The sequence below is a fragment of the Phaseolus vulgaris genome, chromosome 6 (genome assembly GCF_051622355.1).
Source record: "Phaseolus vulgaris cultivar YP4 chromosome 6, ASM5162235v1, whole genome shotgun sequence".
Classification (NCBI taxonomy): Eukaryota; Viridiplantae; Streptophyta; class Magnoliopsida; order Fabales; family Fabaceae; genus Phaseolus; species Phaseolus vulgaris.
In genome coordinates, this window is record NC_143503.1 from 28,386,474 (window position 1) to 28,511,460 (window position 124,987).

Sequence of the window (124,987 nt, forward strand, 5' to 3'; positions counted from 1 at the left end):
CCAATTATTTATTTTTTATATTTATATAATTAATCAGTTAACTCGCCCTATTAAAGACTTTATCTGTAATACAACCACTTATCACCAAAGCTGTCTTTATCAAACTTTATCGTACCCAAAAAGGAAATTTAGGAAACTAAGCTTTGAAATTAGTTAGCAATTAAATTGTCAATGATGATGCCATTGCTTTGTTCTCTTAGGATGCAACAACCACCATGTACACACACTCAACCAACCCACTAATTATTTTGATTCTAACTTCAATTATGAATTCTTCATTTGTTGAAGTGTTAGATCATTAGTTCCATTCTACATATCTATTTTTGGGGGATTTGTGGAAATCCAGGAACGTGGTCCCGAAATAAATCATAAATTTGTTACCTAAAGTGAAAGATAAGTGGGCAGAAATGAGAAAAAAATTCTACAACACATTTCCGTTTTATTCAGCACCGTAGCTAAAAACAAAAACGTTTCACGTAAAATACAAGAGAATTCTCATCCATAACAAAAAAAAGCACAAATGCTGAAGAACGGACCTACAAATCTGGAAAACCATGACCACGGGCCACAATGGAAGCATAAACCAACAAAAAGAGAGAACATTACTTCTGCTATAAAAACTATACACCTCGTCGATACTCTAATTGCTTTGTGTTCTCCAGCAAAATCTGCCAACCAACAAATAAATTAGGATTTAAGCTGTGAAATTAATGTAAAACATGTTTCCTCTCCGTATAATCACAAAAGTGGCAACAGGTTCTTACTTCCCGAATGTAGTTTGCTATTGCTTTGCAGCCTTCAATTGCCAGTTGCATAACAGTTTCCAAAATGTCAATTGGTAGTTTAGAATCCATCTATAGACAGTAAGAACAGAAATTAGTGCAAATAAAATTAAAATAGGAGCCTTTTTCCATTCTAAACTACGGGATATGGCAGGAAGTGAACGAAAGAAATAAGCTGGATTACAAAATACAAAAGAAAAGCATTTGAAGGTTCTCAATCTCAATCTCAACCAGCATTTGAAGGTTCTCAATAGGAGCCTTTTCATGTTCGAAACAAATACAACTTCACAATATCGATCTAAGAGGAATGCTAGCAATAAACTGACTGAAACACTGTCACTGGATGAAATCCATGCGAGTGACTCTCCCCTCTGTTTTGTAGATTATACATGAATTTCATCCTCTAATAATGTGACGGAAAGAATATATCAAGTATATTGTTAGTATTTTTCTTCAGTCTAAATTTAAAGAACTAACAAAAGATCTGCAACTAAGAAAATAAAAGACGTTAAACTGGAATTCCCAAATCAAGTGCTAACAATATGGTACAACGAGGGAAAGTAAGTTACACATGATCAAACATTAACTCGGACTAAAAAGAAGATTTGTCTAACAACCATCTAAGGGTACAGCAACAAATCACTCTATCAAGAATTCATAGAAAGTAAAATGAAGATTTGAATTTGACTTTTCTGAAGTGATGGATGCATTATAGAACGAAGTCATATGTGTTGATTAAAAAACAAATAGATTCATTCATGTGTACACCAAACTATCAAGTTGTTAAATCTGAGGTGAGCTTAGATAAGCTTCCTTTGGGGGTTTCCAAACATGCACCTACTCCCTCGACTAACCAAGGGTTAAAACTCCACTATTCCCCCTAAAGTACATTCATTACTTCAAATGAGACACATCCAAAATCTTGCAAGTCTAATAATGAGACCAATTTTGGAAGGAAGGAGAGGGATTACAGCTTCAAAACTACCAGGCCCTTTACTATAAAGAAGATGCTCGAGGGCTCAAGGGATCCACGAAAAAGGTTAATACCAGTAGCATGGAGGGTAGAAACTTTCACAATATACAAGCAATACACACCATAACTTAGGCCCTACAGTCCGGGAGGAAGCATACAAGTTTTCCTTTCTCTTGAACTAATTTACTTGGTTGACTACAAAATAAATACAGAGAAAATAATAAGATATGAGAATTAACCTGAAGAAGTGTCACTTTATCCAGTTTTGGCAGAATTCCTAGAGTTACATCAGGACCTCCAGCAGAGTCTTCTACATAGTTCAAATCTGTACAGATTCAGAAACTTCTAATAATTAGGACAGCCCGTGTGTCAGAAGTTGACGGAAACAAAAGCAGACACACCACCCTTGTGTTTTGCCAGTTCAAAATTCAAGTAAAAACACACATATACCAAGCAGACTCGTGCTGTTAAGGTATCCAGCACTGCAGGAAGTTACAAGATCACGCATAGGGATCCCAGCATCGGCAAGGGCCAAAGTTGCAGCATTTATACAAGCAGATCTAGTTCCTATAAAAGACATGTTAACATCACCCAAAATTAATAGACATTAAATGAGTATAGGAGAGAAAATGAAATGGCAATGAGAGAAGAGAATCACAAGATCCCATTATCAGGTCTTAGTTACCTCCATCTGCTTGGAGAACTTGGACATATATATCTATCTGCAAATTTAATAACTAAATCTTTAAGGGGGGGAAAAAGCAATACACATTTATACAAAATAAGTTATGAATGTGTAATAAAACCTGGGATCGAGGCAATAGATGGGTCAATATAGCTGCTTCCATGGTTTGCCGAATAACCAGAGAAATTTCAGTTGATCTCCTGTAGCATGAGAACACTTCAATATACGCTAAAGAAGTAGTTCAAAACAAAAAGTCATCCTATTATCCTTCTCTAAGAGAACCTTACAATGAGAACCATATTAAACCAATAAAGGAGAAGCAAAACAAGATGGTTAAGCCCTCGAAACTACTCAGTGAGTTTTGGCCAGAGATTGCTCACAAAAGTTAAAACTTGGAGAAAAAATTAAAAATGAGGAAGGGCAATGGTGCTTGGGATTTTGCTTTTCACTGTTCTATAATACATAACCCATTGCTGAGCATGCAGTCATCGATCTCAAAGGCATGGAGCAGCCGGCCCCAAAAACACTAAAGTAGGTTAGCGGATAGCAAGATAGCTGTCACACTGAAAATTATGTACACAAGATAAAAAAATTCTACTGTATTACAAGCACAAATTTGGTTGGAGGTGTTGGTGGGTTTGTCACGGCCTGCAGCAGGGGCAAGATGGAAAGGACATATGTGCTTGTATGCAAGGGAGTCAAAAGGAATGTTAAGGACATGATGGAGGATTCTGTTTTGATGTGTCTTATAACAGACCAATAGAGGCAGGGTGTATTTGATGGTTTTGTAGCTGCAGTTTGCAGTGCTTATAGCATTCCAATACGAGCACGGTGCTAGCTGGAATAGGATGTCTAGCTTATGCAGCAAACATTATCTATCTATTGCGTCTGGGGTGTTTGTTCATCTCTTTATTCTTGGAGATTCTTAATGTGATTTGGTTTATGTAAAAGGGTTGGGATACCCCTTTTATATCCCTCTTAATTTAATTTCATTCTTTGCTGATCAAAAAAAAAAAAAAACAAGCACAAATGCAAAATAAAATAAAATAAAGATATTCCTAATTAATAATCAAAATTCATAGTCTATATAAGTCTAAACATGCATCACCACTTTTGCAGTTAAATTCCTACTTCTGTAAAAAGATGAAAAAGTCCATTTTACAATTACAAGGTACTCTTAAGATAGATTCTGTTAATGCAACATTCACAATCATCCTAGTATTCTATGCTCCAACAATACCATTTTAACAAGTATGAAACTATGAATATATAAAAAATAAAGTAAAAGGCCAAAGGGAATAGGAAGTTAAACAAAAACAAGTAAATGAGCAAAACCTGTCACCCTTTGATTTCCTCATGCGATCTCCAGTGCTAAAATTAGCCATGCTGTACTCACATCGAACCTACAGACATACATAGCACATAAGCAGCAATTAAGTTTTCGTTACAATGCATATAAATACACTAAAAATACACACAACATATTATAACTTGAAAAAAAAACCTACCAGAGCATGGTTGCTTATTTGGCTCCTATTTTGCACCTGAAATGCAGAGGTTACTAAAGAAAAACAGCAAATCATCTAAAGCTCAAATACAACATCAAAACATTTTTATACATTTAAACTAACAAACACCCAAAAAAGATAGTTACCAATCCTCAAATTACATAGACAAATTTTCGTAAGCAAGGTAAATAATTAAACAGTACCTCTCTAGGGCCATAAACAGCAGCAATAACTTTGGTATTACCCATCTCAAATATGGCAGAACTGGTTTCAAAATGAAAAAAACTTTATTGTCAAATGCTTCAAATGAAATCACGACTTAATTTTCTGAAAAGCTAAAATTCATTTACCCATCTGCTTTGGATACAGCACCAATTTCTGCACGAATTTGTCGCATCTAGGATATACCATAAAGAGGGGAGAAAAAGGTAAGGGCAAAGATCAGGAGTGAAAGAAATACAAAATCATATATTTAGATCCTCTACAGTTAAAGGAATAGCAGTTTAGAGGATAAAGTGCAGTAGCAGTCATTGAGATTTTAATAACTTCATAGTCTGTGATACATGTACATATATTTTATCACAACCTTAACTGCTAATTTTTTAATAAACAGTAATAACTTCACCTTATCGTCTAAAGTGCATCCCCTCGTTTTGAATAGTTGAATCCCAAATACAAAACGCAGCTGTCAAATAGGACTGAATTCCATAGGCCAGACATTAAAACACTGCAGTTGGCCCCTTTTTCAACTAGCTCACTTCCTAGTAGGGCCAATGCCCTAACTCATAACTCACTAAAAAGGTTAGTTAGACATCCTTAGGGTTATAAATCCTCCATTTTCTTAATTTTATCACTTGGCAAAGTACAAATTTTCTAGCTTTTAATTGATAGTTCCCAAGGTTTTAATGTTTATCAGAACTCAAGTTCTAGTCTGCTTATTTTGAGTCAAACCACGTTGATTACTATTTCTAATCTCTTTGTATGTTTTTTTCTAGTTCAAAATGTGCCCTTGCAAATTTCCATTACCCATGGCTCAACTACATATAACCCATATCTAGCACTATCTACAGATCTATATATTCTAATTAACATAAAGCTTCAGTAATTCATGACTGTATACGAATTCATGCAGGATATTATTATTTATCAATTCTCAGTATTTCATATGCTTCGCGAGTATTTTTGACAGATCTACTTTTTTAAGAAAAAATGAGAAAAAAATAGCCCATTAAAAAAATAATAGCAGTACCTCCATGGGTCGGCGACCATCCAGGCGAAGTCCTTCTGGGCTGACGTATTCCATCCTCAGGGTCAGTCTATGGCAGTGAAAAATAGGAGACAAAGATGAGAAATAAGCAGCTGGAGTTGTGTTGTGTTCCTTTATGTTCTTGGCATTGAAGAAAAAAAGTTATATCTTCTACTCAAAAAGTTATTGAAACAAAATGGTGAGATTTTTGCAGAATCTGAGCCATTTAAAACTTTGTGTCGGTTCTAGTAGTTAGCATGTTCAGTCAGACAAGTGAGAGAGAAATTTGTGTAAATAACACTGCTCAATTGGAAGCAGACAGAATCAACTCCAGTTGCTTTGAAAAGATTAGGGTGAAAATAAGGTTACAAAAAAACAAGCAATCTGAACTTTGAACGAATATCATATAAACAAACAACAAGTATTTGCCCTCTAGGTGGGTCATTAGGTAAATAATATAGCATAGTCAATACAAGAAATTAGCAATCCAATATTCGAAGAAAACAAACTTTGAACGAATATCATATAAACAAACAACAAGTATTTGCCCTCTAGGTGGGGTCATTAGGTAAATAATATAGCATAATCAATACTAGAAATTAGCAATCCAATATTCGAAGAAAATAAACTTTACTCGAGTCACTACCCTTTTAAACATTTAAGTTTGCTCTTAATCTTAATGAGAGCAAAGAAAAAGAGGAAAGTACACCACGGACAGAAAGATATTGTAAAGGGGTCCAGGAAGCAAATTCATAACTGCGGACTATTATTATTTTTATTTTATTTTAGCACTCCCCGAATTTCAGCACATTTCTAAAGGAGAATGAGCAAGCTTTTAGTTTAAGAGTTACAGATGAAAGATTTGAGTCAATTATATATGAGAAGGACAGTGTTGCCACTCTAATTAACTAATAACATATAGTAATGATTTTGGTAACTCTCCAATTGTGCTGAAAATGATTTTTATCTTGAGTGGTATAGAAGTTCAAGATGCAGGCATTTTATGAGAGTTTTTGTGAGATTGTGATGAAAACAAAAGGGGATCTAGGGTTTCTCAAAAGAGCCACCGAAGAGCACCGACCTAGGAGGGAACCCTAAAAGAAATTCTGATCAAACAAGGAAGGGAAAGACATGTGCGAGAAGAGAAAAGCAAAGAGGAAGAGAACAAGGTATGTATTTTTCATTTGTAATCCGAATACAAGATCGTATTGCTTATATAGTCAATCCACCCCAAAGAAAAATAGAAAATAAGCTAAAACAAGTTAACATGTAACAATACCCCTCTAATTTATCTGCTATTTGCATGTCCAAAAATTTATGGGTGCTGCCCCTAGTAAGAATGTGTAAAGGTTTTTTCAGGTAATATCCCGTGATCCTCATTGCTCTAAAACCCGCCAAACCTGTCAATGCATTCAGAGAAATATGTGGCTAAGCCCTCACACACCCATCACTACCCTCCTCCTTGTTCTCCACCTAAACCACATGAATCTGTAATTTTTAATGTACCAAACTGTTTTCTATTGAATAAGGTTCATTCCAAAGATAACAAAGTCCTTTAGCTCTCTTTTCTGACTGGTGTTAGATTTCTTTGTTGTTTGGGTTTTGGAGGTGTAGCGGCTCGTATATTAGCCAATAGAGGCAACAGTCAGACTCAAAACTCCTCACTGAAACTTGGTGGAAGCATTAACCAAATTAGTAGCCTCGTACATCTGAGATAGAGTAAAAGCACATAGCACAAATGTGGGTTGAATTGAAACATTCTCACCGTCATTTGGATATCTTTCTTCAACCCTCCAAGAAAGCAGCTTAAAACATAAGCCTCTGTTAAATTCAATCTTGTAATGATTGAATCAAATTCTTCATGATACCCGTCCATTAATCTTTTATGCCTTAATCACTAATTCAGCATTGGAACATCACATACATCTCCAAACCGGTCACTTAGTCTTTTCTTGTATTCAGACCAAGAAAGCATAGAAGAATTAGAACAAGATTTTGCAAGAGGTGTATGCCATTGCAAAGCCTTGCCTTCTAGATGTACAATAGCCAGTTCCACCTAGAATTCATCTAAGGTGTGTTGAAAAAGTGAGATTACCATCACCAATCTTATGGGTGACCAAATCTTGCAACCTTTCTTTCAAAGAAAGAGTCTAGGTTTGTTGCAAAGAAGAAGCCAATTCCATAAAACGAGATTCCATATGTAGTGAAATTCATTCTTCCATCTCCTTAACCGCTTGAGGAGAACGTGTATATGTAGAACAGATACTGATACGACACAGACACGGAAATACGTATAATCTCTAAAATGTAGGACACGGGAACACAGATTTATATATCACATAATTATGAATTATATAAATTGACAATAAAGATTTATGTGCACAAGTATGTTCCAGATTATTTTTTGGAGCAGAAAGATGTTCTTCATGACTAATTCAAAATGATTTGTTTCTTATTTTTATAATTATAATAAAAAGTTATACAATAAGTTTGAGTTTTTAGAAAATCAATGTATTTTTCCTTTTTAAGATTGTGTTAGAACAGTACTAGAATTGTCAGAAATCCAACAAATCTTTTTGAATTGAACACTTCACATATACGTGTCCTATAAGTGTCATATGAGTGTGGGTGTCCGATACGAGTATCTGACATTAACCATTGGAAAGACAATCCTGATACCAATTGATAAAAACAAAAGGTGATTGATGGTTTCTCCTAAGAGCCACCGAAGAGCCCGACCCAGGAGGGAACCCTAAAGGCAATTCCGATCGAAAAAGGAAGGGAAAGACGCGCTCGAGAAGAGAACAATTCGTAACTATCCGAATACAAAATGTTTATTGCTTATATAGGTAACGATTGTCTGCTCAAAAGTCAATCCACTCAAAAGAATAACAGAAGACAACCTAAAACAACTTATAACAGATTTATACAAAGGGCAAAGAAGGGCTAATAAGTTTGATTGATAGACAGATACAGTGTAGGAGTATTTGGTTATGAAGAAGTTCAATGTTTGAAGCTTATACAAAGTTGTGGTAAGCTCCATTTTTCTTGGTTGTAAATGTTGAATTGATCAAATTAGAAAAGCATAACAAAGTTTACGAGTTTAACAGAAAGAGGATTTGATGGTGAGTGGTGACACTGCAAGGCACTATTCATGAGAAAGCAAACATTGAAAGGGTTTGAACTTTGATGACCAGGAGAGAAAGAGAAGGAAAGGTACCTGACTGACGGCGATATGTGACGGTGGCTGTGACTCTGTGTGCGGCGCCGGCGAGAACGGAAGTTGGTCTGCGCACTGCAAACGAGTGTAGTCAGGCAGGGTTCCGCTGTTCTGTGTTTAAATTTGATTTTTCTATAAAAAAAATATTAGCGGCTGAACTGAACCCGGTTTGAACCGTTTCAGCTTAGAGGGAAAGGATTCTTTTAGTATTAGTAAAATAAACAAGGAAATAAACGACCAAAGGAAAAAGGATTTGTTTGCGATGTTCAGAGTTTTTAGTTTAAAATGTGAACTTTAAAATAAAATGTGTTTATTAATGAAGTTAAAATTATTTAAATCAAATTTCAACATATTTATATATTTTTAAAATAAAAAATTGACATTCGTACTTAACATAAAAATAAAAACTTAATTTTTTATTTTGGAAAAATATTTAAATTAATTTAAATTTTTGTTTTTATATTTTGTCGAAATTTCATTTTGATGTCTATATTTTTAAAAATTTTAATTCCTATATCTTACAATTAATTATTTTTAAAAAAATGAATTCCTTGATTTTTAATTATTTGTTAATTTTTATTTTAAAACATTTTATTAATATCTGAAATAATATTTTTTATGTTTATTAAATTATTTCTTTCTTATTTTATAGTAAATTATTAATTTTTTATATAAGTATGCCTTTTGTTTTTAAAAATAGATGTGGCAAAAAGAAATACTAATTTAACCAAATCTAGGACTAAAAATATGTAAAAAAAAAAAAAGTTAAGAAACAATAAAATTACTAATTTTACAAAATATAAGAATCAAAATTACAAATTTTAAAAAATTCTTAAAATTATAATTATAATAAAGTTTTTTTTTCATATTTTTCGTGAAAGATATGCATATGCTGATAAGTTGACTAATCTATGTATCGTTTTTGTTAACATATGAGTTTTTTTAATAATATTTTTTTCATGTAATGATAGATGAATATTGTTGCTTAAGGTGTTAACATGAGATGACAAGTTAATAAAAATGTCTAACATAGAAGTTTTAAAAAAATAAAATTAAAACTAAATAAGTGTTTTTTCACTGTAACAATTTAAGTAATCTTCAAGTTATTAGACTACATCTAATAACTATCTGATGTTTAGTATATTTTGATTGATTTAATTTAATGTAGTTGTTATATTTATTCCAAGAACACTTTATATGCTTTTTTTTCTCTTGACTTTTGAAGACTATTAAAAAAACATAATAAACTTACTCAACTTCAACTTTAAAAAAAAAAACTTATTAAATCTAAACTAATTCATTCGAAATAAACAACTAGTCACTAAATACGTTAATCAATATACTCAATTAAAATCATCTAACATAAACTATCAACATCAAATAAAAAATAATAATTGATAATAACCATGTAATTTGACAAGACTTAAAGTTTTAACAAAAAAGTTTTTTTTTAATAGAGATTTTTTGTTTCTTTTAATGTTTCCTTATTTTCTAAATGTAGTTCTATACAATTTTATTATTATTATTATTCTGATTTAAGGATTAAAAGTTATATTTTCCTTTACAAATTTAGGGACTAAATGAATAATTAATTAAAAAAATAAAGATTATTGACTGTAAGAGTTAATTGCTCTGATACAATCAATAACCAACATATTTAATATTATAAATTTTCTGACAAGTTTGGTTTTAGGTTAAATGTTTGGTGGAATAAATTATAAACTATGATAAGGACAGTTTTTTTTTTCCTTAAATACATTACGGTTGAGAAAAACATCGAAGTGAGAAAAAAAAACACTAAAAATATTGATTATTATGAGAGTTTGTTTATATTTTTAAAGCTAATAATTATAATATATTAAATTATACATGTAAAAAATATTTTTATTTTATTTTTGTATCCCTATATAATTTAAAACGAATATAAAATAATTATGTTAAATATGTTTCAAGTCTCTACAAATATTTTATCATCTTATTTAATCTTTATGAATCTTATTTGTTACTTTTAACAATTTCCCATTTCGTTAGTGTTTTTTAGTCCTTATTATCAACTACAGTTAATTAAGTACCAAAAATATATAAATACAAGTTAAAATAATTAGATTACTTTTAAGAGAAAATCTCAATTAAATAACGTATTTAATATTTTTTACAAATAAGATGCTCACATGTAATATGTTTAATATATTATGAACAATAAATGTATATTATTTTCAAATTATTAATTTGTTTGTATTTATAAAATGTATTTAAATAAAATTATTATATAGTGTTTATTTTGACAATTACATATTATACACAAAGAAGGATTAATAGCAAAATATATTAATATATTTGGAAAAAAACAATTTTAAATTAGTTTTATACTGTGGAAACACTCATAGGAAAATAATGATTGTTTTATATAATTTTAAAATATTATAAACATGTTGGTAAATCACAATTATTTTGAATAAAAATACAATACTAAAAGTAAAATATTGAATAAAAATATAACTAGCTTATCTTATTTTGATTAAATAAAAGTATATTACTTAATAAATTATATAAACTTAGAAATATAATTATCTTAATTAAAAATATTATTTAATTACACTAAGCAACAGGTCATACTTTTAGTAAAATTAATATGGAAGAATTAGAAAATATGAAGGAGTTAAAATGAAAAAAAAAATACAAGAATTAAAGAAGTATATATAGTAGAGAGGAGTGAAGATATGAAGTAATTATTTTAGTTACTGTGAATGAATCTAGTTAGGAGTGTGGTGTATGTATGGGTGGTTGTGAATGAATCCACGTGGATGGGTGCAGATAGGGTTGGAAGATTAAGATTGTTGGAACAAATGTACGAGAATACAATTGTTTGTAGTGTTATGTTAGTATTTGGGTGCAGAAGGTGAGTTGGAACATAAGAAGGAAAGTAAAAGGTGGAGAAAATGAGTGTTTTGTGGTGTGCGTTGTGACACTGCACTTCTGTGTTGCCCATGTCACTCACTCACTCACTCACTCTCTTCTTCCCTACCAAACACAAAGCGGCGCGTGTATCTCTCTGTACTGCTCATTTCCAGCCTCTTATTACTCCACAACCACAACCTTACCTTTTCCTCACACTTACTTCCGCTTCTCTCTCAAATACCATTTTGAGATTTTCATCTTCTCTCTCCCAACATGCACTACATTTAGATCCAACACCATTCATCTTCAATTCCCTAACCTTCCTGCATTTTCATCATCTTCAATTTCTCATCATCTCATTCATCACAACACCAAAACTCACAAACATGTCCATCACCTTCCATCTTTCCACCCCTTTAACTCCTGCATTCATTTACATTCTCAAACACCATTCAACTTCCATCACATCGCCCAATTGATTCATTGCCTTCCACAATTCCCATTCATCTCATTCCCACCATTATGGAACAATCCGCACCCCAACCCCAACCCCAGCTACCCAAACCCCCCGGTTATGGAGACCCCAACTCCCAACCCAAACCGATGCTACAGAAACCCCCCGCCTACCGAGACTTCGACTCCCAACCGCCGCCTGGGCCGCCGCGAAAGCCCGTCCTCCCACCCTCCTTCCGCCCCAAACCAAAGCGCAGGGGCTGTTGCGGCGTATGCTGCTGCACCTTCTGTATCATCTTCATCATCCTCTTCCTCCTCTTCGTCATCGCTGCCGCCATCTTCTACCTCTTGTACGACCCCGCCCTGCCCGTGTTCCACCTCGGCTCCTTCCGCGTGCCCAAGCTTAACGTCTCCAACAGCAACGACGGGGCCTACCTCGACGCTGACACGGCGGCGCGGGTGGAGGTGAAGAACCGGAGCGGCAAGATGTCGTGGCATTTCGGGAAGAGCAAGGTGTCGGTGTCGGCGTATGGCGGGAACCTGATTCTGGGGTCGACGAAGGTGGCGGGCTTCGTGGTGAAGCAGAAGGGTTTGGCGCAGGTGAAGGCGGAGACGGAAGTGAGGAAGCTTGCATTGGAAGATAGGCAGAGTAGAAGGCTTAAAGGCGCGGTGGAGAGCAAAATGTTGGTCCCCACTTTGGAGGTTCAAACCAAAACCAGTGTGGGCTTGCAGGGTTGGAAGTCACCCTCCATCGCCGTCACTATCGTATGCGGAGGTGTCCCCATGAGGACACTTGAAAACGGAGACCCTCCCATTTGCTCCATCACTCTCCTCAGATGGTAACCTACACTACTCACTGCTATTAATGCTTTCTATAACCCACCCATGTTCATACTTGTTTCTTAATTGTTTTTAAGTGCTAGCATAGCGTCATGGTGCGCCACATTTATATCAGATAACTATGTTTTCCAGTTATCAGGAATTTGATCACTGTATATACTATGAAAAGTCATCTATTCAATATGTTAGTTTCTCAAATGGGTATCTCTGTTTTAAACATCAGATAAGACGTCATAAGTGTTATGTTCATAGATCAGAACTTTTCAATGTACTTGTTACGTGTGTTAATTGTTAGTGTTGATGCTAGTACAATTACATGACATATGTATACGTAACTTTTATTTATAATGGAAAAACAAGAACATCATGTGTGGGGGAATTGAAGATCTGCCTTTCTTTTTTGTTATGTTCAAAACTTTCTCAAACCGGTCTACTGCCATGTGATGAATCTGATAAGCTATTCACAAATTTATGTGTTTTTGTATTTAATATAGTGAATCATTCACCAAAATGTAAAATTAATAAGGGTAGGGTGGAGTGTAGATTGTTTAAAAAAGTAAAGTTGTTTTTCATGAATCTGCTGCATAATTAATGTGCAATAAGAAAATGTAAATCCAAATTAATGGTCAACTGTCATTTTTCTTGCATTAGGTGTATGTGGTGAATAGGGTAGGGACCTTCAACGTGGCTTTTTGGATCTTGGTGGAATGCATGTTATGGTGGTCTTGAATGGCTTAATACTTGTGTGTTTGCAATTTGATTATTCTAATTGATGTTGTTGCTTGGCTTTGAATTGACCACAGGATCAAAATACGATGAGTTGGAGATGTGTTCTATACATATGGCGGAATGATGTCCACTGCGCGCCATTTAGAGGTGAAGATTTTGTGCGCTTGTATCTAAATTATTTTTTATATTCTTTTTTTCACTTTACAAAAGTAAAGGAAGAATAAAATGTAAAAAAGAAATGTAATATTCTTTGCTTAGAAAAAAGAAAAGGGTCTCTTCTACAGCAGTTTAACTTGCTGCTGGTTCTCCCGATTGCGAAGTGGAATGCACATAAGTCTAGCTTGTATTGATCAAAACATTTTTACTGGTTTTTTTGTGTGGTTGGTGATATAGGAATCATAAGTACTTGAGAAAATGTTCACTGCTTCTTTTGTGAATAAGAAGAAAACCACAGTGTGATGGAGCAGCTTGGATCAGTAGAGTAACTCAGTTTTTCCTTGTAAATTAACTAGGGAGTAAGTAGAAATGGTAGCTTTCATCAGATGGCAAATTAAATATAAGTTATGGTAGCTTTTTAAGGTGTAACGTATCATTCTCATTGGTAAACTATGGTAGAAAGAGAATTTAAAGACCAAAGCAATAATTTTGGTGAAAGAAATGGTCATCAGTTAGGAAGAGAGGGATGTTAGGTCTGCTACCTTGTGCCTAATTATTTTGGTGTAAAGTAATAATGCATTTTGGGTATAATTTCCCCATCATGGAAAGTTTTGCATTCTACATGCATGCTATTAGCTTACATGGAAACTTTTTCCTTTATCAAAAAACTAGGTATTAAGCCAGATGCTGCATCCAGCTTAACTGCAGAAATAAAATGTTTTTCAAGTTTTCAATAATTTTCTTTTCAAATTAAGTTCATTGCAACTTGCATGTGTTGCTCTCACTTCCTTAACTTTTCCCATAGAAAATTAAGCAAAGTATTTGAGCTATAGCCTTTTGGATAGAAAAGGAGTGGAGAAACAAGAATTTGTTGGGATAGTGATCTGAAACTTGAAGCACATTTAAAGAAATTTGGGGTGTTGTTTGAGCACAACACCCTATCAAACTCCCAAATGGGAAAAAGAAGAAGCAATAATAATGTGATTGAATTGAAGCAAAAGCAAAATAGGGCTTAGGGCAATTAGATAAATGAATAAAATGATTGTTTAGCTAATTTGCATTTCTCTTGCATGACACTCATTACTTCTACTTTAGGTAAAGAATTGACTCAACTTCGTATAATAAGTGTTTTTATTTATTTGGATTTTAAATAGTTCCGTTAATTTTTTACACAATTGATTAAAGTGACGTGGCAATTATTTAAATTTAATATATTTTCATTTTTCATATAACAGGTTTTTTGTAATTTTTTGTTTTGAGAAAAAGTAAACATTTTATTGTTTTGTTTTTAGTACATATTAGCTAAAATATGAATGGTTTTGATATATCATGTGTTGCTCTATCTATTGTTTATATGCATTTTTTTTCCAATTATTATTGAATGATGATAGAAAGTTAAATTTAATGATATTGTTAAGTTTTTTTTTTTTTTTTTTACGATTTTTGTGTTCTAAAAGTGTTACTGGTTTTATTAAAAAAAACAAAAAAAAATATAATGGCTAAATAGCACAAAAATTATTAATTGCGAAGAAAACTTATTTCCTCGATTTACTTTTTCTTAGTATCTCTTAATTTAGGTTTGAAAATATAGAAATTTGAGATAAATACTACTATTCCATGGACTAAATTATATTTTTCTTTTTTTTACCACTTTTCAAGTTTAAATTAATAATTAAAAAGTTACTATTTTATTGAATTGATAAAAAATACACATTTCACAAATTAATATATGTTATTTGTAATACTTTTGGTTACATCACCTAAAAACATGTTTATATATATATATATATATGATGTATCTGAAATAAAACAATTAAAAGGAGATTATGAAACTTTAAAGTTGTTATTGAGAACTTTATCACCTTCAACATCCTATTTTTTTTTCTCGTGTAACACTAACAAATATCTTAATTTTTACATTTTATTCATTATAGTGTATTAAACAATTAAGGATTTTTGAATAATTTATATTTAATATCACTAATACTGACATTAACTTACCTACATACATAAATATTTAGTTATATTTTTATAAGACACCTGATGAATTTGACTAAAAAATATGCTCTTGTCATACTATAGTATGTTATCTGTCCACACAATGACGTGAACATAATAATTAAGTCCTCTTATATTTAGCTGAGATGTCAAGTTGCATAGTGATGTTTAACATAAAAACTTTTTATAAAAAAAAAAATTAAGTCTTCTTATATGACACGGTAAATCCATGTGACCTGTCAGACCAAATATATTTCAAACTGCAAACATAGTTATATGAACATCTCTCGACTCTCACCACTTGATAATTTTTTATTAATATGATTATGAGATGTTCGAGCGTGAGACCAAACCAATTATTCACAGTATCAAAATAATCTTTGGTAAGCCTTTTTGTACTTCTCAACTCAGGGATGGGGGCTGTAAATCGTCCAGATTAGTGGTTGAGCTAATCACCTCGATCCCTTGAATTCTAGTAAGTTTTCTTGCGCTTCGCAACTCAAGGCCAGAAGTTATGATTCAGATTGGTGGTCGTGCTAATCACCATGATCACAAGGCGGGTAAGACGATGTAAGGATCGCGATCGATGCATGTGTATCCCGTATTAAGAGAGTCGTAACATGAATCACAATAATAATATCATAATTACAAATATATTAAATATTATTATATATTAATGATATTTGATACTATTATGTACTAATTGAGAATTATTGGATATGATTTATGGTTACAATAATTTTTTTTATCAAGACACTACAAGATTTAGATAATTTAATGAAAGTAAAAATCACAAATTTTCACTATTTTTTTACTAAAATGGTTTTTTTATTTATTTATCAAAAATCCAACGTGTTAAAGAAATGTAAGGATATCAAAGTAAATTTTTGTAATGTGACTTTAAATAAGCAGTTAACGATTTACTTAATGAAAGTGGTTGAAACTCAAGTGAAAATAAATATATTATGTAAAGATTAGTTAGTTTTAGGTTATAGTCTAATTAGGATATAGGAAGATTTCAAAACTAACATTATTGTTAAAGATAATATCTTACTTAAATATTTAATTTTATTTGTAGAAATCAAGCCTCCACATAAAATATTTGACCATATTGAAAAAAAGGGGTGAAAGTCACTTACTAGAAAAAAATGCCATTTCAAAATAATAGTTCTTTTAGAGTAGTTGAAAAGTTGATGATATTTGTTTCTTAAATTCGGATTAACTGACTATTTTTTTTAATTAGTGTGTAATAATTATTACTTTAAAATGAAGGAAGCGATATATAAAGTCAATTAAGAGCACATGAATAACATCAATCAAGTTTACACTGGACCAACACTAATTCTGATGCTCCTATGGCACAAATTTAAATTATTAATAAATATATCGCACTTAAAATAATGTGCTTTTAATTTTCATACTTTTGCGAATGTGTAATTTTAATATCAATATAAGTTTAACTACAGATTTGTTTCTCTAATTTTTAAAATAAAGTAATTTTGGTTAATTGTTAATTTGTTATTTATTTAATAATAAAAATTTATATATATAACTGACAATAGTGCCAGGTACTCATTTATAAAAAATATTAATGTTAAGGTTTTTAAAAAAATGTCATACATGTTATTTTAACAAATATGTTAATATTTTTTTAACAATTGAATGATATATTAACTATAAACTAAAATTACTTAATTTTAAAAGATAAGTAAGTAACTAAAATTTTATAAAGATTAAAAAAGTGAATTTAGAGCAAAATAATTTTACTGCCTTCGTTTTTTCAATTGAAAAAAAAAAATCTTTGGGATATGAAAACGTAAACCTAACTACAATTAAGAATTTAAACCCAATCCAATGTCACTCATTGCGGAGTCTAGTTGGATTGGAACGAGTGGATTAAGTTCTCGTTTATACTTAAAGATATTGTAGAAAATGTGCAAGAAAGTAATTTTAATATTTTTACATGTTTTATTTAAATATTTTTTATTTATCAATTATTTTAAAATTAAAAAAATACTCTTGATTATTATTTTTTCAATCATAGATTTATTTTTATTCTTATGAAAGAAAAGAAAAGTATTATAAAAAGTTTAAATAAGTAATTGAAACAAATAATATAATTTAAAAGCTATTATTGGCTTAAATGAAAAAAATAAAAAGATGAAAGCAGTAAAAATAATTAAAAGAAAGATAAAAACAATAAAAAAATGTTCCTAAAAATAAATAAAAAAACTCAAACATTAAAAGAAAAAAACACGGGTCTGTGTTTTGGCCGCGCAAGATTAGTAAAAATGGATAGCGATTTTAGATTTGTATTTGTATAATTATATTGTCTCTTTCCTTACTTAGTCATATCTGCAACTTGGTTTGGTTTTCGCTTCCTCCTTTGTTTCGTTCAAGAGGGACCTCTCTCTCTCTCTCTCTCTCCCCGCAACGCTCCCTTTTCTTCGTAGATCGAAAGTGAATCTTCTTCTGTTCTTTTTCCATGGCCTCCAAGCGGATTCTGAAGGAGCTCAAGGACCTCCAGAAAGATCCTCCAACCTCTTGCAGTGCCGGTACAATTCCCTTAACCCAATTCCTCTTCTTTTTGCCCCTTTTCGCGTTGTATCGACCCCAAACTTTAATTAAGCTTCCTATGTTGATCGATCTATGAGTTTTAGAATTTACAAGTATCTGGGTCGTTGTTTTATTTTTTTTCTATCTGTCTTTGTTTTATGGGTTTGTCTTGATTTTGTTGTGGTTACTAGATGGTGGTTTACGTGTATGAATGTAATAAATTTTCAATTTTTGAGGTGGTAGGATGATATATTTGTTGCGAGCTTCTCACCCCAGGGCGTGACTTTAGAGGATTATTCTCAATACTATATCTTGTGAGACCTTTCTGCTAGTCAGAAGCTTTTCATGGTTAAGGGCAATAATTAATAACGAACGATTCACAAGTTTGTTGTTTCTTAAATTTTCTCGGATTTCTTTCTTTATTTTAAATTAAATCCCCTTCGTGTTCTTTCCACTGAAGCTAATCAACCCTGCATTTGAAGTGCAAACGCCGCGACTGTTAGAATCTCTATTACCTTCTTTTATTAGAGATTTTCTCCAAAGTCTGAGATTCTTGAGTTGTGGATTTGCAAGAACTATCATTCTTGAGTTATTATGATTATATATGCTTTGGTTGTTGAATGCATTGGAAGATTACTCTCATGTTATGATTATATTTTACTGATATATTATTATCTGAAGTGAAGAGTGTATTTTCAAACAAGCAGATGTAACTTGTTAAGTCTGTATATATTTGAACATTTTATTTAAACTCCATTAAGTCTGTATACATTATTCCATTATTCTCTGGTTCCATATTTCAAATTAAATGTTAAGTTTATTGTTTTCTGATGATTATTACCTTCCCAGGTCCCGTAGCAGAGGATATGTTTCATTGGCAAGCAACTATAATGGGACCCCCTGACAGTCCTTATGCTGGGGGTGTTTTTCTGGTTACTATTCATTTTCCTCCTGATTATCCTTTCAAGCCACCCAAGGTATTGCCTTAGCGTCCTGCTCAATACAATTTCAACAATTCTGCCTTTATTATATCTATGCTAGGATAGTGGACCTTTTTCCGTTTATATTGTTACATTTTCTTCTTCTTTTTCCTGAATTTTAGATTGTTCCTGCCATTTGTTGATTAGATTTTATGGAGTTTTTTTAAAGACATTTTTATTTCGATTTCAATAATCCAATGCTTGCTTCTTCACTGTGCTGTTAAAATCTTGTCATAATGTAACATGAGTGCCTTGACTGAGATTTTTATACTAGTGATATGTTGAATCTTGGCAGTGACTAATTTGTGTGCTAAATCACAGTCTGGTGGCCTTTTTGGGGGGCTGATGAATCCTTACTATTTACTAATGGAAATGTTGTTATTTTATATGTAGTGGACTATTCTAGTTTTTCAGTTGTTGAGTTTTATTTTCTGCTTAGAAGTTCACAATATGGGCTTGCTGGCTGGCTTGGGATAAAAACAAATATTAGTTTTCCTGATTGGGTATGCAAATATTAGCTTAGAAGCTTGTGTGATGTTTTCACATGCTGAAGTTTCTAACAATTACCTGTAGAGATGGAGCCACCTCATCAAAACAATTTTTTTCAGTGAGTAATAAAAAGTTAAAAAAACTAGAAAAATATTGAATTCTGTAATTATAAGCTGTGAAGGTGCTAAGTTTGAAGTAGCCACTACTTGGAGAATGCAACTAGGAGTAGTGGATGTTGTTTTGGGATATGCTTAGTGAGGGGATCAAAGGAGTTGAAATATTAACTTTCAAGGGCATGATTTTGGGGTCAGAGCAGTTGGGGAGAGGAGAGAGTTATTAGAAGATATGACCGTGGAACTGGTGGTTACTCAATATCTATACGACAGAAAAGCCTTTTTTTCTTGGTTCAGAGAACCCATTGACCATCAGAAAGATCCAGATCCTTCATGTGATAGGGTGTACTTTAGAGAGTAAAGTGTAAATAGTAACTGTTGTAGAGAAAATGAAGAGAGTTTACAAGTAACATGTTCATAATTGTCCATGTGCTTGTATTTTATAAAAATACCAACCATTTTTATCTTTTTTCATTCATAATCATAAAATTCATACTTTATTCATCCAATTCACCATGAGTGGTGGTGTATGCAAATAAATTTACTGTGGTTTCTGGTTTCTTTCACTGAGGGCTTGTATCGTTACTCTAACTTTACCTTCAAATCATTCAACAGAAGTTTGTGTGGTTGCACCTTAAAGACAGAACAGAATAAATTCTCTAGTTTAGTGATCTGGATTCGCACTTTCTATTTGATATTTCAGAATTTAGATTTGATTTATTTGCTTAGAAAGTATGTGTTAACCTCTCTTCTGTCTTTAGGTAAATGGAATGAGCTTTTCCGATGACTTTTATGTTCACGATGTGACCTCCAATTCACATAAAGTTCCGTTTTTTCAATGCTTTAACCCTTCTTTTTCTGTATGTCTACTTTATTTCTTGCAGGTTGCATTTAGGACCAAAGTTTTTCACCCAAATATCAACAGCAATGGTAGCATTTGTCTCGATATCTTAAAGGAGCAGTGGAGCCCTGCCTTGACAATATCTAAGGTCATGACTGTACTAAACTTCTTAATGCTAATATTCAATAGCTTCACTTGTGTTGGAAAGGTAGTTTTGTAATACAGCAACAATAAATCACAAATATTTTCTGAGGCAAAGAATATAAAAGTAATTCGTAGAAAAATCCATCAGTTAATTTAGCATCGTGTTGTACAAGGTTACAAACCTATGGTATCAGGATGTCTTGCCATAATCCCGAATATTGATGGATAAGTATGCCATCGGGGGAGTGCAAGAAACATATTCTTTCTAATGCATTTTATGCTATTGGCTAAAATTTATTGTAAATTGTAAATCATGAATAAGACTCATTAAATATGATTTGGAACCCACTAAATTTTATGATTTCTAATAAATTTCACCCAATAGTAGGGTGGGCTCTTTCATTTCTCATGTTATGAAAAATATCTTGGGTATATTTCAAATTCTGGGGTCTGGACTGCGTGCCATTCTTGTAGCATACTATGTTATTGCATGCATCTGTCTCGCCTTCAAAAGCCTAAGTTGTGGCTAGTAATATTATATCATACAAGGAACATTTCTTAATGTGGTCTTGTTGTTGGGAAACTTTTTCTGGGGGAAACATTAGAAGGCCTCCCATTGCAATGAATTATGTATGGTTGCTGTTTCTGTTGGACTATTGCTGTTTTTTAAATGGGTGGGAAGGGTTTCAATTTCCTTTTTCAGGTGTTGCTCTCCATTTGCTCCCTGTTGACGGATCCAAACCCAGATGATCCCTTGGTGCCTGAAATTGCTCATATGTACAAGACAGACAGGTCCAAGTATGAGACAACTGCTAGGAGCTGGACTCAGAAGTATGCAATGGGTTAGCATGTTGGAATGAGGCCTTATATTATATAGGATAGGACGTGTTCCTTCCATTTGTTAAAAGACATTAATGTATAATCTATCTTTCCATTCCCTCTGTTGACTTGTGTCGAGGATAGGTGTTGCCCACATACATCTGTGAAGACAATAGGGAGGATTTTTAGTGTGTTTTGTATGAAACTTCTCCTGTGATTGCTGGGAAATATCAGTTGCTTATGTTCTTCAGTGTGTTCACATTTATTATCTTTGCATGCTATGATGATTCCTAGTTCCTACAAGTTACTTGGATTCCTTAACAATAGTTCACTTCTTTATGACTTTATATATATCATTATATGGATAAATATACTGAAATTGTATTTATGTTATTGACTATAGAATCATCTTCTGTTCTGTTTGGGGAAAAGTTATAATTTAACTTTAATTAACTAGGTTTTATTTATCTTGTTTCAAACTCCAACAATTATATTTTCTTATTACATAAAGGTGTCTCAAAAGTTACAAGAATACATGAATCACTTTTAAACACATCTGAACAAAAATCAAAGACCAAATACAGTGGGTCATTTCTATCATTGTGTTGACTGTTGAGAAAGGAAACGTGCTATCATCTTGTGTATTTATCACTGCAAGGTGATTCTATTTATTTTATTTTGTTGAGACAGACCAACATATTATTTCTTGCTTTCAAGAAAATTTATATGAATATTTTTTACAAAACATGTTTTTAGTCATTCCTACAAATCATAATTCCTATAATTTACCATTATAAAAAAATACAAGACTTTTGTGTATAAAAAATCATGATTTTTGTCTATTAAAAAGTTCTCTCCTGAATAAAAAATAATATAGTTAAATAAATGTTATACTATTGTCGTATTAATAATAACATTGGGTGATATAAAATGGTAGTTAATATAAATAAGTTATCTATTGCACTTAAAATAATTGATCTAATATTTTAAATTTTAGATGTGGCACTCTATCTTGACGCTGGAACCAGTTAATCTATGTTGGCATTGATTTAAATATCTTTTCTTGCTTAATAACAAAAAAAGGTAAAGTTATTGTAAAATATGTCCGCTCTAAAACGGCGTCATGATATTAATTATTATTGTTAATTTTAGAATTTGAAACTCCATTATAAAAGGTGTATTTAATTGTTCTTCGTCTCTCTCTATTACTATGTAATATAAAACTATTAAATATATAAAAATAAATTTTAGAAATGGAAAATTGTCTTTTAATTAAATAATATATTTTTAATTAATTATTATAGCTATACCATATAAACATTTGTCTCGAATAGATGTTTTTAGTTTGGGACGCTCCCCTTCTATAGTCTCTTGGATTGTTGGATCTCCATTAAGTTTCTGTTTCATCCGAGTATTTTTCTTCTTTATAGGTCCTTCTATAGTTTGTACAAGGTGCAAGTGAGTTGAGAGTGAAAAGTTACCTTTGGCGCTAGGTATCCTCTGGTATTTATACCTTTTGGATGAGTTTTAACTGTCATGAGTCTGCTTATGGGTCAAACAAAAGACCCAATCATACCTTAATCACGATTTATCACTGACCTAGCTTAATTACGGATAATTATGGATTTACGAACTGTGTTTTGATTAAGAGAATTATTCAACATTTTTGACCATTCGGCCATGTTAGTCTTCTCAATTATCTGGTAATACAATTTATATATCACAAATATTATCCAATAACAAGATAATTAAATTATAATCCTAATATTTAAATGTTTTTTAAGAAAACTGTCATATATTATTTGTTTGGAAATAAAAGAATAAGATTATAAATTAATAATATTACAAAAGATATATTTTTTCATAGAAATTATTAATATATATATATATATGTGTGTCAAAACAAAAATATCTAAAAAAAATGAGTTCATGGAGTTTTACCACTTTCAACATGTTTTACTCCGATATAACACACAATCATCATATATTTTTAAAAATAAAAAAATATATATATGATTTCAACATACCAATAGAGTCGATATATCTCATTTTAGATGAATCTCTAATTCAATGCACATCCTGACAATTTCAACAACATATTTTATTTTCTAAAAATATTATGTCTCGATCATATTTTCACATTATTCATAATTTATATCATCCTTCAATATATCTTTCAATCTCACACAAAAAATTTAGATCTTCAAAACATTTAAAAAATATAAAAAAATATCACAAACACGTAAAATCAATGTTTCAAATACATATATAATTAAAATTTATATAATTTAATTAAAGTAATAAATAACCTTTAAAAACGATTTTTTTTTTTTACCTTGAGAAAAAATAACTTTGCACTTAAAGCAAAATAGAACTAAGTATAGACTTGGATTTCTTTTATATTTTTGTTTGAACAAAAATATCATAAAAAATCTCATTCACCAAACTCTAACGGAATCCTAAAAATCAATTTTAAAGTCTTTACTCAATATTAATACAAAGTTTTGCAACTTCGTAAAAAAATTTATGCGTTTAAAGTGCTCATATATATAATATGTATTTCTCATTGAAATCACATCAAATAATTCCAAGACTTTAAAACTCTAACATTTAACTCCCTTTCAAACTCAAACATACTTTATTAACTACTTTTTAATTTGATAAACTTCAAAGAGTTCTTATCAATTAACATTTATTTCACACAACAAACAACTAAGAGAATTTTGGAACTTGTGATCACCTCAACTTCACATTGAGATTCTCTAACCTATAGTTCTATTGAAAGATCAAATTAGTTTCCTTACCTTATTAGAAGTACGAGTACTCACAACAAGTTAAAACTTTTAAAGAAAGCACAAATAACTTAAAAATACACCAGAGAGTCTCGCTCAGTAATTTAAACATATCACTAGTAGGACCCTGAGCTAACAAAGACTAATCTAACATGCAAGGCACATGTATCTAGGTACACAGGAAAATCCAAAAATTGGTTCAAAGAAAAAAAAATTGAATTTATTCAAATAAAAAATCTGATCGGACAACTTTTGCTCTATTCATTATCAAAAGTCTTAAGGTGATATTTGATCATCAAACTCATGAAGGATAAAATCAGATTTATAAAGAGAAGACGTGAGGATCTGATAAAAAATAAAGTTAGATTTATAAAGAGAAGAAAAATAATAAAAAAAATCTTTTACAAATATACAATGATTGTTTTAAAATAAAACCAAAATAATTGAATTTCCTATTTATTTTAACTTTTATTTTAATAATAAAATATTTAAATATCACCTTAATTATATTTTTTTTACTTATATGTCCTTATAGAATGTATATTTTTAGATTGTTTATTATTATACAAAATTCATATATTTTGATAAAAAGATATAATACAAACAGGATAATATTATATTATATTATAAAATACAATCTTAAATGATCTTACTCTAACTATATTCCTGTTTTACTGAAATGGCTAGATGTAGTTTTGATTAGTAATTTTCTTCAACGGATTTTCTTAAATAGTGATTATTTTACTTTTAAATACAGAATATTTGATTTTTTTTAAATTGTAAATTTAGTCAAAACCTGAATTTTTAATATTTTTTATATATATTTTTTATTAAATTAAATTGTAAACCTGGTATGTTGATTTAAAATATCGCAGAGATTAATTTCATTAATTTAAATATAAGAAAGAAATAATTGTTTATTATTTTGATTAATTAAATTGTAAACCTGGTATTTTGATTTAAAGTATCATAGAGATTAAATTCATTAATTTAAATATAAGAAGAAATAAAGATAAGGATTTCATTAAAATTATGGATTCTTTAAAGAAAGAAATCAAATGTCTCCATCTGTAAGAATGTGAGATCAAAATTGTCGACAGAACAAAATGTGAAAATAATTTTTATTTTTTTTATATAGAGAAATTTCATATCTGAATAATCATAACTTTTTTTCCTAATTTTTTTTTCTAATAGCTTTTTTTTTTAAAAAAAAAAAACATCTGGTAAAGATATATATGGAGAATTGTAAATCCAAAATAACAATATCAATCCATAATCTTGTACTTTTAATTTTAAGTTTATAAATTGTGGATAAATATTTTCGAGATATTTGTAATTTAAATTTTATACTAACTTTCATTTAAAATCAGTTATTTTGACTGATATTTAGTTTAATTATTTATATTGTATTATTCAATTACTAATCTTATATAGTATCTTAACATATTTATAATGAAGTTTAAAAATTAAAAGTAATATTTTTTAAGTTTAAAATAAAAGTAACTTAATTATTTAATAATATAAAAGAAACCGAATTTAAAAAAGATAAAAACTAATAAGAAGATCAAGAATAGAAAAACTATGATATTAGGAAAGGAAAGATTTGAAAAGAAAAAAGAAATTGAAAATCATAATCTATAATAAATTATATAAAACTGAAGCAGCATAAAGGTGACATGTACACGAGTGAAAGACGTACAATTCTCTTAGTGTAGGACTCTCTCTGTTTTGTTCACTCCATGGAAACCATTCTGAGGGAGGAGAAAGTTGTCACTTACATGCATGTCAAACATGGCATTTTGAACCAAACACCAAAGATAGTTAGGATTTCTATGATGGATCCCTATGCCACAGATGATGAAGATGAAGGGTTGGTTAACCTTCCTAAAATAAAGAAGATTGTGAATGAAATCAGAATTGTGGAGAAGAAGCCTTCAACCACTGTGTCAATGAACCAACTTTACAAGGAAAAAACTGAAGAGCGTGGTAGAAGAAAACTTAGAGGAGTTCGTCAAAGGCCATGGGGAAGATGGGCTGCAGAAATAAGAGATCCTGTGAAGCGAACAAGAGTCTGGTTAGGGACTTTTGACACTGCTGAAGAAGCTGCCATGGTTTATGACAAAGCAGCTATTAACTTAAGAGGTTGCAATGCTCTCACTAATTTCATCATGCCTCCTACAAGGGAAGACAGCCACAGGGATGCTATTTCTTCTGAGTATGGTTATGATGAATCTCAGGATAGTGTGACTGGTTTGGTTGAGAATGTGAGTGATTCAAGTAAAGAGTCTCATCTGCCTTCACCCACTTCTGTGCTGGGACTTGAACATGAGAAACTTGAGTTAGAAGAAGTTTTTCAAACAGATGGTTTGGTTATAGAAGATCCAACTTTCGAAGATACTTTTTTAGATTCACAAGATTTCAATTTTGAAAATCATTTTATCACTGAGACTAATGTAAAACAGTTTGATGACAGTCTGAGTGATATTTCCCATTTTCTCAATGAGAATTTTCAATCCTGCAACTGGGATATAGATAGTTATTTCAACAATCTTTCTCCGTGTTCACCAAGTCCACGAAGCGAAGTTTTAGAGTGACTGAAGTAGTGTGTTGAATTAGATATACCAATTGTTGTTTAAATGTACTGAAACATCTTCTCAGATTGTGGATGTATGTTTGCAATTTGTTTTGAGTATTATGTAATGTTAACCAATTCTGGTTTTCAATTTTGACTCTGTTCTAGATTTTGATCTTTATATATTAAGTTTGAAGAGTTGGTAAGTTATTTATGTTTAGTTGTGAAAGGCTGGTGCAAAGTTTAATTTTCAGTTGTCGTGTTTAATTAATAGTTGACCATTAACCATTCCACATTCATAACACTTTTAGAGGTAACATCTCTTCTTCCAAAGAAGATGAGTTGTCTTTTTGTCTAACATTCTAAGTACAATAACTTAAATAGGCTAGATGAAGGTAGTAAGGAGGATCATGTAATTATAATTAAAGATGTATATAAAGACTGCATTTAACTGTAGAAGAAATAAGAACACAGTTATAATAAGAACAACTTTTTTGTGAAAGATACTATTGTTTGTCTTTAGGCATGTGGTAAACTGACACCTTAAAACCATTTTAAAAAATCATGTGGAAGACAGATATGATAGATGTCGGCATGAGGTGAGGACATAGGAGTAGCAGCATGATCTTTTCAAAAGAGTGTGGATGGAATGTAGTAGGAAACAGTTGTTACAAAAGGTGTATTATGAAACCAAACCATCTTCCCATACAAAGATTTTGAGTACCAAGATGAGTTAGTTGGCCCCATCAAGAGACATTGACCCATGGATTTGAAAGAGTTTATTGATTAGGGAGTAAAAAAAAGACACTGAAATATAACAGAATGGGTTGATTATTGAGTAGTTTTTTTGGAGATATTTACCTTTGTGCTCTCTGTCCTAGATAGTAGAATAAAAAGGGTGATAGTAATTTCTTAGTTTTGCCTAGAAACAAATAAAGATCACAGTCTATTGGGAAGTGTGGAGTTTGATCATCTTAAAATTGTAAGACTGATAAGAGAATGGTGAGTTGCTTTTAGGGTAAAAATGGGAGCACGCTTCTTGAATTTGCTCTAGCTATAAATGACTATTTTTGGGTTTGGTCAAATGTTTAGGGAGAAAATAGGTTGAGGTTGGTACAGACTTTTTGTTTGTCGGGTGCTTTAGTGTGTACATGTGAAGGAAATAGGATTTAAATGAGAGCAGAACAGAAGAGAACAGAGCAACTTGCATATCCTGTTCACAGACAAAGGTGTGTTCAAAACCAGATTCATACTCATGCAGTGAACTCTTTCATTGGTCCTTTTCCAAAACCTTTTACTGTGCCAATAAATTTATAACTGCTCCATACAGAAGATTGAAATTTGTGGTATGATTAACTTAATGTCATTTTTTTTATCAATAATAAGAAAAAGAAATCCTAACTAGTAACAAGTGAATGCAGTAATTATATAGGTGATAGTGACAAGTATAATATGATTAATAATTATTAATATTATATGATTTGTATCATCTGGTGAAATTTGTTTGGATACACACTTTTATGTTAGTTAGTTTCCGGTTGAAAGATATACTAAAAAAAGATATAATAATAACCAAGTTCTTCTAATGAAAGCAAACACAGAATATATTTCAAAAATTTAAAATAAATATAATATGATAGTGCATATAATTTTTTTTAAATGTAACATTTAACTTATATACCAAACACAAATAATAAACACATGAAGAAAGAGTAAAAGAAAAACAAAGATGACAAGTAAAATAAATATTTAAAGAAAACAGTATAAAATGATCAAAAAAATTGAAATATTGTTTTACTCGTCTTAGTGGTACAAACTATTAGTCATATCTTATGATGACTAACAATATTACACTTTTCTTCAGTCACACGAATAGAGGAAAAATGCATTATAAATTCTATAGGATTTAACTATGAAAAATAAACACACCCGTATATATATAAACTTCCTTTAATTTGGTGAAAGTAATTTATTAACTTTTTATAATTCGATATAATTTATTTTTATGAAATTAATATACAAAATTTCATAGAAGTCATGATATTTTGGTAGATTTGGAAGACCATGCAGTCAGATTTATGAATATTAATAAAAGTATACGAAAATAAAAGGAATTGCAATTCCAAAAGCCTAGTGTTATTGGAACAGATTTTGATGATGTTTGTGAAAAGGAGAGAGAGGTAGTTTTGATTGTGGTTGTTGGTAATGCAAGGGTATTAAATGAAGAGCATCTCCAATTCCTTCCTTTTTTATGACACTGCTCTGCTCCTCTCTGCTGCCCCTTTGCCCCCACAACTTGCATTCTTCTTTTTTCTCAAAATTTTCATCTCATCTTTCTTTTTCCATGCTCATTTCAAATCTTTGTTTTGCTTTAATTTCAAAATTAATCCACTCAATTTTAAACAAAAAATAACATTTCCTCTTTTATTATTATTTTTCACATAAGATAAGCACAAAATATTTTTTTCCATCTTTATCATCTTTTGAAGTTTATTTTTTATAGCCTATTCGTAGAAAAATCTCAAAAAAATCTTATTTTTTTCTTTAATAAAAGACTAAATATTTATTTTAAAAGTTTTACCAAAATCTCCGTTTAATATATCATTTTTCTACGTTATTATTACTTTTAATAAATAAAAAGTTACCTATTCATGTTTTTTTTTGGGATGAGATGATATTTTTTTTTCCATAATCCGATGTTACATATAATCGATAATTATTTAAGATATATTTTTAAGTTTTTATTCTAAATAGTTCTTACATCATAAGCTCCTTAAAATTTTTGATGGACTAGAACAGCACAATTATATTTGTTTTTTATTTCGCTCAAAAAAAAAGTATAATTTCAATATTATTTTTACATTTTGTGGTTTGACAGTTTTATTTCATAATATATAGAAGGTTTATTGTTAAAACCTTTATATCGCACTATTTACTTTAACAAATATATAATTCATAATATTTATTTTATTATTCCAATATCATTTGTCTTTTTTAAACTTTCCTCTTTTATATATAAAAAGTATCAATCTACACAATATTAGGTTATTCTAGATTGATAAACTTAACCAAAATCTATCAAAAATAAGAAACACATGTATTTTAACTGGCCAAAATTTATTAGGAAAATTAATCCAAATTAATAAGCTTCTCAAACTAAATATTTTTTTTAAAAAAAATTGGTCCTCAAATTAGTAAGTATACAAGCATGCTTCTTACTTTCCCTAAAAATGTCAGATGCTTAAAAATTAAAATCAATCTAACACATTATCCATAAATATTTTCACCATATTTTATAAAACCAATAAACAATCTTGAATTTCTTAAAAGGATTAATCATTAACATACTTTTTCATACTAAGTCGTCACTTTTTCTCAACAAAATCTGATTTCTCTTTATTTATTAAACTGATACAAATGTTACATTATTTATTCTGATTTATGTTGATAATATTCTAAATTACTAAGAGTTCTCTTAATGCTATACAATCACTTATTTATTTCGCTACAACAACATTTTGGGCTCAAAACCTTGGCAGACTCCATTATTTTATTAACATTGAAGCTTCTTGGACTAACAATGACTCTCTTTATCTTTCTCAAAGGTACATCAAGGACTTGCTACAAAATTCAGGAATGTTGTCATCCAAACCACAACCTACACCAATGATATCCTTTATTCGTCTCACACAGAATGACACAACAATAATTGATGATCCTTCTCTATACAAATCCATTGTTGCTTTCCTTCAATATATTCTCTTCACTCGTCCTGAATTGTCTTATAGCGTAAACAAAGCTTGTCAGTTTCTTCACCATCCTCAACTTCACCATTGGAAAGTTGTCAAATGCATATTGTGATATCTTGATGGCACCACATCACATGGTCTCTTACTTCAGTCTTCTCCACGCTTCACCGTAACTGCCTTTACCAATGTTAATTGGGGATCCAACCAGGTGATCGAAAATCCACTTTTGGCTTGTATATATGGGACTCAATCCAATATTATGGACTTCAAACAAGCAAAAGATTGTCTCTCGCAATACCACTGAGCTGAATAACGCAATATTGTTGTGTCTTTAGCTGAAATCAAATGGGTTCGTAATCTTCTTCAAGAAATACGCGTAGCATACCATACACCAAAAATTTAATGTGATAACTTAGATGTTGTTTTGCTTGTTACTAATCCTATAATACACTCAAAACTTAAACATTTCAATCTTTATCTTCATATGTAACTCTATTGAAAAAAACACCTTTGGCTATTACACATTCATATCCACCAACAAATTGAAGATCTTCTCACTAAATCTCTCACTGAAATTTCTTTTCATAAGATCATGATAAACTAATGATTGTTCCTACCCTTCATTAATTTACAGGAAATATTACTTAACGAAACCCTACCATAATCAAATTATTTCAAAAATAAATTATAAATTATTATACATTCGTCATTCTTTATTTACCACGAACAATAACATTCAATCAAATTTCACAAACTTGTATGTTTTGCTTCTATTAGCATGTATCACCCAAAAAACAAAAATATGAAATTTATGATTGATAACATACTGCGAAGGATGAAGAAGAGTTATGCACTCAAAGAATAAGTGTGGAAATGTTTTCTAAATCTACATGCATAAACTATAAATTCAAGATAAATGAATCCCTTTATTTTTTTAATGATTTATGTTTCGATGTTTTAAATTTCAAAAGTAACCAGATCCTTCCATGAATTTTAAACAAACGCTTATTAAGTATTTGTATCTTAGATTTTTTAAATAAAAAAAAAACATAGTATCGTTTTCAAACCCTTAAAATACACTTTTATTGAACTTTAAAAGCTATAAATTTCATATTTGCTTTTCATCCTTTTTCAACATTTTTTTTATTATAAAATTTTAACATAAAATCAAACTACTTAACATTCAGTCAAATCAAACGATTGCAAATACATTCCAAAACTTCAAACCGTTTGTTGCCTGTAAGGACAATGGTTGCTCACCAGGATTCTAACTTCAATTTATATTGTTGATTAGAAAAACAATTACTTTAAAACATGAATGACCAAAATGGGACGATTCAAAATGTAAGAGGCAAAAAAAACACATTATAGTCTTTTAATTTTTGTATCTCATAATTATGTGTTACTATCAATTAATCAACACAACGAAAATATAATACATTATTTTATTTTAAATTTGGTTGAAAGTTTGAATGCCTTTTAAGATATAATATAAGAGAAATAATATAAACACAATAACAAAATGCAATTACTGGAACGAAGAAAGTACAATTAAAATAACCACTTCATAAAAAAAAACCATTAGACTTTTAAATTGATTAAAAATTGAAAATGCTCCAAAATACTTTATGATAAATATAAAATTAAAATTTATATAGCATATCCTATTAACATATTGTAATTATCATTTTACTTCAATTTAACGGTTAATTTTATCACACTCTTAAAATTTAATAAGTTAACTTAAAACTTTTTCACTATCCACTACCAAATTTCAATTATTAAATAGTTTTCTAAACTTCCTACTATAATTTTTATACAAAAATAATATATTGATATTATTTTCTTAAAAAGAAAAATCTTCAAATGAAAAATATCTCTATTGGACTTTTACTCTCTCTGGCTTTTCCCCCTCCTTCCTGGTTCATATTTCCGATGCCCGTGTCTCCTAAAAATGCAACATTTTTTCTTCTTCTAAACCCTATTCATTCATTTTTGTTTGTCATCTTCAACAACACCATTAAATACTACTTTTTTCGTCAATACAATTTTGTTTTCTTTCTATTCTGTTAAATATGTAATTTTCGTATTAATTTCTTTAAACATGTTTTTATTTCCATCGTAATTATTTGTAACTTATAAAAGAATATATATATATATATTATTTATTTTTAATATTTTTTAAAATTTTTATGAAAAATAAACTAAATAAATCAAATTTTATATTGTGATTATAGTTACTTAAATAGATGATTGATTATGTTCAGTTTTAACATTTGATTTGTTATCATTTTCTTAACAAGGATGAGTTCATTATTTGTGATTTATTTACTTTTTTTTTTTTAATTAGGTAGCTTGTTTTGATTATTTCCTTAATCAACAATTGAGACAATTTAATATATCACAACTAGCACGAGGTTATAGTGTAAAAGAGATAATTAACTCGCAGTGAACATGTATAATCAGTGTAAAATTTGTATACTGAGAGCTTATTAAAAATATTTATACAACCTTTAAAATTTATATTGTAGAATTAAACGAGCTTAAATAAATATTTTTCGTAGAAATTTATTTTATTATTATAAAATATAAAATATATTATTCATATTTATTTGATTGTAAACATTATGTACTTCCTAGAAGTGATGACGATACGAGGTGATCTGTGGTCCACTAAGCATAAACGCGGGTTTGTTTATTTTACTTCGCTAATCTATTTAGGCTTGTTTCACATAATTTGTAGATCAAGTATAGGACGGACTAGCCCGCATACATGCATATATTAAAAATCTATAAATTTTATTTTGCTCCTTCGTAATTTTTTTTTTCTGTAGTCTTATTTTTAAAACTTCTAAAATTATCATTTCCAAATTATACGAACTGGATTATAAATATGTATTTTGGATTGTGAAATTTAAAATATTGTATAGTCCGAAACACAAATTTTAACTTTCATATTCTATGATCCAAGAAAAAAAAAACATTAAAAAGAAGTCAAAAGGTAATTTTGAATATTTGTTGAAGTTTGGTGGAAAAAGAAAGGCACGAAACTGCACTGCACGAAGGAACTCCCTTAATTCTTAATTCATAATACCAAATTTGATAATGAATTTTTAATATTTAATAGTATTTATTGTTTTTTTGATAGGCATATATTTTTGTTTAAATTTCAATACTCATCCAGTGATTAATCTTTTCTATAATAAAATATAAATATAATATTATATATATATATATATATATATTATTTTATACTTATTTGTCAAATTAGAATCATGTCTATATTGTATTATCTTAATTTTTTTTATATATTTAATAAAATATTTTATTAGTCAATTTATTAGTAAGATTAAATTTTATTGAAAATCATAATATCATAATATTTCTTTTATTCATATTTTATTACGTGTAAAAATAATATTGTTTGATATAAATAAGAAAAAATAATAATTTAATAAAAAAATAAATTTATTTAAAATTTTATTTTTCATTAGTTTTAAAATATTTCTTACGCAGGCTAACTCACAAGCCTACCTATCAACTCTTATGCGAAACAAATCAATAAAATTAATATGTATTTTTTTTATACGAGAAACAATTTGACTTACATTTTACAAACTAAATATGGAATAGACGGACGAAACAACCCGCATTGTCATTCATAAAATATAGTAATAATTTAAAAATATTTTTTAATAGTAATATTTATATAACAAAAATAAAAGAGTACTATTTATATACCAATTTATTAACTATATCTCAGTATTTATATCTTATATCTCTTTAATATCTCTGAATAAAACCATTCAAACATCTTTTAGGTATAGCAAAATATAATTGAATAATATTTTTAAGAAATCATAGAAGAAAAAAGAACCTGTTTGGTTTCTAGATTATTCGTGTTCGAAACCAGGTTGAGTTTGAGTCCAAAAGTCCAAACCACACAGCTGCCTCAGGCTGAAAGCCCATGTGTATTGCTTGGCGCCCTCAAATTGACGCCACGAATCTCTCTCTTTCTCTGTTTGTCTCTGTTTGTCTCTCTCTCTGCAAGAAGAAACCAAAACCTAAACCGTTGTTACGCCGTAGCTGATGTTGACTTGGAAAATCGTTTCCCCAATGTCACGACCACATATCGATACCGATTCTAACACGCAACTGAGAATCGAAGAACGGGCTTTTTCCGCCGCTGGTGCCGCCTTCCTATCCGCCATTATTGTAAATCCCCTCGATGTCGCCAAGGTATCCATCAATTTTGTTTCTTCGTTAGTAAAAGCAGTTCCAATTTAATTATATGCACGAAATGTCACGGTGACATACCACTCTGCTTTCAGACAAGACTACAAGCACAGGCTGCGGGTGTTCCTTACCAAGGTGTTTGCCGAATGGCACCTTTTCAAACAAACACAGTAATGTTTTCTCCAAAATTTGTATTCTTTAATTGAATTGTGTTTTGTACAGTTTTAACTGTTGTTTATTTTCAGAGACTACAAGATATCATGTCTCCTGTTTCTGGCTCTCAGCCATCACGGCCATGTTCTTTTGGGTGTTGCACCTATAAAGGGACCTTAGACGTTTTTTACAAAGTTATACGTCATGTAAGTGCGTTCATCTGCTGTTTTAAGTTGCGTTGCAAGATTTCACTCTACTCTTGTCAAATGACCCTTGATTTCCTCATTGTGAAGATAGTTATGTCAACTATGTGAGTAGTTTTGTATAGCAAATTATTTTCTCACAACAGAAAATTAGAAATTTATACTGTGTCGTCCATAAAGACATGTTGTGTAGATGGTTTTGTCGGTTGTCACTCCTTGACTACGTGTAATGATGTTTCCTTAGAGTTTTTTACGGTTGCTCATAGAAGGGCGAAGAAAAAGGCAACGCCATTTTCGTGCATACAGGATTGTGACAGTAACTAACTGCCACTGATACACAGGACATTTGGGGATTTTGTTAAATGGATATTTCTGTGGGTAAGGTAGTTAACTAGTTATGGTTTTTACAGGGCACAAGATATGAAAGTTTATTTGATAATTTTTTCTATTTCTTGTTTAGGCATATGATCCTCTTAGACCTTGGTTTGTGCAAAAGAGTAGGTTGAGAAATTCTGTACCTCATTCAAAGTTGATTAGAAAGAAATTATGTTTCTAGAATTTTATGGTGAAGGGGATTTTCTGTGGTATACCTGTTTAGATTCAAATATATCTGATAAGTTATGTTTGATTTAAGGCTGAGATGTTGCAAGTCTTGCTATAAGGAACTCCAACCTTGATAGTGTTAACTGGTGAAATAGATTTATTAAACTTGCATGAAGTTTGTGATAATATTATGATGAAATAGTTAGTAAAGGGGTTGCATGTCAAGTCATGTTTTCACAAATGCAGTAATTGTTCAAGTCTGCATCGAATAGATGGTTCACAGGATTAAGTTTTGCAGGAGGGCTTTACGAGATTGTGGAGAGGCACAAGTGCAAGTTTAGCATTGGCTGTGCCAACTGTAAGCTATATTTTCTGTCTAGAATTTTCTGTTCCATGATTTGTTGTTTACTTTAAAAGTTGATATATTTTGGGTCTCCTTGTATATGTTTTATGGTCTTGTGTTTTTCTGCTGTCGTATAGGTTGGAATCTACATGCCTTGTTATGATATTTTACGTGTCATGATGGAGGAGTTTACTACAAAGAATGCTCCAAATTTAACCCCTTATGTGCCGTTACTTGCTGGATCAGTTGCTCGCTCATTTGCTTGCATTTCTTGTTATCCTGTAGAACTTGCAAGGACTCGCATGCAGGTAATAATTTTAAGTGCTAAAGTTGGGGGTATGTTAAATTTCTATTCTTACATGTTTTCTCTCATTCTTTAGGCATTTAGAATAACCCAAAGTGGCAAGCCTCCAGGGGTGTGGAAGACATTGCTTGAAGTCGTTCACCCTGACAAGAGCACAAGTATTTTTCAAAGCTGTAAGTTTACTCTTGGCATCTTCTTTGATTTATCTTTCTCTGTTTAATTTTTGAGTTCATACACACGTGATTACTGATTAGGCGAACTTTTCTTCATAAACCTTTCTTATGTACATGACCAAGTTTTCAGTTTCTGTTGGACTGCACGCTGCCTGTGTTCTTTTGGTTGCCTCTATTTGTTATTCTTCTTATTACATTTTTCTGAACAGTTCATAGATACCGTTTCTGGTGGACTGGCCTTGGAGCACAACTTTCTCGGGATGTTCCATTCTCTGCTATTTGCTGGTCAACCCTTGAACCAGTGAGATTTTCTTACATACAACGAGCAAAATGAAAAGGAGTTCATTTTTATTTTTGTTTAGGGTATTATGTGTTAACTTTGGAGCCTATTTTGCAGATTAGGAAAAACATTCTCGGCCTTGTGGGTGATAAAACAAGTGCAGCCACTGTCCTTGGAGCAAATTTTTCTGCTGGTTTTGTGGCAGGAACTTTGGCATCTGCTGTCACATGTCCACTAGATGTGGCAAAAACTCGACGACAAATTGAGGTTATTTCTCAAAGCCACGACTTAGTGTATAAAATTTCTATTCCTCTAATCACCCTACCACTGCCAAGAAAAGTCAGAAATTTGGACCTTGCATCATCAGGAAAAGTAATAACCTAGGTTCTTTTAGAAGGTGAATTTATCATATAGAAAATACCACGCTAACTATTGACTTAAATCAAACAGCCAGTGTCACTATTCTGTTTTGGTTTTTAAAACCTGTAAGCCAAGCCTCAGAAATCAATCAGAATACTTGATATCAAATACATTATGCAGTTTATTACAACTTTACTGATTTTTGATTTTTTTTCCGAGTGCCCTGCAAGGGGGTGAATGTGCTATATTTTCAACTGTTCATGTTTGTGTCATTATTTGAGAACATATGACGTTGGGCTTCAAAATTAAATGAAAAATTGTAAGCAAGTTCAACTCATTTAGAATATTTAGCCATTCCTAAATTAAAGTAAGCTCTTTTCATAATGTAGATTAACTTTAAGAGTCTTATAACTGGCCATTGATATGGCTTTCAAGCAACTCTAATCTTTAATGAACGGCCAGTAGATAGTTTTATTTACAGGGATAGTTTCCTAATGTAGAATCGACCATTTTCTTTACAGTCATCGCCATTTTTAAATTTCAATGAGGAATAATGTACATTGAATTAATTTGCACTCATAAAAGACATAGTTTGGTGACTTTTGTTTTCTTTCTAAAATATGGTCTCATTTGCATTTTTACAGAAGAATCATGAAAGAGCTTTAAAGATGACAACAAGAACAACATTAATTGAGATTTGGAGGTATGTGCATCTTCCTAAACTTGACATTGATACGAAACAACATTACTCTAGAGGTACATTCTGGACATAGGCTTGTTAACTGACCTTGGGGCTAACACTTTATTGGGACAGGGATGGAGGATTAAGAGGGCTATTTACAGGTGTTGGTCCTCGCGTATGTCGTGCTGGTCCATCGGTTGGCATAGTCGTCTCCTTTTACGAAGTTGTGAAGTATGCCTTACAGCATACACGCCCCACTTCATCATAGAATATATATATTTTTTGGTATAGGCTTCTAACTTTTAAGCTTAGTAGTTAATTACATCCAAGACAACAATCTCATGCCCAATGAAATCATGATCCTGATGTTACAAGAACTCAGCTCAAGAGGCAACAGAACACACGGTATAATTGTCTTACTCATTCCGTAGTCCCCCTTGTATACGTATGGCGTATATTTGTTATCATTTCATTTGCAGATATAGGAGGAAAGTTAATAAGTGCCTTTGTACGAATGGTACGAGATTTTGACAGTCAGTCTGATCAGCTAGTTGATTAACTTGCACATAGGAAATAGGTTTTGTTTTGTTGAATACGAATTCACACGATTTTTTGTATTTTATGAATTATCACAAGCCCAATTCATTAATTTCTATAGGCTAAGATTCCTTCGTAAGATCCATTTCTTAGACAGAATTATTTTTGTAAACTAGGACACTTTTATAAGGAAAAAAAAAAAACTAAAATCGGACTATTTTAAAAAATATTTTGCATTGGTTGTTCTGATCGAGTCGATGGTTAACTTGCTAGTCAAAACTATGAATTGTATGTCTTGTATATTTTTTGTTTAGTTCTGGAATTGACTCAATGGCATGCCACATAAAACGGCGTAAGCAAATTCTATAAACTAGGACTTAATAAGCTGTAACAGGCACAAATTCAGCAATGTCATTTGAAGTGATTCAATTGTGTGTTGAGTATTACAACTACGTAAGTGTCTTTAAAGGTCATTTTTTATAGTGATATATCCTTTCCCATTTTGTGAGTTTCTTGGATCCATTGTTTTATGCATTATTATAACAATAATTAATTTAAATGAGCAAGGGACAATATTCATGCGAACTTGTTGGAATGCATGAAGCAACCTTATGCTTAAGGGAAAAGATACTTTCTCACAAGGTGGATCAACTGTTAGGTTGACACATTTTTGAAGAATGACGTGCTTCGTTCTTAAGATCCAACACGACAATTTCCACAATATTAAACTTGGGGTTATACAAATTGGGAAAAATCAACCATTCAACAAAACTTGTTTATGTACCATGCAAATGAATGAGTTTGAATTCTAATAATTTAACAGTAGTGATGTTTCTAATACCTCTTGCAGAAATACATTCTTTACAAAATACTAACTATCCAAGAATTACATTATAATATTGTCGAAGATCTCAAGTTTACCAGATTCGTTAGATTCTTGATTGTAGATTACATTAGAATGATTTGAACTATCACAAACAAAAGGAAGGATTGGATATTATGATTTTTAAATATTTTTCTAAAACATTTTTATTAAAATATGATCTCAAATATTGAACTGAAATTCCTAACTGTTCAAAGTTATTGCGTGGTATAAAAAAAGTTAGTCTTACACTTCCGTAAATGTAAATCCATTATGAGATATTTTAAAATCTTATTATACACATCAATGGACAGAAGCAACATGTAATTATGAAGTAAAAAAAGAAAGAATAAACATGTAATTTAAATAACCGGCATTGGAAAGGATAACGTCATTTAGTGTTTGGGTGAGCATTTCAAAAACTAGTTTTAGTTCAAATTAATTGTTAAATAAAATGTTTGTTTGAATATTTTTATTTTAAAAGCATGAATAATGCGTGTTTTTGGACCATTAAAATATCTTTGAATTCAACTTTAATTCTTACAAAAGATTAGTATGTTTTGTTCTCCTTCTATTTATCCAGAAGTTAATTCTATTTTAATCTTTAATAAAATTAATAGTAGAGTTCAAAAAAACTTTGAATCTAAAAGAAAATGTTACTTAAACTTAAAATCAACTACTTAATTCAATATGGTGACTGATTTTTCATGTGACGTCAGTAATTTGTTTCAAAGCAAACCCATGCATTTTGGTAATAATATTTTCAAAACCTTATATTTTTTTTTATCAAATATACTCTTTGGTCAATCACATCAAATCATTTGGATCCACAACAATTTCAAATCAGAACTATGAAATAGTGCAAAGTTATCATTATATACCCATTAACTAAAACATGTATATGACTAAATAATTGGAGAAAGATTTGAAGAATATTTGCAGCCATACCCAAAAAAAAGGCATGTTATCGAAGTGCATTTCAAGACATTATTATGCCTTATATATCTTTCTTGAGGTTATGTTGACACTCTAAGATTTTTTTAGATAGCACCCGCCATTGTATATTTTTATTCTCATGCAACTTCTTTAATTGTTTAAGAATAATATATTAACATTTTTTATATATTAAGACTGAGTCTTAATTAAAAATAAAATTCCAATAAATAGATTATAGAAAATCTACAAATAAAAGATAATGTTTATTTTGTATTTTATTGAGTTTTATCTTTCTAAAATTTAAATTCTCTAGGTTATTTCTATGTTTAGAGAAGAATTTGACTATTGTTGCTATGTAAGATTATATATCCAAGATGAAAATTAGAAAAAAAGAGAGTATATTAGTTATAGTTGAATTGTCAATATAACTAATGTTTCTGCCACTTAAACAATTTAACAAATCATAACTATTGTGTACGAAGAAAATATTAACAAATCACCAAGAAACAATCACCCAACATTAACAAAAAACAACCAAAGTGGTAACATAATGTAAAATCTGGGGATTTAGAAGAAAAAAAAGGGAGGATAATAAAAACGACTCACTATAACATCCTTATCCACGCAATAAATTCAACCTCAGCGAGCTCCTACTATGTTCAATTCCTATGAAAGGCAGTGACAGATATACAATTCATTCAGAACTGTTGGGAAAACACATCAAAGGGGGTGGATGAGGTACGTAAGCACCAGAGCCACAAGCATCAGTGTGTATGCAATTCCTTGGTCTATTGAAGTACCTGAACAACAATCAAAAACCAAACAAAAACATCAACTAAAAACAAAGACCACATTCACCTACTGTCATATCATGTCATGCAAACTAAATTGAAAACAACTCTCACTGTGCTGTTGACATTAATTTCATTATGACAACTGACAATTATAGTGAAAAAGTACATTAAAATAATCCAGGGACCATCTTTAGATCTAGATCTCCTCAACTAAATTAGATTCCAACATCTTCTACTTCCACATCTGAAAGATCAAACTCAACCTAGTACTGAAATGAAGCACAGCAGTTTCTTAGAGACATGTACAAATTTCAATATTATATGTAGCACTACATTGTTGTTTCTTTCACATGCAGAAGGAGAAAAGGTTTCAATGATTTGTCAAACTAGGAATTGGAGAATTACCATCACTGGAAGGAGCAGGAGCAGGTGCAAGGGAAAGGGATTGTGCTTCAAGAACAGCAGGTGAAAAAATGGCAAAGATAAAAGTATAGATCGCCAAAACTTCAGAAGCTGCTTTGAAAAATGCCATTTTTATTTCTAACTCTCACTTGTGTGTCTTTCTATAACACAAAACCAAAACCAAAAAGAGTGTTTGTGTGTGTTCAGTATAAACTGAAATGGAGCCAGTTTTATATGAAATAATTCTAGAGTCAGTGAGTGAGGAGTGGAAGTGTCATGTGAGCAGGTAAATATGAAATATCATGGCATCTTTGTAGGGATTTGGGTGTCTCTCTTCCTTCTCTTTCGTTGTAATGGGACCACCTACCAACTGTTATGACACATCTTTTCTTGTGTTAATTTGAATTGGAGCAAAGAATCCCATGTGCTAGTTGTTTGTTCTGTTTTCTCTTCTTTTTATTTTGTTGCTCTTACATTTTGTTGTCATGTTTGTGTTTTAGACTTGATCAATCTTCTATCTGTATGTTTGCCAAAACAAATCAGAATATACTTTTTCATTTTACGGATTCCTTTGTCTACCCATCTTAATTTTAGAAAAATGATATCTTGAAAACCTGTTTTTATATATACAATTAATTGACAATTATTATCTCACTCAATCAATACTGTTTTGACAGTTGAATAAATATTTGTCAACTATTTGAATAGTATTATTAGTTGTGTTCTCTTGATTTTATTCTCTTAACAATGTTTTCCACAACTTTGACCAGAACAAGTTAAAAGGAGCCAGGATCAAGTGTGGCAATAAATATAAACTTATTTGTGGATCATATTTGCAGGTGAATAATATAACACGTATCCTTAGTTCTACGAACTTAGAATGATTTACAAGGTTTGGATTACAGTAGGGTTACATTTGGCATTCTGGAATTATAGATCATATAACTGTGAAGTTGATTCTAATTCTATTGTAATCAGAATTCAATTAGAATTACAGTTCTTATGTTTTTTTATTCTACAAAGAGGTAAAATGTAAAATTATAATTTTTTTTGTTCAATTTCAATTCATTTTTATCTCAACTTTGGTGGGATAATCATGTCTAGTGTTATATCTAGTTTGAATAAAACAAAATCAATTTAGGAAGACTTCCAGTATGTGCTTAAAAATGTATTGTTTAGGCTAAAAAAAACACTCATGAAATAGAAACCGAATGTGTATTATTTTTTATGAATTTGTATTATTTTTTATGGACAGTATGTGGTGGAAGAAAGAGAAATGAAAAGCTTTGGTTTTATCATAAGATGGACCACAAATTGATTGATATTTTGAATGGAAAGTTTGGTGGACACAAAATGTTGTATTGGTTGCATGATCTTGATGATAAGCAAAGTGTGAAAGGGTTAGGATTATTAGGTTAGTGATTGTGGTTTGAACAAATATGGAGAATGTGTTTTGAAGATGGTAAGAGAGGAACTAAATGCCGTGTCTAAAGGTGAACAGAACATGAAAAGAGAACATCCCATGTGTTCATGAATCATAATATGACCTTACACCACATCAAATATTTTTTCTTCTATAGATTAATTAATACTCATAATAACCTTCTTTCATTCTATTTTCTCCTCCTATGCCAAATCATCATTTCTCACCCAATATAGAAAACGGGTTTTGATAGTGTTGTCATGTTCTCAAACCATAAAAAACATTTATACTCTTACCTATGCAAAAGTGTTCAAATTACTTTAAAATTGCCACCACAACAATTTAAATTACAACTCAAATATCATCTGTAAATTGTTTTAGATTTTAGTAAAATTATTTATCTTAAAACCAATTTTAAATAAATTTCAAAAATAATATTTGAAAAATAAATGTGAAAAAAATTATTTTAGTTATTGAAATAACTATATTTGGTCAGATCGCCAAATCATGTAGGAAAACTCTTTACTAAAAAAATGTGAAAAAAATACATACTTATTTCAAGGTGTGAAGTGTACCTACCCTAACTTTGAAAATGAGAAAAAGTTAAGCTAGGCACAACATATCTTTTTTCAGCTGATGACGTCAGCTATCTTTATGAGTGCAATTAGAGTATTCTTCTGTTCAAAATTAAGATTATCTAAATATTAAAACACTTTTTTTTCTTTTTTAGTTTGTAAACCAATTGCACAGCATTTATTTGATCTGTTATCAAATGCAGTTTTTCTTGTCTTATAGCGCATCCATTCATTTGTTTTTTTTTCCACCGAGTCCCTTTCTATAATTTATTAGTAGACAAACTTCACTGTTCGACACAGTCGATAATTGAAGAATCCAAAGCAATTTAAAGATAAGAGATGAATCCCTGCATCACGTGAACGGTGTGAATTTATGGTCATTATTTAAAATATTTCAAGATTCATGCTAAAGCAACCTCAAGATTATGAAGCAAACACGTCAGATCCAGATATGAAACTAGGTTTCTTAATTCTCAACTTTAAATGACCATCCAACAAACCATTTACATTGCTAGAAATGAATCAATACAGAGAGATTCTGTACTCAATCTCCCTTAGGCATAAAGGATTAGCAAACAAATACAAACCAAAATAATCACACCGCAAACCAGCTCATACCCAAAAATAGTTGAAAACTTCACTAGAAACCTTGTTGATCTTACACAAAAATCCTTTTCTTTCTTACGCTACACTTTTGGTACCTGCAATGATTTGGTTTGTCACTTTTCCATCAAGTATTCAAAAGATTTCCAAAAGATGTGGTTTTACCTATTTAAGAAATTCTCAAAATATTGGACTTCAATTTACTGTGATGTGACACTTTCTTGTGCCCTGACAGCATCAAATTTCATTTTCAGTGGATCCTTTATTCAAAACTCATTTAAAAATTATGGTAAAATTCTTATGTTCTAACACCTAAAAGAACACATAAAAGAAAGTTTTATTTTTATAGAAAACAGACTCAAGACAGCACATTTCTGCACCAACAATAAGTTCACAGTTCACAGGGTAAAAGACATTACAGGAAGAAAAGCATATCAAAAGATTGCTCTTGGCTGATTGAACCTAGAAGATGGCATTCTAAGGTAACCAGATTTAACATTCAATTTCAACCTTCATTTTCCTGTCAACTAGCAAAACATTGATATGTAATTTTTATGGAAATACAAACAGATATATTTCAAATTACAAAAAAAAATATGCACAGAAATATAAATACACAAATCAAAATATTTAGAGGAAAGAGATTAATTTTCTCTAAAGTTAAAAAAATACAAGTATTTACTTTAATATGAAATAGTAAAAACTGTTGGATTTTAAAAAGTGAATATTTTCGAAGGAGGAATAACAGAAACTGTAATGCCAAAAAGAACATTGCAATTAATAATTCAAGGATTTTAATAATACAAAAATAAGTGCTAAATAAAGGTAAAGTGACATGTCACAAGGTGGGAAAAAAAATTAAGAAATATTCTCATGTCCAAAAATAAGAACTTAAATTTATAAAAAGTGGATGTCTTATTTATCTTTCTAGAGCAGGAAAGTAAAACCAAATCCAGAAACGTAAAGCCTAAATTATGGCTAATCATAGCTTACATTGTTTTTTCAGGCTACTGATTTGGATCCAATGATCCTGTAGCACTGCTTTCTCCCGTTGTCATGTTGTTTGGATCCTAAATCAGAGGGTAAAAAATTAGCAGTATGCAAGATGTGCTTAAAATGGTAAGAGGGTTGCAGAGAACCTACCTTCATTCCCCATTTGATATAATCTGGAGACTCACAGGCCTTATATTCATCAACCAAACTCTCAATTATGTCCCTTGATTCATCAAATTCTGAGAGGTCATTATCCTGTCCATTTTTTATTGATGTCAGTCATCACATGATATGTCAAGTATTAGGTTTAGATGCTACAAGCCCAATTATTTAACAGCTACAGATTTATATCAGATTATGCATAAGAAACTGTCACACTTACAGCAAACATTGGGAACTTCCTGTAGGCGTCAATAAAGGCTTGTTTCTTTCTCAACTTCTCATACTGGCTCAGAGTTTTACTGAAAAGGTGACGGATGCTAGTATGGCTTGCCAGCATAAGGCCACTGACCTACCAAATGAAACATCTATAGGTTATTTCATAACCCAAATTCCTGTTTTTAACCTCAGAATGAAAACTATTTCTTGAAAAAAATTATGTATATCGATCTTTCTCCAATATAATAAGCTAAAAAAAGGTAGAGAAGTAAGATAAGCATCAAAAGACTGAAAGAAAAGGATGAGAGTCCCACCCTATGTGCAGTTTGAACATATGGAGACTTCCTTGATAGAGCAACCTACCAGACATGCAGGAATAAAGAAATATCAGATTGTCATGAAACTCAATAAAGAAGAGAAATTACCCAAACACCACTTTAATTTGTGCAGACCTGAATACTTGCAGGACCCCACTCAATAAAGTTAACTAGTTTTCTTTCACGTATCCTCTGCAAACTTTCATGAACCTAAATCCACGGAGAAAGATAAAATCACAACATAGTATAATAGCTCTGTTCAAATACATATATACATACATACTACTACAAGATACTTCTTGATCACAAATCAATCTTGGCAAGCGGCAACTTGATGAAAAATTTACAAGGCACAAATCAGTACAAAACTACAATTTCTCTCCCAACCAGAGGATGGTCAGTATAACTTTTGTTAAAGAAATACTTTTAATTTTTCAATGTATTTTTACAAAACTATTGAATTGCTTAAGATTTGATGTGACAGAGTGACAGAACACCAAGTGATAAAAGTATAAAAAATGATATTGAAAACTGAAATCACACACATTACAGCAATAGACTTGCTGTATGAGAGACGGAAGTCTCCGACAGAACGTAGTCTCTATTCTTTAAAGAACTTGATACACGTGATTACACAACCCCCTATCAGAAATACACACAATTTATATCCAGAAGTTTCTAATACAAAACTAACTACACGCAGTATTTTCTACAGATAACCGTCATCTCGAAGTTTGTAATACAGAATACAGAACTAATTTCCAATGCGGCTGTTTTCTATACAAAACTGTCATTACTGTCTTGACTATCAGTTCCTATCACAGAAGAAGCAAAACATTTAATTTAATAGAAGCAGAAAATTACCACTTCACGTATAAAACAGTAGTAGCAGCAACACAACACATATATAAATGTCTCTTTGTATCAAAAACATAAAACAGGGCTAAGCAAACACTTAGCAAATAGCTGTCAAGATGATTTTCTATTTGTAACTTGGTTTCAATTTACAAAACAGGGAATCTCAGAAGTATCGATAGTACTGCAAAATTATTCTGCTTACCTGAGTTGGATCAACCTCTCCTTGGATGATATTCAGAATTGATATGTATTTTGCTTGACTAGCCTCTTTGGTCCGAGCATAAGAAGAAACCATGATATTCTTTGCCTGTCATGAATATAACTGTCAGTAGAGAACATGGTCATTCACTTTGAAGCTTAACTATTGACAAAGTGATACCTGTAGAAGTCTTCTCATAACATCTAGTACAGTAGTCTTGCGAATTACATTAGCCTGCAAGGAAATATCATCAATTTTTTCTATGTTTCTCTGGAAGTGTAATAGGAAAAATCACATTCAAGAGCAATGAGTGGATATAACCAATCAGATTACAAGAGAGTAAAACAGGGGGGGAAGAAAGCGAGATTAATTCATAATTTCTGTGCTGATCTTCACATGTGTTAAGTCACAAAATTGTGTGAAAACTTTGATGATCCAAAATCGTTTGTTTGGAAAAAATGACAGTTATCTCACCTGACGTTCCACTGTCAAAGGTGTGTATCCTGTCATTAGAAAATGGCATCTTGGTGTTGGAATCAAAGAGGCAAGAAGGCCAACTAAGTCATTATTCATGTACCCTGGATAACGAAGAGTTGTTGTACTAGCAGACATAACAGTAGAAACTAAGGAATTTGTTTGAGCAAATGTAGGGTTAGATAAATGAAGCCGTTCCACAGCAATTCTATTTAGGGCAGTATTGTCAAGAACTACAACACAGTCAGCATTAAGTGTCAGTCTCTTGAGTGTCAAAAGTGAATTGTATGGCTGGACCACCACATCACTTGTCTCCATTTGGTTAGGAAACACACTGTATGTCTGAACTAGTTTTTTGCTGTAACGGTCATTCAGAGTCTCCAACAAGTATGAGCCCATACCTTCATACAAGAAAGGAAATGTACTCAATACACGAGAGAAATTACAAAAAAATTATGACAAAACTACAGGTGAGTATACTTGAGAAATCTCCAAAAACTTTCATCTTGTACAAGTAGAAATTTCAAAGGAAAATAGGATATCCAACCACTATTATAAGCAATTTTAGCCCGTGATAAGCTAAAAGGTGGACTGTTCTTCTCGTAAGTGTACAATTAATTGAATGTTTAGTTTAATTAAGTGTATGAAGCAGGTGAAAATTTAGTCAATCATTTCACAAATCTTTTACTTTCCAGATGTACCCAATAAACAAATGCTCAAATAGGAAGAGGGGACACTGAAGAAACTTCTGAAACTCTTGCAGCCAATTATGAGAAGAAAAGACACCTGAGCCTGTTCCTCCAGCAATTGAATGACATAGAACAAACCCCTCAAGACTGTCACTGCCATCTGCTTCTCTGTCAATCATGTCCATTATTTCTTCTTCAACATGTTGTCCCTGGACAGATATTAATAGCCGTATTAGTTAAACAAGAACTTTACCACTTATAGGATATTGCATACCAAGATCTTCCAAATGCTTACAAACAGTCGAAATGATTCTGTGGTAGACTTGTCAGGGTTATCATTTGTAAAGTTGTTGGAAAGCGTAAATCAAGTTCAGTGTAAACTGCTCATGTACAAGGATGACAGCATCAGGTCAAACCATCTGAGACCTCTCTAGTTATAAAAAACAATACAAATGTTGTGCATGTCTAGATGTTTGGCCTACAACATTACATGATTTGTGAAGCAATATTTTTAAACAATAATCTAGTGTCAGTTTGTGATTCAATAAACATCACAGACATTGGAATGTATGTCCCTCATTGGAAAGTGCAAGAATTGATGTTGTAACTTTAAAACAAACAGGGACTCTGATAACCATGACATAAGTTTACAATAATTTATTGCTAAGTATTGAAAAGGTTATTGGAAATAACAAAGACACAAAGTAAATGAATGATTAGCAAATCTTTAAAAAATGCTCCAGTAAGCAGTAACAAACCTGATCATATCCACTGGCCCAATTGTTTCCTGCACCACCTCCGTGATCCGAGACAAAAATGTTCTCATGATTGTACAGATTTCGGTAGTCACTGTTTTGAATTCCATTAATCACTCTAGGCTCCAAGTCAATCAGGAGAGCTCGTGGTATATAATGTTGATCGTCAGCTTGGTAGAAGAACACGTCTTTCCGATCACCTCCCTGCAGCATTCTGACTAAAATAAGCAAACGCAGAACTAATAGCCACCAATCACAAGATGGGTAACGGTGCATACTAACTAACTGCTTCTAATAATTCATCGGCCACTAATCAAGTTCACATAACAGTGGAAGCAATAAACCTTCAGCAGAAACAATTTTTGAGGACTTACGGCAACTAGCAACCTAGCAAGCCAGCCACAGTACGACATGAAAAACAAAAAATGCTCAGTAAAGACTTCAAGAACTCAAAGGTGATAATACCCAGTTCCCCATTTTAAAAATAACGTGAGAGAAGGAAAAACGATACACTTATATGCATCTCCATAACAAGAAAAAGGGCACTACTCCCAAGTCCAGAATTAACAAAACTTCAAGAGAGCCCAAATGTGGATCCTGGAGAAGTGAGATAAATGCTAAGATGGCGAAATTGACTAAGTATCTAACATCATGAGATCCCAACTAAGAATTGACTAACATTCCCTGTCAAACGCAGGACAGAGGGCATTAGCCTAAGAACGAAGGCACGGTGTTTTGAAAGACCGAAAGAAAAATGGAGATTTGAAATTGGACCTGAGTGGCGAAGTCTTCGAGGATGCCGTCTTTGCTGATACCATGTTCGAGGCAGAGTTGCTTCCAGAACTCCATGCCGATCTGATTCCCACATTGGCCAACCTGAAGAGTGATGATTTCCCTCGGCATTTTTGCGGTGGAAGCTAGGGTTTGGTGGCGGGGAAGACTCTTTTTTTTCAAAAACAAAATGACCCTCAAATCAATTCAAAATTATGCCTTCTTTCGTTCCAACCTTCATTCGCCCCTTTGCTTTTGTTTTCTAAACACTCACTTCACTCACACTGCTCATCATATATCATCTCTATTCTCCCTTTATTTCCTTTACGTACATTTCTTTTTTATTTCGTCTCTATTTTCAAAAGAGTCTTTCTTAGATTACTTTTGGCTTTTTTACTATTAATTAAGTAAAAATAAATAAAGTGGCTATTATAAAAATGAATATACATGTAGTAGTTAAGTTTTCTTGGAGACTTTTATTAAACTATTAGATATAAAAATTGCGCACTTGTAGTATTTCAAAATTAAAAGTGTAGATTATTTTTTATATAAGAAAAACATAATTTATTGTTTACCAAAGTGCTGAAAATTGTAAAATCAACCGTAGTAAGGTGTGAATTGGGTACAGAACCTATACATTTTAAACCTTTATTAATTTATTTTTTTAATAGAGCGATGAACAGGATCAAATTTATAAAGACTGATAAAGTTTATCTTATTTTATTGAAATCAAAACAAACAACAATATTAAGAAATTAAGAAAGAAAACACAATGAACAAAATACAGACACGATTGAAATAAAATAATTTAACATAATTGCTCAAAATGTAATCGTTGATTTTCTATTGCATGATAACATTGCTGACCATTTCTCCTATTAATAAACAACTCTTGTAATTTAGTGTACTAAAATATTACATTTTATCAACCGGGCAAAGAGTTCAATTGTTGATAAAAAGAAGTATAAACATAAATAGTCAAAACTTAGAAAGAGATAGAGTAACTACAGCTTACAAATCATAGAAAACTAAACTTCGAACACGCTTAAATTAAAAAAAGTTTAGACCCACTTGAGAATCAAGAAAATATAAAGGTATAAAGGAAAAAGTAGAAAGAAAATTCTCACTATCCATTTTTAATTATCCCTTACCACAGGTACAGCAATGATCGGTGTTTTTGACACTATGCACTTATACCCAGATATCCCCTACACCCTTCAATCCATATCTTTTGCCTTTCTTGCATCCCCTCTCCACCATCCTACATTTAAATTATTCTTGGATTCCTACATTTTATTAATTTGAATTTCGGTTACTTCATACTCTAATAATTTGCCCAACTATTAGTATTGAATGCTAAAAGATAGAACGCTTATTGAAGATTATTCAATCTTCATTGATATGTCACTGGTTTCTTAAACAGTAAAACTTCTTTTTCGGCAAGTCTGTGCCAATAACTCATTAAATGATTACATCTAAATTGAGGGGAAAAATATCGATCTTACCTTCAATCTATCAAACAAATGCCAATGAACGCTGAATGTTTACGATTATTTTGTAATTCACCTTCCTTTTATTATGATTACCAGAATGTGATGTGATTAACCTCACTTCCACTCGACGACCATTTTCGCCAAATAATTGTAACTAAAATGATGGATACAAACTTCCGTTCGATAGACCCAATCAATGTGCTTTCCATATGCTCGTTTAAGAAAAAGTGCATTCGACATGAGCATCAAACTGTAAAACAACTCTATTTAAATTCATTAATGGAGAAGAATTCTTTAGTGAAGCAACCAGGTAGAATGATGGACCACGTTGGTGGTTTGACTTCATGTGATTTGTGTCAATGGATAACAACCCTATCACTCACTACCAGCTAGAGAAGTTATAGACTTGCCAAAAGCCAATGGCAAAATTATATTTCCGTCTCAACCACATTCTGCTCATTTTCATTCAACAATCTTTTCCTTCAATATCATCTTTCAATATATTTAAACACAGGCAACACATGGGATTTCCGAATTTGCTATATATAGAGTTTAAGTCACGCCACCCAAGAAGCCTATGCTCTACAAAGTCACCGAATCAATGCAGCGTGGAACAATATTCAGCGTTCTGCTGCTCTACTATTTGACTTTTAATAGGCCTTATAGGAATACCTGGAAAAGAACAAATTAAATTACCTGCAGAACAAATAAGAAAATAATCAAAACCAAAATTACCAGTCGTGTTTGCCTACAAGTGAAATAACAGGCACAAAAAGTTATAACAAAGCTATCAGATCAACGAAGCCAGGCACAAATTGCAAACATTAGTGGCCATATAATACCACTTAAGCGTATATACATCATAACTTGAAAGTAGAATTAGCACAAAGAGGCATGTGATAGAACTGGTTAAAAGGGTGGCCCAATGCATGAGGCTCCGAACATTTCTTGGGCTTGGGAAGGGCTAACAATAAACCCTAAACCCTAAACCTCAAGAATAGGAGGCAATTTGTGACTTTCCACTACTAAAACCCAGGACCAGCATGACACGAGGAAGAAAGTAAGAAAGCCTTGTTTAATATCAAATAAATATTTTCTTAATGCCACAAACATTATGTAGCAATGTTAGATGTTGTTTGGGAATATTTTATTTGATGTATTTAGAAAATAAAACAAAACACAATTAAAATAAATGTCATTTACCGAAGCATTGTATTCAAACGTCAATACAGCATCATGAATGTGGTCTTCGATCAACAGAAACTTCAATGAGCTTCTCTTCATCTGGTTTAACAGTTAATGGCATATCCAAGAGCATGTTTGGTGGGGCAAAATACATGTGTAGAGACATCATACAAATGATAATGCCCAAGAAAAGCTGCAAAGAGGAAAAGATAAAACAAAAAATAATAACCACTTGTAGCCTGACAACATATAATACAGCTACCCACAAAAATTATGTGCAACAAATTGATTTGACTTAAGAGTTCCGCTAGGAGGAGAAGGTGTGGAATGGGAGCCTACACATATAGGAATTGCTTAGGCCGGTAATTTACCTGCAATGTAGGTTTGAAGTTGAAGAGAAATAGTGAAAGTAACATCGTTAGCAGCATCGCCATTGATGTGGAATAGACCTAAAGAAAGCATGAACAACTAATAATTAGGAGAGAATATAAATAAACAGATACCAATTCTGATGTTATACTTCTTTACTAATTTCGTCACAATTATTCCCCTTGTATGAAAAAGATTATTCTTTGGATGTAAACTCAGCATCAAGTTCTATGACAAAATAGATTAAGTATGTAACAATCACAAGCGAAAAGGATGCTGGCAGGAGGGTCCAAGGATATACCTTCACAATATTATCAGCGTGTTTCATTAACCATGAAACCAAAAGACCAGTAGACCCTAAATTCAATACCACCAACCAGGTAGTGATAGTGTATCCATTAAAAATACGTTGCCACCAAGGCCCATTTTCAAATCCACCTCTGAAATCATCCACAAGTAGTCTAGCCATATTGAAAAGTGTGCCAAACCTGTAAAAAAAATCATTTTGTGCGTATTCCTCTAAGTAGGTGATTAAAAAATATTCGACCATAATAACCATCCATATTCATTCCTAGAGTGCCATAACAACGAACTCAAGAAGCCGTTGACACTTCTTCCAATTTTACAGAAACATTAATTTCTCTCTAACAAAGAACAGTGCAGAAATAAAAATCCTGAGTTTAAAAAGAAATCCAAAAAAAATTGGTAAAAAAAGATAGCACATGTTTATTTTACCAAATATTGCAATAATAGTGGAAATCCAAATCTATTCAACACATAATAGCGCTACCTCCAAAAGCAAGCAGAAAAACCACAAAAATGTCATGTTCAAAGAGTTAGGAATTAGGAATCTACATTGGATGAACTGCATGAATTCAACAGTAATATACGCTCTGCTTCTTCTTAGAAAGTGGAAACAAGGCACTCGTTTCTTGGTACATAAAATAACCTCGTTCATTTAATAGGCTAAGGAAGAATAAATGGAGAAAAAGTTTCTTCTGAAATAAACAGTTTAAAAGATCAAAAGACTGACACGTGTGCCTATACATTTGGAGACATTTGACAAAATCAAGAAAAAGTACCTACGTGTACAACTGTATATTCTGCCAATATAAGCTGTCGTTGTTTTTCTTCATCAAGAACTCGGTATAAATTCCAGCTAATGCTGAGAGGCAAGCAGATAGAACTCCTAACATGTAGCCCTGAATTGGTGCTGAGAAAAGGGACTCACAGGAAGTCTCTCCGCAGCCCCTAACCTAAAACAACAAACAGTAGTGGTCATTCTAAATAACATTTCTGTCACAGGACTAATTTACCTAATACATTAACCATTGACTGTAAAAACAAAAAATACAGAACAGAACAAAGATGTATTTATGCTTCAATCTCGCATAATTTTAAATGCTATCTATTTAAGTCTCTTAGGTCTTGTACTCGTGGACATTTCAAGGGAATTTCAGCTACTAATGTGCAACGGAGACAAATCTGTTCCATTTATGATTTGTCACTCATTGTCTCTGTTCTGTTTTGTTTTGTTTTGATTTAGGACGATTGCTTGCTTGTCCTCCCCAAAGTGCACTTCCCTCATGACCAGCGAGAGACTCAGTTTACTTTCCGTCAAAATAATACAGGTGCTATGTATATTAATAGACACTTTCTGATACCATGTTTAATAGACTCAGCAGAGGAAGCCAAACTTGTTGAATTTATTTGAAACCTTCTAAATCCAAGAATGTAGTACTCAAACTTTAATATTTGAAGATATCAGGATCTTAACATGCTACAATTATCACAGAATAAATCACGTTTAGCATGTAATGACCCAATATCAATGTCACGAATGCAGTTTTACAATCATAGAAATTTAGGGGAAAAAATAAATATTGTTAGAAGGAGGAAAGGATAAGGTAGAGGGAGTGCAAGTGAGGAATCTCCAAAAAGAAACAACAAAGGAATGATATTTCTGTCTGCAAATGACCTTATGGGAGTGTCACATAAGTAAATGACAAAATAAAATATATCCAGACGTATTGCAACACAGCTACACAAGCCTGTACAAACGTGGAACTAGATATTCATCTAACTCCTCAACACTGAATTTGCAGTTCATATCCATATAAAAAATGCATAAATCGTAGTAGCTAACTTCTTATAAAAATAAATTTAAAGGCACAAAACCAAATTTGTGAGATCATTGACACCTGACTAGTGGTTGTCCCGACAGCCAACAGAACAATAGCCATCCACTGCAAGTTAGAAAGCCTCCTACCCAAAAACATCCTATAAAGAAAAAAAATTAAAAAAAAAAACTGTCAGACACAAACTGAGAAATCAAAAACACTGATCTGAAATCTAAACTTTCAAAAGATAAGGCACCTGAATAGCACTCCAGTGGTAACAATCTTCAAATTTCCCATTATCTGATAGGTGGAAGTGTCCACATAAGTGAGTGTAGCAAACTGCACATTATTGTGGATCAGATATATAACTGAGGGAATAGGGAATAGAGCCACCGTTTTCCACTCCGTCGTCATCTTTGGCAAAGGTGACTTTTGGCATTCGTTCCACAGTAACAAACTTGACACCGCAAGCTGAGTGTGATAACAAAGATGAAATCATCAACCGCTGTTATGCAGCATCTAAACGCGGTTCCTATCGAATAAAAACTACGCATTAAGTGTTTACCCATTACCTTGAAAACCTCGGCGAGAAATGGGACCGTAGCGTAATCATACTTGTACTCTCCGTTACTTTGCGAGAGGGTTGTGAGTATTCCCTGCCAAGTGAAACTTACCGAAATCAAATTGACATTAACTACTTCAAGTGTGTGTGAATGGAAGATGGAAATGGGTGAAATTAGGGTTTGAATGTGAGGATTTGGGAGAAAGAAAGAGAGTGAGAGTGACCTGAGAACTGGTAAGAACGGTGAGGAGCGCAGCGACGAAGTACCACTGCATCTTCTAACACTTCCGCAGATCCACGCAGAGAGACTCAAGAAACATGCGCTTAAACGCACCGTTTAGTGCCAACTTCTTCCATTTGCTGCGAAGGGCTTTGGCGCGTGTCCCCGTTATTTAAGACCAAAATATTATTTGGAAATCGAAATTCCTTTTAAATTCAACTTGTAAAAATAAATCAAATAATAATAATTTAAAAATTGCTTAATTTTAAAAATAAATAAATTTAATCAACTGAAAAGCTTAGAATGGCCAAACTCTTCATACAATCTAAATTAAAAAAATAGTTACTTTTTTTACTTATTATTATTTCTAATAGTAATTTTTTTATCTTCATCCCTATAGAAATTATAATGAAGCAAGATTTAGGGTAACTTTGTGAGAAATTGAAGCCAGAAATTTTGGTGGCTGTAATAAGAAATTGAAGGTGGTTAAATATATAGCTGAGTCATGGTTACAATGCCATATATTTTCTCCACCATATATTGCATCAACCAATTAAGGAAACACAATCAAAATAACCTCACACTTTTAAATAGAAACACAAAATTGGAAAAATGGAATTCAGAATCGAATGTCTCCAAACTTTAGCTCAACTCAAATTAGGTCAATGGCTTCCTTGTGATCTATTTATGTATATATACTCTGAGAAAAACAAGTTTGAAGCATGCACACAAGCACATGCACGATAATTAATAAATGCAGACAGTTTAAAATCTTGGTTTGATTTGAAGAACCAAATTCATTAGAGAGAATATGGCAGAACCACAGCAAGAAGGGGAAACAGAGAGCGAGATAGATATGCTGGAAGAGTGTGGAGAAGAAGAAAATGGTAATAGTAATTCACACATGCCAAATACATCTCTAGCTGAGTTAAACATGTTGCTTGTGTTGCTTTCGTTATTCTATTTCTCAAGCGATGAGTGTATAGAACATGAGGAGAGTGAACAGATGAAGACAAAAGATGAGGTTACTGTAACTAGAACATGCGTAACACGATTACAGAGAAAGAAACGAGGGAGACATGAACCTAAGCTTGGGAGAAAACCAATTTCATCAAGATTTCAAACTACTGTAAAAGACTCCAGGTAATTCAGCTTCCTCACGTTATCATTTATCACATCTCAATTTTTTCCTATCTTTGTTTGTTGTATAAATTGCTGCATAAGTTACGTTTCTCTTTTCAAAACATGATACAAATTCAGAGCATGAGACTGTACATTTTCTAAGATTCTCTAAGATTAGTAAAAGATGGAGGATAATTTGGATTTTGGCGTATGAATTCATTCTGCTTGCTTGCTTTTCTGAAACCAAACAAGTGGAAGAAAAACAGTTCATAACTTTTTTTTGTTGACATCAAAGATTAAGCATTGTTCTTGTGTTCAGGCATGGAAGAAAAATGTGAAGCAAAATTTTGCTACAGTGGAGGAATACACAAATCAACATATATACAGATTATGGCAAGATTTTGGTAAACTGAGTATTTGTCTGCATTAAGGTACATATGAATACCATTGTAGAAGCTGTAGATAATTCAAGTAAGAACGATGGTGACCCACACCAGTTAACATTCTTGATGCAAATCATGCATATATTATATGAAACAATTTTTGTTAGTTGGGACATGAATACCGATCGGTAGGGATACTTTAAAAACCAACCTAATTTAAAACTGAAAAAAAAAATAGGATTGAAAATTAAATAGATTAATACATTGAAGAATTTATTAGTTTGAATTGGTTTAATTTTAAGTTCCGTTTTAGTTTATTGAAATTGCTCTATTAATTGAACTTATTATGAATGAATAATCATTTTTTTCACGGAGAGTATTTTTTAAAAATATGAAAGAAATAAAAGAACTAAAAGAATCTCTCAAACATGGGTTAAATACTAAATTAGTTCAAGTTTATTCATGTGTGTATCGGCGTATGTTTTAAAATGATATTTTACTTGAATGGTACTTAGCAGAAGTCAATTAATGTTGTTTAGAAATCTATATTTTGATAAATTTGTATATTAAAAGATTTAAAATGCCCACAATTTCCAGCTACATGGCATGTTTAAAAAAAGTTTGCAAACAAAAATCTGAAGCACAAATTGACAAATAAGCTGTTGATTGCGTACACTTGAATGGCTAACTACTATACAGTTGGGGTAAAAGACTTGTCATTTGAATGCCTCTTTATCATATTTAGGAATCAGAAAGAAATATGTTCAGATATTGACGGGTTTGTTTTGTTCAGATTGGATGGATATATTTCATTTGGGTCTTGTACCACATATATTTCCAATGAATAACCCACCTTTCATCCAATAATTCAAGAACCACATAATCAAAAGTTTACTAAATATAAAAATATTTTACTGTTCATATGGATAATGACTACAGTTAGTCGATTCAATTTTCATCAATGGTCTTTTAACTTATCCCGTCAAATCGATTGTAACAAAATAAAAGGTAAACACGATTTACGCCAAAACTTGCAACCTCATAGACTGTTTTAAGACGTAAGGTAAAATTGCAGGACTGTTCATTGCGTTAGAGTGATGCTTAGTAACTTGCGCACTGATAACACGATTTCTAGACGAGGATAGGGTGGAGTACTTCAGTGGTGAACCACAGGATACTCCATAAAAAGAAATCTTCACTCGTGAAGAAAGGCATGCAGATAAGTCTTTGCATTGTTTGTTCTAAAACATTTATTGCCATAGAAGATGAATATGAAGCTAAAAGCTACATCATGTTCACAGGGAAAAACAAATGGGATACAAGAGAAATAATTTATGCACACTAACACAAGTGCTTCCTATCTCAATGAAGAGATGATAACTTAGGGTTATCATCTCTGATTATCCCCTTGCCTACAAGAAAACAACAACCAATCAATATCAGATAGAAGACAATCTTCAGTCTGATATTCTGATCTCCACACCTAAAATGTCCTTCACCACCTCATACGTTACAAACGCAATTGCTATGGATGGGACCACCTGCAAGAGATCAAGATTCAAGAGAGATTAAGATTGCTAAAATCTACAGTTAATTGCTTTACATGAAGGTTGTGTTATGCAAAGTCCACTGATTAACGTGGTTCCACGCTAATTGTAAAAGACTTTTAAACAAATTCTAACATGAAACCAAAATTTTATAATCAATTCATAAATTAATGATTGTTAAACAACGTTTTCACTTATAAAGCGTAAAAGATTGTTTATGACTCTTAGATTGAGAAAATGTGAGACAAGGTTAATAACATAAAAAACCTAAGATAGCATGTTTTTATTGGTATTAAGATCATGCACTTCATCAACCTGAGCTCACTCTGAGCTGGATTAGTATATCATTTAAGTTCAAAATGTGAAATGTTTGGCTCAGACCACAGACACTTGAGTCTTACAATAACTCTTGAAAAGCAGACTTTGTTCTAATCAGGTAGAAGCTTGAGAAGTTCACAGCTTTAATCAGGGAAGTAATACTAACAGAGTATGATTGAGGAATCGCACACAGAAATCATTCCGATGATATAAATTAATGCATACACAATTGTTTTTTTCAAGAGAAGAAAGGAAAACCTTACTCTCTCAATGGATGCATATGTTTATGCAGATATGTTTTACCCACATTTTTTCAGAATGTAACATAATTTATGAATACTGGATGAAGCCTGACCTTTACAGAATTCGGCACCAGACCCTTGTATAATGCACCAAATCCCTCATACCGAACAGTTTTACTAAAAGCATCAATCATGCCACTGTATTCAAGCGGCACCTTCCCTCTTCCATCACCAGCTATGACAGAAGCAGCGTGGTTCCAACCCACCATCTGCATTCTTCGTCGAATGACATCAAGAGGGTAAGCAACGGTTTGTCCCATAGTTCCAGCTGCAGCACCACAAGCCAGGCGAGTTGTCACACTCAGCTCAGAATCTTGAACTATACCAAATGGATTGGATTTAACTAACCAATCTTTCAAAGACTCATACACAGCAAAGTTGAGACCCACATAAGGAATCTGAAAAACAGGAACAAATAAAGAGCAAGATTAAGTTTATAAATCCGAAGACAGCAGCAGAACCAAGAGCTTTCATTCAAATTTAAAGCAACTTTAGTTAGTTAACTATAATTACAAAGCACACAAAATATTTTAGAAGAATAACTTTTCACATTTCTATATACTTTAAGGAGTTAGAAATGAGAGAAGAGGTAGTAAATTAGTACATCTGGGATATTAGTTAATAGTTAGTTAGTTTGAGGGGGTTAGTGATATAAATAAAAAGGAGGACTGACGAGAGTGGGATCATTTTGTCAGCTATTATTTGTATATTGAGCTTTTGCTCTTTGTGAAGGCAGATCTTTTATGGAGGTGGAACCGTTAGAGGCAGAGATTTATCTCTTTTGTTCTATTCATTTTTTATTCTGTCAATTGTTTTGCCCCAACTCTTTTCTGGGTTTGTAACAAATATTGAGCACTTTGCAGAAGCATGATTTAGACTTTAGCGTCTGGTACACCTAGCTATTTTCCACCTAGAACCTATCATAACCAGGTAAAACCTTGTCGCGGTACCCCCCACCACAGTAGTACTACTAATTATTAGAGCTTACTATGGAGCGGGTCAGAGCATTGAAGAGTGGTAACTTGTAAGCCTATATGTAAATAAATTGCTCTTCGAAACATTTAACCAGTAGAAGAACAATTATTAGAAAATATAGTTAAATAGTAAATGTCTAACTCGTTAAAACCAAACATGTCAATTATAGGTGCAGCTTTATGATCAATCCTACACCCCGATGTTCTGCCATAACGTACTGACTAGATGCTATCTAACTACAGATAATAACCAGGAATAACTCACTAAAGACCTTAGTCACACATCCTTACCAATATACCCCACGTCCATAAGTGGCGCCAAAAAGCAATGAATTAAATTGTCCCCTACGAAGGGGGTAGACATTGACAAGAACTCAACAAAATCAAGTGTCATTGTTTCATAGGCTCTCCCCATCCCACAACTGCAACCTACAGGTCCTACATTGTTACTATCAAATGCAATATGAATTTCCAGAAAGCCAATAGTAGAAGAATATCATTAGAATTTATGATTCAGGACCATAATAATCAACTTCCTAAAAAGAAATTCCAGAAACATTACTCACAACTCCAATGACTGAAGGAAGCCAACCCTTGTATAAAGCACGTGGACCTTCTTCCTTGAGTACAGTTGACAGAGCATGAAACATTCCTCTGTACTGGTAAGGGGACTTCTCTGTCTGTGGATACAAGGAAAAGAAAACTTACTGTTGTATTAAGACAACAAAAAACATTAAGACACTTTGATAAAAACCTTTTTTTCCACTTGTAGCTATAACAAGTATCTTAATTCTATGCATTTCCAGCAACATTTCTGGCCAAAAGCAAGTAAAATAAGGACTAGATAAAAAGAAAAAAGAAAGTACCTGTACAGTTATTCTGCCTCGAACCATGTCCATTGGATAAGTTGCAGACATGGCAATTATTCCCGCACAAGCTCCAGCCCCAAGACGTAAAACAGGAGTCAGCTGAGCATCCTCTGGCGAAGTAGAAGGAAAAATAATATTTAGAACAAGGGATTTTATTATTGAGAAATTTCTTTAGGCCTACTTGTTTCCATTTGATTTTTTAGAATTTTTTCAAAAGGAAATTATTGAAGTCAACCTAGTGGGCATTAGGGTTAGCTTATTCTGAGTTCAAAACAATTAGCGATCAAAATTTTATTCGAAGAGTATGAAAAAGGACAAAAATTATATAGAGTTCCTTTACACACTTGTGGCGTTGCTCCCCAATATAAAAACACAGAATGAATAGTAATGTTAATGCCCAACTATGAAATCTCTAAAAAGGTGGATGAAGTGGTTCAAAATTAATATACATTTAATGTTCTACTGGAGAACAGCAACTAAAGAACTGAGTAAGTTTTATCCTTTCAGAAAAGTGATTTCCCCTCAAAATTATGAAACCCAAAACAAGCTACTGAACCGGTACTCCCCCTCCCTCAACAATAACACACATACACCACAAGGGGAAAATAAAAAACAAGGACATACCGTTTCCAGTTTGCTTCTGATACAGTTGTAGTATACCCCTGCCAGAAAAGGAACATTCAGTAAAGAAGAGGAGAAAGTGTTATGCATGAAATGCATAGATATAAAAATTGAAATTTCTTTGCACAGGAGTGAGTGACCCTCTGCTTTAAAGAACATTGTTTTGAAAGAAAATTTAAAAAAAAAAAAAAAAAGGATTGCAGAATCCCATCAGTAGAAGTTTATCAGCATAAAAGTGCATTACATGATTGTATCTCTAAAGGAAAGCTTACTTGGAAGCTTGCTCATAACTGAAGAACTTCACCGCAGAATTCGGGACTATTCGAGCACAATTAGTACCATTCCCTTTGAATAGCCCACGAAAACCCTCAGTTCTCCATATATATTTAAGACCTTGAATTGTTCCATTGTACTTTATATTGTGTGGATTCTGAACCTGTTAATGGCAAAGGTACATCACATCACACGTATGGTATTGATACATCCAGGCACCAACAAAAATAGTAGCTTGTCAGATGGACTTTTTTCATCACAAATAAGAACAAATGATAGCTAAAATCACATTTCAATGTAAACAACAAAATTGATTAACCTGTAGCAAAATCTTCAACCTTTCCAGTGGAGCAACTGCCGTTCGTGATCTACACATATACAAAAAGCTTTCAAGTCAACCAAAACTGAACATAATGCAAAAAGAACGTTGATATTAGTTTAAGCATAAAGCTACATGGACTCCAAACTTGATCAGATACTCATATTGGACAAGAACACACTAAATTCAATCCAACAAGGAAACAGGTTTTAATACAAATCAGTGTTACGTAAATTTTAATAAGTTGCCTCACAAATAATCAGTTACATAAACAAAAGAAAATGAAGCTTCTTACATGGCCCCTAAATTTACAATTGATCTAATCCATACACAGGGAGATGTACAGAAACCTATTTTTGCCATTTCCCACGTGAACAGTAACGCGCGCATGTTTAGTAGATCATATCATATTCCATTAAAGAAAAAATTAAAGGAAAAAAAAAACATAGAAAGAGATTTCGCGAAACAGAAAAACCAAGTGCCTCATTGCGCCCAGACAGTGAAACATCAAAGTTTAATTATTAAAACTAATCTAGCAGGTTTCAAACGAAGCCAGCAGCATCAAATTTCCGGAAACACTAACATTGAAAAGAAAAAAACTATTTCCGAATAATAAAATTGATTGAGCGTGCAATCAATGCACACATATACGCATGTGTTGAGGTGTGTGAATTTCCCGAAAGAAAAGAAGAAATAAAAGTTCAAGAAATGGGACGCACACTCCTCCGGCGACTCCACCGGCGACGAGGGACTTGCAGATGGTCGTAAAAGCATAGGAGGGAGGCTTAACACCTTCCCTGGCTAGGTTGGGTTCCTCAGTCAGATTCACGATCTTTGTCTCCGAAGCCATGGAAACCCTAACCTTCTAATTTTATTTTAAGGGAAAATAAAGTTAACAGTATGAGAAATTGAGATCACTGGTTCCCAACGCTTACGGCAAAGACATGTTTTGTGACGGTTCAGACCAGAGAAGTCACAAACACCACAACGAACTTCACCACTGTGACGGCGTTTGTGTCTATTGTACCATTCATACAATATATATAGATACGTGGACTCAATCCATCCCTGCGTAACTCTTCACTCCCATTTTAAATGAAATCACATTTCTCTTCTTTAATGTCTTTTTCATACATGTCTCGGCAAAAATAATAATTATACATCTCCTTATTTTATTTATTTATTTATTTTATAATAATCACAACAATAAAAGTAGAATATAGATTCTTAGATTTTATTATCAATTCTCACTCTTTACTTCATTTAACTTTAAAATTTCATAATTTCTTTAAACTCCCTCACATAATTAATTTTGATAATAATTTCATAATTTATTTTGAAACTCGTTATTAAAAACTAGTGAGAATGTAAACTGAGAATTTATTATAGCTAATCATAATTTCTGATAGAAAAATTATTTTATAATATTTTTATGATCTTTGATGAATTTGGGTTAAAGTTTGAATTATGAAAAAAATTATAAAATGATATTTTATCAAAATTAACATTTGATTTTGATGTTTTGTTATGTATTTACTCGATATTTAAAACTTTTAAAAATATATATGTGATCTTAATTAATCTTTACATTTTTATAGCTTTTTGTATGAGAATATTTCATTTTATTTCTAGTTAATTTTGAATTTGACTTTAAATTTATTCTTAGTTTAAATTGCATAAATTACAATAAGTTAGTATATTTCAAATCAGACTATAAAAAACTGGAGTTGTCATTTTGTGTATAGTTTGTATTTGAACAAATGTACATTGAGATTATTTTTATTTTGTTGTTTTAAGAATGTTATAAAATGTAGAAATTGGAAATTTTGATGCTTTAGGTTAAAGATTGAAAGATCATTTTGGTTTGATTTTGAATTTCTTAGTTAAATTATAATTTATGAATTAATGTTGTAACAATGTTGGAGTTTATATGATATGATTTGGCGGGATGTTATTCGCAGACTGTAATGAGGTGTTTAAAATAATGTAACAATAGGAAGAGTTTGTAATTTTGATTTTTAATTCTATGTTGAAGATGCTGCATAATTATATTTTGTATTGTATTTTATGATAATGATACAAGTCTATGCCCTTTGCGTGATAATCTGTTAAACTACAAGTTGTAGTTTTAACTATTCTAAAATCTTGAATGATGTTTTTGATTTTAAAGAATTTTTTATTTTATTTTTAATTTGTTCCAAAATTAATCATTCAACCTGTTTAGTAAAATGAATGTGTTTATTATTATTATTTTTAATCAGCATGTAAAAATAGCAAAGTTACTAGGAAAATAGAAGTATTTGTTATTTTTATTTTTTTATCAGCAATGAATAAATAAAATTAAAGGATACTTCAGGGGTATCCCAATCCATATACAGTAACCAGAAGTGGACTTCCTATTCCATTCACAAGAGAAACTCTCCTTTATGGTTGGATCATAACAACCTTAAAGTGAGAGAACCATACTCAAAAAATAACCAACAGGTTACCTCATAGCATAACACCCAGAAGCGAGGCCACCTACATTCACCTCGCCACACAACGAGTTACCCAAGCACGTTGCATAATTTCGGCGACCACCGATTACCCAGATATGTGGAAGTCCACTTCCTCGACCGCCGATCTTGTTGACCAACTTCGACGATCACCAACTACACACACATGGAGATCGTTGTTTCATCGACCGGCGATCATGTTAATCTTTGCATAACTTCGACGACCACCGACTACGCACGCATGGGAATCGCCATTTCATCGACCGGCGATCATGACGACCTTTGCATAACTACGATGACCACCGACTACGCATGCATGGAGATCGCGTTTCATCGACCGGCGATCATGTTGACAAGCAGAATTGTTATCTTTGTTTCATCGACCTTCCTATTTGTTATTAAGGCATGCAAGAATTGTTATCTATCAGAATTTCCTTTGAACCACAGAGAATGTTTCAATTATTTAATTACTGTTGGATTTTTCCTCTCTTTAGAATGTAATGCTGATTTTGAAATACGTGAAAAATAAAATTATTTGAGCGTATTTCCTCCACACTTCTAGAAAGACAAATACCCACCATTAAAAAAACTATTTATTTCTTTTTTTATTATTATTCTCTGCTGCTACGTCTGCATCCAGGTCACCAATGGGTGAAAGTGTTGGCCAAACCATAAGGTGCGCGAGCGAGATGAAAACGACCACGATTTGGTATTTTTCCTATTATATTTGCTTTTTAATTTTTTATTTACATTTTTTTATAAACATCCCAACATATAACTCTATAAATAAGTAAAAATTTTAATGAAAAATTTGAAAACTTTATGCATTAGGAGGTACAACATATTCCTCTTATTACAAAGAAAGGAAAAAAAATAAATGTACACTGAAAAATCAATATTGATTATCTATACTAATGTACAAAATATTGACCTTATTTAATAACCAAAAGTTAATAAACTATATTGGTATTGTCTAATGCCAAAAAACTAATAAATTAAAACAGCAAATTCCCATAGTGTCAAATTTGATTGCAACATAAAAAAATACTTCTATGTATTACCCACATAATGAGATGAAGGTGGCGAATAATAAGAAAAAAATATCATCCAAAGTTTACATGTCTTTTAATGAGAAGTTTGACCAGTACTCCATATCTAAGTCTGAGTCAAAATCAATGTGTGATAGATCCATGTGTGACTGCTCGCTTTGAGTTTCCTTGTGAAGGGTGGAAATCTCATTTGGTATTGAATTTTCCAAACTTTCACCCTCATTTGGTATTGAATTTTCCAAACTTAGAGGTATAGCAGAGGCATTGTAGTGTTTGTTAGTATCTGAATTGATTGGAGAATTGCGAAAACTGTCTTTAGGAGTAATCTCTTTTTCATGATCAACCATAACTTTGTTGTTTTGACAATGAGAAACAATCTCCTCATTACATGTTGTAACAACAGGCTGAAAGAATTGATTGGTTGTCATTATAGGATGTGTTTCAAGAATCGATGAGTTGGTGGAAATTTGTGATTGATTCCTTGACAATGGGAGTGTGTTTAGACCTGAGAGTGAGGATAAAATAAAAGTGTAAAAATTAAATTGATAAAATGACAATAATATTGTATAATCAATATAGACAAAAACAATTATAATTATACCTTGGAATTGATTTTTCTTTCCCGGTGGCCTGCCACGAGGTCTTTTTGCAATTATAGGCTCATTTACTGCTTCACTATTTTTTCTCTTCTTTGACTGTTGCAACGGTCCACTGCATGGCTTTGTGTTTTGTACATAAGCGGTGGTAGCAGCACACACACCTAACAAAAGAAAACAAAAATTACTCACAAATAAGAGTTAAAAACAAAAAAACACCATTCTTGATTTTTGAATTGACAATTAAATAGGGAAAGAAGTTTATACCATAAGGGTTTTGATGAAAAGTTGTAGAGGATGCATTGTTAACCGGGACACTTATCGGGACTGGCCTCTGAAAGGCATTGTAAGTATTGACGGCATTGTGCATGTCTTCCATCAATTTCTGAACTCTATATTTTTCTTGAATGATCAAACATTTTTCTTTATCCAATACTATCTTTTGTCTTCTCAAAGATATATAATCAGTGAGTATTTTGCCCAAATTAAAGGAAGTGTTGGATAGCTAGAAAACAAAAATGAAAGAATTAAAGAAATGTGTACAGAGAGAATGAGAAAAAGAAATGTGAGTTGTTAATGGGGAAAAGTGTAACCTGACTCAGTGGCGAACCGACAAAGAGGGAAGAAGCCTCCATGCAAAAGGTGGCTCGTGTTTGGGATAAGTTGTTGGCGCAGAGGTAATGATCTACTATCAATGCAACTTGAGATGGAGAAATATTAATCTTTCCCATGTAATCTTCCTCTTTCACTGTTTCTTGTATTACCATTCTTTTCTTCTTCTTCTGATTTTGATGAGAGTGACCAATTTCAAACTTTGAAGAGGATGGAAGGGAGAGATTCTTATTCACTTATTTATAGAGTGGTCATGGATTGGATTTTAAAATCCAATCCAAATCAAAATATTTGGACTAGATTTTAAATCCAAATATATAGATTGGATTTTAAATTCAAATATTCAGATTTAGATTTTGTAAAAATCTAAATTAATTTTATAAAAAATATAGATTTGGATTTAAAATTCAATCGAAATATTTGGATTTAAATCTAAATATTTAGATTGGATAATCCAAATCCATATATTTTTATAAAATTAAATCCAAATATTTAGATTGGATTTGACCAAATCCATATATTTTTACAAAATCAATTTGAATTTTATAAAATCAATTTGGATTTTATAAAATCAATTTGGATTTGATCTGATCCAATCCAAATCAAATCAAAATCCATATTTTTATAAAATAAATAGTTGGATTTTAAATCTAAATCTATATTTTTTTTTAAAAAAACTAACATATTAATATAATAATATGTAACAAAAAGTTTAATATTATATAAATATCAAGAAAATATTATAAAATTATAATTTAATAATATCACAAATTTAATGATATAAAAAATTATAGCTACTATTTTTTCATAAATTTGAAACTAGTTAATTTTGTTTATAAAAATGTAGAGATAGCATAATCATAGAATATAATGCCTAATTGGTAACGTCATAAATTTAATTTTCCTATGCACATGCAGAAAATTAAATCACTAATCTGGCTCGTTATAATCCAATTTACAAATGGTAACATGTAATGTTGTCAAAACATCACAATCATTTTTTTCACTATCCACTATTTCCTACTTAACCCTACTTTTTTCCTTCAGTTCTTTGGTTTCACGAATAAAGATTATTAGTTAAATCTATCATAATATTTTCTTTATCCAGCTCCTACTCCAAGAAAGTTAATGAATATCATGTTGGACTTGTTATAACCAATTTAAGAAGCTATATGCCAATTTAAGCTTGTTAAGGAAGAAGCTAACCATTTTAGTTTTTCGATTGAACTTCTTGACAGTGCCCGTAAACCCTGAAAAGGTTCCAGATACAACAAGAACAGTGCCACCTGTGACTATGACCTGCTCATAGGTTTTTTATGGGCTCATGAGATTTGCACCCACTATTATGGGTGGTCTGATAACGACTCGATAGCGGGTGACACGATAAGATAGGTCCAATAAAGACTCATTAGGATAAACTTTAAATGGCTCTAATACCATATTAAGAAGTGGACTTTAAGCCTAATTCAACCCTATAAAACTAACTGAATGAATTAAGATTTGCACCCACTTATATACAATGAAATATTCTCATCACTAATCGATGTGAGAACTCCAACATTGTCTACTTTTAGATTTAGTATCAACAATAACATTCAAAACATCACGGTTCTAATTCTGCATTATGAGTCCCGGAGATTAGAGCAGTTCGTTTCTCTTCTTCCTCAAAAGCTTGGTCAGTTTTTTCTTGTTCTTCTTTTACTTCTCTGAAGATTGCATCCACATCTTCAGCAGATAATGACTTAGGTCTAATGATCTGTCTCTTTCTGTATAAGTGAAAATAATCAAGAGATTTTAATCATTCTAAACAGAAACAGGAAAAATATGCATTAGAGACATCAGTTTTTAGATATTTTCAATATCTGAAATCATTAATTAAAACTTAAAACGTATATATGCAAACTTAAAAGACACACCTGCTTGTAATTGTAGAAAATGTTAGCAACTCAGTTCATCATAACTTAATTAGGAATAGGTGTCACTTCTCAAGACAATATAACCTTGTTTTGATTAGTTTATTCATAAACACTTATAAAAAAACTAGAAAAATGAAATAAGATTCACCCGTTAACAACAATTAGTTTATAAATATGTTTTTTTTATTAGATTCAAGAATGCATAAGTAAAATCAGTTTTTTAGAAAAGTTAAAAATCATTTAGCATATCCAAAAAATCATTTTGTTAAAATCATTTTCCAAACTTTGATAGTAACAGTATCAAACCAACTCTAACACGGTGTCCTTTTTCAAAGGTCAGAGTTTTCAAAATTGGGGAGGTGTAGAAAAAAAAACGTAGGGGTGCAGGAAGATACTCCCTTCAGCTATTACTGAGTTTTCAAATGGGGCCATTCTGTTGCTCTATTTACACCACCCTTTTAATATCAGCACAATCTTTTGTACACAAACCTGGGACCATTCTGCTAGCCTATTAATTTCACTGTTCGAACCGACTTTTAATATCTGCACCGCTTTAACTAAATAAATCTGGGGCAAATGCTCCCTGCACCCAACACTTTTGAACCTGCATCCAACGTAATTTCAAAATTCCAAAAATATCCTTTATTCTGGAAATGAAAATAATGTATTCCGTAAAAATAAATCCGGAAGAGATTTTTGTGTTTTGGATATAAAAATCCAGAAAAAAAAATTAAAATCCCATTCTGGATAAAAAAATCCGGAACTGAAAATAATACATTCCAGAAAAATTTATCTCAAAGAGATTATTGTGTTCTGGAAAAGGGGGTCTGAAATGTAATTTTATATGCACCCCATTTTTTAAGGATATTTTCGGTTTTTCTCCTGTGATTGGGTGCAGTGATATGGTGCAGGAAGCAATTGCCTAAATCTGGGTTCATTCTGCTGACCCAGTAGTTTGCTGTTAGCTACCTCATTTTAATATCCACACCACCTTTAGTAGACAAACCTGGGACCATTCTGCTGGCCCAACAATTTCACTGTTTGCACCAACTTTTAATATCTACACAGCTTTTACCAAATAAACCTGGGTCCATTCTGCTGACCCAGTAGTTTTGCTATTCGACACTTCATATTAATATATAATCTATGAGTAAAAAATAAAATAAAAAAAATAAGCACAGTAATATGGTGTTTGATAACTTTATAAATAACTTTTATGAATATAAAAAGTCGAATATTTAATAATAAACCTTATATTTTAACGAATGTGATTTTAATCATGGTGGGTTGATCTCTAAATACAAGATATTGACAATTTATTCATACTTATTTGTTACCAGTATTAAATTTATATGGCAACATATTTCAAAAGTATATTGAATAATTAATATACGAAAAGAGAAAAATAGTAATAGAGTGAAGATTGTGATTTCTAAAACTAGTTTTTCAATGTTTTAAATTTGTATACCAAAGACGACAATCCACGACGTTTATTATTTAGGAATTATAAAAATGGATGACATTTTCAGAAAAATAATAATGCAAAAAAAAAAACTTATAGATTTATTGAAACAGTATCTTGATTATGTAATAGATTGAGTTCAATTTATGATTTGAAGGGAAAGGGTTACAAGGTTAGGGTTTTGCATTGGAGAGAGAGGAGTGATGAAGGAGCGAAGACGCGCAACGTCCATTGGAAGTGCTTTCTCTTTTATTCTATTTTTCTTTCACAGAACAGACAACACAGTACACAACGTTTTTCACGTGACCAAATATATATAATAAATATTCCGATTATTAGTCCCACCATTTAAGTGTCAAGTAAAAATGTTTCCGTATACCAATAGTCTCACATTGTTCAGGAATCGAGACAAATAACAGTTTATATACTCTCTTCACCCTTCGAGACGTCTTTTCAGAACAAAATCGTGACAAAGCACCGACCTCCAAAGCAGATAATACCTCGAATGCGGTGATTGACCCTAGCGATGCTGCCCAACGAACTTGAGGTCGAAACAATGGCGCCCACCATGGGGCCGAAGAGGTTCCTTCGCCCCTCAACTAAGGGGGATCCACTCCCCTTATACCTCGACTGGGGGCTTGTTCCCGTAGCCGATGACAGTTTATATACTCTTTTCTCCCCCTTCACTCTTCAAAATGCCTTTTTAGGACAAAATCGTGATGGAGCACCGATCTCCAAAACGGACAATACCTCGAATGCAGTAATTGATCTAACGATGCTGCCCACCGGACTTAAAATCGAAACAAAAAATAAATTCATGATTAAATTTTAAAACGAATAATATCTTAAATACAATAATTAATTATAAATAGGAAAACATGTAAGATCTGTTTCCAGCCCAAAAGCACTTTACGGCTTTATGAAACGGTTTGAGAGGATGGACACTCTCCTTTTCACTTTACTTAGTTCACCCGTGCTAGACGCATAATTATTTGGTCATTCAATTTTTTTAAATAATATATTATATTTTAAATTCTAAAAGTTTAGTATTTTTTTTTAAAGAAATAGAAATAAACAAATATATAGGAACCAGATGTCATAGACATATCACTCAGAACATTTCGGACATACAAAAGAACATTTTATTTATTACCGAAGACTGAAATGAAAGTTTAAATTCATATTCCGTGTTAATTATTTAGAAAAAATAGTAATTTTGGAAAAATCAATATTTTGAAATAGATTTAAATCAAATTAGTTAATTTGCATTTTGTATTCAATGATACATAATATAAAACTAATTTATACATATATATTAGATGAGTTGTCGAGTGTTTTATATAATGGTAAAAGTTTTTGAACATGTTCTACCTTAATTATACATAAATATGTTCAGATATTATGTTGTTAGCTAAAAACTTAATTATGGTAAAGATTCTAACCTGCTCCCGTGATTGACCATATTTAAAATAAATTAACAAATAAATCTCTCATTCTTTGATGTTAGAAAGAAATCCTAACATTATTAATGATTTTTTTATTTATTTCTCAGCCTAACATTATTAATGATAACTTAGAAATATAATTCTTTACTTCCTAAATTCACTTTTACAATAAGATGATACTTTCTAAATTCATAAACTTGATACCATTAAACATTTTAACTTTATAGATTGAATTTTACACTGTTTTGTTTTTTAAGATGTTCTCTTTGATCAGAAAAGAATGTCTTGATCTTAATTAAGCTAATGACACAACAACCAAAAATAAGATAAAGAAAAACTATAAAAAATATGAAATTTAAAATTCTATAATTTTAAGTAATTCAATTACTCAAATTAAATTCTAAAATTTTAATTTCCTTTTAAATTTATTATTTGGACATGTCTATCATAAACTAGTTTAACTTTTTTAAAATAAAAAATTACAGTCTTAAAATTCTCTATTCAGATATACCATAAAACATTAATTTAATTTGTATTCTCAATAATATAACTTGTATATAGATTTTACATTTTAATAAGTCATTTGAAATACCATAAATAATGACTTTGAAAAGAAAATCATAATATGTGCATATGAGGACAATAAATTCATGCGCCTGAAAATTGACTGTTAAATATAATCATTATATATTATATATTGTCCTAATTGGAGACTTATACAACCTTATTTCTAAGAATCATTAATGTTATTTATAAAGTCTAAATAGATTTAACAACAATACATGAAATTATGTTTATATCGTAAATAAAGTTTGTTTTGATAAAAATAGTAAAAAATAACTGTTCTACAATTATCTTTTGAAATAAAATATTATTATATAATTATATAATAATTTATTTAAGTGTAAAGTGAGTGCAATGAATTTTAAGGTATATTACTTTTCAAAACTTATTTTGAAAGTAATTTTTTTTGTGACATTATATTCAAAACTATAATTAGGAGCTACATAAGTAAATAAATGTTCCTTATAAAGAAATAAATGTACATAAGTAAAAATATTAATATTGGTTATCTATATTACTACTTGATATATATATATATATATATATATTACTACTTGATATATAATATATTGACCTTATGTAATGACCAAAAGCTAATAAACTATATTGAACTTATCTAATGATAAAAAATTAATAATTAAAGAATAATGTTATCCACAACATATCTCTTGGTGTAAGATTTGATTGCAACATTAAAAAATACCTCTATGTATTATCCTCAAAATAAGTTGAAGGTGGTGGATGATGAGAAAAAACATCATCCAAGATTTCCATGTCTTCTAATGAGAAGTTTAACTACTATTCCATATCTAAATCAAAATCAATGCGTGATAGATACATGTGTGACTGGTTGTTCTGAGTTTCTTTGTGAAGGGTGGAAACCTCATTTGGTATTGAATTTTTCAAACTTTCACCCTCATTTGGTATTGAATTTTCCAAACTTAGAGGTATAGGAGAGGCATTGTAGTATTTGTTAGTATTTGAATTGATAGGAGAATTGAGAAAACTGTCTTTTTAGGAGTATTTTTTTTTCAGGATCAACCATAACTTTGTTGTTTTTACTGTGAGAAACAACATCCTCATTACATGTTGTAACAACAGACTAAAAAAATTAATAGGTTGTCATTAGAGGATGTATTTCAAGAATTGATGAGTTGATGGGAATTTGTGATTGAATCCTTGACAACAAGAGCGTGTTTAGACCTGAGAGTGTGGATAAAGTAAAAGTGTAAAAATTAAATTGATAAAATGATAATAACATTGTATACTCAATATAGACAAAAACAATTATACAATAACAAAAATAAAATGGAGAAAACTATGAAAAAAAATATGAAATTTAAAATTCTATAATTTTAAGTAATTCAATTATTCAAATAAAATTCTATTTTTTAAAAAATTTCTTATTTGGACAATATGTTTTATCATAAACTATTTTAACTTTTTAAAAATAAAAATTACAGTCTTAAAAATTCTCTATTGAAATATATTATATAAAATATTATTTTAATTTGTATTCTCAATAATATAACTTGTATATAGATTTTACATTTGAATAAGTCATCTGAAATACCATAAATAATGATTTTGAAAAGAAAATCATAATAAATGCATATTAGGTGGACAATTAATACATGGGTTTGAAGATTAACTGTTAAATTTTTTCTTAAAGAGGAGTTATGGTATAATCAATATATATTATCCTAATTGGAGACTTATACAACCTTATCTCTAAGAATCATTAATGTTATTTATAAAGTCTAGATAGATAACTACAATACATGAAATTGTGTTTATATCGTAAATATAGTTTTTTTATACTTCAAATAGTAAAAAATAACTATTCTACAATTAGCTTTTGAAATAAAATATTATCATATAATTATATAACAATTTATTTAAATATAAAGTGAGTATAATGAATTTTAAGATATATTAGTTTTCAAAACTTATTTTGAAAGTGATTTTCTTTCGGTGACATTATATTCAAAACTATAATTTAAAAGCTTCAATCATAGAAGTTTATGAAAATGGTCAACTTTTTATAATCTTCTTTAATGGCAACAATTTTGCCACTGAAAGGAATATGAACATTTCTGTTATTATTTAATCGATCTAAGCAGTTACCTCAATGCTTTGGTGATTAATTTAATGATTACGGTTAATTGAACAAATGGGCTTTTCAGCTCAATAGTCACAAGTAGAATATTCCTTAATCATATTAATATAATTTGATTGCTTCTACACATATTTTCAAGACCATATACAATAATAAATATTACCATTTCAAAAAAGTGAGATAAATTTAAATCTAATCACTAATTTTCATTAAAATTAAACAAATTTACGTGCTTTATCAGCTCAAATCAATTTAGACATTAATCGGTCCAATTAATTAAAATGTTTCATTTTTTATTAGTAGATTGATTTTCCCAATACTATTCTTATATTTTATCATGTTAGATAATTATTCTAATAAGTTTAATAATTTGACTATTTTTAAAAATGTTTAATTTTTGGTGTATTTTGGGCAATTTGATTTTATAACAACACCTATTGGCCAACAAAGTTGTTATACCTAAGAAATTCATTTGATGAAACTGAAATTCCAAATACTAAATTAGAATTCAACAGTAACATCACAACACTGGAAGAATAAAAAAATATTAATTGAACATTTTAAATATGTTTTGTAAACACTTATATTGATATATTTCTTTAAATATTTTAATCTGTTAAAATTTCTAAAAAAAATATTAGAAATCAGACAATTATAAAAAAAAAAGATTTGCATTGGAACAAATTGTAGTTAATAACAAAAAAGGTTTCGCTTAACTTACCTCAAATAAAAATAAAACATGTGCCAGCGATGGTTGCATACATGGTGGATTGTAGGTTTAAGTCACATCAATCAACTGCGAGAAAATTATTTAATCTGAATACTATGTTTAAAAAAGTTTTACTAATATTTTATTTTATAAGTAACTAAAGTTGATTAAAAATAATGAAAATATGGATAAAATCTTATTTCTGTTTGGATTAGGGAGATGATATGCAAGGATTTGATGTTTGGATTAGGGAGATGATATGTGAGAATTTGAGGGAGTGGATGTGTGAGTGAGTGAAAGTGTGAAGAAAGTGAGTCTGTTTGATTTGAGGTATGTTATAATAGATTTATCAGAAAAGTTTATTAGAGTTTGTAAATGATATGATTGAATACGAGTTACTTAATATTATCGAAACATGAAACAAATCATAAAAATAATATTATCTAAGCATATAAAAATTTATTGTTATATTCATTTATATATTTTGAAAGTTTTTTATATTTATTGATTTATATTGTATGTAGATATTTTAGAGGATATTTTATAATAAAAAAATATTATATATAGAGTGAATTGTACAACAAATTTATTATAAAGAAGAGAAAATATATAGAATAAAGTATGAAATATCATAATATGATAATTATAATGAAAAAATAATAAAAATAAAAGTATTATTAAATATATTATTGTATGAATGACAAAGTAGAAAAGAATGTCAAAAAAGGAAAACACTCCATTTTAGATAGGTTTTCTCTCAAATCTTTATACATAAGAAAAATGAGAAAAATCACACATCAAGTCTTTCCCTTCTCTGTATATTCCTTGATCCAAATGATCAACTCTCTCATTTCTCTCCACATTTCTTGATCCAAATAAATATGTATTCACGTTCTTTCCCTTCCTTGCATATTTTTTTATCTAAATCATGGATATGTATTAACGTTATTCCTCTAACAATACAACTCTTGATTCAACAAACCTTAGTGAAAACTAACTTTTACTTATTAATATAAAAAATAAAAAAAAAAGGTTGAAAGAGAGAGAAAAGAGATGTGGTCGGAGAGAAATTAGTGATGAAGAAGACAGGGAGTGGATGTTAGCGGTGTGGGGCCACCCAGGACGTGACATTTATGGGTGCGGCTATCAATCGAATTCAATAGCTAGAGTCGTAATTGTTATAAGAGGCGGGGGGTATTTTGGAGATTTGGCGGGTTCCAATTAAAGAGAATCGTGGCATTGATTTTTTGACCATGGCCTATATATATTATTGTATCCTCAGTAAGATTCTTCATTCCTTCTTTCTTCTTCGGTCATAACTAAACTCCACTATCCTGCACCAAAGTGCCAAGTCACAACACTTTTTCTTTCCAATCTAATTTCCACCAACTTCCCAACACACCAAACAACACCTTCTCTTCCATTCTCCAACTCCAACCCAACAGATCCAGCACTCCTCAACACACACCAAGATTCACCTAGGTATTCAATTTTGATTTAACTAAAACATTTTTCTTCCTTAACTTCAAATCTAACTGCAGTATACCCACATGAATTCTGATGATTTTGTTAGCTTAATTTTCGTTGACTTTTCTTCTTCCTTCATGCTTCCTTTCAATCTAATTATAGCTCCGAAACAACCGCTGTTTTTTGCTTTGTTTCTTGTTCTCAGTTGCCATTGCGTTTCATCTTTTTTCCCTTTCTAAATTAGCTCCCTTGGTTGTTATTCCAAAACCTCATCCTTAATGGGACCACTTTCTCTTCTCGTTCTGCTCCTTTCCCTGGTCGTGGACGAATTTTTCAGTCTTTGACTTCTGTTCTTGTGCAGCTAGTGTAATTCAAAACTTCTTTGGTAGTAACCCTTTTTATTTTTTTATTAACTTCAGTTGTCGAAATTTCTCGCTGTTTGCTTGATTTGAATTTTTGATTTGTTTTTTGAAGATGTCTCATGCGGGAGGCTGCTAGATTGTTCCATCCAAAAAGCTGAGTTGACCTTAGTCACTGACGCAACAGTATGGATAGAAAAACGAAATATAAAGTCTTGAAATTTCCATTCTTATTGCTTTCGTTTTCACCGTTTTTTCGTCAGTTTGTAATTTCTTAGAATTTTAAGATTTCCCTTGGTTATGTTGTTTCTGAGAAGATTCAATGTACGTGTTGAAAAAACAATCATACGCGCCTAACAGGAAACATAGATTAAATTTTTGTTTGGCCTTATCCGATTTTTCTACTAATGAATAGTATTGTTTGTCCTTTTCTACTGAGTTTGAGTATTCGTCCATATCCAATGTTGGAGCAAAGTTTAGAAATTATTAATGAAAGTTAGAACTTGAACTCACCACTGACCTTTTGTGTGTCTTTCTTATAGCGTGAGAATGTTAGAGAAAGTGGAGGAGGAGTTTAATATGGAGAAAGTTATAGAAGAATTTGAGTTATTGTCAAAGGATGCGGAAAGGGTTCAGAGGGAAACTCTGAAAAAGATATTGGAAGATAACGCATCAGCTGAGTATTTGCAGAGTTTGGGTCTCAATGGAAGAACTGACCCCGAGAGTTTCAAGGCCTGTGTTCCACTGGTTACCCACAAAGAATTGGAACCTTACATATACAGAATTATTGATGGTGATGCTTCTCCTATCCTCACTGGCAAGCGCATCACAACCATGTCTTTAAGGTGGAGTTTCTTTCCCCTTCTTTTTTTTAATCTTGGTGATTAAGCGAGAAGTTTCTAAATGATATTCTTGCAGTTCTGGCACTACTCAGGGGAAGCCAAAATATGTACCCTGGAACGATGAATTGTATGAAACCACAATGCAGATATACCAGACCTCTTTTGCCTTTAGAAACAGGTATTCCACCTCACTTCTTATCCCTTTTTAGTTCAACATCAGTTAAGATTTTTACGGCGTGAGCTAATTAAATATAATTTTAAGCTACATTTATATTAGTTGTTGTAAAAAGTAATAAACATTAACCATTTATGTCAAGCTGAGAGCAAATGATACTGTGAAACACTTCTATTAGAACATTCTTTTTCTTTTTTTGACAATTAATGATTGGACAGGAGTATACAAATCTTATATTGTTGGTGAATTTTAATTGAAAAAAACCCAATTTTGGTATATTCTCTGTTCTCATACAATTGCATTCCTGCAGAGAGTTTCCCATAAAAAATGGGAAGGCTTTGAGCTTTATATACGGGAGCAAACAGTTCAAAACAAAGGGGGGTCTGGCAGCCAGAACTGCTACAAGCAATGTGTTCCGTAATGCTGGTTATAAGTGTGCAATGAGGGCACTCCAATCCCAATGCTGCAGTCCAGACGAAGTGATATTTGGTCCTGATTTCTTCCAATCCTTGTACTGCCATCTGTTGTGTGGTTTGATTTTCCGGGAGGAGGTTCAATTTGTGTCTTCTACATTTGCTCATAGTATTGTCCACGCTTTTAGAACCTTTGAACAAGTTTGGGAAGAGCTGTGTATTGATATTAGAGAAGGAGTTCTCACCAGCCGTGTCACCGTACCTTCCATTCGAATGGCTATGTCTAAACTGCTCAAGCCAAACTCGAAATTAGCCAACTTGATCCACAAAAAATGTACGGGGTTGAGCAACTGGTACGGCTTGATACCAGAGCTTTTTCCCAATGCTAAGTATATTTATGGCATCATGACTGGGTCAATGGAGCCTTATTTGAAGAAGTTGAGGCACTATGCAGGGGAGCTGCCTTTATTAACTGCTGACTATGGATCTTCTGAGGGATGGATAGCAGCAAATGTGAACCCACAACACCCCCCTGAGTGTGCCACATATGCTGTGCTTCCTCACATTGGTTACTTTGAATTCATCCCTCTCTCAGATCTTGACAACACCAGGGGTGAACCAGATTTCCTTTGTATTGATTCTCAGCCTGTGAGCCTGACAGAAGTCAAGGTCGGTGAGGAGTATGAAGTTGTTATGACCAATCCAGCAGGTACTGAATTCTTGTTTGATTAATTTTATTTTAGTTTATGCATCGCATTAATGAATGGGAGTGAGGAGGAGTAAGGACTACCACCTTCTTCCTTCTTTTAACATGCAAAACCTGATGCTGCATACTGTTTGAAGCAACATATATTAATTAGTTCTTCTCGTCTAGAAAAAAAAAAGGTTGCAATACAAAATGTATCTTTCATATCTGACGTGTACCTTGTCATGAGCGAGCTAATAAGTTATCAATGACATCTATCCGACAGTTTTTTTTTATAATGTTAAATTACTATGATATTTGCTCATGTGCTTTTATGTACCTCACTGCCTCAGTGCTACATATGTTGGCCTAATGCACGATGGGGAGGGTTTGGTCTTTCTCATATGCATCCCCCTCTGTCCAAATTTTTGAGAAAACGTAAATATTTTATTATTTTTATGGGATGAAAGAAAACGAAGTGGGTGCTTTGTATGCGTGGTGACATGATCTTTCATGGGACCAACTTCAAGAAATTTCTTCCTGAGGTTTGTAAAGTTACATTATATACCTATAAAATATATAACATGCAGCAATTATATATAATCCTGCAAGTTGCAAGTTAGACTCAGTCATTTTGTTTTGGCAACTCTTTTTGGATTTGCATGCGCTTATTTCATGGGATTAGTTGTATGACTCGACCTTGTCTGAGTTGTGCTCTTTAATTTTGGCTGCATGCCTCGTTATATATATATAATGCACTGTTTGGAAGAGTAGCATAGAAGCACAGTATTGGTAAAAATCTTTTTCTTTTCAGACAAAACTGAACATCAATCTAGTCATTCTAACCTGTGGAAAAAATTACAGGATTATACCGGTATAGATTGGGGGATGTGGTCAAGGTTATGGGATTCCACAATTCAACTCCAGAACTGAAGTTTATTCGGCGTAGCACTCTTCTGCTCAACATTAACATTGACAAGAACACTGAGAAGGATTTACAGTTAGCTGTGGAAGCAGCTGCAAAGTTGTTAGCAGAAGAAAAAGTGGAAGTAGTTGATTTCAGTAGCCACGTTGATTTATCCGAAGAACCGGGACACTATGTGATCTTCTGGGAAATCAGTGGGGAAGCAAGTGAAGAACTACTGCACGAATGCTGTAACTGTTTGGACAAGTCTTTTGTTGATGCAGGCTACACCAGTTCTCGCAAAGTAAACTGCATCGGTGCCCTCGAACTACGAGTTGTTCGGAGGGGAACATTCCAGAAGATTCTGGATCATTACCTAGGACTAGGAACCGCTGTTAGTCAGTACAAGACACCAAGATGTGTTGGCCTTACAAACGCCATGGTGTTGCAAATCTTGGGTGAAAATGTTGTGAATAACTATCTCAGTACTGCTTTCTAAAACTTGTGTTGGGAATAACAAACTGCAAACAAAGTTGGTTTAGTTTTACCACATTTTGTCACTTTCTATCTGTTTCACATTTTTACGATATCATGTCATTTTTAAGTAATTTAATAACCTTTTCAGCTAAAAAGGTTAATAGGTATATATGCTTCTATGAAATTGACTTTTCATGTTATATTATTTTTGATGCATTGGGTCCTACAAAGATATGATTTCTCCGTAGTAACTGGTCTAAAAGCGAATCCCATTGAGAATTGTTCTCCAACCACAATTTGTATATACTTAAATTGCTTAAACTGTAGTGTAAGAGCTCCATTAAAAGTTGTGACTAGATAGGGGAGAATCCAAATATATCTTGCCTTAAAGATTGGATGATAAAAATTGTGGAGACAAGATGAGCTTGGTTAGACATATACGTGTGTAGTTTTTGGGCCCAAAAGACAAACTATGCACCAATAAATATCTTGGTAACACTTCACGATTCTCCATCACAAGAGGATAGTGGCCAACAAGTTTCATAATGCTTCTGTTCTAGCATTCTATGCTCATAAGGTGGGGTTCCTTATCCACAAAACTTCAAACTTTATAGTTGTAAAAATTGAAGGAAAAAACAAGTTGAGATAGTGGAGGTGACTCGTATTGGGTATATTTTCCGAATGCAAATCACATCTTTTATTTTATTGTCTTCTTGTATTCCACCAATACAAAATTAAATTATATAATAAGGTTTTAAGGTTATCTTTCTCTTTCGAATCTTAGATATTCAAATTTTAGGTTTATGAAAAAAAAGTGCATGCTTTTGCTTTCTCTATTTTTTTTTTAATTTTGAAATTGATATATTTAATCCTCTAATCTTTGAAAAAAAAACTTTTTATATTAAAATTTAATGTTTAGTGATAATTTTGTTGTTGGCAAAACTAACAAAAAAATTAAATTCGTATAAAATGTGATATTACTTTTTTATACTTAATTTAATATTTAGGGACGATTGTTTACAGTGGTAAAATGCTGATAGAGTTATTAAATTTACATGATTTTAAAATTTTAAAATTCATTCATTATTTTTTTTAAAGTAAAAGAATGAAAATGTAGTTGACGAAAATTCAAGGAATAAAAAATATATTTAACTTTCTAGACGTAGTTATATATATATATATATATATATATGTTGTATCTTGCTTTTGTAAGTTAAGTCTTGATACATGAATGAAAGTGTTTTCCTTCTTTCCCAATTCCTCTATACACATCCTACTATATGAATTCTTTTGCCCTTCTACAACTTTCAAGAACCGTGCAGCAGCTATCAAGAATTTTGGACTCAGCTATACACACCATATTCTCTAAGCCAGATTTGAAGAAAGAACGTATAGAAAGGAAAGAACAAGTAAAAGTTTTAAGAAAACAATTTTAAAATTTTATTCATAGAAGGTACAATACAACGTATTATGGCCTTATCTAATAATCAAAAGTTAATGAATTATATTGGTCTTAATGACCAAAAAGCTAATAAACTAAAAAATAGTGTTATCGAGAGCAGGTTCCTTGGTGTCAGATTTCATTGCAGCATCAAAAATTACTTTTATGCATTATCCTATCAATGAGTTGAAGGTGGTGGATAATCATAAAAAACATCATCCGAAGTTTTCATGTTTTCTAATGAGAAGTTTGACCAGTAATCCATATTTGAGTCAAATTTAATGTGTGATAGATCTATGTGTGATTGCTCTTTCTGAGTTTCCTTGTGAAGGGTGGAAACCTCATTTTCACCATCATTTGGTATTGAATTTTTCAAACATTCACCCTCATTTGGTATTGAATTTTCCAAACTTTCACCCTCATTTGAATTTTCCAAACTTTCACTCGCATTTGGTATTAATTTTTCCAAACTTTCACCCTCATTTGGTATTGAATTTTCCAAACTTTGAGGTATAGGAGAGGCGTTGTAGTGTTGGTTAGTATCTGAGTTGATAGAAGAATTACGAAAGTTGTCTTTATGAGTAATTTCTTTTTCAGGATCAACCATAACTTTGTTGTTTTGACAGTGAGAAACAATCTCCTCATTACATGCTGTAGCAGCAGGCTGAAAGAATTGATTGATTGTCATTACATGATCTGTTTCAAAAATTGATGAGTTGGTGGGAATTTGTGATTGAATCCTTGACAATGGGAGCGTGTTTAGACCTGAGAGTGAGGATAAAATAAGAGTGTAAAAAATAAATTAATAACATGATAATAACATTATATACTCGATATAGACAAAAATAAATATAATTATACCTCGAAATTGAATTTTGTCTTCCAAGGGTCTGTCACAATATTTTTTTTCAATTATAGACTCATTTATTGCTTCACTATTTTTTCTCTTCTTAGACTGCGACCACGGTACATCGCATGACTTTGTGTTCTGTACATAGGAGGTGGTAGCAGCACACAGACCTAACAAAAGAAAACAAAAATTACTCGCAAATAAGAGTTAAAAAAAAAAATCATTCTTGATTTTTTAATTGACAATTAAATAGGGAAAGAAGTTTTTACCAGAAGGGTTTTGATGAAAAGTTGCAGATGATGCATTGTTAACCGGGACAGTTATCAGGATTGGCCTCTGAAAGACATTGTAAGTATTGACAATATTGTGCATGTTTTCCATCAATTTCTGGACTCTATATTTTTCTTGAATGATCAAACACCTTTCTTTATCCAAGATTATCTTTTGTCTTTTCAAAGATATATATTCCGCGAGTATTTTTCCCAAATTAAAGGAAGTGTTGGATAGCTAGAAAACAAAAATGAAAGAATTAAAGAAATTTGCATAGAAAGAATTAGAAAAAGAGTTGTGAGTTGTTAATGGAGGAAAAGTGTAACGTGACTAAGTGGCGAACCGGCGAAGAGGGAGGATGCCTCCATGCGGAAGGCGGCTCGTGTTTGGGATAAGTTGTTGGCGCAGAGATAACGATCTACTATTAATGTAACTTGAGATGGAGAAATATTAATCTTTTCCATAGAATCTTCCACTTTCATTGTTTCTTGCATTACCATTTTCTTTTATTTTCTTCTTCTGATTCTTGATTTTGATGAGAGTGACCAATTTCAAACTTTGAAAAGAGTGAAAGGAAGATATTCTTATTCACTTATTTATGGGATGGTCATGGATTAGATTTTGGAAAATCCAATCCAAATCTAAATATTTAGATTGAATTTTAAATCTAAATCTATATTTTTTATAAAATTAATTTGGATTTTTACAAAATCCAAATCCAAATATTTGGATTGGATTTTAAATCTAAATTCATATTTTCTATAAAACCAAATTGAATTTCTATAAATCTAAATCCAAATCAAATTCAAACTCATATTTTTGTAAAACAAATTAATTGGATTTTAAATTTAAATCTATATTTTTTTAAAAAGCTGACATAAAAAATCCAAATCCAAATATTTGAATTTTTACAAAATCCAAATCCAAATATTTGGATTGGATTTTAAATCTAAATTCATATTTTTTATAAAACCAAATTGAATTTCTATAAATCTAAATCTAAATCCAAATCAAATTCAAATTCATATTTTTGAAAAACAAATTAATTGAATTTTAAATTTAAATCTAATTTTTAAAAAAAAACTAACATAATATTAATATAATAATATGTAACAAATAGTTTAATATTATATAAATATATAAAAAATATAATAAAATTACAATTTAATAATATTAAAAAACCAAAAATTATTTTAAGATGTCTGAAACTAGTTAATTTTATTTAAAGATAAAGAATCATATAATATAAAAGGTCTATTAAGTAACTGTTCAATATGTCCTGGGTAAGAAAAAAAAGGAGGTTTTAAAAATGCTAATCTTCTGTTAGGTTATTATATGTTAATCTAATTCAAATCAAAAGTAGAATTATGTTTTAAAAACTAAAACAATTGAATTAGGCTTAAAGAGTATAAATTGTTTAAACCCTTGAAATCCAATTATTTTTTGTTCGGAATAGATGAAATCAAAACGTAACTCTTTTTTTTTCATCTATGTTAATAATAAGCATGTGTCTTTTTGGGTAAATTTTCTATCTAGCACCATTTACACTTTTATTTTCCTAACTAGCACCCTTTTGTTTTTATTTCCCTATTTAACATCCTTTTGTTTTTATTTCCCTATCTAGCACCCTTTTATTTTTTATTTCCCTATCTAGCACCATTTCAAAAATAAATAAAATAATAATAAATTATTATTTTTTGATAATTTTAATTTTGAATGCATTAAAAAATAAGTATTTTTAATGTTTAAAATAGTTAGAAATATAATTAATGAATAAAGAAATGAGTTTTTACAAAATAAAAAAAAGTAATAAATTAAAAATGCTTAGTTTAAAATTATTTTTTTAATAATGAATAAAATAAAAAATTAAATCCGACAACAACATAAAAGTTGAATCTATAAACATAAATTAGTATTTTTATTATTATTATTGATGATGTAATCATGTTAATTTCAAGTAAAAAATACAGAACATAATTATAAAAAAACCAAAGTCAATTAGTATTAATTAATAGTGGACACACAAATAATATTGAAGTGTTACACTTAATGCTTAAAAATGAGAAGAAAAAAATGCAAAAATAAATAAGTATAAAAAATAAAAACAACAATAAAAAAATAAACAATGACAGAAAAAAACAATAACTAAAAACATATAAGATATAAAATAAAGGAAAAACAAAATAAGATATGTAACAACGTGCCTTTTTAAAAAGCCAACAGAAACATTCTTCCCACCACAATACCATTTTTTTTGGTTTTTCTTCTTTCTCTCTCTCCATATTCTCTTCTCTCCCTCTCTCCTAATTTTCTCTCCCAAACTTCATCTATTTTAGAATCTGATCATACCACGCTGTAGCAGAGGAGTTAAGAAACATTTCTACCCGATCAGATTTTCAAACAGAGTAAGTTCATTTTTACTCTAAATATCCTTTGTTCTCTGTTTTTCCTTAGGATTTAGTCATCAATCTTGGTGGGGTCAGTTGAGAAGTTTAATCCTCTCAACTTATTCTATTATATACTGAAATTTTGTTCTGTTTGGATAATTTGCATTAGGCCCGTAAATCTTGAAGCTTATCCAAACGGTGGGGAATAAAATTCTAAAAGTTGCTTGGAAAGCAAGCAATTGAGGTAAGGGAAGCTAAATTTAATTTTTAATAGCACCCTAGGATAGAAGATCTGAATGCGGAAGGGACGTGGTCCCAATATTCAATATTTTGTGTGTTTATTTATATTGGGTTGTTTGTTTATATATTACTTAAATTTGTGGAAATATTGGGTTTTGATGATTTAGTATTAATTTGTTATTTTTTTTATGTCAAATAAACTTTTGAATATTGTGGATAACTTTTTGAATAATATTGTATGACAGAATGGTATGAAATTGAATTCATACATTTGGGATAATGTATGGACTGATAGTTGCTGTGTATTAAGTATTGATGCCTATGTGGTAACAGAGATTTCTGAGCTTCACTGATGATCTAAGTCACATAGACTAAGATATCAGGTGGTGAGAAGCTGATGGGGGAGTTCATGCACACCGTGACATATGAGATGCACGACTTGGGTTGTATTGAACTTACCCTGATCATTTCTGTTGGATTCGCTGGTAATCTTTGGATCAGGTGTTAGTCTCTGGTAGGACTTACTTAATACGGGTCTTCCGGAAGACGTTGTTTGTTGAATATTCTGGATGTGTAGATCCATGTGAGATCTATGTGATTGTTTATTGTTGAGGTTTGATGAAAATTGAATAATTTGAGAAATTGATCATGTAATTTGGTTTTCTCTTTTGATTTAATTGTGTATATTATAAAATTCTATTTTAACAAGCTTACCCTTGCTTTTCTTGCTGTGTTTAAACTACGATGACTATACTATGTACACGAGCAGATGACCATACAGGTGCAGGAGAGCCTTAGAGGTTACAGAGTTTTATTTTGAGCTGTGGATATGTAAATATTTGTATTTCTATAAATCCTAATCATGTATTAGAAATGTTTTGAAAAACTCCAAGTTTGTATAGAAACTGGTAGAACTTTTATTATAATAGTTATATGTAAATTATGGGGTGTTACAAGATAAATATACAAGATATAAAAAAAAATCCAAACAAGATAAAAATAAGAGATATAAGACGATACTAAATAAGTAGATGTTGATCATAAAAAGAAAAATAAATGAAAGATGATCATTTATTTAATATTTTCTTCAATGGTACATTAAATAGTTTGTGTGAAATGAAACATAATTAAGGACGAGAAAAACACAATCCAATAATGTTGGGACATGTTTTTTTTTTTGTTCGATCATGTTGTTATCTTATGTCAATATCAGTCCTTATTTGACTTGACTTAGGTCTCCCCTTTGAGGTTATTTTCATGTCAGGACTTGGGCTTAATATTTGACTGGTGTATGCAGGCCAATACTCTTCATTTTTTAGTTCCATCAAATAGTCTTTCGTAACATGAAAGATATGTTGCAATGTTGCTCTTTTTATTTTCTATATTTATTTATTTTTACATTTTTCTTCTTCTCATTTTTAAGCATTAAGTGTAGCAATTGCATTAGTTTTTTTGTGCGTTCAATGTTAATTAATACTAATTGACTTTGATTTTTTTATAATTATGTCTTGTATTTTTTACTTGAAATTAACATGATTACGTCATCAATAATAATAAAAATAAATACTAATTTATGTTTATAGATTCAACTTTTATGCTGTTGTAGAGTTTAATTTTTTATTTTCTTCATTCTTAAAAAAAAATTAAACTAAACATTTTTAATTTATTACTTTTTTATTTTTATTTTGTAAAAACTCATTTATTTATTCATTAATTATATTTCTAACTATTTTAAACATTAAAAATACTTATTTTTTAATGTATTCAAAATTAAAATTATAAAATAAAATAAATTTATTATTTATTTTTGAAATGGTGCTAGATAGGGAAATAAAAAATAAAAGGGTGCTAGATAGGGAAATAAAAACAAAAGGGTGCTAGATAGGGAAATAAAAAGAAAAAAGTGCTAGATAGGAAAATAAAAGTGTAAATGGTGCTAGATAGAAAATTGAGCCGTATTTTTAAGTTGAAAACATTAAAAATGGTAATTTTTATCTTGATAATTTCTTCCTACACTCCATACTGCCATTTGATAAAAATATAACTTTTATCTCCATAATTTCTTCCTACACCTCTATAAATGTTTTCATTCCAAAAGTACCATTTGATAAAAAAGTGAAGATTTTTTTTTTCATTTTTAAATTATATATTTCGTACACCTTCTAAACTCTAAATTTAAAATACAAATTTTATTCTAAATTTAAAGTTCATAATACAGAATTATATTCTAAACTTTAGAATTTATAATACAAATAAAATTAGAATTCAAAATAAAATCTTAATTTTCAAATTAAAAAGTTAAAAATATATTTTCTAATTTAGAATACAAAATTTAAACAAACAATACATATATTTGAAACAAAAATAATGTAAACCTTAATATCTAACAAATTCAATACAACAATCATACACATAACAAACATATCATTAGTTTGAATACAACATTTCTTACCTAAAATAAATTGTGTATTTTTTTCGTCTGATAGTTTATTTTACCATTTTTTCCGTTATTACCAACTTAAGAAATTTTGTTTCTTATTTAGTTTTTTTTATATATATACTGGTGGTATTTTTTTTATGATAATAACATTTTAATAATGAAACATATAATAGGATATTGATGATCAAATGTTGTGATTTAAAAAAAATCAAAGATAAATAGAAAATTAGTTTATAAAGAAACAAGTTATTAATGGATATAAACTATATAAATAAAAAAAGTTTTTTTACGCCATCTAGTATTAACGGTATATTTTAATGATGTCCTAGATAACCAAAACCATCAAAATGATGAATTTTTAAAAATTATTATCTATCTTAAATTAAATGATAATATAAAATTTTAAAAATTAAAACATAGCTGTACTATCATTAAAAGTTAATTGTTAGACGCAGTTGTTTATTAAAGTATTACGATGAAATATTTTGATCTCTCATTAATGATATTTTTTTCAACATTATCTTTATAACTATTATTTATAATAAAATATAGTAAGTAATTTGTGTATACGTATGCAAATATGTTTGGTCCAATAATTTTTTCTAAAAGTCATATAATTAATAAAAAAAAATTAACCTTTTATTTTATAAATATTTATCATTTATTGTTATATTTTCTAATATTCAACTTTTAAATATTTTATTAATTAACTAATAATTTAACTTCTTAAAAAATAAAAGTTAGATCATCAATTAAAATTATTTGTCAGATGCACTTCTTTCTTAAAGTAATTATACTAAAGATTTAAGTCTATGACAATCTTATCAAAACACAAATCAATGTTTTAACATTTTATTGTCAAAACACTTCATTAAAATAATTAGGAGTCTTATCAACTTTTATTGACAACTTCTTAAGTTACTACTTAGTCAATTTTAAATTTCCATAAGTATTTTATTTTCATTGCAGTTATCATTTAATATAAGTCATACTAAATATGGTAGAGATGGAAGGAACATTCCTTTATTAATCTACGATATAATATCACATTGCAGGTTCTGTTACTATTACTTTATAATTCTATCACATGATATATATTTGTTCTAATCTAAGAAATTTTCTCCAGTATTTTGATTTTTTTAGTTCGTCTATTATGTTATGATTATTGTAGAAGTAATTTTTTAAAAACTTTTAAAATAAAATGTTATAATAGTATTATTAATTTTAATAGTTACAACGCTTACAGGTCCCGATGATTATACCAATTATTTATATAATTTTAGATATTTCTCGTATGACTACAAATTAACATTATAAAAAAAGTTTAAATATAATGAATTTTTATTTACTCTAAAATTTACTTGATTTTTGTGTTTTTTATTTTATTTTGTCATTGATGAGCATATATTTATTCACACTCACTAGCCTTATTCATAGATTATTGGACTATAATAATAAATAAATCCATTGTTTTAATTAATATTCTTATAATTGGGTTTATTTGGGCCTTAACTATTATTATTGTTAATTTTGTCTTTTTAGAGTAAATTATCGAGAGGAAACATCTTTGTGAATGGGCCAAATATGCAAAAGTCCAAGTTGCTTCTTGAACCAAAACAGACAAAATATTTTGAGGAGAAGAAAGAGAAAATAAAAGCTACAAGATTCCAGAAACAGAATTGGAAGCAAATCTTCTGCAACATAAAAAGAATTATGGAAAGTAAAACGGTTTAGAAAATCTAAACTGCAATATTTTCCCAAGATATTTGGAGCAGAAAAGCCTATAAAAGGACACAAGCATCAAAGAGAAAAGAGAGAGTTTCATAACGTTTTCTTAGTTTATTTTCTTCTTAGTAATTCTTTTGTTTTGCCTCCGCATGGAAGGCTAAACCTTTTTGGTTGATTCTTTTGTAATTCCCCATTGAGTTCTGAGGTTTTGTTCAATAAAAGTTTCGATTTTTAATTCTCTATAGCAGTTGTTTTATTGTCTAATCTCCTGGAAAACTGGTTTTTGTGAGAGGTTGTACTTGAATGCGTGATTGAGGGTCTTCATTATCTCAAACTTTGGTTTCTTAGTTAGTTCGCATTATTCTAATTAATTTATTGGGCGCATGATTCAAGGGAGAGGAGGTAAGCATTCTCATGGAGTATACGCATGGAACAAAATGGGTATTGATTAAACTAGTAGACGCATGCTTTACTTGGTGAGTTTCAGTTGAATCAGATCGGCGCATGTTCAATTTGGTTTAGCTCTGTTGGAGGATTGAGAAAAGATTAATTTGAGAACCTGTGAAGAATTCAACGGTGGAAGAACTTGGGATCAACCGCTTTTTATTTGCTATTTTAATCTCTTTTATATTTTTTGCACAACTATCTCAAACATTATACTATTATCTCTCTAGTGTTAGACAAGTCTACGCTAGAATCATATTAATTTGACAGCAAAACGACAACTATCAAATTTGGCGTCGTTGCCGGGGAATTCAATTTGATTTTGGTTATCAAGTTTTTCTTTCTTATCTGCATAATTTTTTTTTCCCAATTTTTTTGTTCTGCATATTTAACCTTTATTTTCTTCCTTTTAGTTTTTATTTATTTATTATAGCAATAAAAAAACGAAAAATAAAATAAAAAAATAAAAAATCTAATATTTAGGATATCTGTTATTTTATTTTATTTTTATTTGTTTTTATTTTCTTTATTTATATTTTTATCTTTATTTTTTTTATTTGTTTTATTTTCTTTCTTTATATCTTTTATCTTTATTTTGTTTTGATTTTATTTTATGTCATATATCTTTTATCTTTATTTTATTTTTTTTGTTTTTATTTTATTCCTTTATATCTTTTATCTTTATCTTATTTTGCCTTTATTTTATATATTTTCTTTTTTTAGTTATTTCTTTTGTTTTGTTTTTGTTTACTGTTTTTATTTTCTATATTTTATTTATTTTTACATAATATTTTTTTTTCTTTTTTCTTTTTTTTCTCTCTAACTATTTTTTTTAAAGCATTAAGTGTAGCATTTGCATTAGTTTTTATTTTTAAATTGAAAGCAATTCAGGGAAGACTCTGGCTAGGAAAGACTTGGTTTTTAAGTTTGTCCGCTTGTGACTCACCTCTCTTTCCTGGGAGTTTACTTGGTTTGCTTTTCAATTAAAAAAAAAAAAGTTTGCTCTGAGGCGTCTAATAGGTGTTGGTGTCCATTACATATCTCCCCTGTTTTCAATTCTAAAATGGAAAGGAAATTAGCTGAACAAATTTACAATTATGATAATCATTGTGAGCCATATTTGCAGCAATCTTCACAGTTTTATAAGCAGTTTTTACAGCAATGTGAACCCTACTTTCAACAGCCTCAAAATTATAATTCATATTATCAACAATGTGAGCAGCCTTTGCAACAATGTGAACCCTACTTTCAACCGCCTCAACATTATAATTCATATTATCAGTAATATGAACAGCCTCTGCAGCAATGTGAACCTCACTTTCAGCAGCCTCAACGTTATAATCCATATTGTCAACCGTCTTATGAGCAACCTCAACAACAATCATATTATCAGCAAAACTATTTTGATGAAAGTCAAACATCTTTTCAACCATTTGTGCAAACTGATAATACTCATCGTAATCTTGAAGAACCAACTTTAGAGGAGTTGATGAGGAAAATGACGGAGAGTAACACAAAATTTCAAGAATGGGCGGCTGACAAATATCCAATTCAAAAGGAAGAACCAAGGCAAATGAAGGAGATCAACATGAAATATGATCAAGAATGGGCGGCTAACAAGATTGCAATTCAAAAGGAAGAACCAACTTTAGAGGAGTTGGTGAGGCGGATGGAGGAGATGAACATGAAATATGATCAAGAATGGGAGGCTAAAAAAATTCTAATGCAAAAGGAGGCTGATGTTATAACAAGAAGAGAGAAAATTGATCAAATGATTGGAGAGATTGCAGATTATGTTCAAGAGATGAAATCACCTCATGATCCAGATATAACTCTTGATCCAGGCACTGATGGAATGTCTAACCTTGAAGCACCTACCTCTGCCATAGACACTTTCGAAAAGAAGTGGGGCATATCAACTGTTTTTAAAGTTAATCCGAATGATTTGCATGAAGCCAACCTAGCTGAACCTAAGATTGCTACACCATTGAATGCTACTGTCCAACCTCTACTGATGGAGGAGAAATCATTGCTAAATCATGAGGAATTAAAAGTTGTGACATGTGAAGATCATTTAGTGCATCACATAAACATTGAGGATGAAAATGTGTTTGAGTTTTTAGGAGATTTTAACTTCTCCAATCCAATTAAATGTACAGATGTTGAGATAGAATGCACTAACTCTTGTGATGCAGGTCTTGATAGAGAAGTTGTTGATACTGCTATACTTGCCGAATCTAGTGAAAAAGATTGTGCACTAGCAGATGGCTCTGACATAGTTTTGGAGGTAATACAAGAAGAGGAAGAGCAGATGTCACCCATCCTTCAAGTAGACACTTCTAGTGGAGAAGAAGATGATATTATTCTTCCATCCTTAAAGCTTCAAAGAATACAACCTCCACTATTTAAGGTGAAGCCCATATCACTCATTCCATCATCTCCACTGGCTACACCTTCTATCATAATTGCAACGTTTGAAAGCAGCCTTTACCAGCCACCACCACCTCCTAACTTAGATTTCATTCCATCTCCCACCCCAACTAGACTGTCTACCCTAGCTAGACTGTCTAACCTTAGATCACTACCCTTAGACGATCCCCAAATAGCTAACCATATCAGATCGTCTATGATGAATAAATTTTTGTCTTCCATCTATACTTTAGAAAGTACCATCATCCATTCATGGAAGAAACTATACCATTTCACACGCCCTCCAGACCTACCCCAGTTCCATCCACTATTTCAAGGCTTCTTCAACATAATATTTTTGTTACATAGTTTACCAAGGTACTGCATGCTTTGGTTAGACAATCCAGCTGATAGTGTTTCTACACCACTGTGGATGAAGAGTCTTGGCTTATACTGTAGAGGGGATGGTTGAAACAGCTGCGACTGCCACTTCCCTCAAGCTGAATGAGGGAGTACTTCTTCTCTCACTTTTATTATACACATCTTTTTATTGATTTTACACTGAGGACAATGTATGATTTAAGTGTGGGGGAGAAGAATCATAGTTTAGGATTTATCTTTTGTTGATTTATTTTTGTGTTTTTTGTTTTTCTTTTAATTGTTTGAATTTCTTTTTGCTTCTGTTAAAATAAATTAGCTTTTTTATGATTGTCTAATGGCTGACATGTTTTATAATTCTTGAAAATCTTGGTTTCTTGATCTCTGTTGTTTGGATTTTCTTAAAAATTGATAAATAAGTTGGTTATGAGAAATTTTGGGTTGAATCTTTTGATAGAATGTCCCTAGTGAGTTTTGAGCCTTAATTGATATATCATTTAATACTCTTTTTAGTGTGTTTTCACTCATGTTTGCTTATACTCTATAACTTAGCTTGATTCTTTGTTTTACAACTGTGATTTACATGTATGAATTGATATGATTGAGGCATTCTTTGTTTAAATTAACCCACTAGCCATATTAGCCTACCTTTATGATAATCCATTTGTTAACCCCTTGAGCCTATAGCCTTTTTCTTATTTTTAACCCTCATTACAAGCCTCAAAACAAAAAAAAACAAAAAACCATGTTTGTCCCTACCTTAGAAGATAAAGGAGCTTTGAAATTATTTGGGAACAGGTTTTTGAATAAGTGTGGGGGTGTATCTCATTTTCATAATTTACCTCTTCAGTTTTAAAGAAAAAAAAAGAAAAAAAAGGGTAGAAAAAAAAGGAATACAACAAGAAAAAGAAAAGCAAAGCAAAATAAAGAAAATAATAATGGATCCTCTAATACATTGGATTGACTTTCTATTATATGAAAAAATGATATCTTGAAATAAAAAGAGGAGTTGAATTGTCATAATACTTACACTTGTTTTTAGACCTATGCTCTATTGCTCCTTTGTTTTTCTATGGTTTTTAAGCCTATTTTCCCACTTTTTACCTACCTTTACCTTAGCCTCATTACATCCCTTATGAAGACCTCTTGATCTTTGATTGCATGTTTTTTTCGATTGTTATGAATATTAGAGTCTTGCTAAGCATATGGTAGTGTTTGTCTGCATGGGTGCTGAGTGTAAATACAAACTCAAAACACTTGAGAGTAGGAGAGTGTCCAGTGAAGTTCTGTCAATTTTGATTCAACCTTCGATTTTAATTATCTGCTTGTATATTAAAATATAGGAATTTTCGTTCACATTTTTTTTGATTCCTTGATTTCTTGAAATTATATCATGTCTTTCATTATGAATTCTTAGAATTTTCTATTTGTTATTTGCATTTTTTTTCTTTTCTTTTTAAACCTTAGAATGTTTAGCCCGGGAGTGCAAAAGGATAAGTGTGATCTTATTTAGGTTAATTAAGAAAAGTGACTAACTTTATTATATACTTAAATTTAGTTATGTGTTTTTATAACTTTTTTCAAAATAAGATAAATTAATTTTATCTTTCAATATAATTTTATGTTAAAATATATAAATATGAATGAAATGTGGTCACAAATTCCAAAAATCTCATTAAATGATTGTTTGTTGTATGAAATAGATGTTAATTGATGAAAAATGTTTTTATCAATTTGAAAAGTAGTTGATAAAGTTCGAAATCAGGTGATAAGAAGTTTATCCAACACACCAATTTAACAAACTCTTTATTACGAAGTGGACTTTAAGCCTAACTCAACCCCATAAAACCGGCTCATAGGGTTGAGGTTTGCACCCACTTATATACAATGAAAGGCTCTAATCTCTAGTCGATGTGGGATCTCCAACACCCCCCCTCACGCCCAGACTGCCAACTCGTGCGTGAGACTATATATTTTGGGTGGTTCGATAGCGGGTGGCACGATAGGCCCAACACAAACACTCGCTAGGATAGACTGAAAATGGCTCTGATACCATAATAACACGGTAGCCACTTTTAAGTTGTCTAACAGAGCAGAAACGGTGCCGCCAAATGAACGTAGAATGATCTGTGATAGAGAAGAGTGAACCGACAAAGGCACACAATTGAGATAGGCACAACTTTGGAGAAGAAAGTAAAGAAATTAGAAAAACTTGTATTACGTGTGTTTCATTACAAAAGTGCATAAGATAGAAAGGAAGACTCTTCCTTATAGAGTTGGGCCTAAGGGTTACAATTAACAGAACCTAATGGGCCATAACTAAGAAACTGTTATAACAAAAAGTAAATAAAAACTGTTATTATTAAATAACAGAAACTACTACTGTTATCACCCCCTCTCAAGCTGGGAACAGATGTTTTTCATTCCCAGCTTGCATACAAGCTCTTTGAAGGTAGAAGGATGGAGAGGTTTGGTGAGGATGTCAGCGGTTTACATGGCAGAGGAGATCGGAAGTAATTTGAGAAGTCCTGTATTGAGCTTTTCTCTGACGATGTGACAATCGATTTCGATATGTTTGGTGTGTAAGAAATTATGTATATTAATTTCTATAAAGTGACTCACATGACTTAGAGTTTGGGCTTTGGGCCCAAATATGATTTAATAATAATAATAGAATAAAGGCCCATTGGTTAATGTGAGAAATATATATCTGATGATATACCTAATGAAAACCTACATCTGATGGAGATTGGGTACTAAAGGCTATAGGGTTCTGTCTCTGCAAATAATAGTTGTCTCACTGTTAACCATCACGAAAGTGTGAGACAAGAACGGAATTGCAAGAGATAGATTGGGATAAAGGAGATAAAGTAACTGCTCAATTAGGATCACTCATGGATCAAGGTAAGTGCCTATTCCTTCTTGGTTGTATGATTGTGTGAGAATCATGATATGATAAGATCTATTTGTGAACATAAATTGTATGTGTTCAATTACGTTTATTCATGTTTTGACTTACATGTGGTATCAGAGCCTTGTTGCTCATTTTTTGTGATTCTCCATTAATGTTTTTCCAAAATTTGAAGAACTCTAATTTTAAAAATTATTCCCAATTTAAGAACCCTAATTTAAAATTAGGGTTTATAAATTAAGGTTTTCATTCCTCTATGATAGTTCCCTAATTGTCTTAAACCATCAAAATTAAAAAACCCTAATTTTAATTAATTCCAATTAAAGAACCCTAATTTTAAAATTAGGGTTTATGGATCCACGTCATTAACGGTGTAAAATGCTTTTGGATTCAAAAGGTTTTACGATAAATGTGGAAAGGGAAAGTGAACCCTTTACGCTAATGCAGAAACCATTGCATGATGCGTTTCCTGCACCTTAGATTAAAGCTTAAATTCATTCCTGCACCTATTGAATTTAATTAATAATTTATGTTAATTCATGTGGGGTAGCATTTTGGTCATTCCTGCACCTTACGTCATTGGCTGCATGCATTTTATTGTGAATAATGTGGGGTAGCATTTTGGTCCCAATTTTTTTTAATTCAACTTTACGTCAAATTTTTTATTTATTTATTATATTTGTAATGTAATTTTAATGAAATTTTATTATGTCATAATGTAATGCAATTTACATTTAAATTAAAGTTTAATTAATTAATTAAAAGTGAGTAGCGAAAAATTAATTTTTTTCTGTTTATGTATTATTTTATTATTATTTTTTTTAATGTAATTTAATTTGCATTAAATTAAAGTTTTAATGATTATGTTCATTAAATTAAAGTTTAATTAAAGTTTTAATGAAATTTTATTATATTTTAATATAATTTTATTTGCATTAAATTAAAGTTTAATTAAAGTTTTAATGAAATTTTGTTATATTTTAATATAATTTTATTTGCATTAAATTAAAGTTTAATTAAATTTGTAATGAAATTTTATTATGTCATAATGTAATTTAATTTGCATTTAAATTAAAGTTTAATTAATTGATTGAAAGTGAGGAATGAAAAATTATATTTCCGCTTTATGTATTTAATTTTAAATTGAAAATTTGGAATTACTTGTATGATGGATTTGTAATCACCAAAGTGATCAAATCTTTAAGTTTTATTTAATTCCAAATTATGGATGATGAAATTTTATTTCTATTAATGATATTATTTATGGAATTATTTGTATGATAGATTTGTAATCACCAAAGTGATCAAATCTTTAAGTTTTATTTAATTCCAAATTATGGATGATGAAATTTTATTTCTATTAATGATATTATTTATGGAATTATTTGTATGATAGATTTGTAATCACCAAAGTGATCAAATCTTTAAGTTTTATTTAATTCCAAATTATGGATGAATTTTATTTCAATTAATGATATAATTTCTGGAATTATTTGTATGATAGATTTGTTAATCACCAAAGTGATCAAATCTTTAAGTTTTATTTAATTCCAGATTACTGATAAATTTTATTCCAATTACCTATAGAATGGATGCTAAATTATGAAGTATATGGGTAAATGGAAATTCATTATTATAGGGCATTATGGATCACCCAAAGGTTGATTAGTTGTCCTTACAATTAATGGATATGATTGTTGGTAGTGAGTGTGTGTTATTAGTTTTGCTTGTATATCCAAAGATAACAAGTGTTTCTAGTTAATGCATACATCTTGCCAAATAAGTTAATACTATTAGCATCATTATGTTTTGTGTATTAATGGATCTCCCAAAGGAGAACATTAGTATACATATAATGTTCTCTGAATCTGTATAGTATGTTTAGTTTATGACTCGAAGTATTAATGTTAAGCATGTGTGATTGCAGTATCTGTTCCTGTAGCCTTATGTTCGCAGGTTACGTATGTTCCAGTCTTTAGTGCTTATTATGTATGTTTTGAATCAAACTTAACTGAAGTTCCACATAATTCTTGGTGGATTGATTCTGGATGCACAACTCATGTTTCTAACATGATGCAAGGATTCCTTTCAACCCAAACCATAAAGCCAAATGAAAAGTTTGTCTTCATGGGAAATAGAGAGAAGGTTCCAGTGGAAGCAGTCGGGACTTATCGTTTAATCCTCGACACTGGATTTTATTTAGACCTGATGGATACTTTTTACGTACCTAGTATATCTAAGAATTTAGTATCATTGTCTAAACTTGATGTTGCCGGATACTCTTTTAAATTTGGGAATGGATGTTTCAGTTTATATCAGCGTACCCATTTGATTGGATCTGGTACTCTTTATGATGGATTGTATAGATTGAATCTCGATAATCTATATGCTGAAACTCTTATGACCTCGCATCATGATGTTGGCATTAAACGAAGTTTGGTGAATGAATGTTCTGCTTTCTTATGGCACAAACGTTTGGGACATATTTCCAAGGAAAGAATGGAGAGATTGGTAAAGTATGAAATACTTCCAAGTTTGGATTTTACTGATCTGAATGTATGTGTGGATTGTATTAAAGGCAAACAAACAAAACACACAAAGAAGGGAGTCACAAGAAGTACTCAGCTTCTTGAAATTATACACACTGATATATGTGGACCTTTTGATGCAAGTTCTTTCAATAAAGAAAGGTATTTTATCACTTTCATTGATGATTTTTCACGTTATGGTTATGTCTATTTACTGCATGAAAAATCGCAAGCGGTGAATGCCTTGGAAGTTTATATAAATGAAGTGGAAAGGCAATTAGACAGAAAGGTGAAAATTGTCAGGTCAGATAGAGGTGGTGAATATTATGGAAAATATGATGAAAGTGGACAACACCCTGGTCCGTTTGCTAAGTTCCTTGAGAGACGTGGTATTTGTGCTCAATACACAATGCCAGGTACACCACAACAAAATGGTGTTTCAGAAAGGCGTAATCGAACCTTAATGGATATGGTTAGGAGCATGTTAAGTAAGTCAACTGTACCTGTTTCATTGTGGATGTATGCTTTAAAAACTGCCATGTATCTATTGAACAGGGTTCCTAGTAAGGCAGTTCAAAAGACACCTTTTGAATTATGGACAGGAAGGAAACCCAGTTTGAGACACTTGCATGTTTGGGGATGTCAGGCAGAAGTTAGAATATACAATCCGCAAGAGAAGAAATTGGATGCAAGAACAATCAGTGGATATTTCATTGGTTATCCAGCAAAGTCGAAAGGGTATATGTTTTACTGTCCTACCCATAACACACGAATTGTTGAATCTGGAAATGCACGGTTCATTGAAAATGGTGAAACCAGTGGGAGTGATACTTCACAAAATGTGGAGATTAAGGAAGTTAGAGTACAAGTTCCTTTAACTAGTACATTTACTTCAAGTATTGTTGTTCCTAATGTAGTTGAGTCACTCAACGATGAAGAAGAACAACAAATTAATGATCATGAAGAAAACAATGAACCCGTAGTAGAACAACCACAAGAAATAGTATTAAGAAGATCTCAAAGAGAAAGAAAGTCTGCTGTTTCGAATGATTATGTGGTTTATCTACAAGAGTCAGAAAATGACTTAAGTATTGATAATGATCCAGTTTCATTTTCAGACGCCGTCAATGATGATAATTCTGATAAGTGGTTAGATGCCATGAAAGATGAGCTTAAATCAATGGCACAGAATGATGTATGGGACCTTATAGAATTGCCAGAAGGATGCAAGAGAGTCGGGTGTAAATGGGTCTTTAAGACTAAACGTGACTCTCATGGCAATATCGAACGTTACAAGGCCCGACTTGTTGCCAAAGGTTTTACTCAAAAGGATGGCATTGATTATAAGGAGACATTTTCACCTGTTTCTAAGAAAGATTCCTTTAGAATTATCATGGCATTAGTAGCTCATTATGATCTTGAGTTGCATCAGATGGATGTCAAAACTGCTTTTCTGAATGGGGATTTAGAAGAGGATGTTTATATGGACCAACCAGTGGGGTTCATTGAAGAAGGAAAGGAACACATGGTGTGTAAACTTAAGAAATCAATATACGGGCTTAAACAGGCTTCTGGGCAATGGTATCTTAAGTTCAATGATACTATTGTGTCCTTTGGGTTTAAGGAAAACATCGTTGATCGGTGTATATACCTGAAGATCAGTGGGAGCAAGTTTATATTCCTGATTCTGTATGTTGATGATATCTTGCTTGCAACTAATGATCTTGGTCTATTAAGTGAGACTAAGAAGTTTCTCTCTAATAACTTTGAGATGAAAGATATGGGTGAGGCATACTATGTGATAGGAATTGAAATATTCCGTGACAGATCACAAGGACTGTTAGGTTTGTCTCAGAAAGCATATATTAATAAAGTTTTAGAGAGATTCAGAATGGATAAATGTTCGACATCTCCTGTTCCAATACAGAAAGGAGACAAATTTAGTCTCATGCAATGTCCAAAGAATGACTTGGAACGGAAACAGATGGAGAATATACCTTATGCATCTATTGTTGGGAGTTTAATGTATGCTCAAACTTGTACACGACCAGATATTAGTTTTGCAGTTGGTATGCTTGGTAGATATCAGAGTAATCCAGGATTAGATCATTGGAAAGCTGCAAAGAAAGTTTTAAGATACTTGCAAGGAACGAAAGATCACATGCTTACTTATAAAAGATCTGATCACCTTGAGGTGATTGGATATACAGATTCAGATTTTGTTGGCTGTGTGGATACACGAAAGTCTACATTTGGTTATGTGTATCTTTTAGCCGGAGGAGCGATTTCATGGAAAAGTGCGAAGCAGTCAGTCATCGCTGCGTCCACTATGGAGGCTGAATTTGTGGCATGCTTTGAGGCCACAGTTCAGGCTAATTGGTTGCGGAATTTTATTTCAGGACTTGAAATTATTGACAGTATTGCCAAGCCGCTGAAAATTTATTGTGATAACTCCGCAGCAGTCTTCTTTTCTAAAAATGACAAGTATTCCAAAGGTGCTAAACATATGGAATTGAAATACTTTGCCGTTAAAGAAGAAGTTCAGAAACATAAAGTGTCAATAGAACATATTAGCACTGATCTTATGATTGCTGACCCTTTAACAAAAGGGTTACCGCCCAAAACATTTACTGGTCATGTTGTAAATATGGGCATTATGTTTACTAGTGAATTATGAATGTTGTTAATGCTTATTTGACATTCTGAGCTCATTGATAAATAAAGTTTCTGAAATTTATGTTGTTTTCTACTTTATGTATATGCATGCAAATTATGTTATTATGGTGTGGAAAACAAATTATGTTGTTATTGATGACAATGACATTATGTTTGAACCAATTATGTATTTCTCACTATAAAGTCATATTAAGGAGAAAGAATGATATAGTAGTACATGGAAGGAAATGTGTTGATTCAAATGACATGTAATCGCCATGACTCTTATTATTTCTGTATTCTTGATTATGAATAATGATAAAACCAATTTATGTAAGGCCTTTTAAATGCGCATTTATGTCATTATTAAATCATGAAAGTATTATAACTCATATGAGTCAAGTGGGAGAATGTAAGAAATTATGTATATTAATTTCTATAAAGTGACTCACATGACTTAGAGTTTGGGCTTTGGGCCCAAATATGATTTAATAATAATAATAGAATAAAGGCCCATTGGTTAATGTGAGAAATATATATATGATGATATACCTAATGAAAACCTACATCTAATGGAGATTGGGTACTAAAGGCTATAGGGTTCTGTCTCTGCAAATAATAGTTGTCTCACTGTTAACCATCACGAAAGTGTGAGACAAGAACGGAATTGCAAGAGATAGATTGGGATAAAGGAGATAAAGTAATTGCTCAATTAGGATCACTCATGGATCAAGGTAAGTGCCTATTCCTTCTTGGTTGTATGATTGTGTGAGAATCATGATATGATAAGATCTATTTGTGAACATAAATTGTATGTGTTCAATTACGTTTATTCATGTTTTGACTTACATGGTGCGCTCGTGAAAGACCTGGTTAGATGCAATCTGTATGGCAGATTGGCTGTCACAATATAGGGTTGAAGGAGTGATGAAAGGGACGTGCAGGTCTTGAAGAAGAAAGGTCAGTCACTGAAGTTCACAGGTAGTGGCAGCAAGGACTCTATATTCTGTTTCAAAGGAGCTTTTGGATATGGTTTGTTGCTTTTTGGATTTCCATGATATGAGAGATTCACCCAAAAAAAAAAACAGAAAAGCCAGTGACAGATTTTCTTGAATCAGGACATGTCGCCCAATCTGAATCACTATAGGCCTTTAAATGCATGGAGCTAATGCTGGATAAAAAAATACCAGATCCAGGATTACCTTTAAGGTATCTTAGAATGCGAAAGGCAGCTTGATTATGGTTGTTGGTGGGTGCAGAAACAAATTGACTTAGATTGTGAACACTGAAAGCAGTGTCAGGCCTGGTGTTGGTTAGATAAATCAAACGTCTAATAAGTCTGCGATAAGCCGAGGCTTCGTCACCATTCAGCGGAGTTCCTTCAGTGATGGAAAGCCGAGATGAATGTGCCATGGGAGTGGGCATAGGGGAACAATTCTGCATGCCTGTTTCATGTAGGAGATCAATGGTGTATTTTCTTTGACTGAGGTGTATTTTCTGTTGCGGGCGACTTCAAGGCCTAAGAAATAAGTGAGATCACCCAGATTCTTGATCTTAAAATGTTGGTCCAGCAGGTTGGTGATGTGAAGAATTTCAGCTTTGTCATTGCCAATCAACACAATATCATCCACATAGACAAGTAATGCAGTTGTATTAGAACCGGAATGTTTTAAAAATAAGGAGTGGTTTGCATTAGATATAGTGTATTTATTCGAAATTAAGAAGGATGATAGCTTTGCATACCATTGTATGCCAGCCTGGCGAAGCCCATAGAGAGACCTTTGAAGTTTGCAAACACGGTTGGAGTGGGGAAGAACAAGACCAGGAGGTGGTTTCATATAGACTTCTTCAATCAAGTCACCATGTAAGAAAGCATTGTTGACGTCAAGTTGAGTGAGGGTCCAGTTATTGGCAGCAGCAATTGCTAAGAGCAGCCGAAGAGTGGTTAATTTGGCAACAGGGGCAAAGGTATCTAGAAAGTCAAGGTCTTCTAATTGGGTGTAGCCTTTAGCTACTAGGCGAGCTTTATATCTTTCTATGGTTCCATCAGACCTATGTTTGATCTTATAAATCCAGCGACAGCCAATGGCGGTTTTGCCAGGGGGTAGAGATGTCACGATCCATGTGTTGTTAGTGGCTAGAGCATGTAATTCATCTTTCATGGCTTGCTGCCAGCAACTGTGCTTAGAGGCCTCAGTGTAATTGCGTGGTTCCGTGTGAGATGAAATAGAAGAAATAGTGTGTTTAAAGTTGGGTGATAAGGAGTGATATGAAATGAAATTACAAAAAGGGTATTTAGTACTTACATTGTTTGTGAGCGGTAATTCAGTTTGAAAGTCTTCTAGGTATGTAGGAGGTCGTCTTGGACGTGTGGAGCGTCTTAGGTATGCATCCAGACCGACTTCAAGAGGAGGAGGTGCATCCAGAACAATTTCAGGAGGATGATAGATCTTAAATGAATCTGATATCATATTGAAAAATAAACTTTTTAAGTCTAACTCAATATCATAAAAACGACTTATAAGGTGAGATTTGCACTTACTTATTTATTATGAAATGTTTTAATCTACAACAATTCTCATGTTATTTCTCTTTATTTCAAAATAATATTTAACAAAACATCTACTTAAAGAGATTTTGACCCATTTAATATTTTTTTATTACAACTTAGCTTAACTCACTCTATATTTTTTGTACTGCAGCGTCGAGTACAACCTGTCTAGACAAAAAAATTTTATCTAAACTTGCAACTTAGCTTCCCTCAATTAGGATCAAGCACCACTCTATTAACTTCTTTTTAACAAGGATTGAATCTACCTCAGGTACCTTATTAGTTTTTATATATAAAACATCAATATTTTTACCACACAACTCCGACACAAGTCTAGCTTTAAATTGATTTTTCAAAACTTTTGAGCATTAATTGTTCAGTTTATGACATTTTTTTTAATGTACGAGTGATATCTTTTCTTAAAATTGATGTGTTTTTTCTCATCAACATTTTATTTGAACAAATTAATATTCAACTTATTGACTAATTTTTTAATTTAAATTTAAAATAACCAGTCACGTATTTTAATAAAAGTAGTTTATGAGTAGAATAGATAATACTCTTCATTAATTTAATTGTAACAGATACAATTGTTTTTTCCCACTTGGATTTTTAGTTTGATACATTTGAAAAAGTCAGAGTGACAGCACATCTTGACCTCTCCAAATGTTGAAGTGTGATTCCCTCCTATATTAACATTTGGCCACCTTCCATATTTTGCTTCTTCTCATAGGCTTTTGAATCTGTCTCAAATGAAAAAATAATAAAAATTAAACCACACTTCTACTTCAAAATTCTTTACATTATCGTGTTCAGAGTTGACAAAGCTTAACCAACCAAGGTATCCAAGTGTACATAAAAAAATAAGAAGAAAAATGATTCTAAAAAATAAATCTATTTTATATTTTATATTAAAAAATTAGAATTATATAACTTTTTTACAAATTAACTTTATTAAATTTTTCTTTTAAAATATCAAAAAACCTATCTCTTGTTTATTTTAGTTAATCAATTATAAGCTGTTGACTTTCTTTCATCGAATATGTACCAATTGGAACATAATAAAAAAAACAATGAAACAATCAAATAACACAACTTATTATGCTTTATTAAAAAAATAATTTAAGTTTGTAGGTATGTCATGATGACATCATACTAAGAACAAATCAGCTAATTTTGTTGGCGACTTTGTATCATAAATTGCATTAAACACATGGACATGGTAATGTTTTGTATATAATATTAATATTAATTATGTATATAATATTAACTTCATCATATGACTACCAAAACCAGCCACTAACTTCCATATTATCATATCCAAATTTTATTAACATTGTCAACAAAATCCAGACTCGTTATTGTTTTATTAGTTATAATTACAAACATCAAAACAACAGAATTTTAAAATGTTTTTAGTATTTAATATTTTGCATACACGAAACTTGATTTTCATACGATCATATTTTGCATGAATTGTGAGAATACATCCACTAGCATCTTTCCAAAAAAGTTCTCTGCTATTTTCTTTGTCTTTGTTCTTTAATACTTGTATTTTTGCAACCAGTTGTAACTGTCCACTTTTAGTTACTTTTTCCTTTATTTATCTATAGTTCATAACAATTAATAGTAGGAATTAATTTTCTTCTTCTATCTATAGATTCATTTTTTAACTGATTTTTTTACACATTTTTTTACCCTTTTTATTTTTTTATATGGTGTTACTATGTCATTTTTATCTTCATTAACCATTTTCACTTAGTTTTTTTTTCTTTATCTTAAAAGATTAGTTGTCAAACACAAATTATGCGAATTTAAAAAAAAAATCTAAATAACAATTTTTTTTTTTTACTTTTTTATATAAAAACTTTAATTCTAGACATTATTATAAAATTTTACATCTCAACTAGCTTTATACTTTAAATAACAAGTGACTACATAAAAAATTATAAAAAATATATATAAAAAAATATGTAAGAAAATAAATTTATAGTTAAAATATTTGATAATTTTATTATAAATATACTATTTTTATTTAAATAATTAATGAAAAATAAAAAAATGTGGAAAAATATTACAAATTAATTAAAATAATGTATAATAGTTTCTCATATTAAAAAAATAAATTTAGAAAAGTAGGAGTAAGGATGGTATGCAAATTCCCATAGAAAAAGTGGAAGAGTTGTCAGTGATAAAGAAAGGAACTGTTTTTGTTGTCGTCAGCTGTATTATGTATGTATAACTTTGATCCTCGTAATGCTTTTCTCAATTTTGATAATCTTCTTCCTCAAAATATCTCTTTTACACATAACCACGTAACTTTGCTTTTCAGTTTCTCTTTCTTTTCTCCCATACTTCCACTTCAACATATCATCAAAATAATAGTTTTTTTTTTCACTAAACATGCACATCTTTATGCCATTTCTTTCACGAGCTGTATTGTTTTTTAAGCATGGTTTAGATTTTGTTCATTATGGGTTAAAATTTTAAATGTTTGTATAGAATATAAAAAACCACCAGTAGCATATTTTCTAACATGTACCTCATTATTAACTAAATTTTATTAAAATTTGTAAGTTGGTTAAATGTGAAAAGACTTGCAAATTTTGTAATTTTCATAAATTTCAATGGATGATAACTGGTGATGACAAAATATATTAGAGTTTTGGTTATTAATGGTTGGGAGAAGTGAAGAGGAGTTTGGAGGAGATGACAATGAGACAACAATGGCAGTAATGATGCATGACTCCAACATCTTTAGGCGAAGCCTGATGTTGTGCTGGACCAAACTGGGATGTTGACATCATAGTTATACAATATGTTTGTGTTGACACCTTTGGATTTGTTTCTGATTTCTCTTTTGAAAGTTAGAAGAAAATAAATAAATAACATTTTCATGTCTACCACTTTTTTATTTTTTGTTTGGTATTTTTTAACTTAAAAAAAAATATAATATTGTAATATCAATTGGTTGAATTGTTGATGAACTCTCAACATAATTAGTTTAAAATGAGATTCTAAAACATCATTTAATTAATAATAATTTAGATTATTTGCAAATATTGGTTAAGGTGAAATTGATTATTTTTAAGATTATGTAAACTCGTGACAACAAGGATTCAATCAAAATGTATAAATAACTTAGAAATCAAGATGATACCGTGACTTTTTATCTTTCACATTTAGAGATTCTATTCAAACTGACTTGAACATCATAATATTTTTACAGGTTCACTCCATCATTAATAAAAACAGAAAGACTAGGAGATGAAAAAATTAAATATGAAAACAGAGAAGAATGGAAATTAAAAGAGAAAATATCACTTTAAAAAATATCAAAATTTGTAACTATCGTACATTTTACATAATAAACCCTAAACAAATACATGATAAATAAAATTTAATTATCATACATTTGTAAACTTAGTGAAATATTGAACTAATCTTTGGTTTAGATTGATCTTAACCATGCCACAAATTAGTAGATAGACAACAAGGCCAATGACCTAAACTTTGATTGATTAAACTGCAATGTTGATGGATAAATTACTAATGTCTTTTGCTAAGTTCCTTTTGTTTTTCATTGAGAATTATATAATAGATTTTGGGGATATCTTCGAAATATAAAATGATTGAATTGTAAAATTAATATTACTTTCTTATAAGTATCTGTGTTCTCTATACTTTGACGTTGTTTATATGATTTGGGTAACTTTAAGAAATATTACTTAATATTTTTTAATTGTTTATATAAACTCGTTGTTTAATAAATAAAAAAGTATATTTTTCAGATTCAAATTTATTTATTGAGATGCTTATGTGAGATTTCAGCAACTCGTTTAATATGAATAATTGAAAAAAAACTGCGAAGTTATCAAGTCCAAAGTAAAATATGAGACCCAACAAAAATTATTTAAGAAACTCAATAAAATAGTAATCGTGAATGGTATGAGAATATCTTTCGAATTTTTTTTCTATAAAATATGTTTTGACAAATATCTGGATTTTTTTTCAAAAGCTTTAAAATTATTAAAATAAGTAGAATATATTACACTAGTTGGATATTTATTATTTAATGATTTTAATATCACCATGCTTATATCCTTAATATGATGATACACTTAGAAATAAAAGCATGCAATTTACTAATTATATCTGACTTGGTTGGTTTCCTAGGTGTGAAAGAAAAAATCAACTTTACCATTAACATAATTTAAAACGCAAAACAAAATTAATTTAATTGTCTACTTATCTAGTTTGTCTAGTTATTTATCACATTTTTGTGTTTTATTTTGATATATATCAACATAGGTTTAAAATCCACTTAGTAATATGGTATCAAAGTCATTTCGAGTCTATCTTAGTGAGTGTTTGTTGAGCTTATTAGGCCACCTGCTATCGGACCATTATCGGACCACCCATAATATGTTATCACACACACGAATTATCACTCTCGGCGTGAGGGAGTGTATTGGAGATCCCACATCGACTAGAGATTATGATATTTCATTGTATATAAATGGGTGCAAACCTCAATTTCATGAGTCAGTTTTATAAGGTTGAGTTAGACTTAAAATTATACCACCACCTTATTATCATTTTTATTATTATTTTATTAAATAATTTAATTAAACATCTTAATGAAATATTTTACTATTAATGTAGTTGTTTACTATAAAAAGGTGGTTTTAATTTTTTTCCCTTTTAGAATCATGTTTTCATATAGTTTATATAGACATGCTAGAGTATAACTTAATGAAACTTAAAATGAAGACTAAATGTTATTTTTATTTTTTCACATTTTTTATTTTGGTATATTAAATTTCGAATATTTTTGTTTGTTTTTGTTTTTTAAAAGTCTATTTTGAAAATTTTCAATCGAAATACTAAATAAGATAATCGATTTAACAAATAATTCTATTAATTAAATATGCTAAGTTTGTTAATCTATTTAACGTTTTAGTTAAAAACAATTGAAATATTTTTAAAAAATTATAAAATACAAACTTTTAAAAATTAATATAAAAACATTAAAATATGAAAACGATAAAAAAGGACATTTAACCTAAAATCAATATAGGACTTTACGTTAAGTAGTTAGTTGACAATTTATTACAGTAAAATAACAATTATTGATTTTGAATTTTGCAAAGATGAAAAACGTTATTTTATAAATATTTACCAAAAATAATTTTAAAAAATTGAACCGAAACTAATTCACACTAATTGCGAATTATTTTATTTAAAAAAAAAGCCTTCTTGACTCAACGGTATCAAAATTCAAAATACAACGCATAAAGTATTTAGCAAGTAAACAACCCCAATATGCTATGATGACTTTGTATAACAAGCAGCATAATTGTAGCAACATTTTCCCATTGCAAGGTTAACCAACACTAAAGTTGTGGTGGAATTAGTAAACGTGCATTATCAAATATGATTAGACATCATTTATAGCTAATCTTATTTCTTAATATGTGATTAAATAAGGTAAATATTTTGAGAGATTCATAAAAAAAAATGTATAAGAAAGATGAATGTGTCGAATAGAAAAAAAGTAAATAAGCATTAGAATTTACATAAGAATCCAATGGAAGGGGAAAAAGCCCCCTATTGAGAACTGATTGCTGCATCAGTGGTAAGCAGAGAGAGCAGAGAAGAAGAAAAGAGAAGAGAAGAGAGTCATCATCTTGACCTCACACTTCCACTTCCATTCTAACCCACTAAGTTGCGGTTTTAGATTTTAGTTTCTGTCTCAAACCACTGCTACTTTTACTATTCTCGCTTCCCTATGCAAAATAAGGCATGTACCCAAAACGCACCAAAGAGGAATTACCCAACGGCGTCGTTTCACTGCTTTCTCATTTCGGTTTTTGGACACAATTATTTGGTCGTTTCTCCTCGTTGGCATTGAACCAGTACACTACAACCTTGGAAAATGATCCCGTGTTTTTCTCGTACACTCTTTTAATCCCTCACTCTTTCTCTTTGAAGCCCAACACAAATTAAATCAAGAGGGTTCATTAGTTTTCCATTATAATTTCAGCTTTCAGAGTTTAACCTCCCCAGATTCTTAGATTCCCAGAGGAAATTTTGTCCCCGCTGTGATTCTTAATTAATTACCCCTTCTTCCTTTTTTCCTTGTCTTTGGTGCTTGGATTCTTAGAAAAATACTAACAAAACCCAAAAGAAGATGCAGCAGCAGCTGCAGCGCCAAAAGAAAAAGCGAGAAAAAGAGTTTCTCTTTCTCTTTTGAGTCTCTCTCTCTCTCTCTCTCTCTCCCTCTTTCTCCCACACACAAACACACACACTGAGCCTATTGCTTTCACTTTGTGAAAGAAAGCGTTGTTTGTTTAACGACATCGCCACCTTCGACCCTTCCCTTTCTAACGTTGTTGTTTCCAAGAAGCCAAGCATTCACTTTAGGGAGAAACAAACACTCTTTTATATGCTTTCTTCCCATTTCGTTTCTCATGTGCTTCAACGTTTATTCTTCTCGGCTGTTGTTGATACTGTTTGCCTAGTCCCTTTTCCTTCAACGTTTCTTCATGTCGGACACGGCCAAGGTGCGATTGGTGCGTTGCCCAAAGTGTCAAAATCTTCTTCCCGAACTCGCCGATTACTCTGTTTATCAATGTGGTGGTTGTGGTGCGGTTCTTCGAGGTATCTTTTTGCCCCTCTCGTCTTGTCACCTTGGTTTTGTTTTCACTTTTGATTTTGACGTGCTTCCAAATTTCTTTAATGAAATGAAGACATTCTTGTTAGACAAAATTGTGGTTGAAATTTGCAGTTCCATATTCTACTTCATTGCTACGATCTCGTACTTTCAATCAGTTTTTGTTTGCGTCTTACTTGCGGCAGAGTATAATGATCGTATATGTTGTGGTGGGAAAGAAATTGGAAACGGGTTAAGCTTTTTGGTTTCTAATTTTAGTTGCGTTTGATTTTAATTTGCAGCGAAGCATAAGGGTTATGTGAGTGGTAGCTTGTCGGATGACGGGAAGGTTGGAGTTGGAGTAGATTCTGGTAAATCGGAAAGTTCATTGGAGAAAGGCTTAGTGGATCGCAGTGATGCTTCGGACGTTGATGCTAAGTCCAGTAGTGGTCCCTTAAGGGATGAAAATCAAAGGGATGTGGATAAAGTAGATAACATGGACGAGAAATTTCTGAATCAATCAGAGGGTATTGGTGAGAAAGGGGTATTTGATGATGATGTTGATGTCAATGCGAGTAAAGATGAAGTGGGTAAAGCAATGGGAAGAGAACAGGAGGAACCGCCCAAGTCTCGAATTAGTCGTGAGAATGGGTCTAAATTCTCTGGGAGAATTTCTAATTGGCAGAATGGAGAGAGAAGTGAGATGGAGGAGTTTTGGAGAAAGCCACAAGCTGATATGGAAAGGGTGAGATTTTCCACTTCGAAGTATCCTGATGAAGGACCTTCGAATGGCTTTTCTAATAATTATATGGGATCGTGGAGGAATCGCAATGAAGCAGATGGTGCAAACATGGTTGAGCACCTTGAGCAGGATCGAGCTGAGCTTCTAAGGAAGCTAGATGAGTTAAAGGTTCACCTCAGTAAGTCTTCTGAATTGGTAAACAACCAAAAGGAAAAGATTATTCCTGATGAAAGGATGATTCCACCAGATCCCCATCCCTATGGTGCTTCTGATCCGTGGTTTTCAGACGGATCATCAGGTTTGAACAGAACTTCAAGGCAATTGTATGGCACTGATAAGCACGTGGCAGGCTCCACTCATTTCAATTATCATCACCATGATTCGTATCCTTATGCAAGTGGTCATGACATGGCTATGCCCAACTTCCCTCCTTCAATGCATAATCCAAATCGATATGGGGATCCTTTTGCATCCCAAATGCCGAGGAGAGGTCCACACCAGTTCCCAAAACAACCATTGCATCCCTACTATCCTGGACGGTATGTTGATACTAATCCAGATTCATATGAACTATACTCACATAATAATGCAATGCTTCATCCACCTTCTTGCTCGTGTTTCCATTGCTATGATAACAAACGAAGAGGTTCGGTGCCAGCACCACCTGCTTCATTCATTAACAGCAGATTCCCTGATATTCCAAATGATCCTATGTTATTCCATCATGACATCCCAGTGGCATTTGGTCCGCAAGTTCATAATTCTAGACCAGCCATTCCTCCTGCGACTTATCGTGAAAAACAATTACATGCAAGATGGGGTAGTGATTTCAACTCTGAGATGGGTAGCTTTGTTCGAACTCGTCCTCGCAAAGTAATGTTAGCTGCTAGTAGCCGGCGTTGCTATCCTGTAGCTGGTGGTTCGCCCTTCATCTCATGTCATAATTGCTCTGAGTTGCTGTTACTTCCTAAAAAAGCATTGGTTCTGGTGAAAAATCGCCGGCAGAAAGTGCAATGTGGGTCTTGTTCCTCAGAAATAAGCTTAGCTGTCATCAATAAGAAGCTGATTATTTCTCCTATTTTAGAAACAAAGGGAGTTCCCTCTAGAGGTGATAACAGCTCTAATGAGGTTGTGAGTAGTCGTATGTCACATTCCCGAGTTCATGGGAACAGGACTGGTGCTAACTTTTCATCTGATGATTATTCTGGTTATGATTTTCATTCTGTAGACAGGGAACCTCTCTCTATGGGTGCTCTGAACTCTAACAAGTCCCTGGAGATTCCAAGTTTTCGTTCTTCATCTCTCAGTACTTCTGAAGATGAAAATAGTCCAGAAGCAATGATTGATCCAAGGGAGGCAACTAAGTCCATTCATCCACCAACGACAGATTCTTTATCTCCTCCTCCTGCTGGTTCACCTCTACAGGAGTATTTTGATTACTCCAATAATAACCATGCAGTAAATCGGTTTGGAAAAGGAAACCAAAGTAGTCGATCAGAGCAAGAGAAGACAAAAGTGGACAAGATGTCATCACGTCAAAATTCATTGAAAGAGGCTGCACTGGCAACCGAGATGGATGTCCATGATTATTCAAACATTGGTGTTTCCCAGGATTCTGGAGATGCTAGCCGAGAACACTATCATCCTAGATCCAACAAAGGGGGTGAATCATTTTTTGCAAACATTATCAAGAAAAGCTTCCGAGATTTCTCCCGGTCTAATCATACAGATGATCGCAGCAAAATCAGCATTACTGTAAATGGGCAGCCATTATCTGATCGTGTTGTCAAGAAGGCTGAAAAACTAGCAGGAACAATCCAGCCTGGAAATTATTGGTTAGTATGCTTTAGGGTCAGTTGTAACCTTCCATACCATTTATACCTGATGCTCTATTAGATTGATTTATATCCGAGAGCTCCGATCAATTCCTGTTGTGGTTAGTGGATTCAGTTAAATTGAAATTGGCTGTAGTATATATCCATTGACCGAATCAAACTGAGTTTCATGCCTAGATTCCCTTTACAGAATTACATTGAACTAATTATAAATTTTCTGCTGATTGCTTATAGTGCACTAATAGATTTTCTTTTGTACAGGTATGATTTTCGGGCTGGATTTTGGGGTGTCTTGGGAGGGCCTTGTCTTGGAATAATTCCTGTAAGTTATACCATTCTATCACAACCTGTTTGTTGTATGCTTAGAGACATAACCTGATCATATTAACTAAATGAAGTGATTGCTCCTGCAGCCCTTTATAGATGAGTTCAATCATCCCTTGCCAGAAAAATGTTCTGGTGGGAGTACTGGCGTTTTTGTAAACGGTAGGGAACTTCACCCAAAAGACTTGGATTTGCTATCAGGGAGAGGACTTCCCACAGATAGAGATAGATCATATATCATTGAAATTTCTGGGAGAGTCCTGGATGAAGACACAGGTGAAGAGTTGGACAGCCTTGGCAAACTTGCACCAACGTAAGCGCTATTCTGTTCCTATTCTTTAATAGTAGTCTTCCTTTATTGTTTTAATGCACTCTTCTCTTTTTCCTACTTTATACATAGAGATGATATGTTTTTACCGATTGCCTAAAACACAATTTTCATCACATTTTACTAACAAGCCACATTTTCACAGTTGCCTGTGATCTTGAGCCCTAGATTGGAAACAGGTTTCCAAGTTACACATTTTCACTTGGCAATTTGCAAGATGGTTTTTAGGTTAGAAATAAAACGATTAGAATCTTGCAAATCATTATAGGTTTACCAAGGGTGAGAGGCACTGTTCTGTAGCAGGCTGCAGCTGATAGTTTGTGAATCATTTTATTGTTCTGTAAAAGGGATATAGTATACTTAATTTTTTCTTTTTTGTGTCTTCATTGTTCACTATTTTATTTATCAATTTTGTTGGTGAAAATGAAGAAAATAAGACAGCTGAAAAGTTGTGTAATTTTTGGTACTAGTGATCTAGGGTACATTTCTGATGTTCTGTCATATGTTTTTTTGTTTCCATCGAGGAGGGGTGTAAGCGTTTTGCACCCAATTCTCTGATAGTAATCTTCCTTTTTTTATTTGGATTGGATTGGACTAAACTCAATTCAACTCAACCGGAGTCACTTACACGTCTATTGGGTATTATATATCTTCTACTTGCAGACGACCATGTATTAAGTTTAATGCAATCAAATGTTAGCATGACATAGAATATTTAGAAAAACATTTGAAATGTAAAAGATGCGGAATTTAAGCCTGATAACTTTTGTAGAGACACGTGGAAGACAGGCAAGCAAACGTGCTGATGGTTTACTTCTGAATTTTATGGTCGTGTTTGATGCATCCGATTGAAGAGTTTACCATTTTTATGCATCAAATTGATTATTCTTTCTTTCTCTGTACATTGCCTGAACTTAAGTCCACATGATGATGTTTACTTCATTTCCTAATATGATTCCACTATTTGACATTTTTTAAGTTTGTTGATATTGCATTAAATTTTATTTATCTCTAAGAGCATTTAACTTGGCTAATTTTGAACCCATGCCTTTTGACAATGTAACAGAGTGGAGAAAGTGAAGCATGGATTTGGCATGAAACCACCTAGAGCAGCTACATAATCAAAACGTAGAAAGAAAATATTTTACCACAGGTTGGAGAAGGTGAATCTTTTTCCATCCATCTGATTCGGAAAACATTATTTGGAACGTGATAATGGAACAAACTGGAAATATTTGCAAGATTACATGAAATTCTTCCATTGTATGACAAGTTCAAGTGGCTTTGTCCATGACATGAATTTGTATTACATATATAATTGTAATTTTTTTAAATGCCTATAGGTAAAAAAAAACTTCATTGGAAGAAGTTCTATGTTTGATATCAGGCAGTCTTAGGAAAAGTAAAAGTAATTGTGCGGAAAGTCATGTAGTGTAGAATTTGACGTGTAAAAATTTGTAATTTATTCCTTGATCAGTTTGATGTGTTCTAAGTGAATCATGGAAATGGTTTTTTATGATCCGGAGCAAGACTGCTGCGTATTCTTCTATCTTGTGTGCACGGCTTTTGATTAGATGTGGAACAAAATCTAAACAAGAATTATTGACTTAGTAATAAGTATCACATGGTTTGGAGCTATAGGTAAAGTCATTCTCCCTGTGCATACATCTTCATTTTGATCTGTATTTTTGTATATGTTTAGAATATTTGGCCCTGACTTTTTCTTCATTCCCACCAATACCATTGCCTGTTACTTGGCCATTAAGGTAAAGTACGCTTTAATAGTTGAAGTTTACAGCATTTCTTATAGTTAATTAACATGAAGCTGACCCACATGCTTTCTGACATTTTACTCCAACCATCTGGAGTTGTTTATCAGTTTCATCTGGGTTTGAAGGCTCTGGCTCTGTTATTTACTGAAATTGAAATCAAATTCAGCTTACTATAATATAGAGTTGAATACTGTGTTGGTAAAGCTTTTAGCAAAAGTAGGGTTGAGTGGTGGCGAGTGCAAAATTGGTTCAGGAGGATTAACCCTATACACATTACAGACAGAAAGGAGTTAGAAACATGTTAAGAGACTGAACCAATTTTTATTGTTGTATTTATGCCTATACATATCATATTTATACACTCAACTAAGGTGGGCAAAAAATCCAAATTACAAAATTCAATCCATAATTATCCAAATCTATTTTAGTTTTAATCTATTTAAATGGATTTATCTCAAATCCAAATCCATATTTTTGAATTTTAATTTCAATCCATTTAATTGGATATGGATTAGATATAGATTGGATACATTTTTGGATTATCCAAATTGCATTTTGGGTTGGATTTTGACTTGGCCCGATCCAGGTTGAGCAAAGTCGGCCCAAGTTCACGTCAAGCCGAGTCGTCCGGGCCCAAGTCAAATCGAGTTCGTATGGGCCAAAGTCGACCAAGTCGTTCCGGGCCAAAGTCGAGTTGAGTTAACCTTGGGCCAAGTCGAGCTAAGTGGCCTATATTGAGTCAACCCGAGTCGGCCAGGGCCGATATCGAGTCGAGTTGGCCTAGGCCAATGTCTACTCGAGTCGGTCCATGCCCATGTCGAGCTGAGTCAACCAGGCCAAGGCTGATGTCGAGCCGAGCGTGCCCAAGCCGATGTCGAGCCGTCTAGGCCCGGGCCAATGTCGAGCAGAGCGGGCCAAGGTCGATATTGAGTCGAGCGGGCCCAATAGATGTCGAGCTGAGCAGGCCCAGCCGATGTCGAATCGAACGGGCCCTGGCCGATGTCGAGCAGAGCAGGCCCATACTGATGTTGAGTCGTCCTGGCCCGGGTCGTTGGCGTGTCTAGGCCTGGGCCGATGTCGAGTCGTCTGGGCCTAAGTCGATTTCGAGATGAGCGGACCAAGGTCAATATTGAACCGAGCGGGCTTGAGCCGATATCGAGCCGAGCAGGCCTGGGCCGATGTCAATCAGAGCAGGCCCAGGCCGATATCGAGTTGAGCGAGCCCGGGCCAATGTTGAGTGTAGCGGGCCCGGGCCGATGTCGAGTCGAGCAGGCCCGAGCTGATGTCTAGTTGAGCGGTCTCTGGTCGATGTTGAGCCGAGCGGTCCTAGGCCGATGTCGAGTCGTACGAGCCCGAGCCGATGTCGAGCCGTACGGGCCTGGACCGATGTCAAGTTGTGGGTCTGGGCTAATGTCGAGTCGTACAGTCCCGGGCCGATGTTGAGTCGTATGGGCCTGGGCCGATGTCGAGTCGTACGAGCCCAGACTGATGTTGAGTCGTATGTGCCCGGGCTGATGTCGAGACGTACTGGTCGGGGCCGATGTCGAGTCGTCTGGGCCTGAGCCTGAGCCGATGTTGAGTCGCCCGGGTCGATGTTGAGTCGTCCGGACTCGGGTCGATTTTGGGTCGTTTGGGCCTGGGCCAATGTCGAGTCATTTGAGCCCGGGCTGATGTCGAGTCGTTCGAGTTCGGGCCGATGTCTAGTCATCCAGGCTCAGGATGTCAAGTGGTCTGGGCCTGGGTCGATGTTGAGCCAAGTTGGTCCGCATCCAAGTTGAGTCGGGTTAGGTCCAGTTCGAGCCAAGTTAGTCTGTGGCCATATCAAAATAGATTTAATGTATTTGAAAAAATGGATTTAATCTAATTAACAAAGTAGATTTAATCCACTTTAAATGAATTTTAAAAAAATCCAAATAAATTTGATCTAGTTAAAATGAATATGAATCTATTTATTTTGATTTAGATTAGAAATTCATAACCACCCCCACACTCAACTAATCATAACTGTACAAATTGTAACACTCTTAAACTCAGATATGCTAGAGACACTGCTTGTAACCACTCACTTAGTTGAACACATAAATTCATCCATGACTTTTCAGATATTTGTATTTGATTGCATAGTTAAATTTAATTACTTTAATATTTTGTTGTTGTGCTGTATTTACTCTCTTGTATATTATCTATTAACGGATTATCTTCTATGGTTCACAATGTATTAAAAACTATAAAATTATGAAAAATGTTTATTAAACAAGGTGTGAGACTCATAAAATTTTGTAATTCCTAATAAACCTCACTTTTTATTAGTTTAAAAATAAAATACAAAAAAATTATAATAAAAATGAATAAAAACACAAATAAATGTAATCATAATCCAAACGTAAGTAAAATTTCATTAATAAGACGGGGCCTAAATAATAAGATTATAAAAAATAACATACTTATGAGCCAGTTTATTATTTGATATTAATTATAACATTATTTGATTATAAAAATATTTATGTTTTTGTTTGGATTAAAAAGAAGGGAAAAAAATTAGAAAGAAAGGAAAAAAGAGTGAGAATATTTCTATTAAGAGGTAAAAAGGTAAAAGTGAATGAAAAGTTCAAAATACATGTAATTGATCTAATACTAATATTTGGTATATATTTCAAAAATTAATTTGTAAAAAATATTGATATAAAAAATTTAAAACATAAATAAGAATTAAAATAAATTTTAAATTAAAGTAAAAGAATTATTATTAAATCTTAATAAATAAAAATTTATATTCATAATTATAATATATTAAAATAAATTAATTTATAAAATATGAAAATTTAAATTATTTATTTATTGATATAATGTTTTTATTACAATGATAATTATTATTTATTAGAATATAAATATATATATGTATATATATTAATAAATATGAAATTATTTAATTGTATTTTATTTTATTTATTATTTTAGTGTTTTAATTATTTATTTTAATATAGAAATATTTATAAATAAATATGAAATTAATATATGAAATTATTTTATTTTATTGATTATTTTTATTATTTATTTTATTACAATATAAAATCTTATAATAAATTAACATTAATAATATAATTATTAAAATAATAATAATAAAAAGAAACGTAAAGTTTAATAATAATAAATTATTTATACACATAATTAATTAAGATTTCTAACATAATCGATTATATGAAATTTTCTTCGTAAATATTTAGTGTTTTATATGTTTTAATACATTGATTTTTTTTATTTTTCTTCGTATTTTCATGTGTATATAGTATTTTCATTGAATCCAAACACACTTACTTAGAATCAATTTTTTAATCCCATAAAATATTTGTTAGGTGTAATGTACACCTTAAAATAATAACAATAATATTTCTAAATACAATATAAACTTTGATAAATTAAATATAAATATAATATAATAATATTTTATAAAATAAAAGAGCCAATTTTAGTTCAGTGAATCACTCGGAAGAAAATAAGAATTAAAAATTTATTTTATGTTGAATATATAAATTATAATGTTTAATTATCAATTTCTAAAGTTTATTATCTTTCTAAACTATACTTCTATAAATTCATTGATTTCACTAAAGTTTATTATTCTTCATATTTTAAGTTTTTTTTTCTTGTTTCAATTACATGTAGTTTATTATTCATATTTTAAGTTTTTTTTTCTTGTTTCATTTACATGTAGAAAGGGGATTCGTAGTGATAAAGCAAGATAGATAAATCTTTGCTAAACTAGGTTTATAGTGATATATTTGGTTTTATAAATCCCATATCATAAAAAACAATTTTAAGGCTTTTCTAAAGATTACAGGTTTTTGCACATAAATTAAGATAGGAGGAGCTAATAAATTTTATATTTATTTTCAATTTGAATTTGATATGAAGTTCAATCCCAAGTTAGAAGATTTAGATGAGTTGGTTCATTACAAAATTAAATTATTTTAAAATTATATGATGGATAATTGTATGTTTAAGTTGCTTGAGTTATGACTAAGTTATGAGTTTTGAAGTGTTAAAAAGTTGTTTTAAATTTGTTAAAAATGATAGAATTGGTTAGTTTAGGATTTGAGGCTAATTTTGAAAAATTAGGTAAAATTGTTGATTTTGTATAAGCATCTTAGTAGATGAGTTTCAACAAATTCGAATATAAGAACAATTAGAATATTTTACTATTTTAATTCGCTCAATAAATTGAATTTTGCTTGAAGGATGTATGTGTGTGTAAGTAGAAAATAATACTTAAAAGATATTATTTGATTAACATAAGATATAATATATTTTAATGATCATAAGTTATAGTTCACTGTGATTGATGATAAGCTTATAAGCTATGAATTACTAGGTATGATTGATAATTTGTTCTATCAAGGATCTATGTAAGATATATATGAGTATAGTAGATTATTGAGCTTTTAAAGGTTTTTACAAGTATGAATCTCTATATCTAAAATATTAATCTTCTAAAAATAAACAATACTTATTCATTTAATTTGTGAAGCAATTATTAACCTTATTAACAAATTTAATTAAAAATATTATTTTATTTGATATTATTGTTGTAATCCTGCTAACAACCATGTTTATGGGAAGAAACAGTCCTAAGATGATAGATGATAGAACTGAAAGAAACCAATAATCATTTATAAAGTTTATGTTGTATATATACAGCTTTATTATTATTAGAATTACATGTACCTAATCAAATATGTTACGTAAACTGCAATATAACTTTAATTTAAAGTCAATTTCAAATACAATATCATAATATATATCAACTTAAAATAAAGTTAATTGAAAGAGTAAAGGAGACCAGATTCTAGAATACTCAAATATGTGTATTACTCGACGATTAGTCAATTTAGTTTCATTTTTCATACTAATAAAATCTAAATAATAAAAGGATTTAATTAACAGTCTATGATAACAGTGATGTATGGTTTACCATTTAATTATTCCAACTGGGTATACTTAAGGGGGAGAGTGCTACCCTTAAGAAAATTTCAACTTTCAAACATGGCCAATTTGGGAGCAATATTCAATACAGATTTCCCTGCAGGTTTTACTTGGGTGGTGGACAATGCAATAAGGAGTAGTAGTGGTTCCACCAGTGAAGAAGAAACATCCCCTGAGCGTACTTTTGCTTCGGTGGTAGACAGTGCCATCAACAGCGATGGTGCAGAAGAAGAATTTCAGTTAGTCACTCCGGACAATTCCTCAAAATCTTTTCTTTTTGCGACTGAGATTGTAACAACATCCACCGACAATGTCTCACTTCAAGTTGAAAACGAGATTGTTGGTTACATATTTGGTCAATCATGTTCTGCAAACACTATCAAGAAAAGCTTCCAAGATTTCTCCTGCTCTAATCATACAGGCGATTCAAGCCTTGTTACTGTAAATGGGAAGCCCATACCAAACTTTGTCATCAAGAAGGCTGAAAAACTAGCAGGACCAATCCAGCCTGGAAATTATTGGTTAGATTGTGATATATCATAGAGCTTCCATCAATTTCTGTTTTAGTTAGTAGATTCAGTTAAATTCCAATTTTCTGTAGTATATAAGTGTTCACTGACAAAATAAAATTGAGTTTCATGCTTTGGTATTAATCCTCTTTACATAATAACATTTCCTGGATGAGTGATTTTGCAATTTGGAAGCAATTATAAATGTTGTGGTGATTGCTTATATAGTGCATTAACTCTTGCTTTGAACAGGTATGATTTTACGGGTGGATTTTGGGGGTGTGATGGGAGGGCCATGTCTTGGAATAATTCCTGTAAGTTAATTCCACCATTCTATGGCTATATGTTGGTTGTATTATAAATAAAGGTAAGAAAAAATCCAAATTACAAAATCCAATCCATAATTATCTAAATTCATATTGGTTTTATCTATTTAAATGGATTTATTTTAAATTTAAATCCATATTTTTGGATTTTAAATTTAATCTTTTAATTGGATATGGGTTAGATATAGATTGGATACATTTTTGGATTATCCAAATTGCATTTTAGGTTGGATTTTGACTTGGCCCAATCCAGTTGAGCCAACACAATTCAGGTCCAGGTTGAGCAAAGTCGATCCAAATCCACGTCGAGCTGAGTCGTCCGGGCCCAAGTCGAATTCAATCGGTATGGACAAAAGTCGAGTCAAGTCATTTCGGGCCAAAGTCGAGCCGAGTCAACCCTGGGCCAATTCGACCCGAGTCGGCCAGAGCCGATACCAAGCCGAGCAGAGTCTTTCAGATTCAATATTGAGTCGAGCGGGCCCAGGCAGATGTCGAGTCGAGCGAGCCCGAGCCCATGTCGAGCCGAGTGGGCCCGGGCCCATATCGAGCCGAGTAGTCTAAGGCTCATGTCGAGCCGAGCAGGCCCAGACAAAAGTCAAGCCAAGCAAAGTCGGGACGATGACGAGTCGCTTGGGCCGATATCGAGCCGAGCGAGCCCGGGCTAATGTAGAGCCGAGCGGGCCTGGGCCGATGTCGAGCGGGCCCGGGCCGATGTCGAGTCATTCGGGCTCGTGTCGATGTCGAGCCGAGCGGGCCTGGGCCGATGTCGAGCCAAGCGGGCCTGGGCCGATGACAAGCCAAGCGGGCCCGGGCTGATGTCAAGTCGTTTGGGCCTAGGCCGATATTGAGTCGTTCGGGCCCGGGTCGATGTCGAGCCGAGCGGGCCCGGACTGATGTCGAGCCAAGCGGGTTCGAGCCGATGTCGAGCCGAACGGGCTTGGGCCGATGTCTAGTCATTCGGGCTCCGGTCGATGTTGAGTCGTCCGGGTCGGGGCCGATGTTGAGTCGTGCGGGCCTGGGCCAATTTTGAGTTGTTCAGGCCCGGGCCGATTTTGAGTTGTTCAGGCCCGGGCCGATTTTGAGTCGTTCAGGCCCGGGCCGATGTCGAGACGATCAACCCCATACTAATTTCGGGCCGAGTAGGCCCGGGCCAATGTTGAGCCGAGCGGGACCAAGCCAATGTCGAGTCGAGCAGGCCCGGGCCGATGTTGAGCAAAGCGGGCTCGGGCTGATATCGAGCAGAGCGGGCCCGGGTCGAGGCCGATGTCGAGTTGTGTGGGCCCATGCCGATTGTGAGTCGTTCGGGCCCGGGCCAATTTCGAGAGAATCGAGCCCGGACCGATTTCGAGCCGAGCGGACCCGTGCCAATGTCGAGTCGTTTGGGTCTGGGCCGATGAAAAGTCGTTCAGGTCCGGACTTATGTCGAGTCATTCGGGCCCGGACCGATGTTGAGTTGTTCGGACCTGGATCGATGTCGAGTCGTCCGAACCCAGACCGATGTCGAGCCGTCTGGATCTGGACCGATGTAGAGTCGAATTGGTCTACGTCTAGGTTGAATGGATTTAATGTAATTGACAAAGTGAATTTCATATAATTAACAAAAGTGGATTTAATCTAGATTCAATCCACTTTAAATAAATTTTCTATTTATTTGGATTTGGAACCCACCATCCTTTTAATTAAATAAGGTGATTTCTCCTGCAGCCATTTATGGAAGAGTTCAATCTTCCCATGGCGTACAAATGTTCTGGTGGAAATACTGATATTTATGTAAATGGAAGGGAACTTCACCAAAAAGACTTGGATTTGCTAGTTCGGAGAGGACTCCCCAAAGATAGAGATAGGTTTTATATCATTGAAATTTCTGGGAGGGTGCTGAATGAAGACACAGGTGAAGTGCTGAAAGGGCTAGGCAAACTTGCACCAACGTAAGTGCTATTCTTTTCATATATATTCTATAATGATTCTCTTCCCTCTATTGTTTTAATTCACTCGTGTTAGCTCCTACGATATACTTGGAGATGCTAGTGTTTCACTGCTAAGTTATTAATGTTTTACTTTAAAAAATGTTCATAATCCCTTACTTCATTTTCAAAGTTTCTATGCCATCTTGGATGTTTGTAATATTTGTGCATGCCAATTGACATAGAAATAAAACCATCCATATCTTGCAAATCATTATAACTTTTGAATATGAAAATGTTATCTATAAGCATTATATATTAAAATTAGATTATATTGCATTAATATTTAATTAAGTTAACTTTCGTAAGTTACTTAATCCATAAATTAATATTAACTTATTTTATGATGATATAGAAATATTTATAAGCATGTATAAGTTGATTTTCATAAAAATTTATTCAAATAAAAGTATTTGAGTTGGGTTAAATTGAAGTATATTAAATCTATATTATTAGTTTTATCAAATATAAACAAAATGAATTCAATTAATAACGAGTTATATCACACTGGGTTAGTAAATATGTGAAAAAATAATTTTACCATTTAAAAAAATAATTTTCTTTTACCAATTGTAGTCTTCCTTTATTGTTTTAATGCACTCTTCTCTTTTTCCTACTTTATACATAGAGATGATATGTTTTTACTGATTGCCTAAAACACAATTTCATAACATTTTACTAGCAAGCCACATTTTCACAGTTGCCTGTGATCTTGAGCCCTAGATTGGAAACAGGTTTCCAAGTTACACATTTTCACTTGGCAATTTGCAAGATGGTTTTTAGGTTAGAAATAGAACGATTAGAATCTTGCAAATCATTATAGGTTTACCAAGGGTGAGAGGCACTGTTCTGTAGCAGGCTGCAGCTGATAGTTTGTGAATCATTTTATTGTTCTGTAAAAGGGATATAATATACTTAAATTTTTCTTTTTTGTGTCTTCATTGTTCACTATTTTATTTATCAATTTTGTTGGTGAAAATGAAGAAAATAAGACAGCTGAAAAGTTGTGTAATTTTTGGTACCAGTGATCTAGGGTACATTTCTGATGTTCTGTCATATGTTTTTTTGTTTCCATCGAGGAGGGGTGTAAGCGTTTTGCACCCAATTCTCTGATAGTAATCTTCCTTTTTTTTATTTGGATTGGATTGGACTAAACTCAATTCAACTCAACCGGAGTCACTTACACGTCTATTGGGTATTATATATCTTCTACTTGCACACGACCATGTATTAAGTTTAATGCAATCAAATGTTAGCATGACATAGAATATTTAGAAAAACATTTGAAATGTAAAAGATGCAGAATTTAAGCCTGATAACTTTTGTAGAGACACGTGGAAGACAGGCAAGCAAACGTTCTGATGGTTTACTTCTGAATTTTATGGTCGTGTTTGATGCATCCGATTGAAGAGTTTACCATTTTTATGCATCAAATTGATTATTCTTTCTTTCTCTGTACATTGCCTGAACTTAACTCCACATGATGATGTTTATTCCATTTCCTAATATGATTCCACTATTTGACATTTTATAAGTTTGTTGATATTGCATTAAATTTTATTTATCTCTAAGAGCATTTAACTTGGGCTAATTTTGAACCCATGCTTTTTTGACAATGTAACAGAGTGGAGAAAGTGAAGCATGGATTTGGCATGAAACCACCTAGAGCAGCTACATAATCAAAACGTAGAAAGAAAATATTTTACCACAGGTTGGAGAAGGTGAATCTTTTTCCATCCATCTGATTCGGAAAACATTATTTGGAACGTGATAATGGAACAAACTGGAAATATTTGCAAGATTACATGAAATTCTTCCATTGTATGACAAGTTCAAGTGGTTTTGTCCATGACATGAATTTGTATTACATATATAATTGTAATTTTTTTAAATGCCTATATTAGGTCTATCAATTTATCATAACATTTATATACTTATATTTGATGACTTATAGAATAGAAACATATG

At 31.7% G+C, this 124,987-nt stretch overlaps 12 protein-coding genes across 16 annotated transcripts; 7 read left to right on the forward strand and 5 right to left on the reverse strand.

Annotated features, from left to right (window-relative positions):
* Nucleotides 1-419: 419 nt before the first annotated feature.
* RRP41 (3'-5'-exoribonuclease family protein) lies at nucleotides 420-8,618 on the reverse strand. Its single transcript, XM_068639756.2, has 12 exons — nucleotides 8,415-8,618; nucleotides 5,198-5,264; nucleotides 4,299-4,345; nucleotides 4,152-4,212; nucleotides 3,949-3,984; nucleotides 3,776-3,843; nucleotides 2,562-2,640; nucleotides 2,441-2,477; nucleotides 2,206-2,322; nucleotides 1,995-2,080; nucleotides 765-854; nucleotides 420-668 (listed from the first exon to the last, which is right to left on the reverse strand). Exons 2-12 carry the CDS (start codon nucleotides 5,249-5,251, stop codon nucleotides 621-623), a joined length of 723 nt encoding a protein of 240 aa, XP_068495857.1. The 5' UTR covers nucleotides 5,252-5,264; nucleotides 8,415-8,618; the 3' UTR covers nucleotides 420-620.
* A 2,664-nt stretch (nucleotides 8,619-11,282) lies between these two features.
* On the forward strand, nucleotides 11,283-13,809 carry LOC137831876 (uncharacterized). The gene is made up of 2 exons (XM_068639757.2): nucleotides 11,283-12,604; nucleotides 13,409-13,809. Exons 1-2 carry the CDS (start codon nucleotides 11,835-11,837, stop codon nucleotides 13,422-13,424), a joined length of 786 nt encoding a protein of 261 aa, XP_068495858.2. The 5' UTR covers nucleotides 11,283-11,834; the 3' UTR covers nucleotides 13,425-13,809.
* A 3,949-nt stretch (nucleotides 13,810-17,758) lies between these two features.
* LOC137831877 (ubiquitin-conjugating enzyme E2-17 kDa) lies at nucleotides 17,759-21,680 on the forward strand. Its single transcript, XM_068639758.1, has 4 exons — nucleotides 17,759-18,043; nucleotides 18,894-19,021; nucleotides 20,511-20,615; nucleotides 21,315-21,680. The coding sequence occupies exons 1-4, from the start codon at nucleotides 17,974-17,976 to the stop codon at nucleotides 21,456-21,458; spliced, it is 447 nt and encodes a 148-aa protein (XP_068495859.1). The 5' UTR covers nucleotides 17,759-17,973; the 3' UTR covers nucleotides 21,459-21,680.
* A 4,281-nt stretch (nucleotides 21,681-25,961) lies between these two features.
* On the forward strand, nucleotides 25,962-26,821 carry CRF6 (cytokinin response factor 6). Its single transcript, XM_068641488.2, has one exon. It carries the CDS (start codon nucleotides 25,962-25,964, stop codon nucleotides 26,814-26,816), a length of 855 nt encoding a protein of 284 aa, XP_068497589.1. The 3' UTR covers nucleotides 26,817-26,821.
* A 7,547-nt stretch (nucleotides 26,822-34,368) lies between these two features.
* On the forward strand, nucleotides 34,369-38,496 carry LOC137831878 (Mitochondrial substrate carrier family protein). Its single transcript, XM_068639760.2, has 10 exons — nucleotides 34,369-34,782; nucleotides 34,875-34,949; nucleotides 35,025-35,138; nucleotides 35,977-36,036; nucleotides 36,159-36,329; nucleotides 36,402-36,498; nucleotides 36,708-36,799; nucleotides 36,896-37,045; nucleotides 37,783-37,841; nucleotides 37,953-38,496. The coding sequence occupies exons 1-10, from the start codon at nucleotides 34,633-34,635 to the stop codon at nucleotides 38,086-38,088; spliced, it is 1,104 nt and encodes a 367-aa protein (XP_068495861.2). The 5' UTR covers nucleotides 34,369-34,632; the 3' UTR covers nucleotides 38,089-38,496.
* Nucleotides 38,497-40,625: 2,129 nt separating this feature from the next.
* Nucleotides 40,626-41,624, reverse strand: AGP20 (arabinogalactan protein 20). The gene is given in 3 exon segments (XM_068639761.2): nucleotides 40,626-40,883; nucleotides 40,885-40,955; nucleotides 41,355-41,624. Coding segments are annotated over 3 exon segments (228 nt in total). The 5' UTR covers nucleotides 41,482-41,624; the 3' UTR covers nucleotides 40,626-40,853.
* Nucleotides 41,625-43,793: 2,169 nt separating this feature from the next.
* On the reverse strand, nucleotides 43,794-49,761 carry TUBG1 (gamma-tubulin). Of its 2 annotated transcripts, XR_011084493.1 has the most exons (13): nucleotides 49,390-49,718; nucleotides 48,619-48,819; nucleotides 47,958-48,069; nucleotides 47,172-47,572; nucleotides 46,878-46,931; nucleotides 46,701-46,805; nucleotides 45,776-45,850; nucleotides 45,638-45,682; nucleotides 45,328-45,456; nucleotides 45,096-45,200; nucleotides 44,946-45,022; nucleotides 44,118-44,180; nucleotides 43,794-44,050 (listed from the first exon to the last, which is right to left on the reverse strand). XR_011084493.1 is itself a non-coding variant. In XM_068639762.1 (12 exons), the coding sequence occupies exons 1-11, from the start codon at nucleotides 49,516-49,518 to the stop codon at nucleotides 44,960-44,962; spliced, it is 1,419 nt and encodes a 472-aa protein (XP_068495863.1). In that variant the 5' UTR covers nucleotides 49,519-49,761; the 3' UTR covers nucleotides 43,794-44,050; nucleotides 44,946-44,959. The 2 variants fall into 2 exon arrangements, 1 of the variants encoding a protein (XP_068495863.1); XM_068639762.1 differs by lacking the exon at nucleotides 44,118-44,180 and having other exon boundaries at nucleotides 49,390-49,761.
* A 1,369-nt stretch (nucleotides 49,762-51,130) lies between these two features.
* Nucleotides 51,131-55,510, reverse strand: LOC137831881 (Nucleotide-sugar transporter family protein). Of its 2 annotated transcripts, none has more exons than XR_016521523.1 (9): nucleotides 55,340-55,496; nucleotides 55,126-55,209; nucleotides 54,810-55,024; nucleotides 54,635-54,713; nucleotides 53,516-53,689; nucleotides 52,735-52,921; nucleotides 52,436-52,513; nucleotides 52,083-52,257; nucleotides 51,131-51,575 (listed from the first exon to the last, which is right to left on the reverse strand). XR_016521523.1 is itself a non-coding variant. In XM_068639763.2 (9 exons), the coding sequence occupies exons 1-8, from the start codon at nucleotides 55,388-55,390 to the stop codon at nucleotides 52,114-52,116; spliced, it is 1,008 nt and encodes a 335-aa protein (XP_068495864.1). In that variant the 5' UTR covers nucleotides 55,391-55,510; the 3' UTR covers nucleotides 51,131-51,575; nucleotides 52,083-52,113. The 2 variants fall into 2 exon arrangements, 1 of the variants encoding a protein (XP_068495864.1); XM_068639763.2 differs by having other exon boundaries at nucleotides 53,520-53,689; nucleotides 55,340-55,510.
* Nucleotides 55,511-58,072: 2,562 nt separating this feature from the next.
* Nucleotides 58,073-63,193, reverse strand: LOC137831882 (mitochondrial adenine nucleotide transporter ADNT1). Of its 2 annotated transcripts, XR_016521359.1 has the most exons (9): nucleotides 62,783-63,151; nucleotides 62,064-62,112; nucleotides 61,744-61,907; nucleotides 61,475-61,512; nucleotides 60,848-60,960; nucleotides 60,548-60,661; nucleotides 60,273-60,410; nucleotides 59,061-59,405; nucleotides 58,073-58,381 (listed from the first exon to the last, which is right to left on the reverse strand). XR_016521359.1 is itself a non-coding variant. In XM_068639764.1 (8 exons), the coding sequence occupies exons 1-8, from the start codon at nucleotides 62,911-62,913 to the stop codon at nucleotides 58,298-58,300; spliced, it is 1,038 nt and encodes a 345-aa protein (XP_068495865.1). In that variant the 5' UTR covers nucleotides 62,914-63,193; the 3' UTR covers nucleotides 58,073-58,297. The 2 variants fall into 2 exon arrangements, 1 of the variants encoding a protein (XP_068495865.1); XM_068639764.1 differs by lacking the exon at nucleotides 60,273-60,410 and having other exon boundaries at nucleotides 62,783-63,193.
* A 13,090-nt stretch (nucleotides 63,194-76,283) lies between these two features.
* On the forward strand, nucleotides 76,284-80,422 carry LOC137831884 (jasmonoyl--L-amino acid synthetase JAR4). 2 transcript variants are annotated; one of them, XM_068639769.1, is made up of 6 exons: nucleotides 76,320-76,512; nucleotides 76,972-77,042; nucleotides 77,399-77,701; nucleotides 77,775-77,876; nucleotides 78,184-78,995; nucleotides 79,836-80,422. In XM_068639769.1, exons 3-6 carry the CDS (start codon nucleotides 77,406-77,408, stop codon nucleotides 80,372-80,374), a joined length of 1,749 nt encoding a protein of 582 aa, XP_068495870.1. In that variant the 5' UTR covers nucleotides 76,320-76,512; nucleotides 76,972-77,042; nucleotides 77,399-77,405; the 3' UTR covers nucleotides 80,375-80,422. The 2 variants fall into 2 exon arrangements, with proteins under 2 accessions (XP_068495869.1, XP_068495870.1); XM_068639768.1 differs by lacking the exon at nucleotides 76,972-77,042 and having other exon boundaries at nucleotides 76,284-76,512.
* A 28,784-nt stretch (nucleotides 80,423-109,206) lies between these two features.
* Nucleotides 109,207-115,015, forward strand: LOC137831883 (uncharacterized). The gene is made up of 5 exons (XM_068639765.2): nucleotides 109,207-110,247; nucleotides 110,542-112,816; nucleotides 113,078-113,138; nucleotides 113,230-113,453; nucleotides 114,535-115,015. Exons 1-5 carry the CDS (start codon nucleotides 110,133-110,135, stop codon nucleotides 114,587-114,589), a joined length of 2,730 nt encoding a protein of 909 aa, XP_068495866.1. The 5' UTR covers nucleotides 109,207-110,132; the 3' UTR covers nucleotides 114,590-115,015.
* A 5,608-nt stretch (nucleotides 115,016-120,623) lies between these two features.
* LOC137831885 (uncharacterized) lies at nucleotides 120,624-124,956 on the forward strand. Its single transcript, XM_068639771.2, has 4 exons — nucleotides 120,624-120,741; nucleotides 120,982-121,043; nucleotides 122,760-122,983; nucleotides 124,644-124,956. The coding sequence occupies exons 2-4, from the start codon at nucleotides 120,984-120,986 to the stop codon at nucleotides 124,696-124,698; spliced, it is 339 nt and encodes a 112-aa protein (XP_068495872.1). The 5' UTR covers nucleotides 120,624-120,741; nucleotides 120,982-120,983; the 3' UTR covers nucleotides 124,699-124,956.
* Nucleotides 124,957-124,987: the final 31 nt, after the last annotated feature.

Bases quoted from the DNA above. Each gene is read 5' to 3' on its own strand.
- TUBG1 (XM_068639762.1), bottom strand. From the start codon at position 49,518: ATGCCGAGGGAAATCATCACTCTTCAGGTTGGCCAATGTGGGAATCAG. The intron at 48,070-48,618 runs GTTTGTTACTGC...ATATCTGTCCAG, and splicing joins GGGCCAGTGGATATGATCAG to GGACAACATGTTGAAGAAGA. The intron at 46,806-46,877 runs GTATCACTTTGT...TATTCATGACAG, and splicing joins TTATGAGAAGACTTCTACAG to GCAAAGAATATCATGGTTTC.
- LOC137831884 (XM_068639768.1), top strand. From the start codon at position 77,406: ATGTTAGAGAAAGTGGAGGAGGAGTTTAATATGGAGAAAGTTATAGAA. The intron at 77,702-77,774 runs GTGGAGTTTCTT...ATATTCTTGCAG, and splicing joins ATCACAACCATGTCTTTAAG to TTCTGGCACTACTCAGGGGA. The intron at 78,996-79,835 runs GTACTGAATTCT...AAAAAATTACAG, and splicing joins TGTTATGACCAATCCAGCAG to GATTATACCGGTATAGATTG.
- LOC137831882 (XM_068639764.1), bottom strand. From the start codon at position 62,913: ATGGCTTCGGAGACAAAGATCGTGAATCTGACTGAGGAACCCAACCTA. The intron at 62,113-62,782 runs GTGCGTCCCATT...GTATATGTGTAG, and splicing joins GGTGGAGTCGCCGGAGGAGT to ATCACGAACGGCAGTTGCTC. The intron at 58,382-59,060 runs GTCAGGCTTCAT...GATCTCTTGCAG, and splicing joins TGGTGCCGAATTCTGTAAAG to GTGGTCCCATCCATAGCAAT.
- LOC137831878 (XM_068639760.2), top strand. From the start codon at position 34,633: ATGTTGACTTGGAAAATCGTTTCCCCAATGTCACGACCACATATCGAT. The intron at 36,330-36,401 runs GTAATAATTTTA...CTCATTCTTTAG, and splicing joins TTGCAAGGACTCGCATGCAG to GCATTTAGAATAACCCAAAG. The intron at 36,499-36,707 runs GTAAGTTTACTC...TTTTCTGAACAG, and splicing joins CACAAGTATTTTTCAAAGCT to TTCATAGATACCGTTTCTGG.
- CRF6 (XM_068641488.2), top strand. From the start codon at position 25,962: ATGGAAACCATTCTGAGGGAGGAGAAAGTTGTCACTTACATGCATGTC.
- LOC137831877 (XM_068639758.1), top strand. From the start codon at position 17,974: ATGGCCTCCAAGCGGATTCTGAAGGAGCTCAAGGACCTCCAGAAAGAT. The intron at 19,022-20,510 runs GTATTGCCTTAG...TATTTCTTGCAG, and splicing joins ATCCTTTCAAGCCACCCAAG to GTTGCATTTAGGACCAAAGT. The intron at 20,616-21,314 runs GTCATGACTGTA...TTCCTTTTTCAG, and splicing joins CTGCCTTGACAATATCTAAG to GTGTTGCTCTCCATTTGCTC.
- LOC137831876 (XM_068639757.2), top strand. From the start codon at position 11,835: ATGGAACAATCCGCACCCCAACCCCAACCCCAGCTACCCAAACCCCCC.
- RRP41 (XM_068639756.2), bottom strand. From the start codon at position 5,251: ATGGAATACGTCAGCCCAGAAGGACTTCGCCTGGATGGTCGCCGACCC. The intron at 2,323-2,440 runs GTAACTAAGACC...TGTCTTTTATAG, and splicing joins AGTTCTCCAAGCAGATGGAG to GAACTAGATCTGCTTGTATA. The intron at 2,081-2,205 runs GTATATGTGTGT...GAATCTGTACAG, and splicing joins TAACAGCACGAGTCTGCTTG to ATTTGAACTATGTAGAAGAC.
- LOC137831883 (XM_068639765.2), top strand. From the start codon at position 110,133: ATGTCGGACACGGCCAAGGTGCGATTGGTGCGTTGCCCAAAGTGTCAA. The intron at 110,248-110,541 runs GTATCTTTTTGC...TTTAATTTGCAG, and splicing joins TTGTGGTGCGGTTCTTCGAG to CGAAGCATAAGGGTTATGTG. The intron at 113,454-114,534 runs GTAAGCGCTATT...ACAATGTAACAG, and splicing joins CTTGGCAAACTTGCACCAAC to AGTGGAGAAAGTGAAGCATG.
- LOC137831881 (XM_068639763.2), bottom strand. From the start codon at position 55,390: ATGCAGTGGTACTTCGTCGCTGCGCTCCTCACCGTTCTTACCAGTTCT. The intron at 55,025-55,125 runs GTAATGGGTAAA...TATCACACTCAG, and splicing joins TTCTCGCCGAGGTTTTCAAG to CTTGCGGTGTCAAGTTTGTT. The intron at 52,922-53,519 runs GTAGGTACTTTT...TTTTTTTTACAG, and splicing joins CAGAATATACAGTTGTACAC to GTTTGGCACACTTTTCAATA.
- LOC137831885 (XM_068639771.2), top strand. From the start codon at position 120,984: ATGATTTTACGGGTGGATTTTGGGGGTGTGATGGGAGGGCCATGTCTT. The intron at 121,044-122,759 runs GTAAGTTAATTC...TTTCTCCTGCAG, and splicing joins CATGTCTTGGAATAATTCCT to CCATTTATGGAAGAGTTCAA. The intron at 122,984-124,643 runs GTAAGTGCTATT...ACAATGTAACAG, and splicing joins CTAGGCAAACTTGCACCAAC to AGTGGAGAAAGTGAAGCATG.